The sequence below is a fragment of the Aythya ferina genome, assembly GCF_964211825.1.
Source record: "Aythya ferina genome assembly, chromosome: 2".
In the NCBI taxonomy this organism is placed as follows: Eukaryota; Metazoa; Chordata; class Aves; order Anseriformes; family Anatidae; genus Aythya; species Aythya ferina.
The window spans coordinates 2,921,829-3,066,007 of record NC_140297.1 but is presented as its reverse complement, the minus strand read 5'-3'; the positions used below and the strand labels follow the sequence as shown (position 1 = coordinate 3,066,007).

The 144,179-nt window shown below is 44.1% G+C and overlaps 1 protein-coding gene across 2 annotated transcripts; it reads right to left on the bottom strand.

The window, feature by feature from the left end:
* Nucleotides 1-42,381: 42,381 nt before the first annotated feature.
* WNT3A (Wnt family member 3A) lies at nt 42,382-136,119 on the bottom strand. Of its 2 annotated transcripts, XM_084510855.1 has the most exons (5): nt 135,811-136,119; nt 128,691-128,774; nt 86,479-86,720; nt 54,049-54,314; nt 42,382-51,032 (listed from the first exon to the last, which is right to left on the bottom strand). In XM_084510855.1, exons 1-5 carry the CDS (start codon nt 135,879-135,881, stop codon nt 50,553-50,555), a joined length of 1,143 nt encoding a protein of 380 aa, XP_084366981.1. In that variant the 5' UTR covers nt 135,882-136,119; the 3' UTR covers nt 42,382-50,552. The 2 variants fall into 2 exon arrangements, with proteins under 2 accessions (XP_084366981.1, XP_084366982.1); XM_084510856.1 differs by lacking the exon at nt 128,691-128,774.
* Between the last annotated feature and the right edge of the window lie 8,060 nt (nt 136,120-144,179).

The following is a 144,179-nucleotide window of genomic DNA, read 5'->3' as shown; positions in this document are numbered from 1 at the left end:
GATAATAGCCTGTGGATAGTCAACACGTTTGGCTACATCTGTCCAGGTAGATGGAGCCAGAGGTGCAAGATACATGAGCTCCCACATCACGATTCTCTGCTATTGGTGTCAAAGCTGGCAGGTTGGGGCTGGTGCACGCAACTGCTGTGTTTGGTTCGCTGGCTCTCCAGATTGTTCAAAGAACCAAAAAACTGTCAAAAACACTTTGCTTTGAGCTGAATGCAATGCTGCATTTGACCCTGAAACTTTTGTGCTGTTTCTAAACTCTGCTTAAATAATTTTAATTACATAATATTTATTTATTTATCAGGGGCAAGAAACGCCAAATGAAAAAGAAAAATCAAGATGTTTGACTTTTTGAGAGATTCCCCCTCCTCCCTGAAAACCTCTTGGTTAAATCAGCATAATTTCCCCCACAAAACCTTCTTGGATGAATCCAGGCAGTGTGGCCTCTCTGTGATCACTTCTCCCAGTTTGCAGACGGAGGAGTAAAGGCACCAGAAGATCAGAGGCTTGATTGCTCAACATGCTGAAACACCAGCCCACCCTTCACCAACACAGTGTCTGCATCCTCACGCCTGCCTGGTGAAGCAGGATGGATTATCTTTGCTGCTCAAAGGGAAGGATGGGTAGCACACAAGAATCATACACATCAATACTGAACTTGCAATAAATCTGATCCCCTCAAGTCTATGCCCATCAGCTGGGATTTGAGACCTCAGATGTGAGGTCCATGCTGAGCAGCAAGGCTGTTGGATCATCTTTGCTGTCTCTCCCTCACCCTGTACATCTTCAGTCATGAATTTGTTTTCCTGAAATGGACATTTCCTCCCCAGTACCCTGGATGTTATCTCTAACGCGGGGGCATTTCCTTGGGATGTGAAGCGGCTGTTGGGAATGAGGATTAACTCGGGATGAGTTCTGCGCTGCCACATCAAAAGGAAGGCTGCACTTGCAGCTGGCAGGTGGGAGTAGAGAAGGACCCTGATGAAGCTGGGATGTCTCTGAGGTTGTGTGTTGGGATGTGCCGAGCTGTGGGCACAGACCCAGAGCTCTTCCCATGGGACCTGAGCAGAGTACCCACCTCTGCAGAGCCTCCTTCCAGATGAATGGCTCTGCAGAGGTGGGTCCCTTGAGTAGAAGAAACTTATGGTGAAGAAAGTGTAAAGTAGTAATGCTTGACTTTTCTCTGGCGTGGCCCAAATGATGCCCATGGCCTGGATGCAGATAAGGGGAATTTCAGCCCCACCTGCTCTCACCCTGGAGGAGCTTGGACCAAGTGTGGATCAGCTTTTGGGTAGGTAGAAACATGGTTCATGCCTTATTAACCTGGGATTCACCTCAAACATGCAGCCCAGAGCGAAGGATCTCACCACTGGCATCTCTCCCCAGCCTGCAGCCCTTCAGCCAGAGCTCTTAGGACCATCCACACATGAGGGCAGCAAATAACCCCCCTTATACAAATGGGGAAAAGAGAGGCACAGAGCAGTGTCTTGAGCTTCCTCTTGTTTACCCAGCTGTAGAACCTACCCTGTGAACAGCCATCACAAATCCTACTTGGCTGCTCTACCTGCCAGACCGTATCATGGGATGTCCACGATGTCTGTGTGATGCTGTGCTCTGGGACACTTTTGCTGTAGGAAATGGGTAACCTTTGTATTCAAAATGCAATTAGTATAGCTGGTTGGCCAAAACACAAAGACACTCCTCAGGCAGAAATCACAGCTTTTCATCCTTTCTGACGACTGGACAATGTTAATGGCAGGTCAGATTCATGAACTACAGCTTGCTTCTCCTGGCTGGGCTAGCCCAACAGTTGCCAGCAGCACCTGAAAACACATCTTTCTTCCCCACTTTGCAGGCACAGCTCCCTATGCAATTCACAGTCCAGCCCTAATTTCAACCTCAACGTTGTTTTTTTTTTTTCTCCCTGCTGCTTCATAAGGTAAAAATGCTTGTCCAGAATTTCCATTTAAATCTAATCAGTTGCTACATGGGCCCGTCATCTTTGCTTGGAAATGCACGGGACATGTCCATACAGCTCTGCAGAAATATATACTCCCTACACCCTCTCCACCCCTGCTTCCCACCTCCTCCCCCCTCCCCAAACTATGACTCATCTTAAGGCAGAAGGTTAATTTAGGTTAATTATCTTCCTGGTTAGCAGTGCATACATGTCCTGAGCAGCAATAAAGGTTTGACACCCCTCCTGCTGCTGCAAATCAATTTTCTTCCTCATTTACTGTAAATGGAAAGAAGCCAGGTTCTCTGGCATCAAAGTAAACATTTCTCTGCATGAAACTCAACTTGTGAACCTGGTAATTTCAGATTTGCTTATAACATGCGCATTTGCCAAGAAAAAAGAAAAGCAGCTGTTTGATGTCTCCAAAAAGTAGAATTAGCCCTGCAGATCAAACATCAGTTAGCCTGCTGCTTTAATAATGGAAGGATCCAGTTGCATTTAGCACGGGGATATCATTACACTATGTACGGTGCTTACATATAAGCTAACCCCTAATTCCCCTACTTAGCAGCTAATGCATATTATTATTATTTACTCTTTAAGTTATAGTCCCAGCCATGATCTGAGTCCCGTGGCATTAGGTGCTCTGCAGACATGCACAAAAGGAGAGCCCCTGCCCCAGAGAGCTCCCAATCTAAACAGAGATGACAACAAAGGACGTGTTCTGCCCCCAGGGAAGAGGAGCGTGAAGGGACATGCAAATACCCCAAAGCGAGTTTATAGCAGAAGCAAGAACAAGACGCTTGTGGTTAGAATCCTAATCTAGTCAGCTGCCTCTCCTGGAGGTGGGTATCTTTAAAAGGTGGGAGTGAGTTCCCCTGACTTTAGCTCCCGGAAATTTAGGTTTTTCATCTGAGCCAATCATTCAGGCTGTCTCCATAGCCAATGGAGACAGGTCAGCACCTCTGGAGGCTCATTCAATGCATCCTCTGTAGGTGGGACCCTTTTTTCACTAAATGGGGGCAGATTCACTTGTCTGAGCTGGGACTTCAGAGCCCTTTGAGATGCCTTCAGGTATCTATGAAACCCAGAAGATGTTGGCAGCCATGGCACAGGACCTATCAGAGACCCCACACTGGTGGACCTGGTGGAGGCCAGGTGGGATAAAAAGAGCATCTCAAGTGACCTGACTCCTGGATGACCAGATAAGACTAAACATTTTGTATAGGAGGTGAATACCTATCCTAGTTCTGAACCCTAAGTATAGAACTGTAGGATATAGGATATTATCCCTCAAAGGTAGGTGTCCCTTTCCAGTAGGAGTAGGAAGCAGGTGATTCAAGAAGATATGAGAAGACTGGTGGTCTTGTTGATCAAGACAAGCATTGCTCACTGGAGATATATGGTCTATTCCAAGATATTTTTTGTCACCTCAGCATTGCCTTTTCTTCCATGTTTTGGGAACAATGTTCCTTGCTTTCACCCTGGAAGCTAATGAAAAGCTTTCCGGAGGGCTAACGCAGTGCTCTAAAACCTTTATAGGAAAAAACCTACAGAAATTTAAAGTCTTCCTGCACAGTACAACACCAACTAAATATTTCTGCTTTGCAATCATAGACTCAAGAGGCTGACTGCTTTCAGCCTTGGTCCAAGTGGACAACATCCTTGTCTTAATCTTGTCTCCCATCCATGCCCAACAACCGGTGCCAGGGTAAGATCTAAAATATATTTCTCATCCAAGTGAACACCTACACCTCTCAGGTTAGTAGGGAATGTCAAATGGCCAACTATGTCTCTTCCAGCCAGAATTTTTTATGATTCCATGACTGGAGGCAGGAAATTTTGGAAGATTACCTGATCAAGATGAATCCTGTCATTGTGAGACCTGTGCTTAAATTTCATAGAAAAGAGAGAGCATTATTTGTTGTGATACATGTTCATACTTTGAAAGAAAGGACTGGAACAAGGAAAAGCAAATCAGCTTGTCAAGCTTCCAAATGCTTGGATTTGTTTGTAAGTAGTGATAAAAAAGTAGCTGCTAAGTTTCACTGGGGAGGGCCACTGAAAATCTGATGGCGACAAACACTGGGCCCTCTTAGGGACAATGATGGACAACAAGGTATTAGCTCTATTTTCTCTGTTTTGATCAAGCTGTAAGTCAAAGTATTGTTATTATTATACCTTTATTTTATTTTATTTTATTTTATTTTATTTTATTTTATTTTATTTTATTTTATTTTATTTTATTTTATTTTATTTTATTTTATTTTATTTTATTTTATTTTATTTTATTTTATTTTATTTTATTTATCTCTGATTTACTAACATCCCAAACCTGGCCTTCTGAAATTTTCAGTTTCTCCAAGCAAGCTGGTCTTTGACAGTGCAAGATCAGTAGGTGTCTGCCCTTTCTATACCTGGATCTGCCATTGTGTCAGTATGGTCTGAATGGGTTTGGCAGCTTCCTGCAGGAACTGGTGATCCTTCTGTCTTGTGTCCTCATGAAGAATGGGGTGTTTCTTTCCCATATCTCAACAGAATTGTACAGGAAATGTGTTCATTTGGGCTCAGCAGTGCCCCAGGTAAGTGATGCATCCAGAGTAGGTTTCTCATGGAGTTCTGCCTAACCTATGAGCAGAGAGAAGTGACATTAAACTTAAAATTAACTTTGTCCCAAAATGTGAAAACTGAAGACAAGAATTACTAGCACATATATGAGACTTTTTCAGAGTCATGAACTGTCAGATCTTAGAACTTGAATTGCTCCAGGACAGCTGTTCACAAAGCATTCATTTCATCCCAATTGGAAAGAAAAAGCCCAAATCCTTCTAGACTTAATTTCATTCTATTTATGAATCTGGTTGATGGATCTTAGAGATTGGGACTGAAGCATTACTTACTCTAAGGAAGGATATGATTAGCAGACAAAGCAATGTCACAGAAACATAATGTTCCTGAGAAGGGCAATTTATTACAGGAATCTACAATTCATCACAATGAATCACATTTCCTCTCTGACAGTGAGAAGCAAGAAAACCCCTTTTCATGCCATAGCTCAAAGACTGTGATAAGAGCAAACCAATTAGGATCCTCCTTGAAGGGATGTTGTATTTAAGGTATAGCTGATTTTGCTTAGGGCAGAGAGATGGAGTAGATTTCTCCAAGTTCCTTCCAGCAGGACTGTCTGTGCCTCAAGAATTTTTTAGAACTCCAAGAGGAACACAAAAATACATCACAATGCTAGCTCTGGAATCTTTGATTCAGGAATTAAAATATATTTTTTGTTTTTTCTTATCTGTATATGGCTCCTTTTTCTTGCTGAGGATGGAGCTGTCAGGTCAACATCACCCATACTGCTAGCTGTTCTGTTGGTGTTGCAAATAGAAAATACAAATAGAAAATACAAAAGTATTCATTTTATTTGTCATTACTAAAACAGTGAACAGTGCAGTAAAAGCTGAAAATGTCAAAACAGTACCTGGAAAAGAGCAGCGTTTCTACCTTGTCCTGATACAGTGCTTGTATGGGGTCATATAGAGGTGTGCACACAAACTCATACACACTTGCAAACATCATCTCATTTCATTACCTTTCTGAGCTTTTCCTTGACATCCCTGTAGAACAAGAATAAATAAACACACAGGTTGGGATGAGATACATCTTTACCATGACTGGCCTTTACTAGTGAATTCTCTCTCACTCTCTTTGGCCATATTTTCTCCTTCAGGTTTTGATTCCAACCATTTATACACAGTGGAACTGAACACTTGGGCTACTTGGGCTGGTTTCTAAGATGTGAGATCACACTGGTTTCTGTGCCATCTGGGTAACTATAATAACCCTGCCTGAGAGGAACAGGAGCCACAGCAGTCTACAGTCCCAGGATCTCCATACTGCAAAGCAGACCTTTGGAGCTGAAGAATCAACTCTCTCATTGATCGTACCAGGTGTTTTTCTCATGGATGGATGAGCCACTAGAGAGGGTTGGAACATCTGTTTCCAGCTCATTAAACATGATCCCAGCTCTTAATTTGCTAGTCAATCTACGGCTGGCATTGTCGTGTCTCATTTCACCCAGGTTGCACTAAACCATCTCCCTGAAAGATCTATATGGCAGACAGAGGGGGCATTATTTTCAGCCTAGTGCTCGGATTCTGCATCTGTAAACCTTTTGAAGCCCAAGTTTGAGAAATGAGTAGTTGATGATGCAGCTCAACTATGCAAGAAGATGGGAAGGCAAAGGTCCTACCATTGGCTAAGAGGTCCATGAACCACACGTGGCTGAAGGCTGAGCTGGGACACGCTTATGTTGCCTTTTCAAATCTTTGTTTTATAGTAGCTTCTCAATTCTTCACAAAACAAAGTTCCCGCTGTGCTAGGTTTAGCTCGGGAACATAAACTTTGTATTTGTGCATGAGCCAAAGGCTGTTCTTTGGTTGCAAGGCCAGATGGCAGAACCCAGCTTGTATCAAGAATCTCTTTCCCCTGAAAACAGAGTGTTTGCATTCAACCTGCCCTCCTCTGTCTCCTGACCTGAGCCAGCCACTGTCTGGGGCAGTGAGGGCATGAACCAGGTGAATCAGTGCCAGGTGCCATGCTAAAAAAATCATCATTTCTTACGTTATCCTTAAAAACACTTCTTGTTTTGCTTACTAGTTTGCTAGCTAACGAGGGGCAGTTCCTGCCTGAAAGAACTTATGATGAAGTTGATGAAGAGTGGGAGGAAGGAAGCTGTGTTATCCCTGTGTGCAGCTGGGCTTGGGATAGGTAAATGCCACACGACTTGTCAGAGCATTGATATCAGACTTGCAAACTGCAACACTGTCAACTGTGCAGGTGAAAATCATGAAAATTAGAGAAGCTCTCCATATTCTCATCTGATTCCACTTCCCTTGGTATCTCAGAGCATCTGGGATCACATTTAAATCCATTTCTTCTCAACCACAAAAGGCAGCAACCTGCCTATTTTTAATGAAGCTGTCATAATCACAAAACTCAGGGAGCTGAGGCTTGCTCAAAGAAAACACTGAAAGAAGTTAGAGAATCTAAATTTGCCTCCTGATTGAACAACTCTGCTATGGTACAATGAATCCCAAACTTTCTCACTCTGTCCCCTCAACATTGCAATTTCTGCTTCCCCTTTTCCAGATTTCTACTATGTTTTCTACAATGCCTTGGCCAGAATTCATCCACTGAAGCCTAACCATCTAAAGTAAGTCAGATAAACTGCTCTCTAATGGTTTTTATTTCTCTCTCTTGACCTCAAGAGGATTCTTGTGTGGGTAGCTCACATCTGAAGTGAGCCGAAATGAATCCCGTCCCTGCTGCCTGCACTCATCTGGCTTGTGCGAGCTTGAATATCAGACTTGTTCAGCTCTGTAGGATTGTGCTGTTCCCAAGCAGCTGGAATCCACAGGTCGTCAGAGTCCTAGAAATTGAAAAAGTGAAATACAACCCTTAACTCAAGAAATCAAAGTTTAGGTTGTAGGAGCAGAGCATTCTCTCTTGGGTTATGGCATATGCAGATCTGGTAACACCATGGTCCCTTGTGCATGTGCAGCAAATCAGTGGATACAGCTGCTTTTTTTTTTTTTTTTTTTTTTTTTTTTTTGCTGAGAAGGCAAGTTTTGCTTCAGGATTACTTATGCAAACAGCTCACTCTCTACATGGCTATAAACACTAATTTGGAGACCCACACCAAGCCAAACAGTTGTTTATGAGATGTTTATGAGGTGGAGGCCAAGTAGGTGTTTATGAGGCAGTGGTAGTGCCGAAGCCAAATAGCACCTCTAAGCGATGACTGGCACAGTACCATCTCTTCGGGCTCAGCTGCAGAGTAGAGCTTATTGAATTCCCTGGTGCTTCTGATGAAGCACTCCTTGCAATTAGCCCAGCAGGGGGATGGATGGGGAAGAAACTGTGTTCTGGCAGTGCAGAGAAGGAGACTCTGCTAAGAAGACTGGAAAATCTGTGCTAGAAGAAAAGCTCAGGACTCAGCCCCACCAAGTCTCAGTGTCCATTGTGTCCCTTCTTCATTACTCTACAAGCCTGAAAGTACAACTTCTTGACTGTCTTTATAGTTTGGACACATAGAGGAGTTGCAGTGCTGTTTCAGACCTTTCCTCTTTGGAGACCTGAGGCCTCATCTCCTAGGAGTTTAAAGCTTTGTGTGTTTCTAACATTTAACTTTAAAATATGACATAAATTTGAACTGTTTACTTGCACAGGTATCAAATTCCTCATTGTCCTGTGGAGATTTGATGAAGTTGCTAGACACAGAAACCACATGAGTGGGGTCCATTAGAACCTTTAAGGGAGAAAGACTTTTAATCAGTAGCTGCCTTTCATCAGAAGTCTATATTCTGGATGGACTTTTGTCTAAACTTTATTCTTCAACTCTGTACTGAATGATCTTCTCTGGTTCAAGTTGTAAACCTCTTTGTTTCCAGACCAGCAGATCTGTTTCTTTTAAGCTTTCTCATAGTAATTTTTCAATCTCTTTTTTTTTTTTTTTTTTTTTTTTTTTTTTTCTGAACACTTTCCTCTCTCTAATCTGAACTTTTCCTGATTGTCTACATCTTTCTTAGCATTGTGTCTCAGGAAATAATTTTTAGACAAGAAAGTCTCCCTCCTAGTTATTCTTCTCTCCAGCCTTTGTAGCTCCCCAGTGTCTATAAGTATCTCATAGTATCTCAAAAACGGCACTAAGGGAGAATCATTTCAAGAAGAGTCTCAATGTATGGAGTCTTTTCCCCTTTCTTTACAAATCCAAACACCTCACTTGCTTGGTTTTGTGTCTGAGGTCTGCACTGTGGTCTTTCGGAGGTGAGATGCAGTCTGGAAGGTCCATGGTACAATTACTTTTTCTGGGATGCAGGTCAGGAATCTAATTGCTCAAGGGGGAACCTCATTTTACTTTTTTATTTTAAGCTTTTGTGCCAATGTTGAGGTTCCAGTCAGAGCAGATTGCTTCTGAGAAGGCTCTGACAGGGGAGTGACTCCATCCAAACTTCTCAAAATTAAGAATGGTAGATTCTGGCACAGGATTTGAAGGTGGTGGGTGGAAGGTGACTGACAGGAAGGTTGAAGAAATGTCATTTCACAGCCTGAGGTGATGTTCTGTCATCAGAAAAAGGCTGCAGGAGGCAGAAGCCTCTGTGAGTCCTGGACAGGGATACTGCCACAGACATGGGTGTTACTTGATCCAGAGACAGAGCCCACATCTTCCCTCCTCTGTCCTCACTAGTACTGGCCCTGTGTGGCACACTCACTCAAACACAGCAGGATCACATCCCTGCTGAACCAACATACCCTACCAAACACGTCTGTGGGGTGAAGCACAGACCCTAGGTGAGTCACGTCATGTAATTCTGGAAAGGGGTTTGATGTTATGGTCAGCGTATAAGAATAAGAATTTTGGTAAGAATCATCAGTTTAAAAATGGGCACAGAAAAGAAGAGATACTGGCAACTGCATTGTAATAATAGTGCAGCTCATACAATTGCAATAAGAAACTTCCTTTATATAACAGAACATGCAAACGTCAGCAACGCAGCATCACCCCTAGCTATTTAGATGCTGGATGTTTATTTACACAGCAAAAAGCCACGTGGGAAGGTGTTTAGTCTGCAGTTAGTGAAACCCCGTGGCCTTATTTAGAAGAAAGACATTACCAAGATAAACACAGCTGGTGCTGCGGCACAAGAACACGATTGGGGGAAAAAATAAAAAGGCAAAGATGACAAGCCAGCATCTTCTCAACCCTTGGTTAGAGGCCGTTGGCCTCGGAGTCATAATTCACCTCAAAGACACAAGAACAAAACCCTAATCATTCCCTCCCACCATGCTGAGATCTGAAAGCCTAGATATCGTGGTGGCCACCGCAGGAAATCCTCTGTCAGGTGGTGAGATGGAGCTTTTGTTGGGCAGCAGGTATGTGGAAGCCAGCCACGGGTGTGCGCAAGGTTAGGTGTGTGTGCACTGCCTTCCTCGCTGCCCCCCGAGCTGCAGCCCATTTGCAATTACAGCCCTGGTGTGCCCTTAATAAAGCAGGGGTTGGCTCATTATTCACATAATCACCTGGAAAATGTGTTTCTCAGGCTTGTTCTTTGCTGTATCAAAGCCCCGTTTCTGTACCTCTCCCTTTGTGCCCCCCCTCTCCCCTGTTTGCCCCTGTGAAGGGACCAGGGATAGTTCGCACTGTAGCCCTTGCCTGTGATTAACGTGCTGACCTAGCAATTATTCACATCTGGATGGGTCTTTGTTCTACTTTGAAGTCTCTCAATGACTTGTCTTTCCCCCCACGTGTCTTCATTTTCTCCTCCGCTCCCCACATCCCACCTCCTCCCTCTCCACCTTCTCTATTACTCCTCAGAAGTGTCAGTGGGCCCAAAATGAAATACAGGAGGGCCCAGGAATTCCTCCCTAATGGGCCCAGGTGAGCTTGGAGTGGGAAAGGGAAGGCCCAGACCTTGAAGATGACCTTTCCAAAGTGCTTAAGTCAATAACAGTGTGCAACCCTGCCTCTTCCCCTCCCTAGGCCCTTGTTTATAATTGACAATGTGGAGATGGACTGGGGGCTCTTTCTTCTCTCCAAGTGTGTGAGATCTTTTAATCTCAACCAAAAAAAAAAAAAAAAAAAAAAAAAAAGCAAAGGGCCAGGTGATGGAAGATGATGGAAGAGATAGGGTAATTGGTTAGCCACAGAGTGAGGCTGGGGAGCTGTGATTCCTTCTGTGGCAGGAGAAGAGCATCTTGAACAGCATCTCCTCTCACAAGTCTTCTTTTGTACAGCGGGAGAGGAGGAGGGGATGCCTCCCTCTTGCACATTCTTACATCCAGCTACGGAGGCACATTCACCAGCAACTGGTTAAGAAGAAAGATTAAGGGTTGTGGGGCTTGGGGGAGTGGGAAGTCCCTTTGCTTTGAGGAGATTAACTTTCGAGACGAAGTAAAACACAAGGCGATAGTCTTTCAAAATTGCCTTCCAGCCGTGACAGGCAATGGTTAGATTAATTAGATTACGAATGCTCTTTTATATTTGGCAGATGGGTTGGGACAAGGTGGGGCAGGGGGCTGGGAGACAAATACTTCATTATTTTTTTTCACTACTGCTATTCTCTAATGCAACACAGGTGCTTCTGGTGTACTGCAAAATTCCCGGTCAGCAAAAGTCTTTCCAAGGGTTTTAGTGGACTTGGGAAACCAAGGCTGGAGTCTCACTGCTGAGGAGCTCATGCTGAAAAACTGTTCATGTTATCAAATGAAGGGGTGGGTTTGGGGGACGGACAGTTATCAGTAGCAATGATAGATACAGAAATATGAAATGTCAGAGGTAGTGTGACTAATGTTAGATTCTTTTCCTTTATGTAGGTGTTAAGTGAAATAAGTAATTACTAAGTTATGTTACCCAAGAAATAACATTAAAAGGAACCAGCACCCATTTCTAGCATGGAGCATGAAGAATGTTTCGCTGAAACATCAGGTTTAAATTTACATATATATATATTTTTTTTTTTCCCCCAAGACTTTCTGGAAGTAAGATGGAAAATTTGCACTTTGTTCCTAAGGGCATTGGAAATAGTAGGGACAGAAAAAAGCACTGGCTGAAGAGACATCTGGAGTAGAGCAATACAAAATGTGGTGTGAAGAAACAAATTAACAAATGTCTTACAAGGTAGTCCTGTAGTTCTTGAAACTATCCTAATGAATAGTTTTAACCATCTTGAGATGTTAAAAAATTTCACGTCTAATAAGACACCTTACTCTCCTATTATATCAAATAGATAGAATCAAACGTCTCTAATGATGCTTCTTTGAACTACAGATGGGATGATATACTTAGATTTGTTCTCCTTAATTGCCCATGAAGGAAGCCAAATACAACCTTCTGTCGCTATTAAACCCTGGGCAACAGCTGAGCCATCACAGATTTTTTAAAGCGTTTACAACTTTTCACAAACTTGAAGATGTTCCCCTCCAAAACATGCTGATTGTTGGGCATGAGCTCTTAGCTACAAGGAGTTTTGCAGATATTGATTAACACTCTAAGATGTGGGATGTCCACTGATGCTGCTATGGAGCTGTAAGGTGATGAGGTCTCCCCAGTACTGTTCCATGAAGCCCAGCATTCAGGATCTGAGTTTTCCTCCAGGCTCAAGGCTATTCAAAATCATTCAGGTGGGTCCTTTTGGTAAGGGCAGTCAGGGTTAGGGGGCACAGCAAAGTGTAAGCTGCTGTGGATGGAGTTAGGTAGGCCTAAGTGTAAGCCTCGTCATATCATAAATATGCGCAAGCTGGGAAACAGACAGACTTTGCAAGGACAGTATTAGGCTGAAATGCTAAAAAACTCAGTGACTTGCAGCAATAAAAAAGCATGGTAATGAGAATAAGAAGCTGGAGATCTAAATAGTTCCAAGTAGGCCTGAAGCTTTAATCAAAAATGCTTGCACAGAGGAGCTCTTGAGTATATTGTAGTCAAGATATTTGTGGCACCGAATGCACACAATTGCTGCATGGCAAATGTACATGTAGGAAGTGTGAGAACAACTTTTGTAACCAAACTGAAGGACATCTAACACAGTGGGGAAGGGCTTATTTTGTATTTTAAGGGACCTACAGCTGGGAGAACTTGGCAGATTTGTGTTGGAGGGTCGCACTTACAGCTGTGTCTGTGAGAGGAGCAGACCTCCTACAATAAAATAGTTTTCTGTTTCAAGCCCTGTGGAGTTGTAGGCACCTTTTGAAGAAAGACACTGATGGAGCCACTTGTCACTTCAGTGGGAGCCTCTCTAGAGTGCAATATCTGCATGTGTCGATCAGCTCTAGCAATTTCAACTGCCTAGGCCTTATTGGTCTCTGGTAGGATGAAAGGATCTATTGGAAATATCACTCTGGACTGGTTGTTCTAAGAGTGTGAAACTTTCCAGAAATCCATGTGCCTATGGACCATGAGGTATTTCCCTCTGATATCAGACTCAGATGCATCCAAAGAGAACTGTGGCTCAATGGTGGGCAGGCTGTGGTGGGGAGCACCAAGGCCCCATGATGCAGCAAGCTCCATCTCCACCTGAAAAATCCTTGGGTGGAGCTGTACTTGAACTGCTCTGAGATGCTGCTTTTTGAAGACCCTGGCTTGCTTGAACCCTACAGTGAAGGAGAAGACTGAGGAGACACACTCTGGTCCCTGCTCCTGGCCAGGTTGTTGCTGTCACCTCTCTTGGGCCCTGGCCTCTCCCAGCCAGGCACACCACACTATTGAGAGGACAAACACCATGAGGGTGATGGACTGAATGACATCCTCATCTTCCAGCTCCTTTAGCTTGTCACTTTGCCTCTGCTAGGTGTGAGTATCACCAGGGTTGGGCCTAGAAAACTTTTCCTAGCAGCACAGAGAAATGTTTGTCCAGCATAATGCCCCATCTGCCTATTTACAAGTCCTGAATGCCATTCATATTCAGTCCTGTGTTTGTCTCAGGGCCATATCCTTCATATACTGATAGTTTTATTACATTCCTCTGAACTGAGTAGTACAGAGAGTGACGTAAAAATGTGAGGGAAAGGAAAACGACAGGGTAAAAATATGAACACCGAAGAACTTTGACGGGGGAACCGAACCCTATGGATGTTTGTTCCTCTTACTGTGGGCTCTGGTCAGAGCAGCTGACCGAATTGTGCACGTGGGTTTCTTTGGGACTCAGCTAGCACCTCCGCAACCCAAATCATCATTCCATGGCAGACCGGCCAAATTGCCCAAACTAACACTGAGCACGTTTGGAGGAGTGAATCAGTTGATATGACTTGATTATGACTGGGTAGATTACTCTGCCTTTTTATTATTATTAATATTTTTCTTCTTGAACTCTTTGTTTTTAATACTAAACCAGTTTGCTGGTATCCTGTGATGACACAACCCTCTCTGTTGACTTTTTCTCTTAATTATACAGGGATTACTGTAGAATTAAAGGTGCATTTATAAGGCTTTTAGAAGGAGCCTACTCCCTGTCACTGGCCCTGGAGATGAACCAATACAGTGACTTTTATCTCCTTCCCAACCAATGCAACAAGCCTCTTTTCTCTTGAGCTTCTAAACCTGCCCATAAAATAACCCCCTGACCCCCCTCCTCCCTCCCTACACTTCTTCCTCCCGTTTTTCTTCCTGTAATAGGTCTGAAAAGGTTGAAAGGTGCTGAACTCTTGTGTGGGGAATTCAACTTTAAAGCCCCTGAACTTTTGGATTCCCTGAGGGGTGCAGGAGGAAGGAGGAGGAAGGGGTGGTGTCTTGTGCTTTAGCACCATGACCTAACTGATACATCTCATGTACATGTCATGTCAAATGTCATCTCTAGGGCTGGGAGTACTCCGGATAACCTGTCTGGTCAGTAGGAGTGACTGAAAATACTTAGCTGCAAGCCATTGCTTTGAGAAAGCTTTGCCTTTTATACTTCCTTCACCATTTATTTATGGGTTGGTTTTTTTTTTTTTCTCTCCTTGCAAAAAATCCATCAACTGTCTTTTCACAGACTGCAGAATTTTGATGCAAGCAAACGGCAGCTGCAAAATAGGAGAGAAGCAGTGAACTTCATTACCAGAAGTTTTGGGGGGCAGAAATGAGAAACAGTGCCCAAGAATGACAGCTGCTGGCAGCTCGGTTACTTTTGCTTGGCTGGGGCTCATCAAGGAGGAAGACACTTGGCTGAGACCCCACACTGGAGCTTCAACCCTGCTTTGTGTGAAGCCACACAGTAGTACTAACCACATGGCCATCCATGCCTCTCACCCTCAGCCTTCCTCTTCTCCCTTCTTCCCTCTGCCGTTCAGCCTCTTACCACCTTCCCTGAAGAAACTTCTGTTGATTTTCCAAAGGAAAGTGTTTAAAGGTGCCCTTGCTGCATCTTCCCTGGGGAGTGAGTGCTACCTGCTCAAGGGCTCTCCGATCTTCTGGGGAAGCACCCAAAGAACAAGCAGCAGGCACTGAAAAACAGATTAATTCAGAGTAGAAGTAAGGCAGAGTTGCCCCAGGAGGGTGTTTCAGACCACCTGCTTCTCTCTAGCACCTCAGGAAAGCCTTGTCAGCTTGGATAAATGTCCAATTTTTAAACAGGTGAGGTTTGGGATGTCCTTAAACAGAGAGGTAAAAGATGCTGCTGTGAAGCCCAAGGGCATAGCCTGATGGAGGGGTCCTTTAGCCTGTGTTTTGTTGGAAAGCAAAATAAATGCACTTATCAGCTCTTCAGCCCCTTTCTGAACTTCATTTTCCTTTCTGTCAACCATCACTGCCTGGTGATTCCTCCTCTGCACCTATCACTGACAAAATAAATCAGTGCAAAGCAAGAATTATTTACTGAAAATCTTCCTACTGCCTTAGTTTCCTATTTACACTTTATGTGCCTCTTGCTTGTATTGTTTTTATTTATTTACTTATTTATTTATTTTTCCTACTGGTAATACCTTTAGGCCAAGTATCTTCACCTAGATCTATGTTCTGATGTATAAATCCTATTCAAGGCACCTAATTCCCATCTGCCCTTTGAGGATCTGGAAACATTTATGTGCCGGGTTGGTTTGTGCTCAGCATGGCCTGATCTTGTACAGACAGATCAGGAATACTGAAATAGAAATAAATTTGGAGATGGGTATTACAGTCTTAGCACTGACTTTGCACCTTTCCATAGGAAAATGCAGGTCTCCATCTCAGCAAAACTTTGCTGTGTCCTAACAGGCTGGTGGAATCAGGTGGGTTATTACTAGCGGTTTGGCTAATGTATATATATATATATTTATATCGGTGGTGGAACTCTAATAGACCTGGAATATATCAGGCATGTAAAATTCAGCTTGTGAGCTTAACCCTGCCAGAGCAAGGAGGTGGCCAACAGGGTTTTATCCTGCACCACTTTTCCTGAGAACAAGCAAGTTCTTACAAATCAGCCATCTGATCACTACTTCTACATGGCAGGGATTTCCAAGGCAAGACTTTCCCTTACTCAGTGCTGCCTTTTGCCCTTTTGCCAGCAGGATACGATTCATACTTGAGGTTTCAAGCAGGAACAAGAGGCTAGATTAAGCCTTCACAGCAACCCGGATTAAAAAAGTTTGTTTTGTTTTGTTTTGTTTTAAAGCGTACATCTACATTGCAAGGGAATTCCCTCGGCTTTTGATAAATGCTTTGAACTCCCAGCTGTTCTTAGGGAGAGAAGGAACATCAAAGACATGTCTGCAAAGGCTGTTTATGTACCTGAGAGGAGCAGAGCTCCATTATTCTCCCAGGGTGCATCATGCGGCTGTGAGCCAAGTGCACCCAAGCACCTTCAGCCACTACAACATGAATTTTCATATTAAGAAGGCGGTGTTGTTTCTGGGATTGCACAGAGCTACAGAGCAGGTCTTCAACCCCAGTCTCTGCTGGACATCTGAATAACAACCTCAGTAAACAGCTTTCCTGAGCATGCCCTGCTCATTGAGAGGTCTACGTGTACAAATTGGGGTGGGTTTTGGTGAGTGACCAGCATGCAGAAGTCATGGCCTTTGTTAAAGAAGACCACAAGAGAAAGACGGGAACCACCTTTCCTGTTTCCTGTGATGGACTGGCCTTTTTATCAGACTTATGGAAAATGTGAAGCATTTTTCTTAGTATAACTGAACTTGAAGGTCCCACAGCTCTGCCCCTGTTGTCTCTGAGCTGCATGCAGGACCTCTGCTAGGTCCTTCCACAGACACTTGAGTGTATAAACATTAATATTTTGAAATGCCACACAACAACCTTAAATTGCTGAGAAAGACAAGCAAAGGATGGCTCTGAGGTTGAGGCAATACCTACAGGTGAAAATAACTCTATTTTCTGCCACAGATTTCTTGGATGGCCTTGGGCAGGTCACTTAAACTCAACCATTAATTTTAAACATTGGAGCTTGTTGGTTTCCTTGTCTCAGAGAGGTTGAATGGGGATAAGCAGGTGAGGCCAGAGGGTTTAGACAGGGAGGACATGGGGTTGTGAGGGGGCTTGGGCTGGCGAGGAGACATCTCACTGCTGCATGAAGGCAGTGTTCCCCCTGCAGGGAGCTGGCTGCAGTTCTGGAGCCTTTGGTCCTGTGTTATTTTGGGGGAAGGAGAAATTATTTCGGCAGCTAGGGAAGCAGGAGTGTATGATTTATCATGGGGAAAATCCACAGCTTCTCCTGCTGTTGCTTAAATAATTGCTAAGGCTGTCGTGGCACAAGGTAGGAATGAGTTAGAAAACAGCATCTATTTCTTTTGAAATCAGAGCTTCAGCAAATGCTTCCAGCGTGTTGTGACTGGAGAAATGAGCTGCCCTTTCTCATTTTTGGTTCCTTTCATTTTCTTCTTTTTATTTTTCTTCATTTCGTGAGAAGAAAGTGTTGCTTGCAGACAATTAAGAGAAATCAAACTAGGGGATATGAAAGTTAAGGGATCTGATTTTGCACATGAATTACTTCCCAATTCCTGGGCTGAAGTGACTGGGGAAAAGTGGACAAACAAGTGGGGCTTATTGGGAAAGGAAAGGTATTCAGGGATCTGGAGCAGGTCTGTGGAGAGATGCTAATACTGGGTTGAGACCCTCTGCTCAAAGAGCTGTTGCAGAGCCACCTTGGTGTATCCTGACTCTTTCTTTTGCCCAACCTCAGGGAGGGGGGTGCTGGGTGGAGCAGGGTTAATGCACAGCATGGAAATGGGGGCTTGAGGAAGGCTTGGGGTGTGTTGAATTATTTTGCCCCTTTTCATAGGAAATGGGAGATGGAATGGTTGAAAATGAGGGGAAAGAGCAACAGCCTTTGTATAAATGCTGGAAAAGGCTCAAAGAAAGAAAGAAAGAAACAAAACAGGTTAAATATTCTGACTTGGGAAGGGGTTGAGGACAGGGAAAAAGAGGAAGGGTGTAAGAGGTAGGGGATCCAGCCACCTGGCAGGACTTCCCAAAGCCCTGGTGACCTCTGAGACGTGTATCCACACCTGTGCTGTGCTGAGGGGTGCTGATACCCCCAGACTGCAGCTCATGGCTGGGCAGCTGCACCCACCACCACTTAACAGTAAAGAAAACAATTTTTTATTCTCCCTGCCAGAATGTCTGAGTTGGGCTGTCTCCATCAGAGCAATTTTTCAGGAGCAGATGCACAAGGTGCAGTTCCTTACACCTTCCCCAATAAGGTTCAACCTAAATTTGGGGTGAAGGGGAAGGAGAAAAGGGTGGGAAAAGGGTGTCTGAGTTACTTGGGATGCCTGGGTCTTCACATAAAGCATACGAAGAGCCCATGTGGATCCAGGAGGTTGGATCCCAGATGGTGGATCTGACCTCCTGGGCTTTGTGCAAGGATACATTTGTAAATTTGGTGTCTTTAAATGATACATGGGGTATTTCCTTTGTTTAGCAAAACTCCACCCCCAAAATAAGCTAAAGAACACCAACAAGGACTGTGGCTTTGAGAAAAACAAAAGCAACGTTCATAATCAGCTAAATGAGTGGAAAAAAAAAGCCTCTGAACTGGTGGATATAAAGTCGGTTAGTTTTCCCAAATCATTTTAAACCTTTATTATTTTAAAAAATATTTGTTTAAAACACTGAAATATATATATATATTATAACCAAAATGACATTGAATCTTGTTAAAGATAATATACCTGATTAATAAATAATTAATAAATAATTAATCAGGTATACCTGATTAATATACCTGATTAATAAAGATAATATACCTGATTCTTTGGAAATGTTAGAATGAAACATTCCCATTTTCCTCTGATCAGGCACAGGTATTTTTTTTCCCTACAGAACCAAATGAAACAGAACCAAAAATCCCAGCTATACTGACCCAACACTGCGATGCATTTCAGGAGCAGGCATATGGGATCAAAAAGGATGTTGGCTGAAAAGAAATTAATTTTGCTGGGCTCTTGCTTTCACTGCAGGAATTGCTGCTTGTCTGTGGGAAAGCAAGAGGAATTTTGCTACAAAACTCTTGCGTTTGGGTTTGTTTTATTTTGGGGACAGATATTTGGGACAGCTGGCTGCTGTGCTCGGACATCCCCAGCCCCTGCCCGGCATCCAGCGATGCTGGCCAACATCAAAGGCCGAATTATTCGCCCCGGAGTGTGACATTTGGGAGGAACAGCCCCAGCTTGGGAAAACAGCTCCAATATAACCCCTGCCCCAGCGGTGGGCACGTATAGATATGCAGGAACGCGGTCCCACCGGGCTGCCCGTTATGGCCGTGGGGTTTTGTGCATGGGGTGGGATGCGGCACAGGGAGCTGATTGCCGTGAAAGCCACCCTGGCCCTTTTATATGGTCATTAGGAGACCTGAATGGGGGAGGCTGATGGGGCTTCTCACGCCTCCAGCCCAATCCAGCCAGCAGCCCCTCTCTCAAGTACCTGCTAACAGGTCGACTGCCTTTGGTCTCAGTCAGGTCCCAGCGGAGACCCAGCACCATTTCCTAGGCTAATAGGTGTGAGGGGAGCCAAGAATTTCACTCTTTTTTTTTCGGTCTTTTCAAGGAAGGCTATAAACCTCTTGTGTTCCTCCTCCTTCTCTGGGTTTGTTTCTCTGCTTCCTTTTAATTTTTTTTTTTTTTTTCTTTTCCCCCAGGTGGTGTTAAAGGCCAACAGGCTTCTTTATCTCCCTGTTCTCTGGGGATGCTGGAGCAAATCCACATTGCAGGCAGTCTGACATCCTTTGAGTCTTTCCATGTTCTCCCAGGGACTTTCCCCACCTTTTACTATGGCAGATGATGCCCAGGCTTGGGACGGGGTCCCTGTTGGGACAATTCTCATTGTCCTTAGGGTTGCAAGAGGTTGCTGTTGAACCACCAGTGGCTGGACTGGAGCCTAGTGCCTGGCTATAAACTAAAGCAGCAAAACCAGGGCAGTGGACGTCTGACAAACAGCCTGGCGCGGGGATGGTTCTGCTCTTTATATGGTTATTCCCAAAGTGGTTGTGAGCTGTTTTCCCAGTGCATTAGGAGCAATGAGGGGCCAGGCTCAGATTTGAGTCTGATTCATTGTTTGGACTTCAGATCATTGGTGTAGCACCCCCCATCCCTCACCAAACTCTCCAAGGAGTGGGAAAAAGGCTTGAATGGATGCGCCCTCTGTCAGAGACTCCAGAGAGTCCACCTGTGAGATATGAATCCATAGAAAACCAGGCTCTTCTGAGGTTTCTCCTGACAGGACAGTGTCCCTTAGTGTCCCATATGGGGTTATAGGGAAGGGATAGTTCCCTGTATTCAGCCTGTGAATATATCTCCTGCAAAACACATACGTACAGGAGCTAGGGTATTAGAAACAACTGAAAGACTTTTGATAACCCTATAACTGCTCTTGTTGATTGCATTTAAAGTGAACTTGGATGAGATTTATTTATTTATTTATTTATTTATTTATTTTCTAATTCAAATGGCCCACATCTGGAACATGCTTTTCTCTCATGTGGGACTGTTAACATTGGGGTGAACATTACTTTTTCCCTGTAGAAATTGCTGGATAGTGCTGAAACAAGTTGGTGTTCACTAAAGCAGCTTTGCAAAGACCTTCTCCATCAGAGAAGGTCACTCGGGCTCTGCTTTCTAAACTTCTGGCTTCCGGGCTGTGGCTACAGGAAAGCAATGGGGTTGCTCTACCTCTTTGCTCTTCTCCAGGTGATCTGCTGCCCCACCGAGTCCTAACCCTGGCCACAGGAGAAGATATTCTGGTCCACACATCACGTAAATGCCTTGGATTCTCCAGCCATCACAGTAGAAAAGGTATTTATAAGCAGCTCCTTGAGTCACTGGACTGAGGGTGTTTTCAGAAAGAGCTGCCTGGTCTGTGTGCTGTGCAATTCATCTCCTCTCTGCTTCTAGCAAGTCTCCCTGCCTCAGTTTCCCCACTGGCAAAATAGGGGCAGTGAAGCACAGCTCTGTGCTGAACTCTGGGAGATGTAATGAAGTTTTGTTTGACAGGGCATGATGATCTGTCCTCTCCTATGTTACCCTGCCAGAGGACCTTTTTTTGGTGCAGCAACAGGCTGGGACACTGCATCCTATTGCAGGGCTTGGCAGGGAGAAAAAAATCCCTCTGTGGCACTTAGAAAACCTCAAAATGTCCTCTTAAACAATATTTGGAGACGTTTCCTACAAAAAGGCTTAGACCTTGTAGAAAAAAGCCATTCAAAAACTGCTGAAGAACTTAAAAATATATAGTATCAGGGAACCTTAAAGGAATACCTTTCTGACCTGGATATGGCAGGTTTTGTGACAAGAAGGGACACTGGGTTTGAACAGAAATAAAAAAATAAACTCCTCCTCTAATTGCTTCTCTCCCCCAGAAGAGAAATGAGCACTTTCCATTTGCCCTTGGTTTCCCTCATCCATTTAACCTGGAAGATCCTTTAAGGGGCTTATATGCTGCTTGGTGAGGACCATGCAAGATATGTGGACATCAAGCCAGGGACACCATCCCTTAAAAAAATCAGTGGAAAAGAGGATGGATTCTTAGAGGGGCTTTTAAATACCATTTTCCAGCAGTGATTAATGTGTTTTCTTGGTTGCTGCCTGCAGAGTAGCAGATCCATGTTTTTCATCCTGGTTTTGCTCCATGGACTGGGTTTTGGTCACCTCCGTGGAGGTGGTGGGGATGGGTGGTGGCTGGGGAGCTCTTGGGGAGGCGCTGCCCTGGATGCGGTCTGCAGGGGGTTAAACGTATTAGGGCGAATACCTGAGGAATTAATAATGATTTGCTGCTCATCGGGCAGCCTTCCTTGAGAAATGTAACACAAGAAAAAACACGTTGGGAAATGCCAGAAAAATGCAGTGAAAGGAGTTGTGTGTTTGGGGGGTGTGAAGAAGCAGCCAGGGATCTCGGCTGGGCTTGGCCAAGAAATCTCAGCGCCTGCTGGATGGGGCCACCCAGCACCCCCAGGGCCTGACTCTGCCCTCTGTGCTGGGAAGGAGAGGCATGACCGTAGTATGACAAGCATTTGTGCCAAGGGTTCCCATAAGGGTGAAGGGGAAGGATGTGGGCCCAACGCAAGCTGTACATGGCTGTCATGTAACCTGCCCATTTGGGGTACTCCTCGCTGCAGGATGCTGCTGTGCTATTATGGAAAAAAAAAAAAAATAAAAAAAAAGTAGAAGAAAAAAAGAGAAGGAAAAAAAAAGGAAGAAAAAAGAGAAAAAAAAAAAAAAGGAAAAAAGGGAAAAAAGAAAAAAATGAAAAGAGAAAGAAAAAAGAAAAAAATACTTTAGACAATTGATAAAAACATCCGAAAAAGTGGTGCAGTTTGACAACCCTTTGGTTTCCACCAGTCCCACATCGTCCTCCTCAGGCCACTTGGCTCCCACTACTGCCTTTCCCTAAGGTGGGGCTCATATTAGCTTGGGACCTGCTTTTTAACATATTTTGACCCCAAAAGACAAGACACTTATCGTGCATTTCCCAACAGGTAACTTGTAATGGCAGAGGGGTCCAGAATTGCCTGATTTTTTATTTTTCCTCCCTTTCTGGATTTTTCTTTTGAGTACCTTCCCTGATAGCTAGGCAATCCAGCAACACCAACACAACCTGCTGCTTGCCTCTTGCTCTCTCTTTGCTCTTCTTCTCCCATGTGAAGTGTGAGATCTCTCTTAGACAGGTTGCACACAGCTGTCTGTCAGCGTTGAAGCATCCTCTTTGATACATGAATATCAGAATTAACTGAATTAACATCCAAGAACCTTCATTGACTTTAAAATGGAGAGATCCTAGCCCTTGGATTTGCAGAATTGATATCCTTCCTATATGACTTTTCTTTCAACCACTGGTCCTGTGAGAAAAGCAGGAAAAAAAAAAAAAAAAGCCAGGACAATTTGTGTCCATTTACAGATCTGCAGTTCAACACCCCAGCTCATTCTCTCCTTTCTAATTGCTGCTTTCTTCTCTCTGTTGTCTCCTTTGTTTCTCTCCGCAAGCAGCCACAGCTTTCCGATGTTTTAGGGCCATTCCTCCATGTGCTGCAATGCTAATTATTCCTTCTGCCCTAATTGGGTTTCACATATCACTCCTGGCCACACAGGCCACGCAGCGCACAGGCGTGCGCTCTGCATTCCCACGATAAAACCTCCCCACGGACACACACGGGATAACACAAAGCCGCAGGATCCGGGCGCCCAAGAGCAAAGCCTGGTCTCCGTCGTGCTGCTGCCGCTTCATAATCATGCCATCTTAATTAGAGGGCTTCCCAAGCTAGAAATCTGGTGCACCAAATTTGTCCCGCTCACGCTGGACCTAGCACTTTTAAATTGTGGAGATTGCAGTGGTAGCCACATCCACCACTGCCTTTCTTGATGTTTATTGTGCCCAAAATACGTTAAATGGAAAATGCTCAAAAAGACTTCCCCGTTGGTGAATGATTTGCAAAAATCTCCCTCTTCCAGAAGTGACCGATATTCGGTGCTGATGTCAAGCAACAGCTCCCATTCAGCCAAGCTATTGAAACCAGTCCAAATTCCTGTGAACTGTTAAATCTCCTTTAATTTCTCCTCTTTGTGTGTATATAAGCTGTGGGGGTTTTGTTTGTTTGTTTATTTCCCTCTTGCAGAGTGTGAGTTTTAATTTCATTTGCATGTTGGGTTGCTGCTCTTTTTGTATTGTGTTTAATATATTCAGAGTGTTTGGGGAGGTTGAGGTTTGGAGAGTGAGATTGTTTCCATTGGTGAATGTGGCTTTCAGAAGAGAAATTAAAAAGATGGAAAAAATAAATTCCACAAGTAACAGCACAGAAAGTTTTTTATTTTTTTTTTTTCTGTATTTTTACTAGACAAAATCAGTTAAAAAAAACTGTACTTCCTTCTTTTTATTTTGTTATTTTTAAAAATTTATTTGCTGAACAGCATTGGTTTTGATAAAAATAATTGTACTGATGGCAAAAAAATACAAATAAAAAAAAAATAAAAAAACAGGGACGAACGTGGACGGGTCCCAAGGAAAGATTAAGCACAAGAATGCATGAAGGCATGCAGATCCCATCCACAAATAGGCTGGAAAACATGTGCAGAGGGGCTTGTGCAAAGCTCTCCATGCAGAGCATCGAGTTTTGTGTGTCCAGATGGTTTTGCAAACCGAGGGCTGTCCATGAGGGTGAGGGTGCATGGGACTGGGAAACACCCGACTACCATGTTTTCTGATATATACAACATTTTATTTCTGATATCTCCTTCCCTTTCCCCTCCCCAGATAAAGTTTTTCACGATGTGGCAATTCTAATTTCACCTTTAGCAGCGTGAAATGAACAATATTTTAGCAGGGCTTTCCTGCAGGCTGAGGAAGGAGGTGAACATGTTGAGGATGTTCCTCTTTCCTAAAGAAGGATTTAATATTTTGTTTTTTTGAGAAAAAAAAAAAAAAAAAAAGAAAAAAAAAAGAGAGAGCAGCTATAGGAAGGCTTATTGCTGGGCAGGAAGGGGTTGTGTGATCTAACTGGATCCGGCCACCCTGAGCTAGAGTGGTTAAAAGACACATCCTGCTCCTGCGGGAGCCTCTGGAATGGCATTTGGGAACATGCAGCAAAATCCAGGCTCATGGACAGCTTCAAAACAAATGAGAAATATTCACAGAAGGAACCCTGTAGATTTTTTTTTTTTAAATGTTTCCACCCCCAAAAGAAGACCTGAGTGAAGAGCTCATCCACTGCATGGCCACGGAGGACCAGAGGATGCTTGGGGCTGCCTGGCGCCTGCATGGGATGAGGGCCAAATGCCCGCTTTCCCCACTGAGCCCCAGCCCCGCTCCGAGGTGAATTCCTGGGGACAATACGAGCCCCCCCTGGGGAGGATTGCGTCCCCTCCCCGCAACTTGTGTGTGTGGCACAATTAAGAATTGATATGCTCGATATGAATGGGGATGCTTCAAAAACGTCTGAATAGAGCCCCGAGCCCCCAAAAACATTGTTTCCAAAGTCCCCCACTCAGCCTGGGAGGGAAAGTTTGTGTATCAATCTAGTTTTATAATAGTGTAATTTAGTGTCTAGGCCCGGGCTCTGGTGGTGATATTGTGCTGGGATGAATGAGGCGAAGGGCTCCAGGCTGAGCAAGAGCTCGAGGACCCGGCTGCCTCTATTCAGGCCAAACTAATCGGCTTCAGCTCAGCTCTCCGCCAAAGCTCCCCTCTCAGTAGTGGGTTTTTCTCTGGGTTTTTGTTACTGTTTCTTAAAGAGCTCAGCTGGCTGCTGAGGCTGAAAAGAATCAAATTATTAAAGATTTTGTGGAAAATCCAGTGAGAATGGGCCCATGCAAGAATAATAGCATTGTGCCACCGTGGGCCATTCCCAGCTTCCAGTCGGGAGAAATTGTCAACTCTGTCTTTGTTTTCTTAACCCTTTCAATGGAAACAAAATAATATTTAGCTCAGCACAAAATACCTTCTTTTTCATTTCTAATCCTTTCAGGTTCTTTTTTTTTTTTTTTTTTTTTTTTAACCTCCTCCTCTTCTTCCCTTTCTCCCTCTCTGTCTTCCCCCATTCCCTCATTTTGCTGCCTTTCCTCTCAAATAGATTTATATACCCCATATATTTGCCTTTTCCTTGCCAGTTGGCCAAAGGGGCATCTGTTATGGGGAAAGCCCCTTCTCTTTTAAACAGGATGTAAAATGGGTGATTAAATCCTTCATTAACAGTCACTACAAGAAAAAGGGAAGAGGAACGGGAAATGTTTTCTTTCAAGCTTCTATCTTTAACATTTCTTAATGGTTAATAAATCACTAATATATTTTTCAGGGGGCTGGCTGTACAGCATGTCGTGTTTCTAGATGTCCATACATTTTAAATTTAGAAGAGTCTTTCATTGGGGTGTTGCAATGTGATTAAAGAACAAAAAGGAAACGTCTGTCTGTCTGTCCATCCTCCATCCATCGGGGAGGCGCAGACAAGCAATTTAATCTCTCCCCTGCTCTTTTATTTAGGGGCTAAGCAGCTTTCCATTTTTGATTTTCTTGTCTTTCTCTCTGCCGCGTGCGCCGATACTCTGCGTGTGGAGGAGCTGCATTGTGCCGGTGCCAGGAGGAGAAGCTCCACAGCCGCGGTGGGGATGTTGGACCAGGGCTGGACTTCAGGTCTCGCCAGGCACGGCAAGCTTGGCTGCACCCTGGCTCTGAAGCCCGTGGTCATACGTGCAAGGAAGGCAAAGCTGTTGCCAGCTGCTTTCTTGGTGACTGAGCCCAAGAAGGGGGAGGAGAGAGAAAAAATCATCAGAATAAACCTTCTCCATACCAGCCTGCACCAGGTGACACAAAACCCGAGGCCGGATCTGCCCCTGGTGTAAAAATTTGCTTTGAGATTCCAACAGAGTTAGGAGGAGGTGAACCGGATGAGGCTGTAACACACCCAATTATACGTTGATAGCAAGCCTGGCATTAGGGTATGGGGGGAAAATTAAGGGACAAAAGGGTACTCACTCTTCAATTGTGGGAGATCCCTCTAATCAGGATATTCTGCCTCAACTTTGCTCCGCTCTAACCTATTGACAACAGAACTAGGTCATCTTGGTGAATAGGGTAGATTTTCTGCCGCCTCAGTGTCTTTGAGGCTGGAAGGGATTGTGTGTTCAGTGTTACAAACAGACCTTCTGTCTTTATTTCCCGACCAGCAGCGCGCCTCTGAACAAGGAGAATTGGACCAGCCTTTTTCCCCCGTAACAAATGGAGGGTCCCATCCAAGCTGGCCTTGCCAGTTGGCTTTCGGACAGGGGAAGCTTATTCATGTTTTTAGCCCTCAGCCAAGTTCAGCCAGGAAGCCTGAGATGTTTTAAACTGGAGGGGGAAGGCAAGGGGATCTAGGGTTCGCTTGCCAGCTTGGAGGAGGGAGGTGTTGCATTATTTTGGTATTTTTGTAAGTTGGATCTTTTTTTTACACACTCCCAGGGATAGAGTTGTCTCTCTGTAGTGCTGGCATAAGGCTGGCTCGGGAAGGAGGTGCACAAGGTTTGTTGTTTGTTTGTTTGTTTTTTTTTTTTTTTTTTTTTTTTTTTAATTCTCAAGAAGATAAGTCCACCTCTGCTTGCTTGAATCACCCGCAATACTAGGAGAAGAATGAAGGATGTGCATTGAGGTTGCTCATGGTGATGGAACTTATAGGTGAGTCACCATCGGTGTAGGTGGATATCACACTATGGTCCAAAACACTAAAATGTCTTGTGATGAGCCAGGCACAGATAAACTGTTTACTTGCTCTCCTTTGTGGAAGATGCTTATTCCCCATCCCACCCTAGGATGTTTCTTCTCCATCTGTCTTCACTTCAGGAAAAAAAACTGAGCAAAATCATCACGCTTTCCATCTGGGTGATGATGTGTTGTCCCAGAAAAAAAAAAAAAAAACAAACACTTGCACCACCTTTGTTGCTCCTGGCTTTTTTTAAAGCATGAAAACAACCTAATATATTTCAGGGTATATAATACGAATATTCTTGTCTAAGGAATATCATTACCCCATCCTAGAGAGCCCATAGACATTGGATCATGGCCTTACACCCACTTTGCTAGTTAGCCAACGCTGATCTCCATATTATGAACGAGAGACTGGCATCCCGGATCCTTCTCTGCCCATTTTCAGTCATCATACAGAAATATCAGCTGTAACCTCCCATGCATATTCAGGAGAGCCCCTGACTGGTCCATCAGGTGCCCCATGGCTTTCTCCACTGTGACTCTCAGTGCTGACCCCACAGGCACTCCTCTGCACTTCTTCTGGGCACGTCAAAGATCAGGATGAAGGAGGAACACCTAAGCAGGGATGACTGATTCAACAGTGTTTGGTGGACCAAAACCTTCTTGAGGACAGGCCTCATCCTGATGGCACCCAACCTTCCTCTTCACCAGCCTGGGGCTCAGACAAGGAGGGTCAGCAGAAGAAGGGATCCTTCTCAGTCTATTCTGTTTCTTGTGGTCATCTCTAACCATCCTCATCTGTCTGCTGTTGGAGACTGGTTTTGGGGCTCTGCAGACTCTTGGTTTGATCCACCAGAGCTTTCCTTGAGCAGTAGGATGCTCATAGATCTGCTACAGCTGGTGCTTAGGATATTGTAAAACAGGAGACAATGTGTCCTAAACTTGGCTATATGCCTGGATTAGAAATTAAAGGCAAATAAGGCAACCTAAGCTCTGGAACTGCATCAAAGGCAAAACCAGGCTAAATGGGAAGGATCCAATTTCACAGTTAAGTTTGTTAAAAAGGTGGGTGGTTGTTGCCGGTGGTGCACACGTCCCTTTATTAACAATTTAAAAATGAAAGGTCCCTGCCTGGAGATAAGTGGAGGATCAGACCTTTCCCTGGCTACATTGCCACAAGTAATCCTCACTCGTGCTAGGTTCCTACTAAAATTGACAGATCTACTCTCATGCAGAATGACTGCCATGGATAAATAGAATATAATGGCAAAGATAATTGGAAAATTACAAGGATAGCAATTGATATTTGGTAGACTGAGCACGGAAGAAAATAACAGATAAATCTATCTCTTTCTCTTTCACTTGTGAGTAGTCTGTGAATGAATAATTCCCAACCAGAAATTATTCATCTGCTTGTTCACACAAACATTTTTCATTATGAGTAGCTTCTGAGTTTCACTGTAATAAATTATGCCTGAATATGAGCCTCTTGCACAGAGACTCTGCTCTCCCTGAAACATGCACTGGAGCTTTTGCATCCTGGTTAAGGATAGCAATTTGCAGAAGAGAACTTGATTGATTATTTTATTTTATTTTATATGGTACAAATCAAACTGTCATCATTAAGATGTAATTTGAGTTTGTAGAGCTTCCACTGTCACTGTATGATGCACACGTCACTTGCAGACTGTTCTTTGAAATGTAAAAAACCGCTCTGTATAGCCTTAGAAAAAATAATAGTTTTATTCAAAAAGACTTAAGTTTAAGATTGTTTGCAATGTTCCCTGAACATGAATTATAACAGGTTCCTCCTCTATCTACATCAGCTTCAGGATGAACAAATATGACTATGAATAAGCCCCTTGTACCACATTTCGTATATATCTTTGTGTGCAATGTAGAATTATCAATACCTTCTGGCTGATTTTTTTTCTTGCTTAGGGTAATTTGTGATTATACTGCAAACCTTTTATGTCTGGACTTTCCTGATGTTTCTATTGTCAGCCATGTGATAAATGAGCTGAAAAAAAAGAAAAAAATATTTTCCCTGGAATTTTAGTTCTCAGAACTAGGCTTGAGAACAACTCCCACAAAGACTCAGAAATCAGAAAATAAATGACATGAATCCAGCTTGAACTATTTCTAAAATCTCGTGACTTTTAAATAGATCTTATAATTTTGGTGGGGAAATGACTGTAAAGGTTGGGCTGCTTGGCAAGGGCAGTACTGCGGTATGGTACATGAAATGGTCCTGTAAACAAAAGGAGGTAATTATAATACATTTGCCAGAAAAGAGCCCAGATTTCCCATGCAATGTGCAATACTCTTTACACAGCAGAGCTTTTCCTTTCTGTGCTCCCCTCAGCTCCTTGGTTTTATCATCTCTCAGTCAGAGGCAAGCAAGACAATAGACATTCTTTGAGAAATTCACTACAGGGGATATGAAGCTAAGGTCTGTGGTGCCAGTTTTACATCTCCTTAGGACTTGTCTTCATGGCAAATGTGACCAGAATAGCTATTTTTGAATTAGCTTTCTATGGCGCCACTATTCAAGGGGAAAGAGATTTTATTCCAGATGAATTACCCTGTTTAGGAAAGCCCTTGTTATTTTGCCATTAAAATGTGTATGTGTAGAACAGCACATGATAACGTACAGAAATTCCTGATCTGATGAAGGTCAGGAGCAGTGTGGCCATATTAATGCCATATTCAGTGCCTTTCTCTGCAGCATCACGTTCACGTACACCCCAAAAATAAGGAATTCCACATTGAAATGTAGTGGTCTAAAAGTAAGTCATCCAGTGTGGGCTGGCCATCTTGCCTCTCTCTACAGCTAATGGGGTGAGAGGCTCCTCCAGACAGCTGTTAATCTCACCTGTCTTGGAGAGGCATCTTAGGGTGGGCAAACTGCTTTCTGTAGGCATTCGCTTCTCTTCTAATTAGAAAGGAAGCTAGAGCTTTATCCGAACACAGACTTGCAAGAATGGTGATGAAACAAATCCTTCTTCAGGAGACTTCTATTCTGAAACAAGTGACTCATGCCACTAATTCAGATCATAGAATCATAGAATCATAGAATATCCTGAGTTGGAAGGGACCCTTAAGGATCATCAAGTCCAACTCTTGACACCGCACAGGTCTACCCAAAAGTTCAGACCATGTGACTAAGTGCACAGTCCAATCTCTTCTTAAATTCAGACAGGCTCGGTGCAGTGACCACTTCCCTGGGGAGCCTGTTCCAGTGTGCAACCACCCTCTCTGTGAAGAACCCCCTCCTGATGTCAAGCCTAAATTTCCTCTGCCTCAGCTTAACCCCATTCCCGCGGGTCCTGTCAGGGACATATCGACTTTTCAGGGGCAAACACACGTAAGACTAAAACTGTTGCAGTATCTGTGATAAAGGCTTGAAATGCCAGCGAGCCCTCTGAATCCAAAATCTTTGCACCTTAGTTCAGTTGCATAGCTGAGCTTCTTAGAAATTGCCACCTTCTTGTATATTTCTGCACATATTTACTTCTTGGCAAGCAGTGCTTTGTGTGGCTCGGCTCCCTCCTCCTGCATACCTTGTGTTAGGTTTAACATGTGTTTCAAAGGTTCAATTGTTTTTTGGCTCCAGCTGGCAAATTTGCCTCCATTGCTTGCTAGTGACCTGCCTTCATAATCACCCATCCTAACCCTGGTGGATGTGATACTTCTGTTTCATCAATCACATGTGACCATGTGAGTGATAAAACAATACATCAGTGGAAGCATCTCTGAACCATGGGACCTCCATGTCACCCGCCCCAGAGGACAGCTGCTTACCTAGCTTCCACCACTTATGTAGAAAATGAAGAATCCTAACAGTTTGTGTTGGGGAACTGAGGGTGAGGGATACCCTCTAGTTTGGCCCTCAACTTTGTGGTGAAAGATGCTCTATAAATAAAAGGGAAAATCAACACTACAATAGTTATAGGGCACTCAGAGTTTGCCAGGAGGGGGAATATCTTACATAGGCCATCTGATACACCTGGAGCAGGGAGAAGTGCTTGTGGGTACACAAGATCTTCTCCTCATCTAGATTAGTCAAAATTAGGAGAGATCAGACAAATGAAATAGGTAGATTAGATTGTGCCCTGTGGTGGTAAATGGTTTTCAGCCTCCAAGCTGTGACGTAGACAGCGCCTTATCTCATCAAGCTATGCTCAGAATGAAGCTTGGGGCCTTTTCCAGCTACAATTATTTGTACCAGTTCACCTTATTTGAGAAAAAGTTCCTGACGACATCAATGGACATCTCCAGAGAGAAGGGTTTGCAAGGTCAGTCTGTTGCAAGACCTATTCCCTACACAACACATGGATCAAATGTTTTTTTTTTTTTTTTTTTCCTTATTGCTGAAAGGCATCTTACAAGGGCTAGGTTGAAAGACTGGCCCTTGCGATGAAGGGACTCAATCCTTGTGATGCAATTCCTTGTGTAACACTGGGGAAGTTATCTGATGTAGGTTTCATCTCAGATAACATTACCTATCAAAAATTAATGTCTTATTCAAGCTGGTCTTTCACCTTCTACAGCTAGAGATCTGGTTGTCCAGGAAGTGATTTATCCCACCCATTTTGGAGTCAGGGCAAGATTGTAAGCTCAAGGTCTAGCAAGTCAAAGTCTCATTTCAGCAGGCTTTGTAGAGTGAGGTGTGCCCATCTGTCTCTCTTGAGGACAGCAGAAAATTGATACCTAATTTGGAGAAAACTCAGGTGAAATGAGTTCTGTTGGTTTCTTTGTGCCTCTGGTCTTCATTTATAAAATAGAGAACTTCTCTGCACTGCATCATAGAGAAGATGTGGGGATGAATATGTTAAAGACAACGAGGTGCTCATATGCTGTAGCCATAAAGCTGGAATAGCAGTGTAGGTTAATTATCCCATCTTCTGGTTTGCTGAACAGTGAGTAAAGGCATGCAGTTCAGAAAATGGGTAGTATGCAACAAACCTCATCCCTATTCCTGTATGCTCAGTAGTCAAAATCAGATGTCACCACTGGGAGGCATCACTGGCAGGAGAGAGTTTCAGCCACACTCATGAGTTAGACTGGGGTTGGTGAAGAAACCAGCTTGGTCCTGGGATGAGGAGATGCTACATTTTACCTGAACCAAAACTGTCTTGGGGAATTTTTGTAGGCATTGCTTCACTATCAAGAGAAATAGCGTAGGAAATCTGTGGAGAACTTTGTGTGACCTCATGGGTAGGTTGGCCCGTCCTTGTGCTGTCACTGGGTCCTGTGCATGCTCAGCCCCTTTAGCTGAAGTGGAAGGGCTGTGCTAAACTGTTTTAAGAGAGCTAAGACAGTATGGGGTGTTGGTCTTTGCTGGGCCTGAAAAATCATATTAGAGATTAATAGAGGTGAAGAGTTGTTCTACTTTATCAACATGCATGGTGCATTGTGAAATCTATTTGTTGATGTAATATCCAGGCTCAGGTAAACAGTGGATGGACTCTCCTGTTGCCTTGTTACTTGCTATTGCCCCCTGTTAATGGTCATCTGTGATGAGGAGGACTTGCAAACGGGAAATACTTGTCTACACAAAACAACGTAATGATGACAAGACGAGACAAAAAGCCTTTTCACTGTTGGAGAGCTGGAGTTAGAGAAGGAATTTTACCTTCTTTGACTGTATCTTCCTCAGCTTGGCTTCCTGAATCAGATTGAAGAGCTCATCTAAAAGCCTTCTCTGACATGGAAGGGCGAAGAGTACATGTCACTACTGGAGCACTTTTGAGAATGGGTATTTACATCCTACAACACTTGCTACAGATCCCTGTACCTTAGTGATTCCCATAGCAAAGTGGGGATAGTGATAGTCATCCAGCTCTGTCCAATACTTCAGTTCTTGGGATACCAAGAACCATGGGAAGACCATATAATGTAGTGCTACAGAGCAAATGGAACCTCACTTTGGTCATATTTTTTCACCTTTTATTTTATCCCATGAGTAGACAATTGCAGACCAAATACCTAAGCTGGTGAATCTTCAGGCTTAGAGTCTAGGGGGGATTAACAATCAGTGAAGGTGCATCATCTCCAGCAATGCCTTGGGCCTAATACCTAAAGATCTTGAGAAGGTTTCCACATCAGTCCTGCAGTGGAGTATTAGGAGGAATTACTGACTGAGTGCCTCTTTTGGATTATTTCTGGCTGCTGCTTTAAATGCTGTAGCTCTTCTTTTAAATCAGCTTTTGCTTTGGACTGTTGCGTGCATTAACTGATCACCTGCCTTGCTTGAACCTCTGCTGTAGAGTACAGAAGAGCTTCTTATGAAGGCTGGTTGGAGAAAAAGATCTTTTTGCCAGTGTTTTGTTAAGAAAAGAAGAAATCAAGACCTCACTGATCACCATGCTTTGGATATTTTCAAGGCAAAATGAGAGAGAGCAGAGAGGGCTGGGGTGAGAGATACAGTCCTCAAGCCAGGACTGGAATTCGTAAGAATTTTATTGTATTCCCTGATTCCCTGCAACTTCATGAGATAATTTTATTCTTCTGTAAATTGTTTAACCATGATTTATCCTTCCTATTTATGTTTCACATTTTGGCGGGGCAAAATACTTATTATTAAATGTATGCCCAGTACCTAACAAGTATTTTTGACATAATAGAAGTTAATAAAAAAAAAACATTTTATTGAGACCATTCTGGAAAAAAACTCCCTAGTACCAACTACACCAAACAGCTTTGTTTGGTGTAGTTGGTACTACAACGTAGTGTAGTGTGCACTACGTAGTGTGCAACGTAGTTTTGAGATTTGAACCCTTTGTGTTTGCATAGTGCCTTCAAGATCTATTTGAAAAAAAATGTCTGAACCTTGTGACTGCCGTTGCAGTGTAGGGAACAATAGTGACCTGCTGGCCACTGTCTTCTATGAGGACAATGCTCACACAACTGCTCACAAGCAGTTCCCAGAATATTGATGGTTTTGCACAAACGGTAGGAAATAGAATCTTTAAAGCAAAAGAAATCGAATCCATTATTTAAAAAAGGTTGTTTATACAAAAAACTCAGACCTAGAATTGCCTCTGTTCAAATCTATTTTCTGCCATTGTTTCATCAGAGTTAAAGGTGAGAACTATGCTCAGTTCATTTCAGATCTGTCAGCAACTTCCAGTGAAATCCACTGTTCAAGATATCAAGAAGAGATCTGCTGTCTTGTCAGGCACATTTTTGACATGCTTTTGCCCCTCTGAACAGAAGGCAGATTTGTTATTGAGTTGGGATCTGTGATGGTGTGTGATAGTGCTGCAGGTGAACTGAGTGGCATGATGTCTGAAGATACACATTCTTTTTGGGGACACCCACCTAGCAAAGACATATCCCAAGAGGATGTGCTTACTTGCAGAAAATTATTCAGCCACCAGATGTCTCTCCATGCTCCCCTGGTGAACAAGGAAAACAATACCGGAACTCCAGTCATATAAGAAAATGTTTATTTATTGTTTGTAACTTTTCTTTATTAAACATCTTCTACCAGAAGTTGGCTTTTCACCATCTCAAGAGATACTGTGCTTCAGGGGTTGGTTTTGGTGCATTTCCCTGAGTTGTGGGGACTGGAACAAATATTCTCTGGAGCTTTGTGAATCAAAAGTTTTTTCTGCCCATGACATGACAGCAGTGTAGAAAGATTAGCAATAAGAAGGTCACTTAGGAGGTCAGAAGTAGAGGAACTTTATGTGGACTTTAATGAGAGGGTTTAAGAACAAAGACCACAAGTAATTTGGTAACCCAGAACCTGTAAATAAATATTAAAGGGGAGTTACTGTAAAAGCATTACCATTGCTCACAGTGTCTGAGATGGACTTCAGGGAAAGTATAACATTTTAGAATATTCTAAATGAAGGGGGAAATTGCACTTTTTTGACATTTAGAGGTCATAGACCAGGAATACATGTAACTACAGAGCTCCCTACATCCTCACAAGTTGTGAATGACTTTGTTCCCAAGGGGACAGGTTATTTTATCTTCCTTGGTAGTCAGCCTACAGCAGGTTAGGAATGAAATGTACCACAGTTTTTTTTCCCTTTCTTCTTGGTGTGGTCCACTCCACCTCCCCCAACATATTCCTGTTTGTCTTTAAAAACTGCAGGAGTAGAATTTATGGCAATTGCAGACTCTTAGTCATCCACGATTTGGATTTGCAACTAGCACCTGAATCTGTCGAGAAGACCTCTTGTGGAAGTGAAAAGACAACACTGCTTGTATTACTTTGGACCTGAAAGAGGAGTCCACTCACCACCTCTGGCATACTCTGAAAGACTTCTTGTGACAGGAAGGCTTAGCAAGACGAGTGCTGGGTTTGAACTACCTAGATTCCTTGCAACCACAGAGTCAAAATCTGGCTGACTCAACTCAAACTTTTTGTGCTTCTTCAGCAGCTGAGTAGAGTCTGTTCAGAGCACTCCCATTAAGGATATATTGTTTCATGGTCTGAACAGACATTAAGGCCATTTGGGGGTCAGAAATGAAATTTGCTTTGGCATCTCCAGCTACAGATTTCTCCGTAGTCAAAAGTGGACTTCACTCTGCATGTCCTGTGATTTTCAAGAGCTTTTCCTTCTTATGGGGAATATTGTAGATTTCTAAAATTCTCAAGTAAATCTATTGTTGGGCCAAGAACTGGCATGTAAACCTGAGGGTCCAAAATACATTTGGGTATCAAAATTTAGTTATACAATATAATTTGGAAAAATACATGCATTTTCTTTAGTGCTTAATATATATATAATTTTTCTATGTTCTACCTTCTCTCCACAGTTGAGATTCCTGCAAATTTGAGGTGAGGCTTACAGTTCTGGGAGGGTTTCATTTGCCCTAACTTAGGCTACTAAAAGTTAGATGCCCAGGTCCAGTTTAGTCAGCCTAGGCTTGCTTTTTAGTGAAGGGAGAAGAGAGTCACCCCTAGAGGGACATTCATCTCTTACAGCAGACTTCTAAGGTTGGTCATGCAAATCATTGGCTGGACATGTCCTGATCTCTCCCTTGGCTGTAAAGAGCAGTTAAACTTTTAAACTGTTTAAAGTTAGGTGAAATGAACCCAGTCTTTAAGTTCTTTAGCCAGACTGAAAGAAAAAATCACCTTTTTCCTGAAAGCCATTCCTCCCTGAAGTGTAGGAAGAATATTACTGTCTCCCAAGTTTGTTTCATGGACATTTACATCTCAGTGAATATACGATTAGCCACACTGGATCAGACAGCAGGTTGTATTGGCCCCATCTCCTGTCTCTGACAGAGGCCAAGGGTAGTGCCTGGGGAAGAGCAGAACAGGACAAACAGAGGGTGATACTTCCACTGGCATATACCCAACTTCCAGCAACCTCCGGCATAGAGATTTCTGATTGACGAGCTACATCTCTGAGTTTAAAAAAATCTTCATGCATTTTTCCTCAATTAATTTTGTCTAGTTGCTTTTCAAATTCAAGAAAATTTAAATATCCACAGACCCCTGCGGCAGAGTCCCACTATGTCAAGCTATGAGGCATAGCACCTGTTCTGTTTCTTTTTGACCCTTTGATTGCAGTGGATGTCTCCTAGCTTTGTGAGGTATGGTGGATAGTTGTTCTATATTCACTGCTCAGACATAATTTCTTCCCATGCCTGGCTGCTTCTAGGATTTTATTTTTTTCTTGCAGCTTGCAACCTATGGCCTCTGCTTACAGGCAGTTCCCACCTTCTTTATGCCAGCAAGTTATAACCACGTGCTTGGTGAGCTAGCAGAACTCTAGCTTTTTTTTTTTTTTTTTTTTTTTTTTTATTGACTTGCACTAATTCCAAGGCTCAAGTGAAAAATAATTTCTTTGACATCACATGTCTGATAGCTCTTGCTGAAAGGTGGATCTCATTTTTCTCTAGTTAAGCCAATGTCACTGTTACTATCTTAATGTTATTTTCACATTCAGATGGTTTAAAAGACATCTGCTTGATGGGTATGACTTTTTGGCCTCCTTGGATATAGTTGTTGTGTGAACAGGCAAACTGGCTCAGGCAACCTACAGTAATGAGAGGTATTTTTATATATCAGAATCACTGATAGATGTAAACAGGGTTAGGTAAAAACAGATAGCTTGGAATTGGAAGTCCTTTAGAGCAAGGTGCATCTCCTCGTCCTGTGTTTGTACATTACCGAGCACAAGGGATGGTCTTCAGGGGTGATGAGCACTGGGCACACTGTCACAAGACAAGGAATATGATTATGATTGAGACTATCAGAATAACAATAACGCCCAGATCTCATTGTGCCCTTCAGATATTGAACCCTCCTAATTAAAGGGGAGGGAAAAAAATAGTTTAACAAAGTTGCACAACCAGCCTTTGAGCTGCAGTTTATTCCCTATGAATTTGGAGTGTCTGCTGCCTTTTAATGTGTAACCTTCCTCTCCCCTGCAGGAACAACATCTGCTGCTGAGACGAGGTGTGTCAAGCAGTCCCTGCCAGCCTGTAACAGCAGTTGGGCAGCCAGAGAACTTATTCAGAGCTCTCGAGGGCCACTCAATTATCATTCATTAACAAGTCTAAAGGTTAGCTCCTTGCCAGCCCTCCATGTGCCAAACTCCTCCCGGGGGACACGGCCAGAAAGAAAAGCTTGGGGGATGGTGTTACCAGCCCGCATTTGAACCAGTAACAAGTGTGGTTATTGATTTAGCTGTTAGTATCTGCCAAAGTCTTTCACTTACCTACTTGAGGACTATTTACTTGTCCTGCCCACTCCACCTCGTTGAGATGCCCTACTGTCCCAACTGACAGGGCAGAAACCATGCTCCTGAGAAATCTGCAGAGTCCAGCCTGCTATTCTGGCCTGAGTTAGCAATTGTGAAAGATAAAACCATCTGCTGGGTGTTTGAAGGTGCTGTGTGTCATTTCAATCCACGTGTGAAGGTGATAAGTCTTTGTCAAAAAACCCACCCATCATCGTCATTCACACAAACTAGCCAAAGGCTACTGTGAAATCTCAGCTGTGAATTTGGGTCTAAAGAGTGTGTGGGACTTGAATTACTTCTTTATTCTTGAAAGCACTTGGAATTCAAGTGTATTGCTCACCAGCTACCAGTATGAGAAACAGAGCAACAATTTCAGAGGAAACATTTTTCTTCTGGAAAGCAGAAGTTTGTTGAAACCAGAGTTCCAGTAAGGTTTCTCAAGACAAGGCTGGAGTTATCAGTCACTCAGGAATGGCTGGTGACTCAGCTGGGGTACTGGCTCCATGTTCAAGTCTCTATTCTGTCTAATGGGGAGGGGAGGCTTGCACCTGGATTTCCATATGCTGCCTGTTGTCCTTGCTGCGCGGCTGTTCTGGGATAGTTTTCTCACTGAAGCTATCCTGTCTTGCATAAAGACCTTGATATTCCCTGGATGAAAGACAGTGCCTGCATAACCCAACAGCATTGACTAGGACAGAAAAAACAGGTTCAAGACCTCGGATGCTTGCATGAAATATATTCTCACTACAACAAGGCAGCACCACCACTGTTTCCCACCATAATCTTGCATATCCCAGGAAAAAAAAAAAATCACAGGACCAGTTCATTTCTCAGATATCAACTGCTGGGTGAGAGACACTCAACACAGCCTTGCTGTGCCTCTCCTATGACAGAGGAACATGCAGTTTAGGGTGTCAGGAGATGCGCACACCAGGAAGGATGGAACAAGGCTTCAAAGGGTCAGGCTCAGAGCACAGATCTATTTTAGATGGCTGTTAAATTCTCCCTAACCCTGCTGGCCTTGCATGAAGCCAACTTGAAGAAAAACCGAGCTGACCTCTTCTTAACACTACCACCAGGTTCATTAGTTAACACTTCACCTGTTGACACTCGCAGGCAAATCCCAGACCGGATTGTAGCCCTGTGGAATGCAAATCTGGCTATGTGCCTCCAAATGACTGTACGATGAGGAAAAAAAATCCACACCTGCAAATAAAAGAGATCAGTAAGCAAATTCCAAAGCCAGGCTGGGTAGCAATGAGATGGCAAGGCTTTAAAATTACATTGGGTCACAGCTTCTTTCTTCATGGCCTGGTTAGCTGCTGGTCAGGAATTGCTTTCTGCTGGTTTTAGCAGCTTCAAAGCATGCTGTGTTGTACAAGCAGGATTCAGCTTGCAGATTAAAACATCTAAATTTAGGCAGCAATGTGCAGGAGAGCTGTACATGTTCTCAGAGATTCTAAATTCCCTTTACAACCAGTGGAGTCTGAAGTTTCAATGTGCTTGCCTAAACACAAGTGTCCAGTACCACCTAAGGCAACTCCTGGGTCTGCACCTTTCAATCCAATGGGCAAGGGTCTCCTAAGGGTCTGTAGCACTACCTGTGCCAAGCCCAGGTGATGTTGCAGATGCCATAAGTGATGTAGGGCAGCTTTCAGACATTACAGTGAAATTAAGCTCTCTCTAGGCTTTACTGCCAAAAATAGAAACTTAAAGTTCAAACTTGGGGACATTTGGCTCGCTTCACTTGCCTGATCTTAATTGTCTGTTTCTTTTGGCATGTCTTGGGCTATCTGAGACATCTTCCTGGAGCTGCCAGACATGACACAGATCTGCAGGAGATCCATGGCAGTTCAGGGAGAGCACCTGGAGGACAGGCAGGATCCTCCAGATCGAAATGCCTACAGGGCATTGATATGCCTCTTTGTGGTTCTGTGGGCACCAACATTTTTGTGTTTGAGTCTGTGAGCTGAAACCCACTCCTTGTAATCAGTGAAGCCTGTGTGGCAAGTCTGTAGCTTTGTGGAGGCTTTGGATACCTTGGTCATATGCAGATTTGTCTGACTAGAGGTGGCTTGTTTCCACCAGACTGGTGCACAGGCACAAGGACATTGGGGGCTCTCAGAAGCCTTAGGCTCTGCAGGTAGAAGCCAATTTATACATGAGCTATGGATCTGGCACATCTCAGACTTGTTTGAGTTATGTCTGGGATGCCTGTGCATGGAGAGAAGTCAGGAGAGGTGGTGTGGTACTGCCAGAAATGAGGCATGTGAACTTGGCCATGGCTTAGGAGGTGTAGTCTCATCAGTCTAGTTCTGACTCTTTGCTGGAAGCCAAACCTTCACCCAAGTTCAGTGTGCTGTTTATCAAAGAAATGCCAATATCCCAACTCCCCTGTTTACAATGAAACCAGGTGTCTAACTCCCCCTGTGCATCAAAGCCTGTGTGTGCATCAGTCCTTAAATTATGCTTGGAGATAGGGTTAGACCCCCGATTTTGAGTATGAAAGAGCTGCCACTTGGTAGTAGAACAGTTCTAGTTGACTTCTGTGAGTTGGGTTGTCATGAGCAAAGCCCACTGGCATAGCTAAATGTGACTGTGGTTTGGATATACTGCCCACCTGTGCAGAGGAAAGGGACTGTTCTGCAAAAGAGAGGACTTCTGCATTTCACCCCGAAAGGTGAAACTTCCAAGCCATGGAGCAGCAATGGGTTATTAACACCAGACTTTCTTCTCTAGTTCATAAAAGGGCCTGTAGGGGTTAATAGCACATATGCCCCCATGGAGAAGATAAGAGTGACTAAGACGTCCACAAATTTCTTATTTTTTCCTATATAAGCCAAAAGAAAGGGCTCTTGCTTGAATGAGGAGAAACAGGCAACACAGCTTGACAAACAAACTTATCTCAAGGGCTCTTTAATAAGAATGTTTATAATTTATTTCTGGAAAATATGCTGAGTCCGGTATGCTGAGAGCCCTCTGTGGTGTTTGACCTGTGTCATTTGAAGCAAGGTGTGGGTGTATGTTTGGGGGGGATGTTATGTATGTTATGTCTGGGGTGTCACAGTATGCTACTTGTCTCCCAGAACCTTCCCATAGGAAAAGTTCTTTTGTTGTTTGTAGATGTGTTCATTTAGAACCACTATAGAAAAATAGACATCTCTGGAAGGTGATTTATATCATCTCAGCTCTATGCTTTACATAAATAGAATGAATAGATGGGCTCAACTCCCTCCATTGGGAGGGAGTTGACTGCATGAAATTAACTGCATGAAGTTCAACAAGGCCAAGTGCCGGGTCCTGCACCTGGGGCGCAATAACCCCAAGCAGAGCTACAGGCTGGGAGAGGAATGGTTGGAGAGTTGCCAGGCAGAGAAGAACCTGGGAGTGATGGTGGATAGTCGGCTGAATATGAGCCAGCAGTGTGCTCAGGTGGCCAAGAAGGCCAACGGCATCCTGGCTTGTATCAGGAACAGTGTGACCAGGAGGGCTAGGGAGGTGATCGTCCCCCTGTACTCAGCTCTGGTGAGGCTGCACCTCGAGTACTGTGTTCAGTTTTGGGCCCCTCGCTACAAGAAAGACATCGAGGTGCTTGAACGAGTCCAGAGAAGGGCAACGGAGCTGGTGAGGGGCCTGGAGAACAAGTCCTACGAGGAGCGGCTGAGGGAGCTGGGCTTGTTCAGCCTGGAGAAGAGGAGGCTCAGGGGCGACCTTATCGCTCTCTATAGGTACCTCAAGGGAGGCTGTAGCAAGGTGGGGGTTGGTCTGTTCTCCCACGTGCCTGGTGACAGGACGAGGGGGAATGGGCTTAAGTTGAGCCAGGGGAGTTTTAGGTTAGATGTTAGGAAGAACTTCTTCACTGAAAGGGTTGTGAGGCATTGGAACAGGCTGCCCAGGGAAGTGGTGGAGTCACCATCCCTGGAAGTCTTCAAAAGACGTTTAGATGTAGAGCTTAGGGATATGGTTTAGTGGGGACTGCTAGCGTTAGGTCAGAGGTTGGACTCGATGATCTTGAGGTCTCTTCCAACCTAGAAATTCTGTGATTCTGTGATTCTGTGATTGCCTATAAAGGGTCTTCAAGGGCTGGTTTGGAGAAGACTGGTCTGTGAGGGCTGAAGCTGGGTGGTTTGAATGTCTCCTAAGTAGTAGCAGTTGTTCACCATGCACCATCTCTCAGACATCAGTAACCCCATGGATGCTCTTTGTCTTCCCCATGTTTGAAGCCAGATGCTGTCTTTTGGCCACCTTTCTTCATGTTACATGTGGACTACTGGAAGGAAACTGGCTCCCTGTCCCAGTGATGCTCATCTGAGAAATGGGCTCATGGCAGTTTGAGTGTATATGATTTACTCTTAACTGAATTGACATCTACCACACAGCAGGGCATGGGTTAAATGGCACCAAATCAGATGGCATCTCTTGTTCCAAAGAACATGGCCTCTGTCCTACAAGGACAAGATGTATATATTTCTTCCCTACCTCTCCCCAGTTGCATTTCAGCCTATGGTACGGAATACCATCCCATCAGAACTGCAGAACGGTTGGAAAAACATCCAAACACAGATTAAAATTAATGCTTTTTTTTTTTTTTTTTTTTTTTTTTTTTAATTTTCATTATAAAGTTAACACATCTATCAAACTTAACTGGTAACAAAAAACAGTTACAAGACATTGCTAGTGTGCTGTCAGTAGAAAATAGGGTAAAAGCCAATGAGGTCACAAGCACAACAGCAGAGCAACAACACTGTCCCGATGAGTTATTTCCGCAAATATATTCTCTTACTAATATATACATTTATTCATAAAATAAATAATCATAAAAAAATCATCAGACTTAACAAAATACTGAGGAAAAAAAAGGTGACAATCCTACTTTGTACAATAGCTTTGGAATTTCAGGTTTTATCATACATGCATTCTGTACAAAGGGGTGCTCAGGTGGGGTAAGGGCAGGGGCAGGTTGGGGAAGGGTTACAGACAGTGATGTAGCTCTGAACAGGGAGATGTAATCAGGCAGACAGTCTGTGGGAAGGGAAAGCAACAGTGAAAAACCCACCCGCAAGAAGATACTTGTCCTTGACTTCTGGACAAGCATGTTTTGTACCACGGGGAAATCCCCTGTGCTACTACAGGGTTGTGTTTTATGCCTTCCACACTGCTAGTGGGCTTGTCAGACAGTCCAAAGCAATGAGAGGTCCTGTTTGGGCAGGTTTTGGCCTGGGAGTGACAGAAATGATGCTGTAAGAGACAGAGATAGAGTGGGTCTCCACCAAGATGAAGAGGTGTAAGGCTGAGCTGCAGTCAGTAGAGGACAGGCAGGCAGTGGGGCAACTGAGTCTGGAGGAATGCTTATCAGTGGGAATGGAGGCTTCAGTGGCGAGGATTTGATCACAAACAGGAGGATTTGGGAGGTTTTGGGAGCCTGCCTCAGGAAGGCTTGGGCCTCTTGTGCTTTGCATGTGGTAGCAGTGGGTGGCAAGTGCGTGTCAGGAAGGGTCCCTGACAAAACAGTGCCTTCCCTCAAAAACATGCGTGATACTCAGCTGCTTACTAGCCTATGTAGCAGATGTGCCTTCAGGCTTTTTGGTAGAGTGGAATGAGTAGTGAGAAATAAATAAATACTAATAAATAAGAAGAAACTTGGAAAAATAAAAGAAAATGAAAAAAGCATCTCCTCACACCTTCTCCACTCTCTACTTTCATGCAGAGCTGTCCAAGACCTCCCTTGGTCCACAGAACATGTATAAAAAGAGCAAGAGACAAAGTTAGGTGGAGAAGATGCTTGCGACTGTTGTGTCTCAGGAGCTTTCTTTATTTGGATGGTATTCACATAACAGCAAGATTTTGCCTGTAGATGACTTGGTGGGATTTGTCCATATTCATTATGTGCTCACCAAGAGGAACAGCAGAGATGCTCCCTTGGGGTCAAACCCATCACATACCAGTCAGTAAGTTGGTTTCAAATAATCATTCCTCCAGAATACATCCACCCTCCCTTTGATATGCTTGTAAGTCTGGCATTATGGAAATGATGCCTCCTGATTTATGTCAGTCTAAGGGAGAGCAGAACTGGGCCCACAGACAGATTTCCATCTTAGAGTCTCCAAAGACGCAAGAGTTAGGCACCTGGAGTGAGGTCCAGCTCAGAGATTAAGACACACAACTGTAGATGCCTGCAAGCATGTGTCTCTGTGTGAGTTAGATGTCTAAACACTGGTATTTGATGGAAATTGTCAGCACAGTCAGTGGGGCCTAAAGAATGGTTCACCTTGCTCTATAGTGGACACTTAGACTTGGCCAGATGAACTGCTTGCTAGCCTCCACTGCCAATTGACTAGGAAATCAACTGAGTTGCTCATGCACAGGCATCTAGTGCCATCTGGGATGCCCTGGGGTTTCTGAGACATCTGCATGTGGCTGGCAGATATGCCACAGGACTTAAAGGGAGGCCACGCTCTTCCAGAGCAGCTGCTAGAAGCCAGCGGGGTACCCTGGGGCATCCCAAATGACTCTAGATGCCTATCTTCAATGATTCAATTCAACCCTAGACGCTATGTTTAGGCAAATGCATCCCATCATCATTGCTTGTATGGAAGTTCAAGCACCAACCTCACTCGCAGGCGCCTACATTAAAGCATCTCCCTTTGTGTCCTGAATCCCAACCCCTGGTGCCTGGGAGTTAGATATAATGGCCTCATGTTTGTTCTTGAGAAAATCTCCCCCTCCAAGGTGGAGATGCATCAAAGACACCTCTGGAAACTGCAGGGAAGTGGGAGCAGAATGACTTGCCCAAGCCCACACAGCCACCATCAACATCAGGAATGAGGGCTAAACACCCATTTCTCACAAAGGAAGCAAAGGAGACTCTGTTTCCAAGCCAGTGGACACATCTACACCCAGCAGTGGCTAACAGAGACCTGAGGCAGCAGGGTCCTGTCTCCTGGCTGAGCAGTGATGAAGTGCAGATCAGCAGCTTTTGTTGGAGCACACAGGAGAGGGCAGGGAACGTGAGCACTGGGGGTTAAGACATGAAGAAAAACAATTGAGCAAAAAGCAAGATGGATCCCACTGCTGCTGTTCCATGAGATATGGGAAATCTAGAAGAGAGACTTTCCCATACTAAGAAGTCCCTACTACAACAGCCAAGTTTCATCTTGGAGGGAGGGTGGAGAACAGAAGAAATACAGCGATGAAGAAGAGATGGGACCTCCTCCCACCCAGCCCACTTTCTCTCCCATCCTCTAACACTCTCTCTACAGCTTTTCCCAAATATCTGCCTGGATACATGACTGACAGACCTGAGCGAACACCTCACTGTGCCACTGAGCAGAGCATTGCCTTCTCAGCAGCCTCAGCTCTCAGCAGGTCTCTGGCAGAGCCAGGAGTCATTTTCTGATGGGAAGCTGATACCGTTTGTCAGTTCTAACCAGGCACAATGGCTGGTGTCTGCAGGGAAATTTGATTTGCTGCATTTTTGTGGCCTTATATATCTTCCTGAAGCTTATCATTAAGGCATCAAGGGAAGGCTGGGGTAATTTCCATAGCACAGAACCCAGAACTAGATTCAAAACTCCCAGCTCCTACCGTGTGCTCAAGCTGTAACCCAGAATATCCCCTGGAACACCAAAACACAGATTTTCTGCACTGAAACCTCCCCTTGAAGCTAAAAAGTGACCCAGAGCTCATAGAATGAGGAAGTGTTTCTTCTGTATTTGAAATCTGGGGTGGGGAAAGTACAAGCATATGAACACACATGACAAATGCATTATAATCCATGGACATTTCTATAGCAATAGAACTGAATGCACTGAAAACACCCAAAATATTTCAGATTGAATTCCAGACAAAATTTCTTTATGAGGAATAGCTAACACAGAAATCCTGCAGTGCCCAGCTAAGATTACAGCACTTCTGTTTGTGGGGCTGATATGACTGGTGCAAACTCGGAGATTTCTGCACCAGATTGCATTTTGTGACATGGCTGTCCCTGCAGTACTCTCCCAAGATTAAATCCTGACTGCTTTGGTTGTGCAAATAAAGCCCCTTGTAAGCAGTGGAGACAATTCTGGAGACTTCAAAAATATTTTGGAGAAGACTGTCAGTGCAATACATCAGGAGTCCAGTAATAGAAAAGTCATGCATTCCCCTCCCCGCATTTTTCTTTTCTCTGAGAAAGAGAAATCCCCAAATTCTAAAACTAAACCAAGACAACAAAAAGCTCCTAAACCTTCCATTTCTTTCACAGAAAGAAAAGAGGTGAGGCCTAATTCACCCCTCGCATATAACTCTGTTGACTTCAATGAGGTTGAATGCGGAACTGATGGGCCAATCAAACCCATCTGTTCAGCTAAAGGAAAAGTTGGATAGCAGCATGTAAGATGAATTAAATTATGTTCCTTTTTATTTTCATTTTTTACATCTGTGTTACTTGGCTGGATGATACCCTTTCCCTTTTCCCTGGTACTGCCAGGCACATCCCTGATAAAAACCATTTGCTTGAGGACAAACCTCACCACATGTGAAGACTGAGGGAAAGGGTACCATGGTAAATGGAGTTTGAGCTGGAAATGAATGATCTTTTCCTTTTGTGGAAACTGTCACAAACTAATGTGGAGGGGAAATTTTTACAGAAACCCACTGCCAGGCAATTGAACAATTCAACTGTCTACAATAGGCATCTCATGTCCTTTTTGGTACCCAATGGTTTCTAACGTATCTGCCCAGATTTAGTACAAATGACACAGGACTGTGGGAGTCCTATGGCATTGAAGCAACAGCTGCATCCCAATGGGATATTTTAGGGCACCTCAAATGTCACTAGATGCTTGTATTACTGAGTGTAGCCCAAAGTCCTCTATGTGAGGAAGGCCCTACCGTTCTGAAAGACTTGGAGAATCTGAGGCAGAAGGCAGCTTTGGGTTTTATTTAGACCATTCCCTAAATGAGGCCCTTCGTAGGCGAGATGATGGACAGGGAGAGACCGCACCTCACTCCTCATTGACTTGGTCTTTGAGATCATTGCAATGGGAACCCTGACATGAGACACCAAGAGTAGACAGTGGAGTGGGATCTTAGCTTTTCAAACACATTCCCAGAATTTATGTGCATAAACTAGCAATGCCCCAAGTGAATTCTCCAAAGCCGTGGAGCCAGATGCAGGCCTAGCATGTATACTCAGCAGTCCCTTGCTCCCAGACTCCTAGAAGGCTCTCCCTTTCCCCTCCACATAGGTAGGCAGAGACAGACCCAGGACTACGACCCTCAGATGCACCTGGGGTCATTAGCTGAATTCACACAGGCATTTTTCATAGACTTCTCTAGCAGCTGCTCCATCCCTCACACTATACAACCCCTTACTACTATTAGTTGATGACTAATTACATAATAACACCTAACAAATATGCATAGGTTTTGTTAAAAATCCCTCAAATGGGCTGGAAGTCTCCGAGCACTGAGCTCCTTCAAAACCCCAGTTTTGAATGGAGTACAGTTTCCAGCCAATTTCAGCTGATAATCAGATTGTAGCTTCACCTCTTTGACTCATGGTGGACTTCACATCATCAGACTGTACCCAGTCCGAAAGTTCATCATCTAGTATGAGCTCATCAGCTAAAGCTGGAGGAAAGACAGAGGTTCATCCAGAAGGCAATTTACCAAACCTAGCTTAGATACCATCCTAGTCTATGATGAATCACCTTCTGCACTTATTTGTGTCTTGCCATTGATCCTAGTAGAAAAGTAGAGTAAAAGTAAATTCTACTGCTGCAGTCAAAATCTATTTGTTCACCTTAAGAAGCAATTGCTCAGGAGATGCCTAGCTATTGTTGTTGTTTCCATGCTTCTCAAAGAGCTTCACATGCTAGTGATATTGAGCTTGGTTCTGGTGAAAATGCAGAAATTGTGAATGTCAGCATGCTGTGGATGGGTTGGGGTTAAAATTCAACTCCCCCATGCAAAGAAGTCAAATCCTTCAACCCATTTCTTCACTGGCATGTTGTAAAACAAGGAGTTTGAAATCACTCTGTTTAAAGATATCAGGGTAAAATTAGTTGCGGGTGTGGTCCTGCTGAAGTCAATGGACCGAGACAGAACATGATCTGCAGTGATCTGCATCCTCACTCTTGGGGCAGAAATCACTGACACAAGTCCTTGGCACGACATGTCTAACATCTCTCACTGCAACTGCTATCACTACGTTATATTAAGTAAACCAGACTTAACTTCCTTTGTCTATTTTTTTTTTTCAATTAATGCCTTCCGCTTTGTATGTTTTTTCCTTTAGTGTTTTCTTTCTTGACAGCTTGTGTTTGAATATTGGTTACTGTGGCAATTTCCCCCTGCAGTGGCCTCCTTCTCTATTTGCTACAATGATCAGATTTTCCTTTTTCCCAAGACAGTATTATAAAAATCAGCCATACTTCTATTCATTGGTTCATCTTTGTCTCTATTTTTAGTGACCTATTGCTTTTCATCAGCTGATTTGTGACCATCCACTGCAAGCAATGTTTACACATACAGATCAATCGTTTTCCTCCCCATTTCTTTCTTTGTCTCTCTTGATCTTTCCTTCTCTCCTTCCCTCCCTCCCATATCTCTCCCCTCATTTCATTACAGCTTTTTTGCAGAGAGTTAACCGAAGTGTCTCCACCAATACACAAAACTTCCTCATGTCCTTGGGCACAGCCCTGAGACATAGGGTGATGCATAAACTGTACCAGCCTAGGAGTAGTCCTGGGAGACGCCATGACTCATGGAGTCAACCCTTGGAGGCATCATTTCCCCTGCTTTCTCTCTGATGGGATTAAGTTCTATTTGCTCCCTGTCTCTTCTGCATAGTCTCTCTTTCTCCTTCTGTTCCGGGAATAAGCTGACATGTTGGGAGAGAAGAGCCCTCTGATTTCACTGCACAGATATCCAGGTGTGAACTAGCTAACAACAATGATTACATTGCCTTGCTCTTCATGAAAAGACTCTTATGGGTCACTGGGAGTTAGATCACAACCCATCTCCCTCCCTGAATGAAAGGAAAGAAAAAAATGCCAATCCTTAGTCCTTTTCCCAAGATAGGAACTCAAGGGTATGAGTGAGTCAAAGAGTTCGTAGGGCAACTGCATCAGAGGCTAAATAGGCTACAATTCCATGCTCAATTCATCACTCATTTATGCTGGTATTGACCAGGAATAACTCAAGCAAAGAGCAGAATTACAGTGCTGTAAATACCAAGGAGATGGGCTGAGATTCAGGCCTGATACCCACGTGGCTGAAGGAAGCCCTGATGCCTGCAGAAGAAGTGAGAGGTGCTTCTGTAAAGTGGCAGTCCTGATCTGATACCCGAAGTAGAGCAGCGTGCAAAGAAGGGCAGTTGGAAGTGAACAGTGGAGACGGGACAGCACTGCACAGTTGGGATTTGGCTCTGTGTCCAACCTCTGGGCTCATTCAGAGTCTGGATTCCATGCATTTTAACCTGGGCCACTTTTAGATATGGGAATGGCTGTAGAAATTAGGCGAGGAACCAAATTTGTCTAGAGTCTGAAACTGCTCCAACTTACAGGGGGAGAGGGTTGGCTCACCATCACGTAAATTACTGGGTGACAAACAGTCCTTCAGAGTCATGTTCCTGACAGACTTGTGGTCTAAGGGTTTTGCTAAGTGCCCGGGGGAAGCCTGTATGGGGTGCGGAGAGTGGATGGACTAAGTGCACTTTCCACTGTTGGTGATGGTGTTCTGTAATGGTGTGGGAGAGATAAACACTTTCCCTCTCCTCCTCTACTGGAACGAGCTGGGGTGCTCAGGAGTCAGATATCCCACCCCCAGCTGCACTTCAGCCTGAGGAGAATCACCCCGCACCTCTTGTTTTTTCCGAGGAAGACTCGTTGGCTGAGCCACAGCTGGAGCATCATGTCCATCATGGGACTGTCTCCTCAATGCACAGACCGAGTCCTCTTCACTTCACTTATCAGGCACTGAAATTTTTTGTACCATGCACATCACCTGTGTGCCAATAGGGCATTTGCAGGAAACCATCGGCAGTCCTCTCTCTTTCTCTCCTTTTCCCTTCCTTTCTCCCTCCCTCCCACTCTATAGGTGTCACTGCATCCTGTGTCAAATCTGGCAGAAGCTACTATGCTAAAAAGTTCATGCGAAGAGCCTGTCCACTCTACAGCTCTATAATATATTTGTAGACTTCTCTGGTTCCAGGGCAAAAGCAAAGGAAAATGTGCATTTAAAAAAAAATCATTAACTTATCTGCTTTTATTTCTTTTGCTGCTGTTGTTGTTGCTCATATTATGCACAGAGTCTGGCCATTTGGGTATGTAGATAGATCTCAGAAAGCTTAGTGCTGCTGGCCAACACAGCCTCTCCCTGGCTGAGGGAAAAGGAGATATATAGGAAGATGCAAGTCTTTCAAAGGACACTTAATCACACAAGTCACTTCAAGTGGGCAAGAGCAGAACAAATCCATGCTTTTGCTGATGCTCTTCTTTCCAGCTCTGTGTCGTCGGCTAGTTAAAAAGCCACTGTCTCCTACAGGATGCATCATTGTGGCATAACTTGTGTGACTGCCAGATGTACCTCGGGATAGCCCAGAAGTCATTAGACCTATTCTATCCAACCAGTTTTAGCCTTTATTTTTTATTTTTTATTCTTTTAATATCAAAAAGTAGACTTCTCTCATGTCTGCAACCTCAGAGGAAGTAGGCTCAAATCTGTTTCTCCACTTGGAGCCCAGCAAAGGGTTTTGCCCACTTTATTTGCACGTGTGGACATCGTAGACTCGTATGCACTCCTGGCAGCGGACATAGCAGCACCAGTGAAAGATACAGTGGCACTTCTCTTTCCGTTTCTCAGTCCTCGTGTTGTGCCCGCGGCCGCAGCACAAAAGGTCGCAACCGTCAATCCCGTGGGAAGTGACATTACAGATCCTGTCACGGGTCCCGAAGGAACCTGTCTCAGGGTTGGGCTCACAAAAGTTTGGAGAGTTCTCGTAGTAAACCAGGTCCTTCTCAGTTGGAGCCTTGAAGAAGTTGTATTTGGGCCTGAGGGTCTCGACCCAGCCACGGGATTCCCGGTGTTTTTCCACCACCATTTCAGATGCACTATCGTACTTGTCCTTGAGGTAGTCACCGATGACCCTGAAGTCTGGCTGAGACCACCAGCAGGTCTTCACTTCACAGCTGCCTGAGAGGCCGTGACATTTGCACTTCAGATGCATGAGCTCAATGATAGACTGGAAAAGAGAAGGAGAGGAAAGGCAAAGAAGAGGGAAGACGTTAGCCTGTAATCAAAACACAAATCATTTTGCTATTTAGCCAGGATTTCCTAAAGAACTAGAGTGTTTTCATAGGTATATTTGCACACTTGTGAACAAGAACCACCTTATCCTTCAGTCAATGCACTGCACAGATACTGGGGTCTGAGGCAAATAAAAGTTTCACAACTTTATTATTTTCAGTAGCTATCTCTGATTCCCACCCCAACTTTAAGCATCTATTGAGTGCTTTCACTAAGGGCTGAAGTGATCTGTACACTCTAACTTTTATCTTATCAATGTTCATGTGTGAGTATTGCAGTATTGTCACCTAAGAATACAATTCAGATGCATCTAGGCAGAAAAGCAAAGAACACAGAAACCTACTAAAACAAATATTTTCATAAGTGGAGTATATAGCTATTCCACTGGAAATTAAATAAATGATAGATGGCCTGATCATCCAGCCCAGAGTTCCATCTTTTATGTATGTTTGCATGTTTACTTAAGCAAACAAGGTTCTAGCCTCTAGGCTATGTTCAGAAACCTGAAAAGTAATTTATTTTTTATTTTTAAGCCAAACGCACGATGTTTTTAAAAACATTTCAAAGAAAAATTAGGAGCCCGACTTTTGATTTTGAAAGGCTCAGACTTCAACATAAAGAACTGTGCTAGAGTAGATGGAAAGGTGATTGTTGAGCTTAGAGGTTTGCTGTGTGCTCTCACCACTCATGAAATTATTCTAAAGGTTTTTAGAGGTGTTGCCCTCCAGTATTCTGAGGTGGGAGACAAGCCTTATGCAACTTACTTGATAATCTGCATTTTCAGGCTGATCAGCAAATTTCTGGGTACGTGAACAGACTAGTGCCAGCCTGAGTCCAAAAGATTTGCCATGAATCAGCACCTTGATGTTCACCAGGTGCTTTCCTGTGTTATTTACGGAGTATCACACGCCGCAAAGGAGGTTGTAATTAGTGATGAGAGAGAACCACAAAATGTATGGTTCATATAATCATGCTGAACTTAATCAAAGCTTCTGGCCTGGTGGTAGGGTTTGAGTTCATAACATGAAACATTGCCTATGGCTCAGGTTTAGCTGGAAACACTTGAGCATGGAGGCCTGGAACAGCTACCCCATGAGTGCTGGCATGGTGAGAATGACAAATATTATGCTTTACAAAACAAAGGATTTCAGATGGGACATTTGCTCCCTACTTTTTGAAATTTGTAAAACATCCAAGAATAACTCAATGTCAACTCTCTCTAGGCCTGAGATCACACGGATGTTTGTTCACAGCTCTTTTTTTTTTTTCCAAGGACTCTCACTTTAAGGGAAATCCCTCCTTTCCACAGCTTCTCCACAGTCCTCTTTATCTCATTAGCTCTTCCAGTAACTACCACCAGCCATGCACCTTGAGGTACCTGGAATAATTTGGGCCAGTGCTTGAGGAAACCACATTATTTTTTATATTCTTCCTCACTGTGGACAATTTTTGTTTGTGGTGGTATCTTATTTTGAAAGATTGTACTCCCTGTTTCAGACCAGCTGTCCTGTGGTGTGAGGTGGGGTAACTCCACAGGGGTTTGGCCACCTGAGGAGCTCCCAGCAAAGTCCTAGTAAGGACAGAGGTTTCCTAGCCCTGTGCAATTGTGCTTGATTTGCTATATCTCATGGTACAGTTATGTGTTCTCCTAGGCATGTGTAAGGTCTGCTCTTGAGGGAACAAGACCACATTAACCTCTTTTGATTGCAGTGAGGTATCTTTTCTTCCACTGAAGGATGAACTAATTCAAATTTATTGCATGAGGAAAAAAAGCTGTTATCTTACAGGTGCTGTGGAATGGTCTCCATTAGCAGGAGCTTTGCGATTTAATTTCACAAATTGTTTCCCATAGATTAAGTTCTTCGGGCATTTATAGGGTATTCTTGAGATGAAAAAGAGAATGCCCTGTTATTGGGATTTTCCCACCTTACAAAGAAAATTCACTGTTTGTGAGTCAATCACTGTGAGGAGGGCAAGACTTAGTACTTTCAGTTCCCTTATATAGTTTTTCAGTGTCTGTCTGAAGTGAAAACACACTAGTTGGCTTTGTGGTATGGTCAATGTTTAATCAGGAGGCACCAGAGTCACATTCTCATTAATTTTCTTTAAATACTCTCTGGGAAAGAGTGTTGAGAAGAAGGGTGGTGGGAAATGCTTTCCTGTTCTTCCTCACTTTTATAGGTCCATAGTATAAAGCAAGGGGTCTGCAATTGTACATTTGGGTACAGAAATCTCACTTCAGGAAGCAAAGTCCTTTCACAGGTTGGCCTGGATGCACATCTCCTGCCTGACAGTTGCACTCAGACTTGGATTCATTTCCTAAACTCAAGAATCTAATGCCATTTGTGAGCTCCGTGGGTGTCCAAGGCATCAGATCAAAGGGGGCAGAAGACCTGCAGACCCACAGTCTTTCCCAGTAGCTACCCACAGACAAGCTGGATGCTTCAGAATAACTTTCTCAGGTTATACTTAAATGTCTTCACTTAAACAGCTGAATCTTTCCCATAAACTGTGGTCCATTTCTCTTAACTTCAGATGCGTACAGTACAGACATCTCAGAGCTCTCCTGCCTGAAGCCAGGGGAGGGAGACAGGCATCATTCAGCTGAGCTATTTCAAATGTCTACTTTCAACTGAGATGAAATTCCTCCCTATCACTGCCTGTTTTCATCCATTCACTACAGAGACATCCGTACAACAAACTCCAAGGCAGGTATTTACTCTGAGTGGGTGAATTTACTTTTAGCTTCCACAGACCAGGCATAGAGAACCATCGACCACCTCTCTGAAAGAACTTTTGTGGGCCTCATATCATCACTTCATAATGTAAACCAACCCAGATTTAGGTGTGATTATTGCCTCAGTTCCCTCTGGATGTTTGCTGCAGGTTTCTAATGTGGCAGGTAAGAAATCAGTAAAGGAGATCAAGAAAGTGAAAATAAATGTCCTTACGGTCCTTCCAGCTTCGTTGTTGTGCCTGTTCATGGCTGACCGAGCATCTGGTCTGTTCTCCCGGGCGTCAGCAAACTCCCGAGATACCATGCTCCCAAACTCCACGTCCTCGCTGCAGCCTCCCCATTTCCAGCCTTCCCCTGGAGAGCCTTTGTGGCGAGTGTCACAGCCGCAGATGGTGGCTGAGCCCTCGGCGCAGGATCTGGTCACTGCAAAAGCCACTCCAGCAGAGGCAATGGCATGGACAAAGGCTGATTCCCTGGTAGCTGTGAGAGACAGAAATCAAGGAATAGTGGTCAATGAAAGGGCTATGTGTGGCTGTGACCAGAGTTGTGAACACCTTCTCTCGAGGGCATAGCAGAAGACCAGGAAACTCTCCTCTGTGGTCTAAAGACATGGCTTTATGGAAATGAGCTCCTGTGCAGAGAGGACCAGGCTTGATGCAAGCTCACTGAGGTCAAACAATGCATTTTTGACTAAGATCTTAGGATGGGGCCATGGAAGACAAAAAGCAGTGCAAAAACGAGCTTCACAGGGCATACAAACTATATTATACAGCCATTATGCAGTCCTTTGCTGGCAATGCACCAAGTAGCCATACACAAAGCTGCAATGTTGGCTTTAGATGTGTAGAAGCTGGGCCATGAATGCAGATCTGTGCTTAATGCCAGCCGTCACCCTTCATGGTGGGACCAGCACCCACTGACTGGGAGAGCTGCTGATGGCTGGAAGGCGGAAAAATATCAGGGTGCTTTGATACTTCTCTATCCTGACTGTTATGTAAACTAAATACTGTCCCCACACTCCACCTTCTTTTTCCTAGCCTTGCAAGCTCACCTTGGGACAATGTTCAAAATATAGCAACTTGCATCCACCAAAAGCTTGATTCACTTGCCTAATGAAGGCTCCTGTTAAGGGGACTGAGAATGAGCTTTCCTTTTCTGCCTATTGCTGCAGATGTGGGATGGGATCAGCCAAAAGATTTCATAGTTAGGGACTGATGAGCCTTGGTCTCTGTAGATACCTTCCTTCACAGACTTTTGTCATAGCTAGAGCTGGGAGGAGGAGGGCAGCTCAGTGTTAGTATGGCTTTCCTGGTTTCCAGTGCTTTTTCCACAATGTGCTGAAATGAAAACCAATCAAAGTGCTTTGAAAAAGGGGAATATACCAAATTATCACTTTTTTTTTTTTTCCTTCCAATTTTCCTCTCATTCTTTCTCTTCACTCACTTGAAAATGACCTTGGAGTTCAACACTACACCTCAGAAAACACCACTGTGACGTTTTTTGGCTTCAGCAAAATGACATTTTTATCATGAAAATGGCTAGTCTCAAATCCTTGAGTCTGAGACAGTTCTAAAGTGGCAACTTTTCTGATAACTTGCCTCCCTTAACCTCATACGCCTTTACCCACAAGAGCTATAGGACTTGCCTATAGACCAGGTAGCCAAGAAAGAGTGCTGCCTGATGCCTTTTGAATGATTAGGATAGTACAGCAAATGGACCCAAGAAGGCAGGTTAAGTTTTCAGCTGATGCAGCTTCACCAACTTCCACTGAGCTTTGCATCATCTTACGAGGTACCTCCATAAATCCTTTAAAACCTTCATTGGACCACATTTTGCTGATCTGAGCTTTCCCTGGGCATTTTGGCTTAATATTTACCTTCTGGATGCTTCCAGGTTTTACTAACACATGGACGGACAATTTAATATGCCAAGCCCCAAATCCAACATGTTCTTGGGGGGAAATCAAAACTGCATGCTTGCAGAGAAGTCTCGGCTGGATTGAAGGCTTAAGCAAGACCTTTTGCAGTGCTTCTTTGCTTTGGGAAGACTACCAAACACAACAATATGCAAATCAAATAATGTGCATGAACTTACAAGCCGAAGGTATGAGCAATGTCCTGGAACACGATGTCAGTGCGCACCGTGAGGTTAGTAAGTCACTGAGGGCTGGAACCAAAAAAAGGAAAGCGCAGGAACCCTCAGTTCCACAGTGTGATTTTGAAAAATCCTTGTTCAGCATCTGTCCAGCCTGGAGGATCTCAGCTACCCACAGCTGTGACCGTACAGCTCCTGAGCTGTGTGAAAGCTTGGCTTTTGAGCATGAGTAGGTGAGTCCAGTTCTAACTGGACTGGGGATTTGGCTTCTTGCCCTTGCTAAAGCCCAGATGGGATCCTGAAACCAGAACCCTGGAGTGGGGCTTCGATATGGTGTCTCTGATGGCCAGTGCCTGTGCTGGCCAAAGCCAAAGGCAAAGGCTTCTCATAACATCCAGTCAAATAAGCTGGTGGGATGAATCCCATCACTGTCTGGCAGAGATGGAGGATACGGTGACCAGGGAACAGCTGAAACACCTACTTTCTCCAGCCGTGGCCTAGCTCATCTTGAAAGGTTTTGATACCAGGAGAGGAAGATGATGATTCTTCATCTTCACCCGATAGCTGTGGTGGCTAAAGCACATTGTTTGTGCAGGTTACCTCTCATGGCTCGGGAATCACCCTTTTTCCTCTGCTCTGTGGCAGAGGCCTGATCCAGGCCTTTGGCTACTTGGGAAGGAGCTCCAGGCACTGAATTGGTGTCTGTGAATGCTGTGGAGATCCCACTGGCCACATGGCCTCACCATGCTAGAACTTAAAAGAAAGCAGCTGCAGCCACAGTGTTGGTACAGAAAGCCTTGTTCTGTGTGGGTTGAGAGGGGTGGCCTTGGGTTAGGAGCCCACAAGTGCTGGATTCTACCCAGGCTTCAGCAGCAGCTATGGTCTAAGAAGGGAGCAATGCAGAGAGTCTGCAGTACTTCTGCATTTACCAGGACTTGGGCATGGCTGAACATGGGGTTACAGGAGCACAGCTTTGGTTGTAGGTACCCAGTTCTGCCCAAATCCTAGGTCTGTTACCTCAGCTCTCCAGTGGTGCTGGCCCTTTCTGAAAGCCTTCAGCTCCAGGAGGGTATTGATAGGATTTGCCTTAAGAAGCGCTGACTATACTTGTCTCTCCTCTTCCCAGAAAGAGCCCAATGCCTTTTACAGCCTGTATATGCGGTAATCACTCCCCTGCTTTTGAAATGCAGCCACCCCTGGGGTGGAGTGCAGCCACCACTTAACAGCACACAACAGGAAGCAAATAGCATTGTATCTGATCGTAACTACCTGGGGAATGTAGGCAGGCAGAGCAAAGCTGAAATCTGGCCCCGGGCACTGGGGTTAGGAGTTTGTCTCTTGAGAAAGTTGCAGCCGATCTCTTAATGACTGCATGAAATTAGGGCACTGGGTTTACTTCTCCTACCCCTAACTTAAGGGAGCGAGTTCAATATTGACGCAGATGGAGGAGCGCCATCGCGTGAATCACGTCCTGCCACCTACCAAGTTATGGGACAGTCCTTCCATTACTAAGCAGACCTGACCCTGTTGAGCTCTGGAGAGCTCCCCAGGTTGTAGCCGGAGGCGGTGTGGCTGCAGGAATGGAGAAGGAGTGTATAGAGATACAGATAAGCAGAAGGAAAGCATGCACTTGTAATGGAAATGAGGGGTTATTAAGGTGCCATATAAAAATGCAAGAGACTTAGCAAAGATAACAGGAAAGTGCAGTATATTTGTCAGGTCGCCTCATTCCTCTCTGGGTGGTTCTGGTAGCAGGAGACAAGCAGCTCGTTATGACTTGAAGAGAGCTTCTGGAAAGTCATCTGGCAAAAGAAGGTTAATAGGGACTAATACCTGATGGGGCTGTTGATTTAAGAGTATTTTAACCACTTTGTTTTCAGTGCAGCACAAGGTCACCAAAGCTCTGGCTTCAGCTTGTTTAATTCCTGCCTGCTCTCGAGTTTCCCTGGAGGGCTTACAGGCTTGGATGGTTCTAAGGTACCCTGCTTTGGACCCTTTTAGACTGGGTAGCCTATTGGGGAAAAGAGTGCTGAGGCTTACAGAGGGCTTTGTGGGATGCTTTGCATGTACCCCTACAAAGAGACCTCTCCAAATCACTGGACACTTCTGCAAATTGCTTCCTAAGAAGCCCAGTCTATGAGGCTGAGAGTGAATCATCCACGCAGAACACCTCTGACTGCCTTCTGTCAGGTTGCAGAAAGAAATGGTTGGGCAGTTTCATCATGAGAATTCAGAGGTCTGAGTATGAGGTGACCTAAGATTTGATTTCCTGCTTTCACACAACTTTCTTACATGACTTAGTCAGTCTGTGCTTCTGCTTCCTTATCCATACACCTGAGGACAATCCTGCTTATCTCCCCAGAGGCCTGCAATGCTAAATTCAGTGATGTCTTCAGAATTGTGGGCAGAAGGTGTTGGAGCCAAACAAAGGGTCATCAAGATGTGGAGTGAGGAAGGCAAATGAATAACCACATAAATATTTGGACTGTCTATTATATGAAACCCGGTCTTGTATGTTCTGCTGCCCAGACAGTGACTTATTTTTCCTGAACCTTTCTTTCAATGACTAAATGATTAACCCCAGGTCAGGCGGATATCCCAGATATAAGGCAGGAAAGACAGTGATGAAGCAGAAGGTTGAATACAATGGTTCATTTTGTCAAAGAAATCTACAGTCCATTTTTACCACCTTTGTACCATAACACAGAGCCATGTTCTCCCTACTGTTGACACCCTAAATCTTTCCTTCCTCTCTGCACTGTTGTCTGGTGGTAACAGCAAGCTCCTGGGAGAGGGCAACACAACCACTGTCAGATGTGTTAGGAGCTAAAGTTGCAAGTTCTGTGTCCTTGATCACAGCTTGAGGAGCTAGGACAGTTCTAAGACAGGGGGCACTGCTGTTTCTGTTGAGTTCTCTTTACCAGAAAGCAGTGAGATCTCTGTGATCTTAGAAAGAAAGACAATAAAGGAAGGTGTCTTGCTTGAGGTGGTTCTGGGCTGCACATCTTGCAGGGAAGGAAGCAGACCTCTGCAGCTTGGAGAACAGGTAGCCAAGCACTAGGAATGGACCCTGCTCCAAGGGATTCCCACTCAGCACCCCACTTTTCTGGATGGTCTTCCTGAAGGTGTGGAAGCTCCTTAGCACAGGGAACCTTCATGTCTCCAGAACAGCTACTCACTGTGCTCTGGGGAGCTAAACCTCCCATGCCAGCAGCCCTCTACTCCCCTCCTGGGACCTAGCCACCACCCCTTTTAAAATATAGCCCTTGGAGTGAAACACTGACCTGGTGCCTTTTTGGGCTGAATGATCTATAAACAGCATGAAAAAGAATAGAATTGTCACAGATTGCCACTGGAAATGTATGACAGTGAAGGAAAGAATCTCTAAATCTGAGACACTCCTCCCAGCAATCATCGCATCTCTGCTCTTGAACAGAGGATCCTTTCCCTAGGCCCCCACTAGAAGAGGATCTGCAGTGGTGTGGCTGCAAACCTTGAAGTTATGACACCATAGACTTAAGTGATCTTGGAAGAGTCCTTTAGTAAGCAGGGTAACATGGAGAAAATGTGTGATCTGCTCTACTGACTGCAGGGAGGAAGCATGCTGCTTTCTCTTTGCTTTGTTTTTCAAAGCTAAAAGAGAAGAGAAAGCTACATGTTGTGTCAGCTATTTTAGACATCCAGGCAACCTGTTTCAGAAACCCATCTCTGAGGGGTGGAAAGTGTAAAGTCTTTCCAACATTTGTCTGGTAGGGCATGCACCCAGGGAGTGTGAGAAAGGGTTTATATTCCCTCCTTGGCCTGAGGGGATACAAACCCACAGCTCTCATGCTAGGATTTGCACAACAGTTGACACTACATTGACTCTGGATTAAAAAATTAATCTAAATAAGAGACTAGTGCTTCTGGTGTTTGGAGTCAGCACAGCCCCACCTCTTATGCTGGGAGCCTGTGCTAATGACTCCATCTCATTACTGTGGCTGGGGGTCCTTCTTGCAGGTTAGACATCATGGGGACTACAAGGGAGGAAAGAATTGTCCAACGGAGGAAGACAGTGATGAATTTGTGAAGTGAGCTTTGAGAGATTTGAAGCCCAGTATTTGTCTCAAGCTAAGGTGGATTTTGTTTGGCTGTGGTAGCAAGAGGACTGTCCAACAGTTATCAGTACACCATGGGTTCCTTCTCAAATCCATCAAGACAGCAACCTTACCTAGAGGTGGGAGAAGAGCTGTACCATTCCCTTGTGGGGAGAGTCACCCATAAACACCTCCATGGTAAAAGCTAAACCAAAAGGGATTGAATACATGTAAATGGCCTTGTTGTATGACTTTGGATGGAGACAGAGGATGCCAGAAGAGATTAATACCAACGGATGTTTTGAATCCGGATGCAGGAGCTGAAGTACTGATGGAGTAAATGTCACTGCCTATTCCTTGTTTGCAACTACACTGAAGCCAAGGCTGGACAAGGTCTCATCTCTAAATGAGATGAGTGCTTCTCAGAGGTACTTTCAGCCAGATCCTCATCAGATATTAAGAAGAAGGTGACACTTGGGAGAGCTGGGGTTTCTTTACGTTCACATCAACAAATACAGAAATGCAGCTACCTTCTGAACAGCAGAATTGAAATCCAATAGGACTGGTGAACTCACAAGAGCTGCAAAAACAGATGATATTGGCTTATACCAACAGTAATGCCCTGCTTGCCCTGAAATCTCTGTGCAGAACAGGCAAGACCACCTGCAGCAATGCAGCCTTTCTTGCCCCATGTACCAGGAGAAAATTCTCCAGTCCTCTCAACCCAGCCAGCCTCTGTGCAAAACCTGCTAACCAGCAGGTCCCTCCAAGCCAAGAACCGAGGGTTCAGGACATGGGGATGATGTCCCCCACCTTCTGATGTTCTCTTTGCACTAGACCAATCCCTTCCTCAAAGTCTGATAAGGAGGGATGTGAAGGGTCGTATCTCAGATCATAGGACATGTTTTTCCCCAGGGAAAGGAGGAGGAAAGGTGAAAAAATGTTTGAAAGCGCTGCTTTTTTTTTTTTTTTTTTTTTGTGATGTTGACAAAGAAGCAAATGGTTTGCCAATCAGAACTATTAAATGTTGGCACTGCACCAGGTGAAAGCAGAGAACAGGGAACCCCTTGGCACATGTTGGCTGACAGATCCATCCATGCTGCCTGCTGCCCAAGTGCTGGAGGGGAACAAGCATTGTTCCCATAGTAAAGGAGGAGGAGGAGGATCACAGAGGTGTCACGGCTGCTATGAGCCTGACATTGCTTGTGGGGAAAATACTGGGAACGTTGGAAACAAAATATTGGCTCTCACAGCCTTGGAGGCAGGCGAGCTTCAGTTTCACCACATTCCTCCCGATTGTAGCAATAGAGGATCCTATCTCAGATAAACCAACTGAAAGGATTTTACATAAGTTGGCTGGCTCAGCTTCAAGCTTCCTTTTGCTTTTCTCTGGAGAGTACCCTGTTTCCAGCATTCATGTCCCCCAAACCAGTCCTGCCAACCTCAATGCATTGATGTCCTGCAACAGATTCTCCAGCCCTGCCACTGAAGTCTCCTCAATTATCCCCTTACTACAGTGAAAGGGGATGCTTTTGCCAAGCTTTCTGCTTGTTTTTCAAGATTCATCTTCCATCCCGAAAGGTGCTGAGGAGCAAGTGAAGGCCTTGGATGTTGGCCTTACCTCAACACAAAGATTAGGGGGGAGATTTAGGTTGGATACTAGCAGAAATTTCTTTACTGTAGGGGTTGTGCACCATTGGAATAGGTTGGTCAGGGAAGTGGTTGAGTCACCAGCCCTGGAGGTCTTCAAGAAATTTATAGATTTAGAACTTAGTACCCTCATTTTGTGGTGAACTTTAGTACTAGGTTGGACAAGATGTTGTTAGACTAGGTTAGACTAGATGATCTTAGAGGTCTTTTCCAACCTTAGAAGTTTTTTCCAACCTGAATGATTCTGATTCTATGATTCTATGATTGAAAAAGCAAGGGGCAAGCCAGGCTTTTTGGAGGGAGAGTGAAGTAGAGCCCATTCCCAAACTCAGCAGCATGTGCTGTATTCATACTGGCTAAACTTATACTGACTATAAAACATTTTTCAAAGTCAAAGCAGTAGGAAGAGATCCTGAGCTTGCTTAGAGCTTTAATTTCTTTACTTGGTGTCCCTCCAAATCTAAGCACCAAATATCCAAGTGTCCTGGTTCTGACTTTTCTTCACATCAGTGCCAGTCAGGAAGGAGGCTGTTTAAGTCCTTGTTGTGACTCTGAGATGGCTCTGGAGGCTTCAAGAAGACTACAGGAAGATCAGAGCCCAGTGACTGCATCACCCGGTGCTGCTACAAATGCTGAACAAAGTCCCTCTCTGGACACGAGCAACTTAGTAACATTTCCTCAGTTTCCCCATTTGCAAAAATGCACAAAATTAATATCTCATGCCACATAATGAAACGCTTAGGGATTGGCTAACTATTGGCTAACACCTCAGACCAGATCTGGAAAACTGTCCATACGAGACAGAGAGTTAAATTTATACCCTACAGCTGTATTGTTGAGTATCCTTTCAGCCTACAATATTACGGAGGAGAAGGGCAAAAGAGAAGATTTTTCTCTTCATCCTGTATGATGCCTAGTTACCCTAGGAATGATGCTCATGCTTGGATCACTCCTCTTGCATAAGGCCTTGCAGGAAAACATCAGTACCTCAACCTGCCAGTGTGCTGAGCTGTGTAGGCCTTCTTATCAGCACTTCATCTGGTCTTATAGCTGCTGCAGGTCTTGGCAGTAGCCCTATGATTTTGCAGAGCAGCCCTGTGTTGCACAGGGAAGATGCATCTAGAGCCATGCAAACCATCATCAGTCTTCTCCAGAAGAGTATGATTGCATGAGATCCCTTGGGCAAGAGCAATCTAAATGACTGCAGATCTAAAGGGATGCAGGAGGTTCACTGAGTCCATTCCCCTACCATTTCTTTGTAGGATCACAGTCTCAGCATAGATTTACAGACTGATTTGAATGGTTTGGAGCCATATGGTTGTAAAACCCAAATACCTGATGCATTTGTAAGGTTTATCTCGGGTCCCTTAGTTGTTAGCAGCATTTCCTAAGTGGGATTCTCTCTGAGTCTAGAGAAGCCTGATTTGCAAAAACCCCAGTCCTTGGGGGCTGCAGGTAATCAAGACCTTCAGGTCTAACCCCAGAATGGGGTGAAAGAAATGCAGCTCTCCCACGCCAGTCTTTGGAGCACCCAAGAGTGGAGCAGATTCCACAGCCCATGTTGGGCTGCGTGTGACACCACAGCCTCTGCCCTTCTTCCCAAAAAACCATGCCAACTCCATGCCCAGCTGATTCTGCACTGTTTCTCATCAAAATCCAGCTCCAGGGTTTGTTTGACTTTTTTATCCTTTTAAAAATCAGGCCTCAAAATGCAAAGACTTATGCAAATGCAAAGCATAATAACAAGAAGCTAACCACACTTTTGCATATCTTAAAGGAAAGGTTAGGTTTGGGTCCCATCTGTATTTTGAACGAAGTTCTGATTGAGTTCTTGTTTCCTCTGAACCAGCAAGCTAGTGTCAACACATCCCTGGGAAGATGAAAGGCCCTAAAAAGACATTTGATCAGATTAGCTGTGATTCAGATCATTGGAGGGAAATTATTAAATGGGCAATTCCTGCCAGGGAACATGAAGGCGATATAGATAAGAGGGAACGCTGGATTGAAGGAGGTCGGATTAACACAGCTTGTAAAATCCTGAAGGCCAAGTTCCCCTAAAACATGTGAACATTTTTTTTTTTCTTTTTTTTTGGCTGCTAGTTGCTTATGGCTGCCCTTGCATCCAGCACACCAGGGCTGCAACCTGCAATCCCAAACAGGTAGAGGCAGATCATGGACAGCCTGGGAGCAGGGCCGGTGCGCGCTGCCCGCCTGAGCGGGTTGGGGGCTGGAATGCTCCTGACAATTAGCCGCTGTCAAAATAACCCCAGGTGATCGCAGGTAACCAGACCCCCAAGATAGGCAAATCAGCAGGACAGCCTGATATCAGTAAGCCATGTCTGATACCTGCAAAGCAAACATCCCCTATCGCTCTCCCTATCGCCCTATCTCTCTGTTGATCTAATCGTTACCGTGTATGTCTCCCTACCTACCCTGCTCAACTCAAGCACGTTTTATCTGTCTTTCTGCTGGCTTGGTCATGTGTGAAACACCGGGTGGCTGATCCCCCCTAACCTCCTTAAATGCCTTCTTCTGAATATTTCATCTCCGTCTCGAGTCCTGAAACAGTGCGCTCCTCACAGCCCCTCGAATTACCCAGAGCCCTTGTCTCCCCAACGGCCTGATGTCCCTGGAAGGCTTTAGACAAAAGGAAGCTGTGTGCCAATTGGGGGTTATTAGCAGAGATACACCACGCTCATTGTGGCAGGACTGAGTCCTTAATGAAAGGGGAAGGCGGAAAAGGAGCGGGGAAGGACTGGGCTGAAATTCTCTGAGGCGCCTTCCAGGTTAAAGGGTTCACCGGGGTCCCTTCTGGCCTGGAAAAAAAAAAAGGCAAGAAAAAAAGGCGAGCCCCAAAGACCACTATGCAAAACAGCCCTGCTGGTCAAAAGGATATGGGGAAGAAAAAAAAAATAATTGTATTCTGTTATCAGAAGTAACATGGTCCAACAAAAGGATTGCCTTCGCCCACCTGAGAATGGAATGCGAGGCTCCATTTTGCTGCTCTGATCGTATTTGACAGCCCCCCTCGAGACTGCCTGGTTGGTATGGCAAATCGTCCTTATTACCTGCTGGGGTGAATGAATCCCCCTTTGTGCTGGCACTGTCACGCTGCATTAGGTTGACAATGGCCCCAGATATTTTATATGAAATTTGCCCTCACTTGTGATTAGCCAGCACCAACTAAGTCATAGCAACCTAGAACTATGCATTGGCCGGGCCCCGTTGTCGGCCGAAAGGGAAATCCCTATTCAAATGGTTTAATAAAACAATCTAAAGGGCGTGTGAATCGTGAAAAGCATTTTCACTTTTCTCTTTAGCTTAATCTCATGGTCGCTGGGATATTGTGCTCTGAGCAGACCCCAGCAGGGTGTGGGCTAAGGTCCCCCATCAACTTCTTTTACAGCCTCCTTTTCTGCGAGTTAATGATATACCGGTGTGATTGCCTCCCGCAGCAAGAAGAAACACGCATTTGATGAAAAGGATGGACCTCCTAACACATCCTAAATGGCAACAATTTCTCATCCAAAGGTCACAGGTCATAACCTGGATTTTGAATCACCACCCAGATCTTTTTCAAAGCCTCGCTAAAGCTGGGGGATTCTGCAAGGCTGTTTTACACACAGACACACACACACAGACACCGAGTTATCTCTGGAGCTTCCCGCTCTGCTTGAGGCTTGAGCTTAGTGTTTGGGAACAATTGGATTTTCCCATTTTTTTTGCCTACAGTTTGCTGTTTTTCAAGTCCTCTCAACCCTGGATTGCAACACAGGGAAAAGTATGGGAAAGGGATGGGCGATGCAAGGTGCTTCCGAAGCAGCGCTGAGCTGCACCCAGAGCTTGAGCAGCACCTGGGGTGCAAGCAAGAGGAGGGGAAAAGAGAAGTGTAGGGTCCCTGTTTGTGTTTCTGCTTCTCTTTCTTACCCTGGCTGGGGAGCAGATGAAGGCACGGGGTCTCTGCGAGGCTGGGTGAGAGCTGTGTGCTCCTCTTAGCATTCACCTAAACAGAGGAACGCGTTGCGTCTGTGGAATGAGGCTGGAAATCCCCAGGGAAACAAGCTCCCTCATGAACCTCCCACAGCCCAGCGTCTAAGCCTAGAGCTTAGGGATGCATGGAAACAAAAAGCAAAGGGAAAAACTGCACAGGAACTCATTTTTCCCCCCTTTTTTCTTTCCTCTATTTCCCCCCATCCCACCACGAAGCCTGGGGCTGGAGGGGGATCCTCTGTTGGGCTACATTCTCCCTTGATTTTTCCCACCAGCACTCAGCAAGAAAAGAGGGGCTGCAGGGATCATGCAAAATGAGAGCAGCCCATGCTCTCACCAGGGTCCCTTTTGGCTTTGGAAATCCACATTAGTCTCTCACAGAAGGTGTTCACACCAGCTGTGGTATGTTTCCACTGCAGCTTTCCACCTAATTGTAAGCTATCTGGGGCAAGGAGTGATTTTGTTATTATGTGCTTGTACAGTATTTAGCACAATGGGGCCCTGATCTCTGCTTGGGGCCTCAGAGTCTACTGTAATACAAATAATTAACCATAATAGAGCTGGGCAAATATCTTAATAAAACCATGGAATCAATTTGAGGCAATTAAGCAATTTTTTTGGCTTGCAGAAGTTTTTGCTTTGCAGGCTCAATTTGGAGAAGGGAGGGAGTTTGGGTGCTGGTGGAACTGCAGGGGAGCTGTTCACCCCCCAGCAGGCTTTGGCAATCTCTCTCTCTCTCTTTTTTTTTTTTTTTTTGTGGGTTTCAGTTTCACCCTGTTGGGGAGGCAGAAATGTTTTGTGCAGCTCCAAGAGCACAACAAAAGCTGCTTTATAAATAGCTCATGAGAGGAAGCATGGTTTGGAGGCTGGATCTGTGGTTCCTGAGGAATAAGGGTCTCAGTTTTAAAAAACATGATTTCAGAGCAGCTCATGTGCCCTGCCCCTGCCTCAGTTGCCCACCTGTGGAATGGAGAGCAATCATCCTCTTCCTGCTCTCTAATCCCAAGCACTCGAGGACTCAGCTAGCTGTTGAAGCAATGGGGCTGCACATCTATTTAGACAGAGAGGAATAAGAAAATTGCAAAGCCCGGGACACAGACTGGATGATTTACAAGCAATTATAAGCCAGGAGATAAGCTCTGGATGACAGATATTCTGATTATAGTTGAAACTCTTGTACAATTTGCAAGCGGAAAAGGGAGCTAAATATATTGAACACTTGTCTAAAGTAGTATTCAGTTCTGTACTTGTCCATCACAGGGGAGTGCATGTGAGGACATTACAGCATGGAGCACATCTTCTAAGGGTGTGCAAATGAACAAATCCAGCAGTTTACCCAGCCAGAGCAGTAACTTCAAGAACAGACCTACACCACCCTTTTCTGAAGGAAATAGCTGTGCTCCTCCATGAACACATCTGCTGGCCAACAGTATGCAGACCTTGAACTTTGTCCCCACAGATCTTATGGCAATACACCGCTGTGCTATGGCAGTTTGGCTAAGAAAAGTCTGTGAAATATGGTCATAGAATTCTAGAATCAGAGAAACATTTAGTTTGGAAAAGACTTCTAAGATCATCTACTCCAACCGTTAACTTAGCACTGCCAAGTCCACCATTAAACCATGTCCCTAAGTTCTACATTTATTTGTTTTATGAAGACCTCCAGGGATGGTGACTCAATCACTTTCCTGGGCAGTCTCTTCCGATAATTCACAACTTCAGTGAAGAAGATTTTTCCTTATATCCAACCTAAATCTCCTCTTGTGCAACTTATGGACATTTCTTCTCTTATCACTTGGTGCTTGGGAGAAGAGACCGATCCCAAATTACCCTGGTCTTGGGCCTGGACACTGAGAAATGGGTTCTAGTACTTAAACACTGAAGAAAAGAACCTGCACCATGGTGCTTTCAAACAGGAGCTCACTCTCTACCGCATGCATGTCCTAATAAATGTTCATTTTAGCTATTGTGAGAGTTATCCTCTTATTGCCCAGAGAAGGTGTGGATGCCCCATCCCTTGAGGTGTTCAAGACCAGGTTGGATAAGGCCCTGGCCAACCTATCTAGGGGGAGGCATCTCCGCCCATGGCAGGGGGTTGGAAATGGATGGTCTTTAAGGTCTCTTCCAACATGAGCCATTCTGTGATTCTATTCTGCTGAACTGAAAATGTGTCATTGGTTTGAATGGGGAAGCTGAGCAAGAACATGAAAAGTGGATACTTGGCAATCTCTCATATTCAACATAATGCAAAGAGCTCTTGGTGAATATAAGTGCACAGCAATGAGATAGATGAAGTTCTCCTTCAGCTTCACTGTCAAGTGATAGCTATAGGTTGGACAGTAATAATGTCAAGAATAAAAACCTCATATTTTGTATTTACTTGTGATTTAAACCGCTGAAGCTCTCACACAAAGTGTTTAGCTTGCCTCCACCAACATGAGTGGACTACTTGTCATGGGCAGCTGTCCACCCATGTGCCTGTGCCTACACCGGTGAGGTGGGTGCCATGCAGTTCTCATCCTGTGGTGTGGAAAAGAGCCACATGCTTGCTGTTTCCAGCCTGAATATCCAGCCAAAGTTGGGAGAATGGTATGGGTTTTCTGATGCCCTCCAAGAAGCTCACAGAGATGACAATTTGTGTTTCACTGTGTTACGCAGCTTTTTGAGCCGGTGACCCCAAAACAATTTCAAAATTGTGGACAGCTGTTGGTAGTGCCAAGCCTCAGTCTCTTGCTACATGATCCTTCCCAGAATCAAAACTGCAGCAGAGTTGTTGCAGCATGAGATAACTAACTGACCTAAAAAAAAAAAAAAGAATAAGAAAACAAAAAACAAAAAAACCCTGCTGTCGAAGCAAAGGATACCAAACACCTCCAGAAAACTCTTTCTCAACCATCATTTGTATTCATAAGGCAAACCAATTTCATTAATCTTGTGCTTACATTATTTTGCCCAGGTTTCTTATGCTCAAATAACACCCACCTACCTAATTAGAGAGAAGCAGTTTTCTCGCCCAGCCCCGTGTCATACGCTCGCCAGCCCTCGTGGCGAGCGGAGCTGGAAGTGTGCAGACTACAGAGATGCTCTCTCCTATGGAGATGATCCCTTAGCCTGAACTGCACATGGGTTTTACCCTCCCAGGCAAGGAAAACGATGGGCACCCAGAGTGTGCATAACCGCCAGGTGGTGATGGAGGGCTCTTTGAAAAAGGTTGTGAGTGAGTGGAAAGAAGAGGCAGGTGCTGTGGGTTTGGTTTCACAGGAGAGATATAGGGTTCCAGCTTCCACCTCTGTCTCTGGGTTTGTCTATGTTAACCCATCTTAAGCCAAATGATAATATTTGCTTTGATGAAGCATTCTCTTCCTCAGGCTATACATCACTGCTATAGTTTCTTCTTCTCTTTTGCATTACAAGTCTGGTCCAGAGCTTTGCCAAGCAAGGAAACTTGCAACTCCCAGCTTCTACTTCTTATCCTAACTGCTTTTAATTCGCTCAGTGCTAGTTTGCTCATGTGTCAACCCTGCCTTCATATCTGACAACTGGTCACGATGTTATTCCTGATTTTGCATTCTAAATGCTCCTGAAGCTCTGGTACAGGTTGTCAAAGGGCATCCACACCCCACAGCTATGGGTGTGGGCACTCCAGAGCTGGTGGGAACGACACATGACCCCTCACCCAGCACATTAACTTGGATGGGAAGGAAGGGTGATGACCTGTTCTGCATACATGGTCTTTGGTGACTTCAGCAGGAGCGGAAGGCATTTACCAAACTGCTGGAGGAACCCAGTACCTCAAGGGTTTACTGGCAGTGCACATCGCTTTCATCCCTGCCTGTCTTACAGCAGTAAATCAAAGTCACGCATCCTATGGCCTCTTGGGATAGGAGCTGCTAAAGATTCCTCTCTTGCTATTAAATGTAAGCTCCCTTGGTGGCAAGGCTGCTGCTGCCCTATGTAATGAGTGGAGGTAGATGAGATGTGAAGTGTGAAAAAAATAAAAGAACAACCAAGAACCCTTAGGAAATGTCTTTGAAAATCAGTTACTGAATAAATCTGGTAAAGTAAAAGTTTGGCCATCAGCAAAACAACACGAGGCATGATTCTCCTCTTGGCCTGGTATAAATCAGAGAAACCTTTACGTAATATCATGGAAATGGCAGAAAAGTTAAGCGAATGTTATTGGGGGTGACTCTTGTTATAGAAGCTATAACTTTTTCTACAGAAAAGCCTACTTTTCCTACTGAAACATCTCACTTCTTGTAATTTTGAATGATGCTGATGTCTAGAAGCCCTTGCTGAAGTCAGCTCTGCTCTGAAAGGCAGGCACCTTACAGTTAGGCTGGCAGGCTCAGCCTTTGCTCCAGAAAACCTCAAAATCATCAAAATCAGACCTGGACCTTGCACCCCTCTGCCCAAAGGCAGGATCCTGTCTGCCTAAACTATCCCTGACAGATGTTTGTCTAACCTGTTCTCAAAAACCTCCCAGGTCGGAGCTCCCACCCCTTCCCCAGGCAATCTGTTCTTGTGCTTCACTGCCCTCACCGTTAGACTGCTCTTCCTAAGGCTGAACCCCATTACCCAGCTGTGATTTCAGTGGACATGGAGGAGAACTCATTAAACTAACCCAGGTAAAGCAAAGGAGGTGGAAGTGGAAGAAAGAGAGGAAGAGGAGGGAATGCTGTGAAGTTGAGCTGGGAGCAGAGCTCAGGTCCCTTCACTCCGTGACTTGTGCCTGAGTCATGGTATAAGTGAGGGAGCCCTTACCTTATTAATCCCAGTGGGTTCCCCTCTTTTCTCCTGGCCTTTTCCTATGCTCCCTCTTCTTACTCGTTTCCATCTCTCCTGGATAATTTCCTTTGCCTTTCAGCATCTCACATGTGCCCTCGGAGAGAGAGGGTGTTGTAACATACGCAGTCTTCGGCTGATTCATCCCTTTGCTTACACATGACTAACACTCGTGCTATTTATCTAACTATTTCAATTGTTGCACATTTAATACGTAAAAATTTAATTAAAGTGTTATTCATAAAAAAAAATCTGGGCCAATTTAATATCTTTTTTTTTTTTTTTTTTTTTTTTTAAATACCCAAAGGGAATATTCTAATTAGAGACTAAATGCCAGAAAACAGTGTCAGATTCCACCTCCCCTCTCCCCACCTCTAATCAAAGCAGCAGGTTTTGATATTAGAAAGAAAAAGCCACTAAACCCACAACAATATTTACAGGCATTCGCTCTGCAGGTGCAGAGATCAATGCTGAGAGAAGCTGATAACTTCCAGCTCTCAGTGGAAACCCGTGGAAGTTGCTCTGTGTCTCTGAGGAGAAGCCAGCTACGTACCCAGAGCCAGCTCCTCACCTAGTGGATCTGTGCTAGTGCTCTGATTGGAGAATTTGCTGAATCTTTCTAATCAGCTTGGTCCTGCAACCTTTAATCATGCAAATGGCTCACCTCTTCAGTGCAGCTCCAGACTTGCCAGCAAAAAGGCTTGCTGCAGGACTGAGTATGGAAACGGGAATTGGGATTTGTGCTGGCACAACAAAGTTTCTGACATCTATGGGCCTGAAAATGCATCCTTCCAAATGGATGTGTTTCCAGAGTTAGCTGGGAGGTGTAAAAACTCTTGGGCTTGCATATTGCATGGCCCAACAAGTCTCTTTAGTGGACAACGTGATTCAGGAGTCTAGCAGATATATTAGTATTTCCAACTTCCAGGTAGGCAGGGACAATGCAAAAAAAAAAAAAAAAAAAAAAGAAGGCAAAAACTAGCCCAAACAGCACAGCAAAAGTCATTGGAATTTGCTTATCCTAAGAGGACCAATTCAGTCTGGGTCTTGGGAAAAGGCTGAGATCAAATCACAAAACCTATAGTTTAGCATCATCCAGGTCTGATTCACAGCCTTGGTCAGAAAATCCGGTCTCCAGGAATTTCAGGTAACTGTGTAATAGAGGTTTAGTTTGAAAGCCTGCCCAGGACAACTCCTCACAGGAAGGCTGGGTGTGCTGTGCTGTGCTCAGGGTGCGTGGTATAACAGCATGGTATAACAGGGGGGACATAAAACGCTGTGTGGCTCAGAAGGGGCTGCCACACCAGTCAGCTCTGGTGGAAGCCTGTGGCCTCTCTGTCCCTTCCCAGCCTCCACTGTCCATCAGAAACCACAAAAATACCTCCTGGAGCTCTTTAACAAACCTAAGACTTCCATCATGAAACAGCAAAGCCTCAAAAACAGCAAGAAATGTTCAGTCACTGACATCTTAAATGGTCACCTTCACACTGAGCCTTCCTCTGCTCAGTGGATGACATCTGCCCATAGGTTTTGGAGACCTTGTCAAGGCTTCTCAAGACTTGTGGAAGTCTTGAAAGGCCTTGCTGTCATTTCAGCTGCAGAAATGTCAGTTTTCCTCCAGCTGGAATACCTGTTCCTTACCCACCCCAAGGAAGTCACTGCTGCCACGCTCAAAACGAGGCCTGTGGCGATGCTGTGTGTCACCACACGTAAGAAGCAGTCCCCAAACCCTCTAGCAGCAGGCTGTGGATGAATCATGACATTCATTCCTCAGGGAGATCTCCAAGCCCATTTAACTCAATTCATTCAGGCATTTTTATGAATTTGTTGCAAAGGCTCAGCCATTTGTGTCTCCAGAGAGAGATAGCAGGGCACCTGAAGTATGTGCTGGTACGTGATTTACCTCTGTGCCTTGCAGTACACACGTAGAAGCTGTTAGAAATGCTAATACGGGAACACAGGCCTCATCTTGAAATCTGAAGGGGGGATTACAGCCGATGAGTCCTCATTTACTTTTCCAGAAGAGCAGCAGAGATAAATCTGGCTGCTCCTTTGCAGGGTGTTAAAGGGGGATTTCCTGGTGGGTGGGTCTCCTCAGTGGGGCATTATTGTATTGGCAGTGGGGCGGGAAGGAATGGATTAAGCAACTGGCGAGGGGATATGGAGCCTTTGCATGTGTTCACAAAGGATGTGAGCTGGGGAGGGTGGAAAGCTGTCAGTGGGTTAAAGGAAATCGGGTCTGGTTCCTGGCTTAGGACTCACCACACAGTTGCTCCTCAGATGAATGGTATACTTCAGAAATTCAGCTCCCATGCTGGGTCTATCACTGGCCACCGGTGTTGTGGAAGCTGCTGGATGCCCTGGTGTGGGAGGAAGTCAGCCAGCTGGAGATGCTGACGTTGGGTCATCCAGCATACTCCATCCCATACTATCTAGCAGTGGAACACTGCCACTTCTGGAAATAAATATTATCTGCTGCCCATAAATCACTCCTGTTTCTCTCCATCCGCTTGCCTTTCTTGAACATATACATTTTTTTTTTTTCTGGTGTTTTTCTAGGCTATGGTGCAGATTTTGGTGTACTTTTATTCTAGTTGCTATGTTTGGTATTCTGGATACACATAGGCACTATGGGCAGCACCATCAACTTTGGTGCTGATTTTAGGGGTTGGTGCAAGCCTGCAGAGAGCTCAGGGACTGTGAACAGAGCTGAGCAAAGCAGAGCTGAGAATAGGTTTCCTCTCCTCCCTGGAGATGGGATCTCTTCTAGAGAGCAGAGATTTTGGTGAGTTCTTGCAGGGATTCTTCACGTTTCAGAGCCTGTATTTGCCCTCGTTTTAATACTAAGTGCAACATGTCAGTCTCTGAAGCTTGAAGTCCTGTTAAGTAAATATATTTAACTTAAAAAGCAAAATGCCCACCCACCATTTGCAGATTCCCATAGTCAGAAAAGCTGCTTAGAGATCAAGCATGAAAAGGAAGAGCTCCCATCCACTAAGCTGTACACACAGGAGACACATACTTCACCCAGGCTGGCTAGCTTCAGTTAGCTAAGGTAAGTAAAAACAGTATTTAAGCCAAGGCAGTTTGGCTGAGTAACTTAAGTTCAAGGCAGTTTTGGGTACTAGTTTGGCTGAGTAGCCAAAGTTCAAGCCGGCAAGGCAGGAGTGGCTGCCCAGCAGCTCCTGAGTCACTTGTGGCTCTCCAAGATTTTGCATACTTTTTTTGCCCCAGCTATGGTGTGTGGTTAGCAGCAGGGCTATGCTGTGTAGGGGCTAGAGAGCTCAGTATTGCCGTTAGCCTGGGATGTGGCTTGCGTGTCCAGGCCAGCTCCAGAGGAGCCACCGTCATCATCTGAGGTAGCCCTGGTGCACCACTACCCTGGATTTCCTGATGCATGTCACATACGGCTCATAGAATGAAGAAGATCCGCTATCATGTGTTGGGATTCATCCCAAGCCATCTGATCCCAATCAGGACCAAGCCTAGCTCTTCTGTCATTTTAAGCTGGGTTACCTGGTTCAGTTGCCCAGTTGGAATGAAGAACATCTGCCTTACTCTGGAAGAGGTGATGGAATCAAAGGAAACTCTAAAACAGCAGTGGGCAAAATCATCTTGAGAGGATGACAAATTATCAGTCAGCCCCACAGCCTCTCAAACAGCACAGTACCCACCCCTAGCAAGAGAAGCCTGATACGCTTTTAGCTTTTGGTTAAACACAGTAGTGATCAACCTCATAAAATAGGCAAATACGTGTAGGTAATAATTCAGAGTGCTTGATGCAGTGATCTCACTGAGTTGCAACACTGATGATTACAGCTTCTCTGCCAGTGGAGCTGTAATGCTGATACATATATTTTTAAATTGCATCTTTCCTCCTCTGAGGACTGCCTAACTATTATTTTGCAGCCAACAACAGTTGTATGAGGCTCGTGCCAGAGCTGTAATGGTGAGTGTGCTGGAGCACAGTATCATCCATTTCTAAAATATCTACTGGGAAAGTCAGGTTAAACACAGAGATATGTTGGGATCTCTTTAAAGAAGCACAAAGCAAACACTTTTTTTCACTCTTGCTTCTCTTTGCTTTTTGAAAACATTGGCCTCACATTAGGTTGTTTTAATGATTTCAGAGAAGTCATAGTAGCCTTAACATGAATAATGAACAAACGTACTAATGGCTCAGGTTGGAGTGACAGGTTTTAGTGAAATTTTTTAATTCTTACGTTTGGTTATTAGCTCCTTTGTTTGGAGAAACATAAGAAACATGGTCCTGGCTGAGCAGTTCAAAAACTTCAGTGTCCTTTTGCCATTCTGAAAACCAGCACAAGAAGGCATGATGCCATTTTCTTGCTCAATGGAGCTACACAGTATTTTGTAATATGATATTTCTATTCTCTCAACTCTTTCCTAGTCCACAAGGACCAATATCATGACATGGGAATGTGTTGGACCAAAGTTATAAATAATAAAGTCACACAGAGAACTTTTCAAAACCTGTTATTTGTAGGCATCTTGCTTTCAGTGAACACAATTAACGTGTTCAGGCACAAGCGACGTGCAGTAACTTTTGAATGAGAAGACACTGGGCTCAGAGGAGCTAAATATACAAAATATTCCTCATTTCAGATGTAATTTATGCTACTGCTATTACAAATGTCATCACATGCCACTGTGTGACTGAACATCTAACAGAGACTGTCTGTGCCCCACAGAGCTCCCACCTGTCCCTCTCAGGGCTCTCAGTTCCAGCTGTGGAACAATCTATATCTGAAATGCAGCCAGGAAAGCAAACTGAAAATGCTGGATGAACACAAACATCTTCCTCCACCGAGAATCAGCAGCACTAAAATACTTTGCCACCTTTTGTTATTTCTCCAAGAAGAATCTGTGCAATTTCCTGCTGGAGCATCTTCTTGGTGGAACTCTCTGTTTTATAACAGGGGAGAATGAGCCATGGATTTGGGGCCTATCTATTACAGCCCCTGTTTTATAGAGCTGTAAGGCTGCTTTATGAATTTAGGGGGTCCTTAGGAGAGCACTGTTGTTACTTCACTCCCAGTGAATTTGGATTTAGGCAGCTTGTCAGAATGAAGGAGTTATCTGAAGAGTATGTCATGCCTCAGGCTAGCAATGAGGGCCAAAAAATCAGATTTCCATATTATGGGAAATTCTAGTGGTGGGTTTATTTATTTATTTATTTTGAGAGAGTGTTGAAAATCAGACAGAGAATATAACAGTCTGAATGTTTCCATGTGATAAAAGGCTGAAAAAAATAGGCTGTTGAAGCATTTTATCTTGTTAATGTTGGAATTTTGTTTGACAAGATGAAATCATTCAGCTTCAATGATATCAAAACACTTCAATATTCTATAAAATATTAAGTGTACAGCAATGTGCTTCTTTGATAATTTAATGACTTGCTATTTTGACATAAGATCATGTTCAAACCAAAAAGAAGTAAAATGAGTTCTGTTCAAGAACTCAGATGAAACGTACAAAACAAAACAAGAAAGTCAAAGCCGTGCATTTTTGCCTTGAAATTTTGGGGCTTTTGCAAAACACCTCCATTTTTATGTAGCTGACTTTTCTGATTGAAAACTGGCGCAGTAAATAAACAAATATGTCTGTGACAAGATATAATATCTCCTGTGCTGGATTCTGTGTGCCTAGCCTAAGGGGTCTCCAACTTTTTTATGTCTCCGGGTGAACAGAAATATCTCCTTGTGCCCTCCCCACCCATTCACACTCCCACAACATCCCTGTGGCAACAGCTTCCCTGGGAAAGTAGCATGATTAGGAAAGGATAAACCATAATTATTAGCTATCATTTAATGTGATTTAGCACCTGGAAATAATGGAAAGGAAATTGTGCCAGATGCTTAGTCAACAAACTGCAGCCTACCAGGAAACGTTCCGTGAAGCATTACTGCCCCGTTGATCAAACCTGAGAGCAACAGTTATAAGCAGCCCAATAAAACTACCCAAATTATGTTGCAAGAGCTGCAGGGCCCTGCGTATGACCTACTTTGGTATCACTCTCTTTGAAGTGTCCTGTCATTTCTGTGATGCACTCCGTGGGAAATGGAGATGATGAGGAGCAAGGACCTGCTTCACTGTCTCTATCAAAGCCAAAAGCAGAGACAGAATAAGAACTTTTCTGCCTTGTTCCCTGTCATTGGCCCAGGGAGAGTCTGGAGCAGACAGCCAAATAACACCTATGTTTTATAAACTGTTTTTTCTTTTCCAGGAAGGGTCGGGTGACCCTTTATGGGTCTCCCTAGTATGAAATAAAAGGAGAAGATGCTCTCCATTCCTACACTCATGACCTGTATTCATTGTTGAGTTCCACCTCAAGCCTTGTGGATGGCTCTGTATTGCCCAGGGTATTTTGCTGGTCTCTGGATTTCTGGCTGTGTTTTGCCTTCAGGTTCTACAGCCACCTACAGCTAAAGCTTCAGAGCCTCCCTGATGTTCACCATGCCTCCTTCTGCTTCTTAACACCCTCCGTGCCTCCAGCTTCAGTTAAAACAAGGCCACGACAGCTTCCTTCAAGCTTTTCCTGAAAGCATATCCATATTTTGTTATATTTATTGTCCTCTTTTTTTGGCCCACTTAGTGATGTGCTGTGGGCAGCACTCCCTAGAAGCATCTCAGTGAGCTGTGGGAGCATGCTGAGAGTGAGCAGGAGATGGTACACTGGAAACTTCCCTGCTTAATACCTTTGGGTCCACTTTAGGTAATCCTCAGGTACCTAAGCTTCACCCATCGCATGCTCTTTGTCCAAAAAAATGCCTCTTCTTTGTAGCACCCCTGTTATTCTCTCATTCCTGCTTTGTCCTCACTTCTCAGCCTTAAATCAACAGCCCGTGCAACATGGCCGTAATTGCTCCTACGAGCACATCATTCACAGGTACAACTAAAATACAGTCATAACAGTCCCTTTTAACAATTCCCTCCCCCTGAAGCCTGATCCCTGCCTCTTTGTTAATCCTATGCATCTTGGATGACAAGTCCTTACTTTGAAGAATGTCCTCCCTGAAAGATGAGGCTGAGGGAGCAGGGAACCATAGAAGTTAATACATCAAGGAGTATCTAGCAGGCCTTTGCAGGGACCATGCTAACTTATCTCTTGCTGAGAAGCGCCTGGGCTTTATCCTGCTCTGCAGCCCCTTGCACTGGAGGTGCCAAGGAGGTTTGTGAAGTGTGTGTGAATGAGAGACAGGCCATGGACACGACTGCAGTACTCTGAGAAAGCCCTGACATGCAGGCAGTGCATCCATTCCCCTGCCGTGCAGGAAAGAGTGTGCAGGGCAGTGTTACATGTTGTTTTTCTTCTCTTGCTGCCCATCTGTATCTGCTCATGTAGAAACAGGAGGAAATGCTCTATAGGGATCCGACCTGATGATCCTGCAGCCCCTTCTGGCCTTAAAATCCCTGCATCCATTCAGCACTGACAGCTTATAACACATCTCCCAGGGTTAAAAAAAAAAAAAAAAAAAAAGGAAAAAAAATAATCCACATTCACTGGCTTGGCTCCCTCTTTGTCACCAGACTTTGCTTGTTTTGGCTGTTAGGTACATATCAGCAGACGCATGGCTAGCTCCTCAGCCAAAGAAAGCCACCCTCGCAGACCCCAGCTCAGGACCCATCCCACAGGGGTGGGTTGGGATGTGGTGCTTGGGGTTGAAGCCCACCACGTCCCCTTCCCCCTGAGCCTGCCGTGGTGGCCTTATGGGTGGAGGCGACCGAGCCTCCGCTGCCCGCTTCTCCCTCCTGGCTCCTGTCCATGCGTGTGCGTGTCTGTGCCGCCCGTTGCGCGCAGAGGGCCCATTTGGGGTCGGGATTCTCCCAGGACAAAGGGATGCTAATCAGCTCCCTCTACTGTTGCCTTTTGTCTAGGACTAGCTCCCACGCTTGGACTTGGCACACTGGGATGCGGCAGAGGGAGCTCCTTGTTGCAACCAGCCTGAGCCCAGTTGGGGAATGCAATGTACCCAGCAGGGAAAGGGGAAGGAGGGGGGGAGGAAATAAATCTATAACTGCACAGCCCGCTCGCTGCCAGCCCATCGCATTGTGCATGCTGCCTGAGGCAGAAGTTTCCAGTGCCTCCCGCCGCCGGGAGAGACGCCACCGGTTTTGTAGCCACGGGCTGTCTTGTTCCTGCTCCCCTCCCCGATCCCCTGTCTAATGTTTTAGTCGCCAGAAAAAAATCTCCATGTCAGGGCTGACAGCTGAAGGCTGGTGGAGTGGGAGGTAGGAGGAAGCGCGGCGAGCAAACAGGATCGGCTCCTGGCATTGAGGCTGTTTCCTTTTCACCATCGGCACTCTCCTGGGTTTGCAGCCTCTGTCTGGGTGTTGGCTGCAGAAGGGAGCTGTTTATACGGGCTCAGAGGGCTCTGCAGAGGCACAAGAGCCAGGTCTTTATCCCAGGATCACTTTGCAGGTGGAGAGGTGATAAGGTCAGGACCTCTTGCTAAGAAACCCTAACTACACTTAAGCCCACCGAACACAGACCAAGGGCAGCCTCCAGCTGTCTCACCTATTCATGCTGGGATTGGAGAGGCAAATGCAGCCAGACATGATGTTAACCATGGTCTGCTGGGTGCTATCCTGTGGTACCAGAGGGCTGCTCAGTGCTTGTCCTCGTACACCACTCAAGTCACAAGTGGCTGAAGTGATCCCTTTGGATTCTGACCTGGCCCTACTGGCAGCCCCAGCAGTAAGACAAGGAGCTCCTTAGCCACGTCATGAGTATCCTGCTCCCAAAGGTTGAAAGACTAACACATTGGCAAGTTCCCTTGGCATCTATGTTTGCTTTTCTTGCAACTTTATTCTTGCCAAGGCTCTGTGGAAGCTACTAATCTCCCAGTATGGACATGGGCTACAAACCAGAGGGGTGATTACTGCCCATACAGACCTCCCCAAAACCCAATTCCTCTCCAGAGCTGCTGCTGGTATTGAGCGAGGTGAGTAAAGTCAGTTCAGAAACGCTGCAGCCATGGATATGAGCTGTTCTGTACCTGTGGGCTGGAACACAGGATCAGGCAGTGCCGTGATATACTGGCGCTTATTACTGTCTCGTCTCCTGAAGTAATCCCCAGCTCCACGCTCAATTTATACTGACACCGAGCACAACTGATGCTTCTGTCCCGAGCCAGGAGCTGCCAGTCTTTTTTCTCAGCAGCACTGGCAAATCTCTGGCCTACAGTATTTATGCATCTTGATGGCTGAGTGGAGCTTGCATAGTCACATTTTCAATCCTGATCCTTCCAGTTTCCTTCCCCATAGTTACAGGGTAGAGTTTGTAGATCTCCGTTGTTGATACCAGGGCAGCTGCCCAAATTGCCATTAGCGGAGAGGTAGACGGGGTGTGGTTGGAAATCAGATCCTCTTGGGAAGAGTTTCATGAGAGAGCAGAGAGTACCTCCTACATGTAACTAACCTCCTGGATGGATCAGTATCTTGTGGCTTTCTGCTCATGCCTTACTTTATTGCAGAAGTGGAGAAGTCTGATCTAGAGTAGGGGAAGGGGGGGGAAGCATTTGGCACAGAGACAACTGAGATGCCAGAATGCCATCAGGAAAATATGATGAGGTCTGCTAAACATCTTAATTTTAAATCATGCAAGACATTATGGGATGGGATTATGCCTGAAATAGCAAGGGATTGTCTGTAGTCAGTGGTCCAGGAGATCCTTTTTGGTGCCATGTTCTTACGTTACTAAAATGGCCTCTCCAACACAGGCTGGATGACAGGACTGCTTTCTAACAGGAGAGAAGCAGAGGTGGGTGGGAGCTACTTGCCCCCCAAAATGGGCCTCTAAGAAGTGCACATGGAAGTCTGAGCTTGTAGCCCTAGGCTCCCTCTATAGTCAATGGAGAGAAATAAACATCTTAGTATGATTCATGTTATCCTGAGATAGGTGTCTAAGATAGGTCAGATGAATTGCTCTCTGGAGATACCAACTGCTCTCCACTGACTACAAAGGGAGCCTGGGGTGACTAGCTCAGACTTCAACATCTAACTTTAGTAGATGAGATCAGCTCTATCTGAGAGCCCGTGCAGTGGTATTGTTACAACACAACGTGAAAAAAAAATATGGATACTTGTGTCTCCAAGGTATTATAACTGAATTTAGAAGTCTTTTTCTGTCCCTGATAAACCTGGGGAAAAACTCACATGGACTTTGTTAGGCACAAGTTGACAGGGACAAAAGAGTGAACACATCAACATAGCTACATCTTGGCATTCTTAAGAGAGAAGAGACATGGGGCTTATCTCCAGAAGATCAAGAATCCAAATTAAGCCTAGCTTCAAAGGTAACAGCAGCCAGCATCCCATAAAATACTAGATGTGACTTGAATCCCACATCCCTAATGAGCTAGATGAACGCCTGTTCTGCCCCTCATGTGGTCCATGGGAGCAGGAGTCTTCTCACCAGAGAGCTGGATTCCCTGGATTCCCTCCCTGGATTCACAGAATCACAGAATCACAGAATTTTCTAGGTTGGAAGAGACCTCAAGGTCATCGAGTCCAACCTCCAACCTAACGCTAACAGCCCTCCACTAAACCATATCCCTAAGCTCTACATCTAAGCGTCTTTTGAAGACTTCCAGGGATGGTGACTCCACCACTTCCCTGGGCAGCCTGTTCCAATGCCTCACAACCCTTTCTGTAAAGAAGTTCTTCCTAACATCTAACCTAAAACTCCCCTGGCTCAACTTAAACCCATTCCCCCTCGTCCTGTCACCAGGCACGTGGGAGAACAGGCTAACCCCCACCTCTCTACAGCCTCCTTTAAGGTATCTGTAAAGAGCAATAAGTAAGATTGATGGAGAGGTGTAGAAACTTCAGGGTGTGTATAATTTAACCGTAGATGTCTGCAGTGCATCGAATGAATCATGCCCAGAGGACCCCAGCATCAGATGGAACTCCCTTGACCTGTCTCACTGTCTGACATAACGCACCCAACTTTGCTGACTCATGGCTCTTCTGCGGGCCTCAGTTTCAACTTTTTAATTTCTTGTGGTGGAGAGCAACGTCAGAAGTTCTCCCAAGCAACATGTTTAGCTTAGCAGGATATTGATGACTGACCTGTTTATGAAGTGTAAATCACAAAGACAATGCCCTGCTCTATGAGAGTTATCCTGAATCTAGCAAGGAAAAATATAGTGAGTGGTTGTCAAGGCCAGAGCAGTGCTGCACATGAAATGAGGAAACTACTAAAAGGAGTGCTAGATCCTCTATCTCTTGGTGGTATGTCAAGACAAGACAACTTTTGGGAAGAGATGTCCTAGTCAAATTCAGATTTTGGTTTCGTTCCAGAAGTCTTGAGGTGAAATACTCCAGTCTGCATCTTGAAAGAAATTTGGATAGTCTGACAGTCCTGACAGGTCTTAAACATGCAATGAACATGCTACTAAGGGAAGGAGGGAAATGGGAGGAGGGTAGAGGCATTTGGGATCCAGTGATTTCATATCTGTATCAATCATACACTATTATTGCTGCCCGTTCCTTTGCAAGATGTCCTTCAAGGAAACGGTTTGCCATCATTTTCTGAAGGACACTCTGCTGTATCTACAGTCTGTGTCCTCTGCAGTGACATCAGGAGTGGACATAACAACAATTCTTTAGGATTCATGATCACCGTGGATGACATCTCATCCCACTTTGATTTGTGCTGGAAGGCAAGACATCTACCCAGCCAAAGCAATTCTGTGGTCTCAAATCCACTGTATTTCATGCCATACCCACCCTGGTAACTGCTCAGGCAGGAGATGTACCAAAAAGGCTGTCTCTGCTGGGCAGGAAGGGGGCTATGCCAGGAGGGCATGAACCTGGGCACTCCACCACTTCTGTGTCTCTGGTCTTTTCCATTCTAGCATGATCAATGGCCAACAATTATTTCCAGAATTAATTTATGTCCCTGAGCCTCTGCATCACCCATTAGACTCTCATTTGTCCAGTGGGGAATTTGATATATGTCCTCAGAGGGCACATCCGACGGGTGCAAACGCTTGACAAAGCCACCCGCCCTGGCTCGTCCAAGCCCCCTTGCATGCCGGCAAACGCCCCGACGTATGAAAAAAGGGACGGAGTGGCTTCCAAAGGTTGCACGAGTGTTAAACTCTAATAAACAAGCCCCGTCGGTGAAAGCTGAAAGAATCCGAGCCCTCCCCAACAAAGCATTTAATCCAGTTTGGCATAACCTTTGACATTATTAGGGATCGCAGTGACCCTAATCCAATCAGATTGATTAACTAAAGCGGAGACCCCATAAGCTGACCCCCCTCTGGCCTCTGCTATTTAGCCCTGACCAAACAGTGGGAGAGACGTGCCGTATTTACACCACAATGGGTCCGCGCTGAGAACCTGTTTCATTACAGAGCGACTTAAACTCCCATTACTCCATCAATGTATCATTCTTCAATAGTTCATTAAAAGCTGCTCCTCCACAACGACGATTAACCATTTCTCAGCCCAGCTGGCAGGTTTAGAGCCCCAGCCAGTCTTTAGCAGAAGGAGGTGGGAGTGAGTGAAAGAAATAGATAGACAAGGGCTCCCTTTTTAAATTTAAACGAACTGGGGGGCTTAAATAGTTTGAGGCAATTTACTTTTATTGAAAGGAGGAGGAGAGGGAGGAAACTTTTATTTTGACTTAATTATGTGCCGAGGTCCTTTAAAGAGACAGGGCCATGATAAGCTTTTATTGTGTTAGCTCTCTTGAGATTGGTTCATATTTCTGCCTAGAGGAGTTTCAAAGAGAGCTTGCACTGTGCTGAGAGGCTAGAAAATGCACCACAACTTGTCTTTAGTCCATAAATGTTAAAAATGTGGCAAATGACACAACTACTAATAGCCACTTAACTCTGAGATGGAGAACTCCTGGGTTGCGCAGTTCACTTTCTGTTGTTGGTGAAGGCACGTCCCTCTACTACATACTCCAGAATCTTATCCTGTATATTTTTAAAGACAACTTTAAAATCTTTCCTTGTTCTTTAGGCAACTGAAGGATATGGAAACTGCCTTACAAGCAGCCACACCTCTCAGGTAAGCAGCTGGGCAAGAGCTGTGGCTAACATGATCTCTTAATATCGCATGATTGTACCCACACTCTGCTCCACTGCTTCACACAATACAGGTGAAAAAAACATTATGAGCCCCAAAGAAACAAATAAGAGCATATTTTTTCCTCTATAATTCATTCTGTTAGAAAATTTCAAGTGTTTTTCTCTCCACAGTAGCTGAGATTTGAACTTCTGGGAGACCAGAAGCAACGTGAACTGTGGCCCCTTATGTATGATTGATAGATCGGCTTAGGTAGGAGGAAGGAGATCAGACTCACTTCTCTTCCTATAAGAACATCCTGGTCTTTGAATTCCCAACAACTCAGGATACCTGAGACACCTATCTCATAGCATTTTACAAGGAAAACTCATATACATGTATATACACTATATATAGTATATATAGTACATGTATATGTACTATATATACTATATATATATATACTACAAGATATATACATGTATATATACTATCTATATAATATATATATGTATACATAGTTGTAGCTGAAACAGATGGGATTTCTTCCCACAGATAGGGCCTGTGGGGAAAAGAGTTTGGTTCCAGATGAGATATCAGAATATGTCTCTTAAGGGGCCTGGTCTGGTGACAGCTTGGCACAGCTGAATCACAGCCTGAGCCTAGCCCTGAATTAGCAATGAGATGCCAAAGCAGCACGGGCAGCCCAGACAGTGAGGCAGCCTCAGAGAGATTTGGGCCTAGGAAGTATTTCCTGAAGGCATTAAAATCAATCCTTTTCAATCACAGAAGTCCAGATAGTCGTGCAAGGCAAAAGGGAATTGCTTTAGTGACTACACTGGTGTGTGCTGAGGGAAGACAGGGCCTCTATTGACAGAGATGGGAAGCTGAAGTTGGATCTTGGGTGACTTAAAATTCAGGACACAATGCAGAGTGTCTCTTTTCTCTCTCCCTTTCTCTCTTTCTCATTCTCTCTCCCTCTTTCTCTCAGTCTTGTTTTTCTCTCTTTCTCTCTCTCTCCCTTTCTCTTTCTCCCTTTCTCTCTCTCTGTCTCTTTCTCTCTTTCCTTCTGTCTTTCTCTCTGTCTCTTCCCCTCTTTCTCTTTCTCTCTCCTTCTTTCTCTCATTCTCTCTCTCTTTCTCTTTTTCTTTTTCTTTTCTCTCCTTCTTTCTTTCTGGGTAGGAGCTCAAATATGTTCCTACCCTGGGGGATCTGCCGCACAAGAATGTGACTGAGCTGTTTTTTCTCCCCCCTCCTGCTGTAGGTGAAGCAAAACTGAAGGGTGGTTTGATTCTCCCTCAAGGAACAACATTCTTCAGTTATGAAATCGTCCCAGCCTTCTCTCCCTCTTTGAGCCTGGCTACTGAAAGCCTGCAGTCTCAAGCAGGGACCGACCCTTCATGTCGACATGGTTATGAGATAATGCTTGTAGGATTGGGGCCCCTTTGGTCAGCCAGGAGGTCAAGATCTCTTTCCTCCTGCTGTCATTGCTACAGGAGACACCAAGTATCTAATCCAAGAGCTTCTGGGAGTGCAAGGAGATCCACGTGTCCTTGAGGAGATCCAGTCTTGTGACAAAGCAAAGGCATTGATTTATCTGGTTTACCTACTCCCTGTGCCCAGTGGCTGCTCTTGGGCAAGTTACCTTGGGCAAGTTGCCGATGGGAAAAATGTTTTGCTGTGCTGGCCTAATTCAAACGCTATAGTCACCCAAGAGTGATGCACCCAGAATAAGCGCTTTAATTACATGCCAAACATTGTGATATGACACCTTGATATGGCTGTAAGTGCAGCACACTGCGGTTCTTACAGGCGTAATTGTTTTGGGATGATCTCTTTCTGATAAACCTGGATGGTGACACCAGTGTAAGCGTGGAGCCTCAGCTCCTAGCAGGGTAACGGTACCCACCCAGGGCTGAAATCACCTCTGCTGGGTGCGTGTGAAACGCCTGTTCTGGCTGGTGGAGGCCATGATACAAATCAAGGCTTTGTTCTCTGCTGGCTGCCGCCATGCTCTCTGATATATTTTTAAAAATCCACAGAGGAAGAAATGCCCGAGCCTCTTCTGAGTCACACATCAGGGGAAAAACAAATGAAAACCCATAAAATCCCCTCTCTACTGACATCAAGTCCTGGAAGGATGTGCCCTGAGATGGAGAGCTACATACACTGGATCAGAAGGGTTCCCTGAAACATATCCCAGATGCTCTCTCCTCTCCTTATACAAAATCAAATAGTGCTGCCCGTTGTTCCAGAGAAAGCAATTCCAGCTGCCAGACTATCAGGAATATATAACTGTTTCCCTTTGGCTAAACCAAAAGAAGAGAGGAAAAGGGGAAAAAAAAAAAAAAGAAGAAAGAAAAAAAAAGAAGGAAGGTTTTCCATTCCTCTTCTGGTGCTCTCCTATTCCTCCGTAGCTCTGCACAGGGCAACTGGATTTACCATCTCAGCAGGACCCAAATGCAAAACAAGTCTGCCTTGTGGACAAACTCCTTTGTGCTCAAGGGAGAGGCAGAGCCTACCCAGCAATTCAGCAAGTTAGGACAAAATATTTCTAATAGTTCCCACTTACATCAGCTGGAGCTTATATCAGGGGGAGCTGGGTCAGAATTAGCTGCCTGAATGACTGCACTGTCTTAATTTGCCATGTTCAAAAACAATGAAAGCAGAACCATTAGCAATAAGATTTCTGCAGGCCTTTGAACTTCTTTGTATTCCACTACAGCACCAACACTGGTGTCTGATAAGTTCAATCCCTAGGAACCATCCCCAAAGGGACTGCGTTCAGACGCTGCCATGCAGCCCATTATTTCCCCTCTATCACTGGAAGAGATGAGAATGTGGCATGAAGTGCCATGGGGTTAGAAAAGGACAGGCATTCAGGCATGTGTTTTATGTAGAAATTGATCAGACATATACAAGTTCACATCAGGTTTCTCAAAATCTTTGCTGCTACTCCACCATGGACACTGCTGTCACCAAACCCATAGCACCAGGCTCACCTTTATCTAGCACGGGCCCGAAGATGGCTAGGCTGTCATTGACAGTTGTGCAGTTCCACCTCCTCCCTCGAAATTGGTGCTGGCACTCCTGGATCCCAATCTTCACCCCTTCTGCTACGCTGGGCATGATCTCCACATAGTTCCGACAGAAGCGTAGCTGCTTGGGGACCAATCCTGGGATGCTCCCGCAGAGGATGGGCTGAGTCCCCAGGGAGGAATACTGGTGACCAATTGCCAAGGACCTGGAAAAAACACAAGGAAAAAGAAATGCTGTCAGGCTGGCTTTCATCTTTTTACCTGAATCCAAGAATGGAAAGAGAAAACCAACATTTTCAGTTCCTCTGTGCATTCCCCTTTCCAGAAGACATCTTTCACACTGTCATCTCTCCAAAACAACATAATCTCTCTGCTGAGGTTCTCTACAGGTCCAACAGGGCAAGAAACTCTACCTTTAATATCTTCCTTCCATTTCCTTCATCCTCTCAAAGTTATCATTGAGCTTCTTCTTAAAGATTCTCATCTCATACAGTTAGTTTCCTTCGCAACCAGCAGATCAAACCATATTTCTTTCTTTGAGAACCACACATACCTGCAAAAAAGCAGGTGGGTTTTACAGGAAATTTGTCAGCTGCAGAAGCCCAGGGATTAGAGAGTCAAAAGCACTTTCAGAGTTACACAGGGTAATACTGTAGAAGACACCTTGCTCCAAGTCTTTGGAAGGGAAACATGAAAAATTGTTGATCATCACACAGTTCATCAGTGTGCCCTGTATGTTTGAACCTTATCAGGTAGCTTGTGTGCACTGAAACTCAATGTAAAAATTTGAGCAGATTGGACCATGAAAACTAAAAACCTGACTCTGAGCTAAATGCCATAGGAACGCTAAATTCACTACACCATGACACTTTCATAAGGAGCTAAATTTCCTGTGCTGTAGAGAAATGGGAATGGAAATGTAGTCCCAATGGAAAGAAGGTAAGCTGAGAAAAAACACTCCCATGGCTTAATAAATGTCCAATATCAATGCTATTCCCCTGTGTGAAAAAAGGGGCTCATGTCAGTAGAGACGTTCATGCAAGGGTGCATGCAAGTTTGGAGACATGGCTGGCATATTGGTAACCTCCCTGAAAATGTGGTCTCGGAAAGATTTTGTGCTCCTTAGTAAAGTATTTCCAGTAACACCTGTTTAATTCAGGCATGTGCTTTGCAAAGCTTTATGCTGGGGCTTTCTAATCAGTTTGTAGTGTTTAAAAAATAAATTATTAAAATGACTGCCAGTGTCCTTCTGGATATTAGTTTAGCAGGTTTTCACTTTACTCTCACACTAATTTTAATCTGGGAAACTTCAAAAGCAGGGTTATATGTTCACAAAACAATGCCAGCTTTGCTGTACTGACACAGGGATATGGAGAGCCTACTTTGACCATCAGTCTGTGAATTGCTTTGGTTAAAATGTGGAGATTAAAATGAAAATTAAAAACAACAACCACAACAACAACTTGAGTGCAACTTCTGTGCTGAGCGAAATGGAAGCCTGCTGAAAGGAGTGTCCATGAACCATTTTGTTGGTTGAAGCCTTCGAGACAAACAAGTCAGCTATGCAGAGAGATCAGCAGATATGTAGCTAATTAGATAGATTTTTAAAGTGTTTTTACTGGTGCTTCTAATAATAACCTTGATTACTAAAAGTGAAGGGATTTTTAGAATATAATTTCCTTTTCTTCTAATTAAATCTCTTGATTGACTTTTCTTCTTGGAATTAATGACAAACAGAAACCTGCCTGGGCAGTGTATATTTCTGTTTACATTCATTTTTGCTGTGTGGTTTTCATTTGGGAACTGCCTGGTGTGTTTGTATTATCAACAAGCAGTCAGAGAGTATGTCTCCACTCTCTGTTGCTCTAAATAAAATAAATAAAATAAAATAAAATAATATATTACAAAAAAATATTTCATTCAGGGGGTTGGGTTCACAAGAAAACTAGCTTGACATTATCACTTTTCCAGACTAGGATAAAAATTGTTTGACATTGTCTGTCATTTTTATGGGAGAAGAGTATTTGCAGTCAGTAATATGCCTTCCTGGTGGGTACCCAGTGAAGAGAGGACAGAGATGAAAAGGAGGTGGACATTCAGATCATCAGGTAGCAAGGTATTTTAGGCTCAACTCAGCAGCTTTACTAAGAGCGAATAGGCTATGCTTTAGAAATTTGTCCTTTCCAGGCAGGTGAGACATCCCTATGTCATGACATTCATTTCTCAAACCCAGATTTCCCTAGGTAGAACGCTGGCACTAAGATAATCAGCTCAGCCAAGATGGTGGCCTCCAAGATGTTGCCCAGTAAATTAAATTTAGATGGACAAGGTAAAAGGTGCCTGAGAAAGTAAAGGGTTTTCAAATGATTTCCTAAACTTAGGTGTCTCTTTCCACCTCAGCTGCATTACTAGGAGAGGATTAATTTCAACTAACATTAAAAGACAGTTCTTCCTAACCCAAGAAAGGAGTGTGAGACAAGTATGAACTGCCCTCCAGAAGTCCCTGTCTCTTTCCAGCAAATTAAGAGTAAGGCAAGCAGCTTACGTGGACTAGGAATAGTGTTCATCTCACCTACCTTCTTATGTCTCAACATGGACATCTCCATCTATCTACACACCCCAGGCTGCTTTAGTAATCAGTTAGTGGAAGGAAACCGGCACTTCTAGGGTACGATTCATCTGCCCCATTTTAGATGTCTGCTTAGGTGAATCATGACTTTGCCTCCATTGAATGTGTTGACTAGGCTATCAAGATACCCGGGTGACTGGCTGAGTGGGATATGTCTGCACTGTAAGAGTCTCCAGATGAATCATGATAGCTAACATATGGGATGGCTAAGTTCCTTGAAAAAGCCCAGCTCAGGAAAGCTAAGAGCTGTGTTGAAGTCTACGCAAAGAGCTAAGCTGTAGGACAGAGACAAGTTGCAGGAGTGCTCAAGAGCAGTCAAGGAAAGGACCCAGCTAACTTGTTTTTCACATCTTTGTGGCTTGATGGGGATTTCTTGAGCTTTTGATTAATTCAGGGAACAACTAGTGGCCAAAAAACGCCAGTGAAATGGAGCCCGTGTCAGGTGTTTTCACTTTGACTTTGCTGTGTACATTTTCATTTAATTGTTAAACTATATATGAAACACTGGATCACAGTTCCTGGACTAAAGACACCTTCTAAAACATTGTTTCAGGCTTTAGAGTATTTTCTTGGTGTGATCCCTCTGTAACCTTGTTGAACCTATGGAGTCTTAGGGTGCTACATCTCCAACTCAAAGCCCATTCAGTCCCCAAACACCTGGGAGATAAGAAGTATTTCCAGAAGCTAAATTTAGACACTGTAGACTCAAAAGCTACATGTTCCTTATCTCTATAAACATTGGAGAGAAAAGGATGTTTACAGTGAAGCTTCCAGTCTCCAGAGAAGAGCACAAACTTAGTTGCTCTGATTCATCCTTCAGAGAGTAGTTCCTCCACTGACTGTGGAGAGAGTCTAGGATGGCTGCTTCCAGTGCCTAAGGTTAATTTTGGTTAAAATATCTACAGAGCTTGTTCCCACATCAACCAAAGTCACCAATACCCTTCCCAAAGCTTTCATAAGTGCCTCATTCAGTTCCTAACAAAGACAAAATATCCACTGAGATAGAATCAACCTGTTGTTGGCTCCATACATCATGTTGTGAAGCCAGGAGAACATTCTTTAGCTATTTTGACAGGACCTGAATGAAACTTTAGGTTTACAATTAAACTTAAATTATGTGAACATCCAAACTCATGACTCTCTCTACGTTTTTGGAAGTTACTGCAGTGGTACAGTGAAAATATTAGACATAGGAAGAGGAGTTTATAGGTTGGTGTCCTTAACTATTCGTTTCCGTTGCTGGGAAGATCATCTAAGATAAAAAAAAATAAAAACATGTAGAAATACTTTTAATTGCTTTTCACACTGCTCCCTTCTCAATACAGTAGGGAAACAGTCACACCTTGCTTTGATCTGTGTTACAGTCTGGAAAGTTTAATCTGCAAAAGACAATCTCCAGCAAGAGTCTTGTTCTCAAGGCGTCATCAGGCACTGAGACAGTGAAATGTAAATTTGGCATTTTATGGAGGAGTGTATAGTCACTTCATTTCCAGCTGAAGATACAGGGTAGAATCTCAACATCCCTCCATGTATAATGTCTCTGCTATTAAACACGGCTAAGCACAGTCCTTGTCCTAGCTCACTTGCAGACTCTGGAGTATGATAACATCAGTCGGAGCACCTTCTTTTGGTCTCTGCTTTGCTACCAATGTAAACACTTTCTCCCTTTCTATGGTCAATTCACTGTTAGGAGAACCACATTCTTTCAGCTTCCTGTCATTTTTATTGATTATGAGATATGAACCTTATGAACTTTCCACTCCACCCACACCAAACAAAAAAAACAAACAAAAATCCACCACCACCACTGAAAAAAAAACAAACCCACCAAAACCTTTAGAAAAGACTGGGAAAGCCTATGAAGATCAGAATCTCATTTCAGTGTTACTCAACATTCTGGTAGCTCTCTTTGTTGATTCTCCTCATTGTTTCCAATGATCAAATCTGTCTTTTGTATTTTCCACTCTCCTGCAGTTTGTTTCTGAAGTGTTTTCCACGTGGTGGTGATTTTGAAAATGTTGTGTCAAGAAATGGGCCAAGTGGTGAATATTGTAGTCTAACCAGTCATCATCTTCAAATTTCTTAAACACCAACATTTTCTAGATGCATTGACACTGACCTGTTTTTTTTTTTTTTTTTTTTTTTTATCACTGAAGAATTCATGAAGCACCCACATTTACAAAAAAACTCATCCCCAGAACAGGAGCTGATTAAGCTTGACCCAAGGGAAAGGGTCAAAGATACTTTTTTTTTTTTCAAACCAATTTGCTTTCTCTTGCCATTAGCACAGGAGGAGCCATGAAAACACTATTCTATATGTCCACAGCCAAAGTTCTTCGCTTATCTTTAAGCCTTGCATGCCCTGAAGTGTTTAATTCAACCTTCAATGAGCATTTTTTTTTGCCAACACACCTAGAGAGCTCTTCATTTCCCTTATCTCAATCTATCTGCTCCTTCAGCAGAGCGGTTGTAGATAAGTACCCAGGCACCTTCCTAATAAATTACATGTACCCTCCCTCTTGGAATGGACACCCCAGCCAGTTTATGAGGAAGAAATATGCAGGAAATATATTCTCATAGGTTCTTCAGGAAAAAGGAGAAGGCTTCAGTTCTGGATGACCTTGCTGTACAGCACCACTTTACCGAGTTTTCAAGGTCACTACCTTCTCAATATTGGCTGTCAAAAGTCCTTGAAACATCAGTTGCAGCATGTAGAGGCGCGTACGTCTACTTGCCTCTTCCTGAATTCTGTTATTCTTGAATTCTATAGGAGCTCTGTTTTGCTATTCACCTTGGAGAGGCCTTTTGCTGGCTCTAAGTGCTGCTGAGAGCTTCCTTAGTGGAGGTCCTTCTGGGGTTCCCGTCACATGTAAAATAACTCTGCTTATTAATTCTGTACAGCAAGAGTATGCTGTGCAGTGACCCAGCATAAGATCCAGAGAGTACTTAACTCCCCCTGCATACGGAGAACTGAGCACCAGCAATGACACTGCTCCTTTTGTCTTCAACAGATCCCAGGTGGCAGCCAGTTCTGGTGCAGAAATTATGTTAAAAGATGGTCATCTCCTTATACTAGCAGGGATTTATGTTCACTTGCAGATGCCCTAGGTTTTCTTCCACCCTGCTCCCTTTGCATGGACTCTCCAAACAGGAGGACATCACACCTCCTCCAAATCCTTTCTCATAATCCATTCAGATTTCCAGAGATTCACCTCAGTCTCTTTTCCTTTCTCCCTCATTTTTGCTAACATCCCATGGCACTGCATCTAATGATTTGGAGGTGAATCTCAGCTACACTGGGAAGAAGGGGACAGGTTGTACAAAGCTTTCTATTCAAAATGATGAACATTTGCTGTGATGTGAGTGAACACTCAGCATCATGAGGCTAAAAGATTGGAGTGAAGAAGGTGGTGGGAGAGGTATTCATAGGTCCTGTTAAGCTGTAAAGAAAACCCAGCACGTTTTCTCACATCTGGTACTAAGCAAGAAGGGCTCACAGAAAATCCGTTTGCAGGTGATGAGTGGGCACAGCCCTTATTCCATCCTACAGCATCAGAACTAGGCCCACAGTGGTGCCCTAACCATAATCCCCCACATGCTGCTAAGGCTGAGAAACATAAACTTCAGGCACCTGAAGATGATTTCAAGCATTTTTGAGGAGGACTGACATACTAGGAGGCTATGAAGTTTCAAAAAAAAATGCTGCCAATGAAAGGCCAATGGCACCCAAATGTTCAAGAGACTCGTGGGGTTAAAACCTGTAAGTCAGCCTTGATTCAGATCCCACACACCCAGGATGCCACACAGGGCTGGCATGCATGACAGAAGAGTTTTAGTGTCTAACACAAACAGCTGGAAACTGGGTAGGATACTCCAGAGCATCTCAATCAGAGACAGGGACCATTGTGTAGGAGGTGTAGCTGAGTCTATGTCTTCCACTCTTAAAGCACACACCAATTCCCAGAAAACACTTCTGGAGGCTTGAGTCACGAGCTCAAAGTTCAGGTGGGTGTACAAACAGAAAAACGAAGAGATCTACATTTATTTACACAGTAAACCACCAATATTCTAATTTTCTAAGAAAATGAAATTTTATAGGAAAACAATGAAGGGGGGATTTCAAACCTCATCATTTTGAATGGAAAAAGAAATAATTCTGTTAACTAATTTCCATTCTGGATGGATTTCCCTCCTGGATGAACTTTCTTCTAGGCATGAAAACAGTTCTGGACCCAAGCAGTTAAAAATGTCAATTATAATGAAAAATTCAATTTTCTTTTAAAATGTTTGGTTAAAATTCTCAAATTTGAAAACCACCTTAACATAGATGAATAAAGAAATTTATGAATGTCTGTAACATTGATTTCAGTGGTGTCTTCACCTTCTGGTCTCTGAGCACCTTTATATTGACAGAGTATTCCTAAGAGGTCCACAGAAAGAGCTAAGAAATCTAAGCCAGTTGTCAGACAGCTAAAATTCACTGTACAGGTGTCTATCCTGTCTATCCTTCCAGATTTTTTTTTCCAAGTCTGGAAAGAAAAAGACTGAAAACTACAGGATTAACTGTTCTTTTCACTTCTGTTGTTACTATATCTCTTCTTTCATCCTAAAGTAGAGCACAAGACCTGTATTTAATTATTTTTACTTTTTTTCCAGTTCTAGCCCTGAAAGTATGTACATAATTGTGCAGCTGGGTCTGATCCTGCAAACACGCAGGCATGGAGGTAACTTTTCTCCCATGAATAATTCCCTCACCCTTACCCTGCATTAATAATAATGATGGTGATGATGATGCAGCATTGTATTTCTCTAGCACTTTTCATCAGAGGATCTCGAAGCGTGGGACTCATCTCACCCGACTTTGACCATTTAAAAGTTAGGCATCTCGGCCAAGTTAGCTGTCTACTAGAGTCCGTAGAGCGAGATCAGCACCTCCAGAGGGCAATTCAGCCCATCCTAAGATAGGTGCCTCAGATAGGTGGGCTGAATCATTGGAGATGCCTAGGAGGCAGGACTGACTGTGGAAAAGCTTGGGTGTTGAGCATAAACTAGACACCTTGTTTTTAGCAAGCTAAAGTTAGAGAACAGGAATCTCACCCATTTTTGCTGAACCTCAGAAATGCCTGGAGGGCTGTTAAGAGGACACCAAGTATTTGCTGAGTGATAGATGGCAGCTATCTCTAATGTGGAGCACAGCGACTTATTTATAATGTGCAGCAACAGTTTGGGTCTGGAATTGGAAAATAGCAGACTCAATGGCAACTTCAAGTGGATACTAAGAAAGCTGTGTATAATTATCTGAGTTGAGGTTTGGCCAGGACAGTAAATTCCCACAGGAACTAAGGCACACCACAACACTCAGCACCTTCCACTCTGAGTGCAAGAGATGTTTCTTTGACTTTGTCTTCCCTTAGGATCTAGAGAATAGAAGAGAACAGGAGAGAATACGAGTATTAACAACCCAGTTCCTTACAAAAAGTCTCAGGAACTCTTTAATTACCCTAGGCAATTAACTCCTCTGTTGTACATGTCATCTGAAAAACAACCCATCCAGAAGAATAATGGCCCCTCAAACCATGTTTTCAAGCCTGGCTCCAGGACACAGGGACCCTGATATTGATCCCACAACACAGCCCACATTTGGGACTCCTCCCCGGAGGTCTCCCTATTGAGATCTACCTCCATCCAGCTCCATTTATCTCAAAAGATTTGCCAGGATTGCAGTGCAGGGTATTAGAGATGTATAAGCCTTAACATTTTAATCTGCCACCTACACTGCAGTTTATGAGAGCTGTAAATCTCGTGGTTACAATGAACTCATCTAATGATATTGCTGATGGATAAATTTACCTGGGATGAGGAACAACAGTTACTTGCAAATGAAAGAAGAGTAATTTAAAGTTTCATGTAAACACCTTTGCTGCCTTACTTCTAGACTTCTCCCAGCCTAACCCCTATCAGGGTTTCATGACAAATGGAAAGTATGTATGCATGTGTGTGTTTACGATGCAATGACTGGCTGGCCTGAGAGAGAACCTGCCTCTTTCTACCCAGTGTAACACTGATATATCCTGGGCACTGGGATAAAGTTTTTCATGAAAAAAAAAAGACCAGATTTTCTGGGTCAGGTGTGCTAAATTAGAGTAATGGAGGGAAGAGAGAAGGCAACACATTAGGCAAATACTTGAAAAATGCCTACAGTGTTTAAGGATATTTAGACTCCTACTATGAATTTCAATAGTAATTAGGAGTGTGGCTAGTCTTATCCCTCCGAGTTCCCCCCCACCCCCAAAGCATCCCAACTTGAACCTTTTTTAAATGATCAGCAATATAAATTATATGTTGTGGTTTCAAACCTCTCATTAACGCTCATCCCCCTGAATTGAGGTCTGTTCTGGGCTATGTCAGTGCTAAATACCTTGGAGGACTGGGCTCAAAGACCTCAGATGCTTGCGAAGATTGGATTTGGACTTCTAAATTGCTTAAGTGCTTAAGTGCTTGGGGGAATTTTATCCTGAAACTTCTTAGTGATGAAGCCAATTTTGAAATGAGAACCGTGGACGGAAAGCTCTGTCATTTGGTGTTTAGGTAACCCTATATGAACAACATGATTTTTGCTGTCCTATCCACTTTTCTAATACACCGAGTTACTTTTATTTCTCACCCTTTCCTCCAAGGATGCCTTTTGAATATGCATTTGGCCACGCTGAACACACACGCACATACCCTCGCCCAGTTGTGCGCGCGCACACACGCACACGTCTGTGAGTTCCTTCTTTGGGTTTAACTGAGTCATCAGGCTCACCAAATGTGTGAACTCACGCTATAATGTTCTCCCAGAAAAATAACAAATTGATTTCATTTTTACAGGCTACAGCATGCTATATAATTGGAGACACTGCCTTGTCAACTCAGACCGGTCTGACCCGACCAGAGACATTGCTTACAGCTGTTTACGGAGCCATAAAGTTTCCTCCTCTTTGTTTTTCCTTCCTTTTGCACTCTCTCTCTCTCTCCTTTTTCTTTTTTTCTTCTTTTTTTTTTTCTTTCTTTTTTTCTTTTTTTTCTTTTTTTCTTTTCCCTTCTCAATCTGGTGAATCCTACAGCTACTTTTTGTTCTGGTCATAAACTACTGCTAAGGAAAATGCAGGAAGCCTTGATTTAGAAAAGCGCTTTAGTCTATGCTTCAAGTTAATGCTGTAATCAACAGGACTTAAGCATATATTTAAAACTAAGCATATGTTTAAGGACTTTTACTGCACCAAGGCAGGCAGTAAGGGACTTTCTGATACACCTGAGTGTTTTTTTTTTTTTTTTTAATTATCGATACTAAATTAGAGCTTTTGATTGAGCAATTTCAGGGACTGCTTCCTTTTTAGACCCGCAGAACAGCTCCAGTTGCATCAGGAATTTCGACAGTTCTTGTAGTCACTTCTAGTCACTATGTCCAAGTTCTAAGGAAAAACAGAAGACTGTCTCTCCTGGACAAGTTTACCTACTCTGCTGAAACTGCCAGTTAGAGCTGGGTACTTTTTGTTTGTTTGTTTGTTTTTCTTTTAATGCATCCATTTACCTATAAAAACATATGTACTTAAAATACAACCCTGAAATATTCTGAGCATTTTGCACATTTATGTAGTTTGCCACATTTGCTAAGTGCTCAGGAAGTTACATTTTCCCGATCTTCTCTAAAAACATTTCTATAGGGTTTTGTTTGCATACAATTGTAATTCATGTGAAAAGCTCTTATGTTTCTTTAAAAATACTCAGAAATTTAACACTTAATGAAATATTTTGATTTCAGTTGGAAAAGATCTAGATGCTAGTATCATTGTACTAACCATCAAAATTCCGTACAAGTACTTCACAATGAATTTTGATTGTGCTTCCTTTCTTATAATCTGTTCATGATAGACTCATCACAGAATCTGTTTCTCCTTTGGTCTAAATTGTCACAAGACACATTTCATTCAATCCCTCTAATAATGACTAGCTCAACTACTGATCAATACTGAAATCAGAAGTTCCAAGGTCACAACGTACATGTGAGCACACCCTATACCCTCTTTGAGGGCCATTTCTGTACACAGGATAGAATTAGGACTAAGGAGAATACTGATCTGGATCTTGGTCCAAATATACATGGGAAAGGGTCATGAGAGCTGGACACTTTTTTCCTCGAAAAATACATTGCAGCTTTCCAGGTCTGTATTTGTCTCTTTAGGACAAAATGAAAAGCACCAGAAAGCAGAGACCTGAACTTTTCCTTAGCTCTGTATTTGAAAGGCTGCAGTAAAAGACAATCCATTGTTAGATAACAGAGAATCTACACCATGAAGGCCACGACAAGCACCCCAACCAAAGGAAACGTCAACTCTGATTTAGAGCTCAACTCAACTCTTGCAAGACTCCAGAATTTCTAGCCATGAGACATAGCCTCTGATTATTTATTTATTTTTTTTAATTTTTTTTTGCAAAGAAACTATTTTGCATTGGAAAAAATCCTCATGGCTCTTTGACATGTTTCAGCTAGATCTCAGTAAAATTAAGGAGGCACAGACTGATGAGTCGCTCAAAGGTACAGGAAAAATGCCAGTGTATGTCCTGGCATTTGTATATACTTTGAGAGAGAAAATTTCTCTCTCAAAGATCTTCTCTGACAACAGACAGAATAGCAAGAGTAATAAAACCTGATGCAGAGAAAGAAGAGAAGGATTTTGTACACTTTGCAGAACTGACTTCTACCACTGCTTGTGGATAAAACTTGTCTGCTGAAATGAGTGTACTGGATCACCTTCATTTCCCCAAATTTATTCAGATGTGAATGGAACAGGCAAGAACATTTCAGTCATAAGGCATCTTAATTTTCTGTCTGCTAAACAAAGCACCCAAACTTTCTATGTTGATGCCAACAGCCCAACATTAAATCAAAGTTTTATAATCTTTTCTGAGATTGAAAGCCCTGTGTATATGCAATGTGAATCTAGTCAAAAATAGCTTGCTTTTCTTGGCCATCTTCCTTGGACTCTTAAGAAGGAGGCCTCTCCCTCCAAGGACTTCCAAATCTATTGGTCAAAAAAGGGTGATTTGAGTGAAAAGCTCTTCCAATCTGTTGAATGACTAAACAACCGAGCTGGCCTGGTTCTCTGTAATGCATCTGGGCACAGAGGGCTGAGCTTTCTTCCCAAACTTGCTGGTGTTTGGTGTTCACAAACCAGGAGCCACAGTTCAAAGAGCTTCTCCAAGTGACTGGGCAGACATGGTGCCATGATATTACTCAGAAAAACATAACTGTTCTCCATCCTAGTCAATTCCCAGCAGGACTCGTGACTCAGTGCCCGGCTGAAAGAAGGCTGACGGCGGTCAGGCTGATGAATGAATGGGGAAGAAACTCAGGTGAGAGAGGAAGTGTGTAGGATGGGTAGGATTTAGAGGCAAGAAAGTGGGTAGGGGAGAAACTAACCCAAAATCTCTGACTGGGAGGGTGAAATCAAATATTGGGTGACAAGCAATGACCATAGCAGTGGGCTCGTTTTCCCTGTCTGGTAAAGGGAAAATTCCCCTTCAGTGCTTGGGGTCAGGAGCCTCCTGCAGAAGGACTCTCACAGGGAGGCAGCAGCCAGGAGCACACCTGCAGACCTCTGCACAGCTCCGCTGCCATAATGATTTCTTTCGGAAAGTGGCTGGGGCAATGCAGACAGGCTGCCAGATAGTGATCAGCTCGTGGAGGGGCGATCACTATTAGGCAAAGATACCAGCTTTGACATGCAGTGAGGGAAGCAGCCAAGAATTTGGGAAAGCAATCCCAGCTCTCTGCTGCACGTTCTCCTGCCAAGATACCTCCTATGTTTACTTTAGAAACTAGAGACGAGCCCTCCTCTTCATAATAATAATAATAAAGCTGCAGGGTCACTCAGCCTAGCAGATGGATTCCTTCCAGCTTGGATTTCTTCTTGTTACCTGCAGAACTGAAGCAGTGATGTTGCTGGGGGATTATGCAATGCTATTAATTAGGTTTCACAGGAGATCTGAACAGTGACAATGGGAGGCTGTGGGAAGGAAGCTGCACTGGGGAAAATCAAATCGACCTACGGATCTTGTGTTCAACCTGTGGACATTGACCAGGTCTGAGGAGCCTCAGGGACCATAAAGCAGGAGCTCGTTGCTCTCCTCCATGCAGCAGAATGAGTTCTGTCTTGCCAAAGAGCTGCAGGAGCAACGAACAAGACTGCTCATTTCTCCAGGTTCTGGTGGTGCTTTTTGTAGAAGGGACAGAGACAGAAAGTGTGCACACATTTTTCCTTCCATTTCCTTTCCGTTAGCACTGAATTGAAAGTTGAAGCTCTGGATGAGATTGTGCCCAAATCCTCAAAAGTCTAAATCCCTCAAAGTGTGCATTTGCAATTTTCTTCTGTGATGCACAGAACACTAAACCTGCACCATGGCTGTTTTTTTCCTTCCTGTTGGAACAACCTTATACTTGATATTTTTTTTTCCCTAGGAGAGGTTAAGTTAAAATATCTACTTTTCTAAAGTTTTATGCTTTACTCTATAAAAATTAAATGTTTTGTTGCAGTACAAACTGGGGACTGTTAGTGTTAGGTCAGAGGTTGGACTCGATGATCTTGAGGTCTCTTCCAACCTAGAAAATTCTGTGATTCTGTGATACAAGTAGCTTATTCTTTGCATTTTCTACAGTGAATCAACTTCTAGCATTATAATCATTTACTATCATCCTGCCTGCATTAGAACACTGAAAAATAGAAATCTAAAGGAGGTGTTTTGACTGGCCTGAAATATTTAGTTGAACAAACCACTCAGAATTGTAGTAACTCATTTTGGTTAAGAAATAAAGAAATCTCCAGCTGTCCATGTTGCTTGGAAAATAAAAAGTTCTGCTTTCAAATATTTTTACATGAGCAACATATTAAGTGACACACAGATGTTACAACTATTAACTTAAAAGGCCCTGCACAACTGAGGGTTTTACTATTTGCAATGATGTATTGTGTTCAATGCTCAATTAATTAATGGAACTCATTATCACTGAGGGCCAGAGATTAGCAGGAATAAGAAGAGAGCAGCTATACTACATTATACAGGAACGCCTGGAGATTTGACAGCACAAAGATGCCTGGGTTTTAAGGGTTTCTAAGCACTTCAGCTACAGGACATTAGCCCATTTGTAACTAATTCGGAGGGCAAAGAGAAAGATTTTTTTTATTTGGAAGGAACAGCCTCTTCCTTTACTGTTGGACTGCAGGATGAACACAGCAATGGAAGCAAAATCATGAACATAAGCACACAAACATCCTTGATGCCACCATCAGATGTTTCTGCCTTCTGTTCTCTTCCCTTTCTGTACCCACGCAGAGACACACCTATTGACACATCCCTGTCCATGAAGGCATGATTTAAAAATCTCTCTTCTAGTGCACCCAAGCATTGCCAGAAACATTGACAGTCCCCAAGGAGATCCTTCTTACATATACATATATATATATATACATACACACACACATGCATATATTTTCCTTCTAATATTAATGAAGTTTGGAAATCAGAAGCTCAGAACAAGGTGGATCAAATGTCTGAAACCAAGGGAGACACTTCAAGATGTGGGAGGGTCAGTTTGGATGACTGCACATGGACATCTCCTGCCTTTCCAGCTACCCATGGGGATCCTACCTGCCTCCCAGGTGCCATAGCTTGGTGCCACCAAAGGGCAGGGGTATTCTTCTGTAGGACATGGATGGTAGTTACCTTGGGCACTGCCAGGAGCCTATGGCAAACCTGAGTGCCTTGATGTGGATCACTGAGCTGCGTGGGGTTCACCTCAGTGCCATGGAGAAGTCTACAGCAGAGGCCTGAACTACCAACCTATGCTTCCCACACATAGAGAAAAGGGCATAATTAGGACACGAGTCATCTGGCCTACTTTGGATGTTTGTTTCAAGCTGAAGTCATGTGCTGGACTCCGCTGGCTGTAAGAGTTGGAGCTTAGAAGTGAATTACTGACACTGTGGGTATTTAATGAGGTGAATCCCATCTCAAATTCAGGGTAACGTGGTCAAGTCATAAACAGGGGGTTTGTATTCACCCCCACCAGACCCTTGGGCTGAGCAAAGACCTGGTTCTGGATGTGCTCCAGAGACTTGCTGAGAAAGAATGGGGGTTTCCAGGGGGGTAGGAGGCCTCTCTGTGAGAAGTGCAATAAATCCAGGAACAGACACCCAAAGACATCAATTCTCACTGCAGCCCAAGACAGGACCCCCACTGAGACATGGAATTCTGAAGATTCAGGACCATTCCCTTCACTGGTCACCGTGCAAGACAGTCTTCCTGAACCCGTGCAGAAAAACTGGGGAGAGACAATCCCAAAGGTCTAGGAACCTTTCAGAAATTCTTAGAGAAAAAAATAACAAAGCAAACAATCAAAAAACAACCCCCCCCAAACAGGCTCTTTCTCACAAGTTTCTCTTCAACAGACCAGTCATCTTAGTGACTCACCAATTTATCTACTTTCCTGGCTAGACCACACATTTGCTCTTCTCTTCTATACCACTGGCCATTGCATTTCAGGCACCAGATTTACCCCCAGCAAACCCAGGACCTTTTGTTTGGCTGAGTCACCTCCTCCAGAAGGGTATCCGACCCAAAGATATCCAGAGATGGGGAATCTACCATCTCCCCTGGGGATGTGCTGCAGTGGCTAACCACCTGCCCTGGTAAGAGCTACTAGTGCTGCTGAAGCCAGTCGCTTGTGGCAGGGGTGGCAATTATGGACTGTGGTGTAGATGCTTGTGGAAGAGGAATATGTCCATCTATACATGGGTTCTGCAGGTGCTAATGTGACTCTGAAATGGGTCAGACCTGTAGTTTGCCTAGAATAGGAGGCAAGAAAGGGAAAGCACTCTGTCTCCCCAACTCCTGTAATTTTTAATATGGGTTTGGTCTGCTTCCTTAAAAATAGTAATTAAAGGCTTCACCCACTCTACTTATTCCTTCTGCTGAAAATGAGTTTGCAAGCAAGCACGTTGGATCTCTCTTGATGTGCTTCTGCTGGGTGGTGAGGGTGATCTCACCAACTGAAGCTGGATTTGGTGGCGGGGAGGGAGGGGAAGGTTGAAGGGCTTAAGGTGGCTGACAGGGCAGGACCTACCTCCCCCTACCCTGATGCTGCTTTCCCCTCAGCTCCCCGCAACGCCAACCTCCTTTTGCTCTCTGAGCAGCAAGCTGCTGCTGCTGCTGGTGTTATTGACACATATTTCAAACAAGCCCGTGCAAGGGACTCGAGACACATTACATTGCACATGGTGCCCCGGGCCACAGATTCGCCTCCTTACACCGACAGCACGTTTTGCTTCATAAAGAATGTGCAGGCCTTCACCTCGAGCTATTTATCTGGTGTGCTCAGAAGAAACAAGGGAGAGGGAGAAAGCCTTACATGCCCACGTTGGCTGTTAACCCCGTGCTACGTACCCTGCAAGTGGCCAAACGCTGACCTCTCTCTGCATGAGGTCTAGGCCACCCTCTGCTGATGAACCTGGATGGATGCCTGCAGTCTGTTCCCCTGCTTTAATGCACCTGCATTTACGTAAAGTGTCTTCTTGCACCTCTTTGTAACTGCACCTAATTGTTCGTACAACCCCTAGCACGTGCTCCATCACAGAGCCATGGAGCAGGACTGGAGCTCCCAGCCTGCAGTGACATCCCACATGGGAGGAGGAAGACTATCTGGTGAATAAAGTTGCTGATGCACACCTCTTTCCAGGATCAGGCTAATCTCTCCTTGCTGTTAGCAACAGATTTTTTTTTTTTCTTTCTGCTTTCTCTCAATCTTTCCATCATTGTTATTATAATGATAATTATGACTATTATGCCTTGAACTTGAGTCTAAGATTAGGGCTCCCATTGTGCTAAGAGCTTTATGGAGAAATGTCAAGGAGCTGATTTCAGCCATAGAAAGCTTATTGTCTGCATTCAGGCAGGACATGAAGGGGTGAACGAAACAGAGAAAAGAGGCCAGGAATGAGGTAGGATGAGAGGCAGCAGTAAGTAGAAAATGAAGTTAGCAGCTAGCAGAATAGCAGTAGTCAGCACTGGTGCCTTGCCTAAGCAAACCCTGCTCTTTGTCTGTGTCCACACATGTCAAATCTCGGCAGGGAGAAGGCGAAAGCTCCCTTGAATTTCCCAGCTGCAGAAATGTGGATATTTTGAGGTGCCAGTGGGATAACCTTCAGCAGCTGCAGGCAGATCTGATGCTGCCATCGCTGCATGGAGCTGCCTGTTCCCTGCACCGACAGAGTTCTGCTCCAAGTATGTCAAATTCCCCCCCTCCAAAAAAAATCCCTCCTTGGTGGCAAAATCAGGGTGGAGAGCATTCCACCACAAAGCCCACATTGCTCTTGCCTCGTTGGTGACCTTGGGAAGAGATACCTGCAGTCATGTCCCTTTTGGGGGCTGGAAGGCTGCCAGGGATCTGGGGTAAGGAGTTGCTAACATCGTGGCATACTAATAATTCTTCGCTTCACCCACCTTTTTTCCTGTCTCTTTAGATTAGATTTGAAGTGCTGCAGGGCAGGGACTGTCTCTCACTGTATGCGCATAAGGTGCTTAGGACAACGAGCCTTTCGACTTCCTTGGAACTGGCAACTGCTAATGTATTGCAATTAATAAAAAATTGCAAAGATCTTGAAAGGTGAGATGTGAAATGACAAAGATGGGCTGAGAGGGGCTGGGAGGGGGTCTGAAATTGTTTTTGAAGCATTTTGGAGGGGAAAATTGTAAAAAGTGCACAAATATCCCGACTGCATACAGGAAAAGGGAATTAATCCATCTACCTTGCTTGTGAGACAGGAGCACTGAACTATGGCTTAGGAGAGGAAAGGTAAAAGAAAAGTCTGTCCAGGTGGAATGGCATGAAAAGTTTAGGTAAAGCGAAGGTAATTCCCCAAAAGTAAATACCTCTGCTCTTACCAAAATATGACAGTAGAAGTGAAGTCTCATGGGAAGTTTTAAAAATTGTCCATCAGCTCATAGCTTAGGGCCCGTGAATCTCAGACTGGCTTCATTTTTACATGCACTTAGGAACAATGTGAAAAGAGTGGGAAACTGGGACTATGGCAAATATAAATGAGGACTAAGTAAGGCAGATAAGTGATAAGGAAAGCTCAAGTCATCAGTGAATAATTCACAACTAGTAGTGTTAAGAACATGAGAAAGACCAGTAAGTAATTGTTTGATGTGTTATTAGGGAATATACAAAGATATTCACACGCACACTCATACATAAACATACATTTATAGTCCCTAATAATGTATTAACCATATACAGATAAACAAAGAGATAAAGAATGGATATTTCTGGACAACTACTGCTAACATTTGTAATAAATTTCAAAGTGATGATGGAATACAAGAGAATGCCAAACAAGTTAAGAATCTACAGTATTGTTAAACAGAAAATGGTAACTGTAAATCTGTTATCTGGCCCCAAAAGGAATGGATGATAAAAGATTGAATCCACGGGGAATGAAAGAATTGTAATAAAAAATAATGGCAGCAACCACAGTTATATGGAAAATTAATTTCATGGAATTTTGAGATGTGATTGTTAAACATAAGTGATAAATGTAACTCTGTTGATGTAACACTTTTGTCAGAATATAAAGGATATGAGTGAATAAAGAACTCAAAATGTTAATATGTAGGTTGAATATAGTACATAATAAATACATGCACAGCTGACAGCTTTCTAGTATCATTCTGGTAGGCAATTATCATCATGTGGGGCTGTCTCTAACAGTAACTCTCCAAGATCATCTCAGTGCTATTTAAAACTCTCTTACCAATGGTCCAAAAAAACCTTCATAATACCATCACTGAAAAAATCTGTAGGATGCTAAAAGCCCTGGGGGAGTAAGAGTCAGATTATTTATATGGAGAGGGCAGCAGTACAAAATGAGGGATTAGGATGTGCCCACACGAATCCACTGTTGTGCCCCAAATGCCAAATCAGGCTTGCAGGAGTGCTATAAACCGTGCTGAGGCCCCAAGAGGATGTAGGGATTTGGGTGACTGTTCCCCCAGTATGAATGCTGAGTACAACAGGCTGGTTAAGAGAGTGGGGACAGAGGAGGAGAGTACAACCTCTGCACACAGCTCTGGTGAGGACATTACCAAAATCACAGAATCACAGAATTGTAAGGGTTGGAAGGGACCTCAAGAGATCATAGGGTCTAACACCCCTGCCAAAGCAGGTTCCCTAGAGCAGGTTGCCCAGGTAGGCGTCCAGACAGGCCTTGAATATCTTCAGAGAAGGAGATATACCATACCCACAGGTACTGAAAAGCTGGAGAAATCCCAGGGGCCACCTCATTTTGTTTTATGAGGGAGCAAGAACTTATTGATCTGATTAAAAAGTCTTTCTTGCATTACAAAAACACTGAAAAGGAGAATTTCTGATGCCAGAGGTCTCTTTAGTGCATCAGACAAAGCAGTAATGAGTTTCATCTACCAGGAGTAAGAATTTGGCAACCCATACTGGAGATACTCGAGCAAGTTTGTGCCAGCAAGATTTGTTCATTATGAAGGCTGATGGTTAATGGGTGTAGTGGATTCTTCATGGCTTTATCCTCTTTCTCAAGGAAGAAAACCAAAACCCCTAAACAAACATACAAGCAGGACTGAAATGTGGGATATGTATGCCTAAGTCACATAGGTTGTACTTAGATAATTTACTGCAGTGCCCTGTGTGGACCAAATTTCAGTACTATGGGATCTAAGTTTGAGAGAGCAATGATGAAGCTTGAGAGAGCAGTGGTGGACTCATACCGTCTCCAGTCCAAAGCTGCTACATCGTTCTTCCCTTTACAAACAACGAAGAAAGCGGACATAAGATTGAAGCTAGTCACATACAGGAGATGCTTTGAATATTACCTGAGTTTCTTTCTGGAAACTTAGAGGTAACTAGTATTTTGACTTGAGTTGTTCATTACTTTCTTGTTCTTAATTGCTACAGTATGCACCTATAAGTTCTTCTGAGGTCTAAGAATAGTGGTCTGAATGCAGACTACAGACATTTCAGAAAATGCCACCCAGAACATCTTTCTAAATGCTGTAGCTCAAACACAAGTTACTAGACCTGATGAAGGAGTGACCAGGTGTAACTCAGACATCATGGTCATAATGGTCCTGAAGAGACAGCATCATACTTAGTTTCCTTGAAGGCCTCCCACCCAAGTAGTGACTCAACCTCCTTATTGTTTTAGGTAAAGAAGTTGACGCGATCAGACCCAAGATGGTCCATGGCTTCAGGCCATAAAGTCTCCTATCACCAGGTGCTATAAAATTCTCTGATCAGAGGAACATTCACTACAAGCCCTCAAAGGGCTGAGCACCAAGATGTGCCTTAGACAATGGGATACAATATATCTGCAACCATATAAATAGTTGAGAGGTGGATAAGATCATAAGATCATTTACAATGATGCTCCTCCTGCTTTCAACCCATCCCAGCATTGGTTGAAACCAGGATGTGGCAAGCCTTAAAAGGATTTTTATGCCTTGGAATTACTAGCCTTCTTCAGCCTTACAGGAATAAGGATGTTGATTCTCACCAGCAAATTGCTTCCACTCAACACTGACTTTCCTTGCTGATCCTTTTAGCACCACCTTTCTGTTTAGAGCACCTAATCACTTATCAGCCAAGGCCCTAAACTAAAAGTGCTATTTGGAAACATCTCAGTTGTGGCCCCTTCTTTCCATTGTCCTGTGACATCCTGCCTTTTGCACCCCAGACTCTCCCTGCAGGTGATACTCTACTCAGTTTGGGTCACCGTTGTGAAAGACACCCAGTGCTAGCAGCAGCAGAAGAATCACCCTACTGCAATTTATGTGTTGCTTGCTGTGACAGGACAGAATTGTCTCTTCGGTACCCAGAATTTGGTTGGCGCCAGAGCTCTGGGAACAGACTAAAAGGCGTGGGTTGTTTTTGAATGAATCATGTTTTTAATCATCAAATACTGCCAATCAGAACTGCAGCAGATTTTCCCCAGTTTTTTGTTTTACCTTAAGAGTGATAATTTCAGGCTCCCACCTCTGGATTAAGCACAGATAGGAACTTCACAAGCACCGCCTAATGAAGCCTTGCAACCCTCTTGTGTTAGATGGAGAACCTTCAACACCAAAAGATTAAGCGATTTATGAACCTGTCCATAATGCAGCTAACATTAGATTTGAAGATAGTAATCTTTCCAGAGAGAACATGGATCAATTATATCAGTAACTAACTTTAATTAGGAGGGAAGATGGCATGGGTTGATGGCATGGATTGAGGACACAAGTACTGTGGGTTCAATACCTCAGTGCACAAAAGACTCTTTGTGGGACTTGAGGTAAATCAGGCATTTTGGCTTCCCTCAATTTCCCATCTGTAAAGTGGGAATAATATTACCATACCCATTCATGAAAATAGCCAGGCATTAAAGGAATTAAAGACAAAGGTCATTAACACTTAGATGATGGGTTATTAATGAATGAAGCATATTGCAGTGGTAAACTGAGGCTCACAAAGGCTCTTGTCAACCACAGGAACATAGCAACATCACTGAATTTATTATCTTCTGGAAGGGCTGGGAAGAGGCCTTTTGCATCTCTACCTATAACCAGCTGTTTGGCAGTATGGATGACACAGTATGCAAACCTGACTTCTCACTCAGATGAACTCACTGTAATATCTATGAATATGGTGTTGGGTGTGGGAGGCTTCATTTCTGTTTCTGCATAGGAATCCCCCTACCTTCTCCAAAAAGTTTTCTCCTTGAAGTCTTCAGAGCAACACCAAATAGTTTTCTGCTACTCCACTAAAGCCTTCTCTGACTCCTGGTGTATTTTTTACTTTCAAGCTATCAACCCTCTTAACTAGAGAGGCCAAATCTTGGGAAACTGGAAATTTCCTTCTTTGACTCCTGGGTAAATTAAATTTATTCCTAATTTACCTGACAACCCAGCCAGGCTATGGATCAATGAAACATAGGCAAGTACGTAAAGACAGGATGTCTTAGGTGCTTAAACATGTGGTGAAGTGTTTGGCTGAACAAAAGTTTTCATGGGGATTAGACTTAGTGAAATAAAAGTGAGTAACCAATCCCATGTATGATCCAGGGTTTCCTGTTAGGTGCTGTAACATTGGACACTACCCAGAAGAAATTGCTATTGTTTGAAACCAAGACTTTCACAATTTAAAAACATGAGAAATCTCCCCTTTTTTTTTTTTTTTTTTTTTTTTTTAATAATGAAAAAAATGGCAAATGGCTCAAGTGAAATTTTCAGTAAACCTATCTTCAGCTCTGCTTTACTAACAGTAATTATTCACTTCACAGATTTAATTCAGAATTTCTGTACTGAGGGTATTGTTTCTTCCTATCAGTTACTAAACTGACAAATATATTTGAGGTTGTTTTAGCAGTCCTAGACTAAAGCAGGCACATCATGTACTTCTATTAGATTTAACAGAAGGTTTAATCCATAGCCTGATCCATGTAGTCCAAAGACAAGTGATGAGTGGTGTCTAAACTGTAACGTGATTTATTAAGTCAAGCAACTTAATTCTGGGGAATGCCAATCTTGAGGTTGTCTTTTCTGCTGTTTCTTCTCTATTTTTTTTTTTTTTTTTTCTCACAAAAAGAAACAGCTGAGGAATCATGCGGTCACATTATCCCTTGGGAGAAAGGCCGGATTCTGGTGGCCCCAACTATCACATGCACTGCCCCGGGAGAAACAAGTCCAGAACAGGCTGTGCTCATCTCACCCAAGGGAGCCAGGAGCTCAGCTCCCAAAGAATTTAAATTCAAAGTTATTTTGCATGTTCCCTTCATTTTATGAGCATCACTTCAATCTGCTTTTAGTGAAAGCACTATTTCATGTCTAGATTTGGCTTCAGAGCTTTGCCAGGGTTTTGGACAAAATAAAGCAGGATCTGGTTATTTTTTTACACACTGAGTCTCATTGCATGGTTTCTGCCTGCTAACTGCTCTTGGGTACCTACACAGTGCAGACAAGATCAACCTAGTGCTCTATCAAGATTTAGGGATTTGATCAAAGTGAGGAGATAAGAATCACAAAGACACACTTAATGGCTCTGTTACTGATAAGGTGACAGAGCAGGGACTAATCGAGATGCTAGAATAATTGATAATAACCTTGGAGCTTCTCAGAGATGTTTAATGGCCCAAGAATCTGGGGAATGTGGGTGCATGGCAGAATTCCTTCCGTACGCCTAACACAATCTCCACCTTGGGCTGTGAGAGGAGGCATTAAGTCAGTTAGATTGGATTGATAGGTCAGTACTGAGCAAAAGGATTACTTCAGACCCAAATGATGGGTGTCTGAGGTCTTGTCTCTTGGTGCATCCCAGATCCTGGAACACAACATTGCAAAGGTGTGGAAGATATGTATATGTGTTGGATAATTCAGCATCTGGGAGGCAATCCAAATTCACTAGGCAAATCTGCTTACATGAGCTAGGAAGCTGCATGTCACGCCTCAGCCTGGAATCAATCATATTTCAGTAGCTCTGGTAAAATATGCAGTCCCTTCCAGCTGAGACAAGTTCAGCACAGCTCGGCCAAAGGGGTGGAGGCTCAATTTTTGACTCACCTAATAGAGTTACTGCCTAAGGACCACGAGGGTCTCCATGCAATGTGCACATGAGCCATGAAGTCCAGCCAATGCTGGGAGAAGGGGTGGGGAGGATCTGTTCTTGTACTTGGCTGCCAGCGGGATGGGAAGTGCGAAATTCTGCTCCTGAGCTTGTCTCAGCTGGAAGGAACTCACTGCAGACATAATTCATCCAGACTCTGTCCTCTGCAGCTTTCTGTATAAATCTCATCCCAAGGCATTTTGGAACAGTGCATAATGTAACATGACAACACTACTGAAATCCAGTGATCTCTATCAGCTCTGAAGGAAGACAAATCCTCAGGTGGTGTCAAACAGGAGCAGCACTCCGGGACTCTCAGAAAACGGGGACTCAGGTCCTTAAAGACATTTAGCACCCAGTCTGTCTCTTAAGATACTTACTGCACTGCAACTATGCTGAGAAAACCCTTTCTCCTTCTACCAGCTGCATACTTGTGTATTTACACAATGGTCTAAGCACTGATGGCAACGCCACAGCATCCAGGATATTGGAACTTCAGCACAGCCTTGGGAAACCTAAAGATGAGTTTGCAAGTTACATATTCTCTTTATCTACCTCATTGTCAGTATTTGAATTGTGCCTCTTTGCCCATATATATGCATTCCTTTGGCCATTTAAAGCCTCTTCTTTAGAGCCAACTCTCTGATTGCATGAGTAGGTTGGTTGCCCAACTTTTCATCAGGGTGCTAAAGAAAGAAGCAACACAGTGGTTAAATGGTGTTGAGCCTGAGGGTCTTTTTACATCTGCTGTAGATGCAGCCCTTGTACACACCATAAGATGGGGAAGTTGAGAAAATGACCATCTCATACTGAGGGTGAAACCCAAAAGAGAAGAGTATCTAGGTCCTACTTTAGCAAGGAGCAGGAGATCTCTCCTTCACCTCATCTTCACTTACAAAAATATAAAGTAAAACACTGACCTCAGTATCTCTGACAAATTAAAGTATATTCTTGTGTACTCTGTAACTTCCCAAATGTCCATCTGCTGTTCAGGTTCATTCTGCCTAACATAATGTTAACCACCTAAAGTGTTGATGTCTAGTCTCAACTAATCAGTCAGTTCTTGCTAGATTTGATGGAAGGAAAGGAACTTCCAGGAGGTAATTCAACCTACCATATCTGAGTTATTATAATATAAATCAGAAAAATCCTATTTGTGAAATACTGTTACATATCAGGTGCATGGTTAACACTGCAAAGGCATACTAATCTGCTCACAGCACGTTACTGGAATCAGAGGGAAACTATGAGTTTACATAGCTTGTTGGTATTTGGTTGGATTGGCGATTATATCATTTTATATCTAAATAAGTGAATGCTCAAGTCCTCAGGTTGAGTACACAGATTAATGTGTAGGGAGTCCACACAGTCATATCCTGAATTCTAGTTCCTTATCAGCCTCTTCTATGTCTTAGGATATGTGGAAAAGCACCACTAGTTAGTGGAGATATGTTGATTTACACCAACTGAAGATAAGCCCTCACTAAATTGCACAAAAAATTGCTTATTTACCCTGAAACCACCAGGCCTCTTCATAAAATGGAGATCTCCCATACAACTTCTCCATGGTCTTGCCGTGGTTGATGCTGGCTAAATCATATTTTGATGCTTCCACCATTTAAAAAACCTTTATACTCTGACATTCTAGGAAATCATATGAGTTGCTTTCCCTGATATTAAATTGATATTCCTTTCTTTCCTATACCCAATTATGTCCACTGGTACCCTGTGGAATGATTCCTCCTCACTTTCCTTTACTATATACACCTGACAAATGTTTGAGAGCTATTATCATATCATTATTTGGCCTGGAGTAGTGCTTGCTAATCTTTGCTCATCAGCATCAGTCCTTCCAGCCCTCTGGCTCTTTGAACACCCTCCAGTCTGTCAAGATCTTCCTGGCATGAGCAGGGGATGAAATACAGCAGTCCAGGTGCACGCACTCTGGAGCCATATCATCATATCAACTCAATTCAAGGGCTCAGTGCACTGGATCATGCAGGTTCTTCTTTCCCGTCACCTTGCATTTCACATTTAGGATGAAGGATGCATGTCTGTACATAGCTGATCTATTCACTCGTGTCTGTGTGAAGTTGTGCATGTTGACATGGCAACACTTTTCATAAATGTAGAGGTAGGGGCTCTGCCTCCCTCTGTTTACTCACCAAGGTGACGAGAAGCAAGGTATTGGCACACAGTGAATGAGATCAAGTAATTGACAAGTTCCTGCCTGCCAGCAGAGCTGCTGCAACTGTCCATGCAAGTGCTCTTAGCCTACACCAACCGGGAGGGGAGACTTAAAAGCTTAAGTCTCTTCCTTTCACCTTGAAATTAGAATGTTGACCTCATGTGTACCAGGAGGTGCTGCAGTGCTACTGATGGCTGGTAACTTGAACCACAGCAACTGTACTGCATTGTCACCTGAAGATAATGATTTATTATTTTTTTTAATACTAAATGATATTAAATGCTCTGATAACCCACCTATCTTCAATTTTAGTGCAGCTGTTGTGGCAGTAAATTTAAGATTATCCTATGCAACACCACAACTTATCCTTCTTGATAAGACTAACAGATCTTAATTTTCTTTTTCAACAGTAATCAGACACAGGTCTACACTGGTAATACTGGGTGACTCTTCAAAGTTAAAAGAACTTAGAGTGAATTTAAAATAGGTGACTAGTGCTAGATTACTAGTTTCTGGTAACTGCAGTCTTCTTTCGTCACCACACATCTGCACACACTGGCAGTATGAACTTCCACTTGCCTGAACCTGATCCAAAGGAACTGAACCAAAACACCAGAAGATGGTTAATTCTTCCCTCCTGTATTTCTTCCCACTGATTCCATGATCAGCAAATTCCCAGAATGTCCTGCTATAGCCAAAGGCTCCATGTCCAGGCAAGCAGACTACTCGACTATCACTACCATTACCAGGATAAATGTTCATTGCTGTACATAACTTAGATAACATTGTTTTACATAATATAGCCTTCAGTTGGGAAACAGACATTCTGTTTTTTTGGGGGGGAGAAATTGTATGTGCTTGCTTGAATTCTCAGGGAGGAATTCTATTGCTTAAGCATAGGTGTGTTGAGTACCTTTTGAGGTACTTTACATATCCACCTGGCTCCAGCCTGCCTTTCTGAAGCATGTGGATACCTCAGATGACACAGAGCATACCAAATGGCACTACAGACTTCTGTGTACATAGTTATATTGAACATTCAATCTCCACTGACTGTAGTGGGAGGCAGATAATGAGATTAGGCACTAATGCCTATATTGTAGAAAACCAAGTTAAAGTACCTGGATCTGAAGCTCAGGAATGAATTCAATTGCCTAAATAATTCCACAGTATAGACTCTATGTGAGAAACCTACACAAGGCTTGCAGATATGACATGGGATCTATTGGAGGCCTGCACCTTTCTAGAGCAGCATGTGGACCCCAGAGAAAGCTCAAATGGCTTTAGATACCTGTGTTCAGACAGATAGCAAACTCTTGGTGAAGATTATTACAGTTCAATTTGAAAATTCACTACATGCAACATAGGACTAAATTATTGTTGTTGTTGTTGTTGTTGTTATTATTATTATTATATTTTATTTTTTCTGTGCTGAGGATTGTGACAGAAATAAGGACTCATGCAACTGAGATTACAAAAAGGGCTATCTGTGTTAGGAAAAGGAAACCTGCAGTGTTAAGCAAGCTATTGAAAGATACTGATTTAAAAATATGTTTGGTTGGTTCATTATGTCTACGACATTCAACCTCTCCGTTCATATCTTGAGGGCTCAGCTACCCAGCTACCTTGGAATTTGACCAACTCTCCTATTATTTTGGCTCAAGTGAAGACAGGAATTGCATTCTGCAGGAAATCTCCTGTTCTCTGAGTCATCATCTACGTCTATAGAACAGGTATTGAAATCACTAATGATTTACCTACATGAGAAGTCATTGCATAGCAACCTGGATTTTAAGTATGTTAAGTACTACCCATTTCTCACTAAACCTGAAATATAGATGGTCAACAGGACATGCATTTGAATAACCTATGTTAAATTGTTTCAAAAGTAACATTCTCCTTTGAAAAGGGGCAAGTCACATTTAGGGTTCAATTCATCTGAGACAGCACAGTTTCTGTAACATGCTTGTGGGACTGGCAGTTATGAGGCAGGACCTTTGGGAGACCTGAGCCCTTTTGGAGGGGCAGGTGAAGGCCCTTTGGATGGCACTGGACCCTTAAATGCCTGCAACAGAATTACACTGGGAGGTGAGGTTCACTTCTCAGCAATGTGGAGGTCTACCTCAAGTTATCCAGATTTCCTTTTCAGCAATGAAGAGAAATACACCCTTTTAGAGAACAGCTCAATAGGCTTTTTTTTTTTCCCGTTTTTTTTTTTTTTTTTTTTTTTTAATATATTTAGGATGAGAAAAATCCTAGGTACCATCCATTTCTCCTCTCTATTGACAGTGAAGGAGTCAGAAGATGTCTGTTGCAGATGTCTTAACAAGGATGTCCTAGAGTGCCTCCTGAAGGAGTCAGTGCGCAGACATTGCTGCATGATAAATCCAGATCTCTGCTTAGGGCTCAATCTCATGGTCAAGCTAGTCAAGCTCAAATTACAACATGCTAGTTGACCCACAGCAATCCTACATATGTGGATTCCTAGCCTACAGCAAATGCTAGTGAATGTGATTTAAATTAACCCTTTTTTATTGTGGGTAAGCAAAGTCTAATTACCTCACTTGCTGCAGGCTAGCAGTGAGCACACAGACAGTTACCAAGGGTCAGCTGATGTGTGGTAACTTGTTACACCGCAGAAACTTGATCATGAGTTTAATTTGCTATAACTTCCACACACAGGCAAACCTTTAGACCTGGATTCTAATTTCTGCTAGAGCCTCGGGCAGTACAAAATTGACTAAAAGTTGTATTAAGGAGAGGGAGCAGTCACACCAATACCCCTCTCCGCTGGGAAGTACTGCAATACAGTGGGCATGAGAAAATATTCCTCCAAAATCTTCCTTTTTGCTCAAATTGAAATATCTAACAATGACAAAAGTTGAAAAAACTAAACTCCTGAATACTTGTCCAGATTAAAACATCAAGGGATACTTGTGTCACATAGCTAGAAATCTCATTCACTAGAGGCAGCTAGCACCTACTGTAAAACATCTATCTGTAACTAATAGAAAACAATAAAATACATAAATTTATTACAGATAAATTAAGTTATAAAGAATTTGATAGAACACTTGCTTCTGAGACAGGAGAATAGGAAGTAAAGGTCACCAATGTCCTTAGTCAGAAATGCAGTGACAGTCCTGCTAGCTCCAGGTGAGAAATGCCACTTCTTTACTGTTTGTTGTTAGAAACAACATATTTCAGGAGAGACACTGACCATTTTAACCCATCTCATCTATGTTGTCTGCTTTCCAGACGGAAGATAGACATATTCAATGGCAATCTCAACATAAGGAGAGACCTGCTCAGCTCACCAAGCCCAGGACAGATTATGGGGCCTGGAACAAATTCCAGCAATTGTTTGTTTCCCAGACCTCTGGAGGTCCATTGGGGAACTTAGCAGGGGACAAACTCCAGACCAGCAGACACTTAGATTATATAAAGTGGTTTGTTTTTATTTATTTATTTTTTGTTTGTTTCTAAATCTAGCAGTGAAATTAGTAGTAGTAGTGGTTCACTGAAACCAGCCAAATTCATCTCAGAAGTAGACCTGAAGCATGGTGATGGTGACTAATTCCCTACTGACAACGTCCATCAAGGGAAAGAATGGATTCTCCCTCCTTCAGATCACAACTGAAAGCTCTTCCTATAAATGCTTTTCCATCCAATACAACTTGTTTAGATGAGTAGGGAAAAATATGAAGTCCTCCTCATCATCTTGATAAGAGCCCACAGAGTCTTGCATTTTCAAATGGGTTGAAAACTCAGTCACCTAATGTTGAAGTTTCTCAGGATGGGACCCAGTTCACAGACTGAAACACACACTTAGATGTCTGCATACAAAAATGGTATGTCCTTTAGGCCTAATTCTGGCTTTGATGAATGTACTGCACAGAGTTTTTTTGCAATTGTACCTTATTTATCCAGGACTGCAGGGGTCCCCAGTCACCTCTGGGACCAAGCTCTCAGTATTTGCAAGAAAACTCTGGAAATGCTGGACCTGTGTTATGCTAAAGAGCTGAGCTAGCTGCTCCCACCTTTCCCTCTGACTTCCTAAGCAACGCATATGTGTGGACTGCACTATACAAACAACTGAAAGTTTCTTAAAAGGTAGGTGAAATACAGTGCAAAGAGCAGGAAATAAGTAAAGGAAAAGTGTTCAGACATCACGGGGTTACAGGAAAGTAGATGAATGTTTCCAGGTGAGAAAAATGAGGTCGATTTTGTTTAAATTTTTCAAAGCTGAGGCTTTGCATTTACTTACAAATTAAATCTTAACTCTTTTGCCATAACATTATGAATGGGAGTATCATAAAAAACATTTGCCATAGGACTGTGCAGGTCAGTGTAGATCAAACCCATACTCTGCAAAGTCATGTAAGTTGCAATGACACCTCTCATTTGCTCAGGATGTTCTGAGGAAACCTCACAGTTTCCATGTGGCCTCAACCAAATGCACATCCACAAAAAAACTAATGAAAAGCCAAGGTTTATGCTTATGAAATCAGTTGAGAGACAGAGACTTCCTCACTGTAGAAGTCTGAAGCAAAGCAAGAAGGAAGCTTCCAGAGATTCATAGCTTGGTTTAAAACTTCCCTGGAGTCAGGGTTGCTGTAGTGCTGGCACAATTAGATTTTGAAAAGACGTGTATGTACTAGTAGACTTCTCAAGCCATAACACTGTGCAAGCAGCTTCCGTAGCTTCCTTAGCCACAATGACCTCATATTTCGTCTCTGCACTGTAATTCCTTTTGTGTGATATTTATTTGTCAGCTGTGGTCCTCATCCTGTAGGCTATTCAGCTGTGCCAGGTCACACCATTTCAGCTTTAAACAGGTTCTCAAGGCTGCAGGACTTCAACAGATCTGCCAAAACCTCTCCATTTGCTAGGACTGAATTCTCACACATTCTCATGGCAGAAACCAATGTTCCAACCAAAGCTGGTTGCCTCGAACAGATTTCATCTCACCTCATTAGCCACCTCAAAATTAGGAATCGAGTTGATGATATCATCCAAGACCCCTCTATCATCATTACAGAGAGATCAGTGCCTCAGAAGTATCAGTTGCTCTGTCCTAAGATAGGTGTCTCAGATAATCAGGCTGAATTACCTTTTGGAGGACTTAGTCCCTACAAAGTAAACTTACATAAAAGCTACAAACTAGTTGTTTAATTTTGAAATGGCAGAAGTTTGTTGAAATTAATTCCACACCTTTGTGCTCTACGTGTTTATATTTTCACTACAAATATAATACCATCCCCACTACAGCCCTAAATGAATTAGCACTTTGCACACCAGGCTGGTAACAATGCTACAGGTCTACAGAAATATGGTAATTACCATTCTTGAGGCCAGTAACCTTTCTGAGAGTGGCCAGATCCAGCTGCCCCAGAAGAAAATGTAAGTACTCTGAACAGGACATGGGTGGAATATTATTTCCTTGCATGAATCTCATTCTGATCTTCCATAGCCAGAAGTCACCTTAAGCCCAGAAATAAAAGATTTTATTTCTCTCTCACAAAAAAATAAAAAAAATTATCAGTCCTGAATATTAGCAAAATCTCTGTAAATATTCTCTCAGAAAAATCTCTTGAAAAGTCCTCTTGAATCTTGTTAAGTTTTTGGACTGATTAACATCCTCTTGTTTACCACAAAGCTAAAATCTATCAGATTCTGCTTCTACCTCAGACAGATTATAAAACTCACTTTCCCTGGGAAGGGAGGTCATTTTCAATTCTTTCCAAGAATAGACCTGCCTTCCCATTCGGTTTTCATTTTTTAATGTCAGGCTTTCTCTTTCCTGAGAGTAACTTTGCAAAGCAGTACCTAGTTAAGTTTCTGCATACACCTAATTGGAAGAATTCTGCTCTTTGCACCAGAGAGGATTTGGGTCTTTTACCTCTTATATGGGTCAATATCACCAAGGATGTTCAAGGACCTCACAAGCACTTAAGACTTCTCATCAGCATAAAAAGGCATAAAAACCTTCCGGACACCAACTGGCATCACATCAATGACATCTGTTGGGTGTTCAGGAACTCAGTCTTACCTCCCAACTTTAGCTGTCTAAAATCTGGGTGTTTAGGCTGTTTCTAGAGTGGATGGAGAAAGATAGGCAACTCCAGACAGTGATTCATCATATCCACCAAAGATACCTATCTCAGGAAGGATGAATCGCCCTCAGAAGATGCCCATCTTTCTAGAGGGAGGTAAGATGATTTGCTCAGATATTTAAGCATTACATAGCTAAAGTTAAGTAAGAGAATTCCATCCACAGAGGTCTGTTAGGGGAGTGTGCTGTTCACCCAATGGAGAGTACGGATACAACTCCTCATGTGCTTGGAAGCAGAAGATGTCCTCATGCTTTCTCAGCAAGCCCTATTTTCAAACAAAGTTGTCCCATGCTGATGGAATGCTACCTCAAAGATTAATTGAATCTTCCTAATTTACCTTGAAAGGAGATGCCTCAAGACAGCTCGAGTCAGCCTGCCTTTGGGGTCATCATGAGACAAGATCCCACTCTATAAGCAAGTGTTTTTTGACTGGAATGTTGGGGCCAGTTCCTGGAACATTTTAAGGGCATTTTCTCCTATTCCTTCAGTTGGACCCATGCACAGTTATACTCAGCCTGCTCCCAGGCACTGCTGTCTAATTCTGTAGCCTTGTAAGGCTCCCAGACCAGTATGCCAGCAACTGAAATCAAGGTCTTCTCTTTGGAGCTGCTGCTATCCTTTGTGGCCATTTCCCAGACCTATGGGAAGTGCATGAAAAAGTGCTGAGCACCCACTGACCTCAAGGCAACCTGCAAGCTCTGCTCATCTCCCAACCACACCACCATTTCTTCACAAGGCTAAATAGTGTTTTATAAGCCTAGCTTCGTATCTCCACATGTTTAAACCTCTTCAGCGCTCAGGGGCTGGCTGTGAGAAACGGGGATATTAACATTATGTCAGTGCCCAGAAGGTCTCTGACTACAAGGCAGGCAGAGCTTGTGAGGCGTCAGTAGACTATCTGCCCGTGTTGGTTAAAGCTGGCTGCAGGGCTCTCAGGTGGAGCTGCTCTTTGCCAAAAGAGTGCAACGGAGTCAAACTCGGCAAATCATTTCTGGCAAACCAAAAATGCATTAAAATAATTACAATTGGAAATGTCGAAATGTCAGATTTGGGGATTTGGTAAAACAGTAGAATTTGATTTTTATTTTTTTTTCCCGGAATGAATTCTCAAGGGTACTGAGACTGGAGGCACAGAACCAAGTTACTGGGAATCAAAGCAGGGTGTGAGCCATGTGAACATCTATGCGAATGTTCTTAGCCCCTGGTATATATGAACCATCTTGCACTTATTGCAGGGTAAGAGCATTCACACGGGCAGTTACCACAGAAAAACTGGCATCTCATTAGATCACACCCTAATTTACCTCGTGGTAATTTGTTCATGTGCCCATCCCCTAAGGTGCCATTCCCAAAGTGAAGTTAGAGGACGCAATGTCCCCTTTATACTCATAGTCAGCAGGTTAGTGGTTAGGGCACTCATCCATAGTATGGGAAAATGAGCTTCATAAGTTTCCTCTGCTTGATTTGAAGCAGGATTTTGAACCCAAGTTTCTTAAATCTCAGTAGCACGCTTTAGCCAACAGATTATTCTGTTCCACAGAGCTCCCAAATCAATTATTCACACTGATTGAGTCTTGGCCAACAATGGAGACTCAGCCAGAAACCTGTGGATCTCAGAGAAGGAGCTCTCAGCTTAACACCCATAGTATCTGAGACCTGGGTGTAGACTGGGATAGGTGCTGTATAGAAGGATTCTGCAAATGCTGAAGCCCATTGGGATACACAAAAAAGTTCTTGCAATGCTGCCTTTGCATGCCCCAAAACCCCATCCAGCTCCTAGCCAAGTTTTGCTACGTGTTGTCAGATATATACAAGCCTTAACTGGGATCCTTCTCTCTCCTGCAATGGGATAGGAGATGGGACTGAGAGATACGCCTATAATTTACATACATTATTAATGTATGTCCCTGATAGCATGTATAATAATGTGCTAAGCATTAGCCCAACACAGGAAAGACTCTCCCTGCTCTCGGGCTTGATCTCAACCTGTGTGACCCAGCTTGGTGCCTGTGCATGGAAAACGAACAGAAATGCTCAGATATTTAGGATAAATACAAGGCTAAGCAGCACCTCCCTGGCCCAGAATCAAAGTATGAAGCAATTTGAAGGATTAAGACTTAAATGAGTTAAGAGTCTAAGACACAAGACAAAAAGATTGCTCCAAAGTCTGTTAAAGAGAAGACGCGATTTCTCTTGAGTTCAACATGTCTTTGGATTGGAAGCTAAGACTGGGGAGAGGGATATATATTTATGTAAGCATATATGTAATATGTATTATATCTGTGTATAATCATCTTCCATCATTTTTGATTCTGTCCAAAAAATCCTCCAAGTAGTTGTTAACTGGACTTTTCTGGGAGATGTCACTGCTAATACCTTCCACCAGAGAAGTAGGTTCACATGATCTGGCTGTTCATACAAACTCTTTCAGAATCTCACTACTCTGTCCTGTGACCCTCTGTCAAAATACTTGTAACACACAGCTGTATGTTCAGGTTCCTTTCTGGAGAAATACAAATGGTATGGACAGTCTTGGTGCAGTGGACGAGCAGTGGCTGGAAAGCATAGGAATTCAAAAAGTAGAACCCTCCACTCTCCTTGAACCTTATGAGAAAGTTCATTCATTTTGTCTCTTCATCAGTCATATGGTGTAATACATCTATCAAGAGATTGATGGTATAGCCCACTCCATTTTCTCCTTCCTCCTCAAAATCACACGGTCAAAATGAGAAGGAAAGAAGATGAATGGATGAAAATAATTACAGAGCCAAGCATTATTCTTTGGGCAGTAAAACATGAAAGCATTGACTTCTCTGTCTGCCTGCCTGGATGTCCAGGGAAAATTGCATGCACATGTGTATGCACACATACTCACAGACACGAGCATGCACACACACTGCAGCCTCTCCCTCTGCAAGTCACATCTCTCCTCCTGTTAGCTGCTCATTTCTCCACGACTCATGCTTATCCAATATCTCCTAGAACCTCTGCTAAGCAAAGCTCACTTGGCTGATGGGTTCAAATGACATTAGGGGGACCAGGAGACAGGCAACAGGACTGCTTAACCCTTGGCTCCTGTAGAAGCCAGCTGTAAGAGATGGAGCAGAGGAACAAGGGGGCTGAGAGCCCTTCCATAAGTCCCTCCCTGCTCCCAGCCTGCCAGCCCTTCCAGCACCATGAAGCACATACCCTGAAGGAAGTTAATCCCCTTGCACAAGCTCTCCCTGTACAATTACACTTCTGCATTTTAAACAAACTTTGGAAGGGCCTAAATTTCACAGAGAAAGGGGCCAACATTAGCTGGAAAGCACACAAATTACACCTGAGGTGTCTATATCTATTTTCTACTAATATTAATAATAGAGTCTAACTTAGCATAGTAGTGCCTGAGGCTAAAATCATGCCTAACTTAAAAAACAGACAGTTTTAACAGCAAAACCTATACACAGACCTGAAATGTAGGTAGTTTAAAGAGATGTTCACAACACTTCTATCATTATTCCATTATATCGATGCCACCATATCCTTTTGGGATCAAAGAAAATCCCAGGTATCTTTTCTGACATCTTTAAGATAAAGGAAATTTAAGATAAGCCAAACTCTTCCTCATTCACAGTAACAGAAACAGTCTGGGAATTTGAGGTCTAGACCGCACAAGTGTGTGAAGAAATTTGTGCAGATCTCCTTAGCAAGGTCAGCAGAACCATAGAAATCTCAAGCTCACTTAAAAAGTTCATATAATCTCTCTCTCTCTCTCTCTCTTTTTTTTTTTTTTTCTCCTAATAAAACTTTAGTCATTTTCCATGTTCTCAAAATGGAGGGTTCATGTGTTTAAGCTCTTACAAACAGGACACTCTCTAATGCATTTAAAAGGAAAATATGTTAAAAAAATCAAAGCAAGTTCCTAATCACCAGGTATCAACAGGCTTGAGAGAAGGCAACATTAGTTGATGACTTGTAGTGATTTCAGAATTGGGATTGGCCTTGAGGTATCTGTCACAGTACCTTCATGTGGCAATTCATTACCAGTTCCAAATGTCAGTCCAAATGAGCTATGTCTTTGACATATGTCTTTGACTGATGATACTTCTGCAAGAGTGCCTTTTTTGAATCAGTTTTGCCTCATAGGCTAACACCACAGAAACCCAGAAAGGAGAGAATTTAACAGAAACACAAACTCCTTGTCCATGGGGACTCACAGCAATGGTCCATATCACAGAATCACAGAATCACAGAATTTTCTAGGTTGGAAGAGACCTCAAGGTCATCGAGTCCAACCTCCAACCTAACGCTAACAGCCCTCCACTAAACCATATCCCTAAGCTCTACATCTAAGCGTCTTTTGACTCTAAGAAACTGAGAATGATGGATCTTGGGCATTTGACCTAACCATATTTATTTAAAGTCAGGCACTCGGACATTCATCTTGGTTCTCTTGATCACCAACATAGACACTGGCTGCTCCAGAGAGTCATTGCATCCTAAGATTGACATCACAGATAGGTCTGATGAGTCATGGTGAGGAAGTGTCAGTTTTCATTCATTGACTGGAGAGGGAACCTAGATGACTACTTCAGATGAGATGTCCAGCTCTGAGATGGAGTATGACGAATCCTGCTCGGCATGGCTGCAGTGTGTAAGCGTTGTGTACATCTCTACAGTACTGTGAACAAACCTAAGCTCTTCGCTCATGGTCTCTATTGTACTGACTCACGAGTGTTCAGCTGCCCTGGCTGTTATCCTCACGCCAATGTTTTTGGAAACAGTGAGTCAAAGGCAAGTCCAGCACAGCTCTTCTTCCCATACCTCAGGCTTTTCTCAATGACCCCATGCTGTATGAATAGCCATGTGCAGCCTGCCTCTGCTAGAGAATATAGGAAATATTTTTTCCTTTTTTTTTTTTTTTTCTTTTTTCTTTTTTCTTTTTCTTTTTCCCCAGCTGATTCTCATCCATCCAGGTCACCAACCTATTTGTTTAAGCTTGTGTAGTGCAGAAAAGGAATATGACCAAAGATCTCATATCCTAAGGACATGCTTTATCACCAGGATCAAATTTTTCCTCTGTTTTATCACAGCCTACAACTCATTAGATATTCAAGGTTTTCCATGTTGTCCAAACCTTCTTGTACTAAAGATGGCAAAACTGGACTCTTCTATGCAAGAATTGAAAGAGGAGCCTGTGCTAGCTTGCACTCAGTCTGTTTCTGGAAGTTGAGTGCAGGCCAGAATTTCTCAATTTATTTCGGATGAGTACCAATGTCAGAGGCAATAGGAACTACCACTAGCAGCACTATTGGTGGCAGACACAACAGCTAGGTTAGCTGAGATGTGTTTGTGGCTGTAAATATATGCCAGACTATATAACCCTTGAATTAGTTTCCATACCACAATTTGGAGAGTCTTCTGGTAGACATTGCAGTTTACTTGTAATTTTAGTGGACTTGTTAGAAAACTGTGCTGACAAAACACTGCCTTATATTATGACCGAGCTTGAACATTTCCTTCACCAGGAGACTGAGACTACACATTGCATCAGCAGGACAGATGGACTCACTGCTTGTTTCTATCACAGACTTCCCATATGCCTGTGGGCAAGTTGCACCAAGGGTTTCAGTGACCACTGAATTAGCATTTCCCTGTCTGATTCCCAATCTTCTGCTAATGTGTCTTATCTATTCTCTTTCAAGTCAGTTGTTTGCCCCATCTGTCTGGACCATATTACTCTTTCAGGCAAAAACTCATTCCCACTGTGCCCTTGGTCTCCTGTTGTTAGTGACTTCTAAGTTTTGCAATCAAACCACTAATATCCATGACCTGTCTTGTTAGAAAAACACTATGATCCAGCAAGCTCCTTCCTCATCCAGTTGATATTATTGTTAGTAATGACTCAGTGCTAACTACCTCTTATATCCACTGCTTCTTTACAACTGTGATTTAGGTACATTTAATCCAGCCTGTGGCACGTGAGGATGGATGATTCCTTGTTTGAATGAGTTAATGATGGTACAAGTTGTGTCTATTATTGCAAACCCATGGTAGGATACATCTTAACTAACCTAAGGGGCCTAATAATAATTAGTTAAATCTCTGTTGCTCACCCTCTGTTCTCTCTATGGCATGTGATGCTCATGTTGCAGCAAAACAGATTTAGATCTTGGCAATCAGGCAGCTACCCTCTCTCTCTAGAGATTTACACTGTTTGTAAAGGAGAGTGTATCAAGGCCTTGAAAAATATCAATACACTTTGTTCTAGCCATATGGTAAATGGGCTAGGCTGGACTGGCCTTCCTTGTCCCTCAGAAGGCAGGATCCCTTACTACTAGAGAAGAAAAAAAAAAAAAAAAAAGAGAAAAAAAAGAGAGAAAAAAAAGACTATATCAACACACAGCACACACATCAAAACACCTTTAGACCATATTCCTAGTATCTGCACGTCAGAAAGCAGTATTTCCAGAGCCTCCAGAATGGCTCTCACCACTGCAAAGTCAACCTATAAGGACAGGCAGCATCCCTATGGTATGCAGGGTCAAGTGAAGCTCTCCTGGTCTGGATTGGTAAGGCAAAGTCATTCACAACAAAATGCATCAGGTCTGCTTTTCCTACTGAAGAACATGATGGAAAAATAAGAAATTATTTCATTTCTTCATAAGAAATTATTTCAAATGCCCTTCTGACATATGGGACTTTTTCTCAGCTCTTTTGTACATATGTGGAATGCAACAGCAGGACTTCAGGTGACAGATTTTTAAAGATATTTCAGTCTCTAAAGATGTAAAGAAATGCCTACTGGGATTTTCAAAAGGCTCTTCTAATGGAAGCATCCTCTTAATAATCTGCAGGGCAAGGTAGATCATTAATTGCCTAGATGCTCCTATCTTTTAGGAGTGTATTGAAAGAAAAAAAAAAAAAAAAAAAAAAAAAAGGATCTGAATTCATCTCTGAATTCATTTATCCAAAATGAGATATGTTTGTCTGACCTTGTTATCCAGGATCCTATTGCAGGCAATGGTGAGAAAACTGGCACAGCTGGGGAGTGATTCATCCCATCTAAAAGAAAATGTCTAACATACCTCAGATGAGTTACATCCTATTTCTATCCAATAACTCTAAAGAAAACTTGGCTAGAGACTGCTGATGTAGAAAGATGGTTCTCCCTCCAGAAGGGAGAGGAATCACATCTGGATCCCCCAGAAACCAGCATTAACCAGATTTTATGCCTCTAAAGAAACCATGGGTCTCCCAATAAATTCTCCAAACCTCATCTGACACCCAGTGTTATTTCCCCACCCTTCGCTAGGCTTCGGAGAAGACCTTGCTTATCCAGCAAGAGCTTAAACTGTCCTGCTTCTTCCCAGTTACTATAGTCTTGTAAAAAAATGGAAATGCTCCCTTAAGCCTGTGAGGATTTCGAGTTGCTTTCTGTCAAGCCACACAACACCATCTAGCAACAGGCTCTATTGTTGTTCTTCTGGGGGCAGAGGGACAAATTGAATAGTGGGCTTGGCAACTGTTCAAGGAGTTTCATTCCTGCCTTCCCACCCCTTAGCAGATATCTCTATTAGACAAGGTGCACTCTTCTGGTAGTAGAAGAAACCCCTGCTCTGCTCAGTGCTGCTTGGCCTCGTCTCACAGGCTTGGCTGCAGCAGAGTTCGTTTCTGCCTTTTCTCACTGCTCTGTCCCACAGTGGGAGTTCTGCCGAATAACAGCAAATTCCTTGGAAGCCTGAGTGTGCCCAACCTCTGCCATAAAAAACCTGCATTTTCCAAAAGGGATGTAAAGGGAATATGAAACTGGAAAAGCGGAATTTTGAGACATATACTGGGAAAAGAGAAAGGATTTTATTTCAGGGAAGTGAAAGTAAAACAAAGTCAGAGAAACTCTTTGAAATGCAGATATAATTCTTGAATATTCAGGAGTGATGGTGTCCTCTGCTGAGACACTCATCATGATGGGGAAGCAAGAAAGCTATTTTAAGTATTATTTTGTAAGTTTTGAGATGGCTTTCTATTATAAGCTTGTATCAACGACTTGCGGATGTGGTTGGAGGACTGTGGGAGTCTGGATGTGTTTGGCAGCTGAGGATAAGGAGGATGAGGAAAATATATTTGTGCTCTGGAGTTTGCTGGATTAGAGGAAGGGTTAAATGTCTTACAGAGACAGCTGCAAAACTCTCAGGCTGCTTAGGCTTTCAGCAATGATGTTGAGACATGAAATAATATAAGACTGTGAATTTGCTGAGGAGAGGGGTGGTCTAGAGGATTTTAGCACCAGCCTGGATGGCATGTTGTGACAGCTAGGAAATAGACAAATGAGCAAACTCTCAAAATGCAATCCCTGTCTTGGGAATAATCTGACAAAACCTGGATGCCAGTGGTGGGGATATCTCTGAGCTGACTGCCTCAGCTCCTCCGTAGTCACAGAGGGTTTAACCATCAGAAAGTGCCCTTTTCTCCCCATCAACAAATGAAGCCAAGAGCACCTGTCTTGGATGGAGACATCTAAACTACAGAACTATAATGGGTAAAATGAATTCCACCCTGAGGCGTCACATTTTTTTGCAGACGGGCATCAAAAGACACTGAGATTTTCTAGGGGTTTCTTGACCAGTTTTGATCTGAAGCTCGAAAAGAAGCACGTCATCAGTGGACCTTATATGATCCCCACCAGGCCAATGAGGACAACCAGGATGCCATTAGGCATCTTAACCGGCAGTAGATGTCTACCTACGCATGCTCACCTGATGGAAATCCAGGTATCTTCATTTTGAAATTAGTTGCCTTTCCTGCAAGATGTGCTTGAACTGAACACCAGGATTGATGCACGAGGACAAAGTGAGCTTCCATAACTTGTGGTAGACTCGAGGTCAGGCCAGAAATGTGGAGGTCTCCCATGATGCAAGCTCAAGTTGCCCCCGAGGCACTCTATGAGCCATCCAGGAAAACCTGACTTACCCCATGAAGAGGAGAAATGGCAACCTCCAATAGCTGTGCCTGTGATGTGAGGCCTGTGAGGTGAGAGGGGACCCAGCCCCACATTGTGACATGATCTTGCTGGTGATGCTATAATTCTGTGATTCTATGATGCTATGCCCCAGGGTGTGGAAAGATGCAGTGAGAGAAAAGCATTTCACATCAGTATGGTGTAGGAAGAGGAAAAAGCATGTTAGAAAAGTAACAGCACCCCTGCTAAGAATTATCACTATACCATAAAAAGCATAATTGACTCATATTGATACCAGAACAGAAACCGATGGGGAGACCAAAGGCACCTTGAACTCCTTTGATGGCCCAGGCTCTACAAATGCAAAGTGCTCTCTGGGTATCAGCAGCACCCAAGTGGGAAGGGGACTGCGAATATGCAGGTGACAAGCAAGGAAGAGACAAACAACATCTTTGTGATGCGTAACGCTCTTCCCTGGTTTAAAGGCTGTTTTTAAAAGCAGTGCCCTATGTTAAGAGTTCAGAACAAGGGAGTTAATGTATTGGTTCTCTTTCCCCTCCCCTTGCTCTTTGCAAGCACTGGTAGAATTTGGAGAGAGCTGGTGATCTGCTGAAGTTTTACACGTTGTGCTAAGATTATAATAGGATTCAGAGCAAACCTTGCCACTTTTAAAGGGACAGAAGGGAAGAAAATCATTATAAGTGACCCGGGCTAAACAGAAACATTTAGCACAGACAGCAACAGGAGTATTTTTTTTCTGCAAGACTCACCCTGGGCCTAACCCAGCAAAGCCCTGGTATGTCATGGGGGGCTCCCTAGAGACTTCCCTGAGTGCTGACCTCCCTTCAGGATGAAGCCTCATTGAATCTGATGGACCCTGGGCCTTCATTTGGCAGTGTCAGCAGAGCTGGGCTCAGTGAGATGGGATGGGAACAGCTCTTGCTGAGGCCTTGGGGCTGTGCCCCATTGGGCCTTACCTGAGCACGTGAATGAGACATGCGTGCTCAGGACCATACTCCTCCCTCTCTTATTTCTCCTTCCTATCCACAATATATATATACATATATATATATATATATATATATATATATTTTTTTTTTTTTTCCCCTGGCACTTATACCTTGGCAGCAACCCCACCTGACTGGGCAGAAAGCACCAAGCTCCACATCACTCAGAGACATCGGGTGCCTATTCTGAGCCTAGAAACCTCTTCTCTGACTTTGGAGTGAAGGTTTCCAGACCTCCTGCGTGCCTCTCCTCTCCTCCTCCAGGCCCTGTAATGTTTCTTTTGGGAACCAGAGCAAACATGTGAGCCCAGTTCTGCTCCAGCAAGGAAATTTTGACATGGATTTTGGTGAAAGCAAGACTGGTCCACCCCTGCTCACAGAAGGCCCTGGGGATGGGACTGTGTGCTTAGCACAGACACTGCAAAAAACCCAGCTGTCCAAACGGAGCGCTTGTGACTCAGAGCCCGGAGGATTCCCCCTGTGACACACTTGTGTAATGCTTGTTAAGTGCTGTCATTATGCCCAATAAAGCCCTTTGAAACGTGGCTGGGTTATTTGAATCATGCTCTCGAGGAACGCAAGCATGGGTACCTTTCCCCAAGGAAGGCCGGTGCTGAGCGAGGGGGAAGCCTGTGCCTCGACACGTGGTTGTCTTGTTGGGCTTTTCTCACCCTCCTGCAAATGCAAAGCAAGAACATCTGTTCCTGGAGAGATCTAGCACAGAACAGCATCTTTCCTTGGCTGCTTTGAGAAGCAGCAAAACACCGGTGGTGCAGTAAGAGGTGCACAGCCCGACAGCCCCTGGCTCATCCCAGCTGTAGGAAGAGGGTTGTGAGCAGGAAGGGCATCCCATGGGTTTGGGATGGAGACACCAGCCCTGTTTCCTCTGGTACTGGTACCTCCAGGGTAAGAACAACAATCTATAGTATTTCTTTCCTAAGTGACATCACAAATTCAAAGCAAAGGCCAAGGTTCCTCCAGCGTGACCCTTTAGAGAGATCAGTTAAAATGACTTTTTTTTTTTTTTTTTTTTTTTTATTTTTGGCAAATAAAGCAGGGGCAATGGCCATTTCCCAGGCTTAGCTTTACAACTGAGTATGGAAAAAAAAATGCCATGTGCACAAGGGAAAAGTTCCATCAAAGCAGTACAGGAGCTCAGAGAGGAGAATAAGACCCACCTATTTCATTAATGTCTGTCTCCCTGAAGCAATCACCTCTTTATTCTGCCTAATATTGTACACTGCAATAGCACCCATGGACATGGAACCTGTGTAGAAAGGTCTTTAGAAAGAAGGAGAAAAGACCTGCCTTCCCTTGGTGAACCAGAAAACCAAGTGTCTTGGTGCTACAGCCAGCCCTGCCACAGGGCTCAGCGTATGGCCCAGGACAGGACCTTTAAAGTCTTCTGCCTCTGCTTATCCATCTGTAAAACGGGAATAAAAATCACAGTTCTCCTTCCTGGGTACTTAACAGTGCTTAAACCATGTTAGTAAGTGCTCCATGGTTTTCAGGTGATATGTCTTAGAGGTGTTCAAAGTATGCAAAGGTATGATTTGCCTCTGTAGCTATCTGAAAAGAGCTGGGTAGCAGAATAAGTCACTTTTCTTTATTCTTTGTTAGAAAAGGCTTGTTTATTTGAGCCGATGCTTTGGTTCAATGCTTTGAATATCAACTTGATGAGTTTTAGGTTGCCACCTAATAAAATCCTCTTAAAATGAAAATAATTAATGAAATAATTAAATAAAAATCAATGAGTGTATCAGAACAATGCTGTTTACTAAAATTAGACTAAAATTTGAGTAGATGAGGGCTCTCATTTAGCACACTCTGTGCTCCCTGGGAGTATCCCAACCATCCCCGTATTTGAAACAGGGGTAACACTCTTGTTAGGACCTTGCAAAATTTACTGTTCTTGTCATGACAGAGGCTTGTATGACCTTGGTCCAGTCACTCAGTCTCATGGCACAACTCCTCCATCCCTGGACTATGCTAGAGACAGCATTAGAGTCTGCTTCTACAGTACCACCATGAAAAAATGGAGATGGTAAGATATGTGCTTTATCCTTTGCACACTACATGCCAAATATAGACCTCACAAGAGGTTCTACTGCTTATGCTGATGCAACATGGTCTCCTCACCCAGCTGCCCTCTGCACCCAATGCTGTTTGGGTGCAATCATCCATACTGTGCTGAGGAAAATCCAAGCTGGTGGGAGAGTTGATATTTGAGAATAGGCTAAAGCATCCTTCTGTGATTACACACTGGCTGGCAAAACAGAGCCATGTAAGATAGTGTTGTAACATAGATATTATATATATAAAGGTAATTCCCAAGCCTTGGGGCAAGGGTGGGAGAGGGCTGCATGTACAGAGATTGCACAGCACACAGCTGAAGTGCAGCCACCTCTGCAGAGGAGCGTGACAGCTACTTAACATCATACTGCAAACAGTAGCAGAGGAAATTAAGATGAATGCTATTGCCTCAGAAATGTCAAAATCCCTAGCTTAGGTTAATCAAGCAGGGGAGGAACAGGTACATGTAATTCATGTTTTTGAGCTCTAGAGATTGCTTTAGGAGCTCTGATTTCAACGTGCATGGCTCATGCTGCCCCTTGGGTGACGTTCCATGGCTCTGCCTCCCTCCTGGCTAAAGAGGAAAGATCACCTCTCACTTAACCTATACACTCTCTGCCAAACCTAAGCTTCGGTTTCTCAAGTGCAGAGCCTGCCAAGACTCAGCTTGGTTCTCTAGGATTTGCAACGAGAGGAGAATTGTGTTTCTCATGGGATCCAGAACACTGCTTGGCTTTCATCTACCCCAGTGCAAATCAGGGACTGTTCCCCTCAACCCAAGGTGGACAGATGCCAGGAGACACCTGAAACGTGGCACAAGCCAAAACTTCATCTGCACATGGCTTTTATTGCAGTGATGCCATCAAACTCCGACTAGGACACATTGAGCTCTTGAACCTGCATATAGCTGGAGTAATGCCTCCAGGTCACTTGTCTTTCTATTGGCAAGGCTGCCATCCCACCCTGCTCCCATGCACTTACATTTCCTGAATCACAAAAAATGGGGATGGATAGATCCATTAGATCATTTTTCCAGCCTTTGTGGGCTGTAAAGTGGCTACTGCAGAACATCACCAACTTTGGCCAACCTCATCCCGCATGGATGATTCAACCAATAGTGCTTCTGTTACTGGTCTTGGAGAACAAGCAACAAGAACCTAAAATCAGTGCAAAACGAGGTCATAGACAGGAAAATATTTCTAACACTCACTCTTCACAGCCACTTCTTGATGTTGGCCTGGCATCTTCAGTGACACTGCTTTTACTCTGCTGCCAGCAGTTATTACTCATCTCCTTACCCAGCTCGTAATGGGGCCAATCTCATCCCTCCCCACTTAGGATGTGACACAGGTCTTACAGAGAGCAATGGATTGGACAGGAGGTCCACCAGCTCTCACCCATCAAACCCTCATCATTTTTCCTTTTTTTTTGTGTCACTTCTGACATAGGGCACCTCCAGTGCACCCTGGCCAGACCACACTGCATCATCTGTGTCCTACCAAACCTTCAGGTTTGGGTGCAAGAGCAGCATAAACCACAGCGACTACTTTTACATCACATCACACAGGAGCAGCTGTGTCTTCTCCCTGTTTCCACCACATCCTGTCCTTCTTCACATTGCACAACCCATTGGGGTGAAGCAGACAAGCCAGGAGGAGTGAGGGTGGCCCCTCATGCCCAGCTGGGTCCCTTAGGGGCAAGGCAAGGGATTTCACCCACTTCTGTGCAGCCCTGCTCCAGTGCAGAGTAGCCAGGTGTTGGCCCAAGATCAAGACCTTGCAGCTGGCTCTCAGGACTGGATCTTATGTGCTGCTGCACTTTCCTTGGCTACCCCCATCTGGGGAACATCACACGAGGCCCCTTGGGGATCAGTGGGACAGAGGAAGGGACACACATCGCTAACCAAAAAGGTGCTGCCACACAAAGCCCTGTACCGGGACCATCTCCTCCACTGAGGCATCCCCCTCCAGCCCTTCCCCAGGCACGCGCTGTTACCACTCAGCATGCACCAAGCTGCCTCACACCCCAGGAAGAACAAGATCTGAGATGCCAGCTGGCAGGTTCCAGCCATGGTGAGGAGGTCTGCCCATACTTCTGATTCCGCTCAGCCATCTCCTCCCGCAGGCACCACCTCCCGGGATGTGAGGAGACCAATCCCCAGCACTGCAGCTCATCTTTTAGTGCTGTTTTTTCTTCCTAAATCAAACCCTTCTCCCTCCTGAACCACTTCTGCACTCTCTGACTGTCCTCAGACCAAGTCCAGCATCATGCCACTGATAAAAATATAAAATAAAATGTTTTTCCACTGCATGTGCAACCAGCCAGCCAGCCAAGGCAGTGAAAGTTAGCCGGGAAAAGTTGTAATTCTGTTCATGTTGCCAGCATGGCACTGCTTTTGCCCCATACTCCAACAGGACAGGAGACATCTAATCCCCTCCGCTCATGAATTTTGCTTCTGATTTTCCTAATTTTCTTTCCTTCACCCAGTCTGATCTCTTTTTTATTTAAAAAACAAACAAACAAGCAAACAACAACAACAACAAAAGAACAGCACTAATATTTGGAAAAACAAACAAACAAAAAACCCCCCACATATATATATTATATTATGTATTATATATATACATATATATATATATTGCTATTAATCTGGCCCACTAGATGCAAAAGAGCTTGCTGCTGCTACCAGTGCCTGCTTTAGGTTGCAGGGTGCAATGCTGTGCTGTGCTGGGGAAGGTCCCATGGGGTTACTGTGCCACAATAAATCACACCACAATGTCCCTGCAGACTTGCCACATTGGTCCCAATAGGAACCAGCACCCTCTTATTTTATTACTTTAAATAATTGTTTTCAAAGCCAATCTCATCCCCTTCTGTAAATTCGTTATTTGGAGATTTTTGTCTCTAAGACCCTCCCGTAACTTTTCCCCCCATTGCTGCTGAAAGGATGCGGACAGAGCACAAGAGCTCTGGGGGATCTTTCCCTTTTTTCTCCATGTTTTCTTTACCCTTATTCTATATATATATATATTTTTAACATACCACGCATCTGGGGCTGTGCAGAGCCCACCCAGCACTGCACAGCTCGATTTTAAACAGGTGCCCCTGTGCCATGGTGGGAACTGCAATTTAAAGAGCACAGCCAAGCCAGGCACTCTGTGTGGAGGCAATTACAATAACAGATACATGCCCACTTGCTCTCCCTGACAAATACACACTTGGTGTTTCCCCTAATTTTTTTCCTTTGGGAGAATAATTAACCAAGCCCTACAGGAAAGTATCGTTTCTTAGTCCCTGCTTTTGCTCAAATTGTCTCGAAGCTGAAAGCAGAGTAGGTATCTGTAGCTCTGTGTGCATTAAGGGGAGTTTACGTTTTAATTAGAAACTATTATTCACGGGGGGGGCACAATTTGGGAATGGTAAATTACAGATTTGCTGTTCCAAGCAGTCAAGCAGCTAGGAGCAAACATTCAGGAGGCTTTAAACAGAGAGGTTTGGGATGAGATGTTTGTTGCTTGCACTATCCGACTAAAAAAATTCTGGCCCTGTCTCCCTCCCTGCAGTCAAAAAAAAAAAAAAAAAAAAAAAAAAAGCAAGGACAAAAAAAAATCAAAATAAAATAAAGAAGTGTGATCGATTTGCTAAATGGTCTAGTTTGAAAGCAGGCTGTCCTTGCAGGGAGCGATCTGGCCAGGAGAAAAGAAGCTGCACTGTAATTGTGGTCTCCGAGGGACCCCCGTGCTGCACCTCCGGCCTCCGGGTGTCCGGGGCTCCGGTCAGGGTGTGCCTCTGGGTTTATATCTTGCTTGGGGATAAATAAAGAGGGAAAGGGATGTGTACGGGGGGGAATTTAGACAGCACACGTAACAGCACCCGGCCTCTCCTCCGACTCCCCCACCCCAATCAAAACCTCCTTTGCATTTCCATGGCCTAAGGGAGCTCGCTCTCTTTGCAAAATAAACGTCTAAAACCGCTGGTTGGCACCAAGGGAAAGGAGGAGAGGGGGGAAAGAAGAAAATAAAATACTAAAAATCATTTCCCTCCCTATCCCCGTCACACCTGCAGCCCCGGCTGGAAGCAGAGCTGCCCTCACCAGCGCCGGGCACCTCTGCGGGTCGGGGGCTCGGAGCCGCCCTGCCCTCCTCTCCCCTCGGTAGGTGACAAGGGAATATTTATGTTGGTATTGGAGGAATGCGCTTCCTTCTCCAATCAGGAATGCAAGCGGAGTTTCTAATTATAAGTTAGATCGTGGCTGGGAATAAAAGATTGCTTTTTAATGACTCCCGTCCAGGTGCTCTTGCTGCCTGTCTTCCCAAGCGCGCATTTGCATTTTATTGCCTTTCTCCCATCCCAACGAATTCCCTGCTTTCAGACATACCTGACATAGTTGGAGAGGCTGCCTTCAACACCCTCACCTCTGCACCGCCGGGCAGCGCGGAGCCGGCCCCCAGCTCCTCAGCCACCCTGCTGCTGCCACCTGCACCCTGCTCCCCCTTCCCGGCCGGGGGCCGTGCATTTTTCCAACGATAATATATATTTTTAGCATTGTTTTTTTTTTTTTCTTTTTTTTTTCCCTTTTCTTTTTTTTTTTTTTTTTTAGGGGGGTGGTTGGGGTGATTATTTACAGCACCGCCCCGGCACCCCCGCAGCAAGCGGCTCCGTCTCCGAGATTTGGGGAGCCTCCGCTCCGAAGCCTTGGGGTGTCCCAGCACCCTTGGGGTATCCTGGAGCCTTGGGGTGTCCCCGCGGTCCTGGGGTATCCCCGCAGCTCTCGGGTGTCCCCGCAGCCCTGGGGTGCCCCCGTTCCTCCTGCACCGCTCCGCAGCAGCCGGAGAAGCGCGGAGCTGTAGCCTTCCTAGGGCTTCCCTCAGCCCAATTACCTCCGCGGGGTAATTAGAGCAGATCGTGCAGTTACATGCCTTTGCCCAGCACCATTTGCTTGTTGTGGGGGAGAGAGAAAAGCCTCTTAAAGGCGTAGGGGGAGAGCGCGGAAAAGCAGCGGCGGCCCGGCCCCAAATGCGCGGAGCTTGGGGGCGCGCAGGGCTCCGCGCATCCCCGGGCGCATCTCCCCCGACCCCTGCTCTGCCCCTGCACAGCCAGCCCAGGTTGCTCTGCCTCGCCTCACCTCCCTGCTCTTTCTTCCCTCGCACTCCCTCCTTCCCTAAATATTCCTTAAAGCGAAGGGGAAAAAAAAAAATTAAAAAAAAAAATGTTTTCATCCTTTTCCCCCCTCCTTCCTTCCACCTGACTAGCTCGAAATCACCTTGAAATGCTCATGTCAACTTGTATCATTATCTCTTTAATTCAGGCAGTGCCTTTTGTTCTTCACAGGAGAGGATCAAAGCACTGAAAAAAAAAAATAACTTTCCGATCGCTCTCGCTCGCTCTCTCTCTTTTACAGTAGGAGAAGGAGAGATCAGGTATAACCCAGTCAAAATAAACAAAGTGAATGCATAAATAAAAGAGGTGAAATGCAGGTTCTAAGAACTTGCTGGCGCTGGAACAATCCCACCTCTTTAGCTGAGTGGCAACGAAAGGAGAATTTCAAGTCATCTTAAGCGCAGGGGTTGCAGAGAAAACAGAGGAGGGGAAAAATAAATGAAAATGAGAGGAAAAAAAAAAGAAGAATAAAACTTACCACCAGATTGGGTAACTTGACAGAGCCTGACTCAACCCACAAAGAAACAGGAAATATCCAAAAGAGGCCATTGATGAAAAGTTGTCTTTCTTTTTTTTTTTTTTTTAACCAGAGTTGCCAAAACCTTCCTTTCTTCTGAGGCAGGATGATTATTTTAATAATAATAATAACAATAATTTAAAAAAAAAAAGTCAAATGAAGTGAACTCAGCCCGACCAGGTAAATCCTCTCTTGCTTCCTCTACTACTCTCAAGGAAAAAAAAAAATCTCAGAGAGGTAAAAAACTCTTCTCTCAGCCAAGACACTGAAGGCAAATATTAAAAAAAAAAAAAAAAAAAAAAAAAAAAGTTTGAAGTAGCTCTCTTAAAAAGGACCCAATCAGCACTTATTGCCAAAGGGAGAATTCTGATGCTTTGGCTTGTTCTGTCAATCAGGAGCGCGAAGTCAGGAATGAGCTAATTGCAAGGAGATAGTGTTTTAATACTCATTAGGGGGCACGTTGGCCCACAAGCCAAGGGATAAAATGTAGTTTTAAAAAGGGGAAGGAAGATTTAGGGGGTTTAAATAGACAGGGGGGACCCCTGTGGATTTGGGTAGCTATAACAACCTGCCCGGATTTCACTCCCTGGGTCGAAGCTACTAAAATGCAAAAAAAAAAAAAAAAAAAAAAAAAAGTGTAAAGTTTTTTTTTTTTCTTTAAATTATTATTTTCTCAATCTGCTCCTTCTTGCCATTCTGCTGTCTTCTCAAATCCCCTTTTCCTCACGGTGATGGTCGGGATGCATTTGAAGTAACTTTCTAGAAACTTTTGGTTGGTTCCTTTTTTTCTTTTTTTTTTTTTGTTTTCCTTCTTTTTTCCTTAAAAAGAGGGCTTACACCCAGACACGCATGCACGCACACCGCCACGCACCCCCTGCAGCCATGCAGCCCCCATCCCCACCAGTCCAACCAGCCGGAGATCCAAGGGCTCCAGTGAAGACATCTGCTAAGAAATCAACTTCTTCCATGCAAATCTCACCAAGGCTCATCCAGATCATCCCCATTTGCGGGAGTCCCAGCCCGGACCTTGCAAACGCGCTGCTGCAAACGACTTCATCCACCAGATCCACCCCACGGGGCACTAGTAATTGATCTCTTTTTTTAATTTCTCTCTCTACATATTGCAACAATTTCTCTCCTTTCAGTGGTGGTGGTGGGGGGCGAGTCGGGGTGGATTGCGTGGTTCCAAAATCGGCAGGTTTTCAGCGGGGTGGAAATAAGAAAAGCGATCATAATTAGTATTATTATAAAGATGTAGCTCCTCGAGCCTGGGTGCACGGGTAGATTTGCTGCTCCTCTGGAACATATTGTTTGAAGCTTGCCGTGTCCGTGAGCAAGTGTCACCCAGCTGACAGGCTTTCCCCTTACCCTGGGTCGTTTGAAAGGGGGCTGGAGAGGAGAAACCGAGGGGATGGAGGCACTGGACGAGCATGGAGATATTTTCTCCCCAGAATAACAACAACAATTCTCTTTCACGTGATTTTTTTTTTTTTTTTGGTTGTTGTGGCTGCTGCCTGTTGGGTGTTCGCTTTTTTTTTTTTTTTTTTTTTTTAATTATTATTATGAAGCAGAGAGAACTGGGTGCAATTTTATTTATTTATTTGACTTTATTTCATTTTATCTGTGAATCAGAAAATTTCTGTGGCTCACACGGAACAAAGAGAGGTACGGTTTTTAATGACTTTGTTGGAGGAAGGCTTGCAACCCTGCATTTGCTCAAATCAAAATGCGCTTTCTTTCTCATTAAGAACTGCATATATATTTTCCCTTAGTAGGGAATATTCCTATTTACACACACAGAGCTTTATATGCATATATATAAAGATATGTTTGTGTTTAGCTAGATGGAGAGATATATTCATTCTAGTGAAATTATACTGGAAATGCAGTTCATTCGGGGATATTTAAATCATTGGGAATTTGGCAGGGGTCGGGCCCTGATTATTTTCTTTAGGGTTGGATGACAAGTGATTGCAAATGTGAGCGCTGGCAAGTGCTCCGAGATCTAATCGCCCCGTGTAGCCGAGCTTGAGTCGACCTGAGCGGCTGCTCGCTGCTTCCAGAGGAGGAACTGATGCTCTCCCTGCCTCTCCCAGCAGATCCCCATGGTGTCGATGCCGCAGTTGTACTGAGGGCATGAAATCGCCCCCCACCATCAGGAGCTCCCCTCCCCAGAGCAGCCACAGAGGCTGGAGAGGGTGAAGGGAGTTTCATTGCATAAGGTAGGATGAGGAAGAAAGGAGGAGGGTGGTGGTGGTGGTGTGTGAAAAATCATCTTAAGGACTTTCCCTCTGTATTAGAGAAAATCCCATCCAATTATAGCATTACTGGAAAGAACCAAACGCTGAGACTTTCAAAGGAGGGGATTTCTCTGTCTTTTCAAGTGAAATTGCTCACACTGCAGACAGGAACACACACACACACACACACACAAACGCAGACCCCCGAGACACCAGCCTGAGTGCTAGGGTCCTGGCGAGCCGCAAACCGGGGAGGGGGTGGGAGGCAGGGGCAGGATACCCGGCCCTCCTGGGGGGGTCCAGTTAATCTCCCCTCCTTTTGTTCCTGGGGAGAGTTTTAAACATCCCCCAGAGCCTCTGCCCCTCCCACCAGGAAGCACCAGGCAACTTCACCTGGAGGTACAAATTCAGCCACTCTCCCTTTTCCTCTTAGGCAGCAGCTGCTGACTGGGGAGGATGGAGATAATCCACTTTGTCGTAGGAGCACACTCAGGCAGGCAGGAGCATATCGATTCCTTCGGCCGGCAGCACTGCTACTTGCTCATACGCCAACGGCTTTCAATTAACTGATAAAAAGGCAGTCGGGTGTATGCTAGCTGTTCCCAGGGCTCGGGATGCTACTGTAAATTGGTTATCTATTATCAACGCTACCTTTGAACCAGTACCCTTCAAGGAGAAGATTTTTCAGGCCATTAGGGCCAGGAAGAAGGCTGCCATGGGCTGTAAGGATATGAGACTGCTCACATTTGGTTGCTCAAATCAGCAGCATTTTCTCCCAGCAGTTGGTTTTAGGGCCTGGTGTCAGACCCTGGCTAAGCTCACCCATGTTGGTCCGCTGAGCTCCAGCCCTTTCACACCTCTTCCAAACATTTGGACCTGACTTCAGATGTGTCACAATGGGCAGGATCTGGCCCTCATTTGGGTGACTGCAGCATCGCCTTGGCTTCTTTACTCTTGGTATTGCTCATCAGTGCCCGTGGAGAAGTTTTGAGTGCAGGGTTGTAGATCCTCAGTGGTAGACACCAAGTTGTACTCCTGGTGGAGCTGGGACCTGCCTTGCACAGACCTTCCACTGTGCCCAGCTTTACACCAGCAAAATGATTGCCTGTTTTGCTTCTTGACTTCTTGGGGAAGTGAAGGTCCATCACCATCAAATGGGAGGATAAAACCTTGACCATGCTTACAGTTGTGGGGCTTATTCCTCCAGCCCATAAGCCTACTGCAAAAGGGGATGGGTAGCTTCATTAGAAGAACTGGCTTGGGAAAAGGGGATGGGAGGACATGAAGCTGGCCCCAAAGTCAGGGGTTGGAGTGCCTTATGAAGCCATGGCAAGCTGTTCTGGTCTTGCTTACTCATGGGGATGGCCCAGCTGGCATCTTCAGGGCCCACTTGAGTGTGCAAATAGAGCTGCATTTAGAAACATGACTGCTTCGCTCTGCAGTTAGTCACAAGAGGGAACAGCTGTGCTCTTCTGTGTTCAAAAAAAGGCGTGTCCAGGGTGCTTCCACCCCAAAGACATCTATGTAAAGAAATCAGGGGTAAGGAGAGGAGGTTTGGAGGGATCCAGGCAGACGGGAAGGCGGGCAGAATGCTGCAGCACAATCCTCAAATGTCTCAAATGCCCTGTGTGTTACTTGTCTTGTTATTCATCTCCTTCTCCCCTCTTCCCTACATGGAGAAGATTTGTTAGGGCTGCAAGATGGGAGAGGTTATCTTCAGTGGGAGCAAGCACAGAGCCAAGGAAGGCTTCTCTTAAGGAGGGAGGTTTTGCTTATTTTTGGTGGAGGACAGAAGTGCGTTCTTGCCCTTCTCACTTTAATATTTGAATTTCCATTAGTAAAATCTGATTCATAAACTGTTGTTTGCAAAGTGCCTCTGTGGACAGTTCTTGCTGGGAGATAGCAGGTTGTCCCATTTACAGTTTATTCACTGGCTGCCCCAAACAACCCTCTCTGGACAAAGTGGTCCCCATGGCTGGCTATAACCACTGGAGCAGCATGAGAAAGCTGTGGCCTAATTTTTCTTCCACAACAAGAGGCCCTTGCTGTAATGGAAGGACCAGTAAATAACAACCAGGCAGCTTTGTCTCCCAGCCTAAAACCAGCCCTGGTGAGGATCCTTAGTAGGAGTTGCTTTCTTTCAAATTCATGCTGCCCTCTGTGATAGAGATTGGGAACCCACCCATAGGACTGCTTCCTTCCCTTTCTCTTCCCAGACACAGCTATCAAAACATGCTGTAAGGACTAAACCTTCTCCCTCCACTGATGACCAGGAAGTATCATGTAAGTGTTGGGATCCTGGAAGTCTGGATGCTGTGTTTCTGGAGGTCCAGCTTTTTCACAGGCCTGCTGACTTGTGATAAATCATTTGCTTCCCTCTGTCACTTTTCCTCTATGTCTTTAAGGTTCTTAAATGCTGAGTTCTTCCATCACCCGTGTCTCATCTGTACATTGTGACCAGCAGTCACAGCAATGCAAATAGGGACAAGGTGGGTTAGTTAATATTGATTTCATCAGATTTGAAGGAGGCAGAAGATGGATAAGAGCCGGCTTACAGTGTGATTCAGTGGCAGAACTAGTGAAAGAATGCATTTTGCTGCTGGATTCATGACCCCTTTTCAAGACAGATCTCTCTATGACCAGCTAGTTTTACTGGAGAAACTTCAAGGTGGCTGCTGCCCAGAACTGGAGGTTGGTCTGATGCTGGAGATGGAGAGGATTTCTAGAAATGTGCCAAATTTACTAACAATATACTAACAGCATGGGTTCCACCTCACCTGATTGTAGCTGTCTTAATCCTACTTAGATAACCTCAGGTGCTCCATGGTCAATGGAGCAACAGAGATCACAGCCCATGGAAAATGGTAGTCAATGGTAGGTGGGGTGAATTACTTCTGGAAACACATTGCTCTCTGTTTGATATCTAGTTTCTACTTGGTGCCTAATCTTCAGATGGTTGAAGTTAAGTGAGATGCCTACAGGCTATTGCCTCTTCTCTGGGCTCTGAAGAGGCACTGATAGCAGTGAACAGACCAGGAGCACATTCAGGGTGGGATTCTCAGCTGTGAGGGCTGTAAGTTGTCCCCATCTACAAGTGGAGAACAATTGGCAATTTTAGGCATTTGGCAATGCCTAAAACATCTTTGGCTATGGCTGCCATCTGGACAGGTTATTCTGTGCCAGTGGCAGACTGGGATTTTGGTAGTTCCTGGTTTTCCATCAAAGCATTTCTATACAAAAGGCATTGGTGATGCTGTCCTCTAATCACAGTGCTCAGAAGAGACATTCAGGATGGCTGAAAACATAAGGTGCAGAACTGGTATGTCCCTGAGAGGATGGGAAGGGTTAGGTATAGGGCATGATTTTCTGCTTAATGGAAGCAGAGCACCCAAATAGCTGCAATGCACCAGTAGCCAGACCTTCTGCAGAGTACAGCAGATCCGTCATGGGTGATGCCCCTTCCCTTTGGACTTTTATATACAGGAGCTTCTGTCACCTTACCTTGGGTGAAGAAAAATGTTATTTGGAGGAGGTTTCCTCTCTTATGTCCTGTGTACCTGCTGGCACTTGTGCTGACTCTGTTTCTTCTGTGCCAGGCGCTGAAGAGCATCAAGGAGCTCCTTCAGAAAGGCAGTAGTTGGCAAGGCCAGGCCTTGGGTTGATGATGGGGGCTCTGATCTTTCCTTTGCCACCAGTCTGTGAGGTCATTTTGTTCAAACAATTCCACTGGCACATGTCACCTCCCAAGGGGGTTTGTGTCCCTGAGGTGGTCACTTTAGGTCAGGAGAGCTCTCCTGCTAGGGCTGAGTGACAGGGAGGCTCAGGGTGGAACTAGAAGCTCCCTGCCACCTTTCCCTGCTCCCTTCCTGCATCTCCTGTCCCTCAGATGGCTGTCCCCTGGCTGGCTGGGATCAGGCAGCCACCTGCAGTGCCTCCCTACAGGAGAGGTAGGCCTCTCACCAGCGTGGCTTTGGCCCACCTAGTGGTGCAGCAGGAGAACAAACCTGCTGAGAAAACAACAGGGCCCAAGGATGTCGCTGGTGCACGAGGTTCTGTGGGTCTCCTTTCCCACCTCAGAAGTGCCTGAGGAGCCTAAGATGGAGAGGGACCTGTCCCCATGCCCTTGGTGGGCTGTCTTTGTGATAGGTCTGGTGGGCAGCAGGCAGGAAGGTCTTGCCTTGAAAGGCAGGAGGATGAGCTGTGGGGGCCTTTTCTTCTCCAGCCTCTTCCCTTCAGTTCTCAGGAGGGATTGGGGCTCTAGGACAGTGCCACCAAGCTGCTACTTCTTGTCACCTCCAACTCAGTAGCATCAGCTGGGTGGGGATGCCAGCACCCCTGGCCCTGGCCTTCTTCCCTGCTGAAAAGTAGGTACAGCAGCAGGGAAAATGTCTTGTGAGAGTGATGGTAGCTGTTAGTAATAGCAAGGGCTGTGCCCAGATCTCCCCTGATAGATGGCAACGGAAGGGAACAAACCGTGTATTCAGGTCTCTGTTGATATTTTATTTATCGGACAGCAGTAACAGCCAAGAAATCAGTGCCTTGTCTCATTTCAGATAACCATTTTATTTTGTCGGCACTTCCTCCTAAACCTGCTGAGTTTGTCACCTCTAACTGTTTCCTCCAGAGCCTCTCACAGCCCCTCTGGATAGTGCAAGAGCAGTTGGAGCTCTGCTCAGCAGGTCCATCCATGACAAAGAGGAAGACTACTGCAGACGGCCTCCACCAGCAAAAGCTCTTGATGGAGGTTGTCCTCTGAGAAATCAGTGCTGTGAAGGACAAGTTGGGCTCTTCCTCACGGGATGTGGTTTGGGGAAATCCAATTTGTTTTGAACGCAAGCTGCCCACTTGAAGGCAACCTTAACTCCCTGAGTCCCTAAGGGGTAGTCCTGCTTTTCTGTCACATTGCAAACTTCAGATTCATAGTGGAAAGATCCCAAACAGGGACTGAAGGATCTGGTCAGGGAAAATTTGCCCTTAAGGAATTGAATTCAATAAATGTATACATAACCCGAGCCCTGAGCGTGTAACATGTGTTTACTTATGTGGAATTTCTCTAGGCTAGATTCAGATAAAAGACTAATAATCAGCAATGGAAGCTGATAATCTCTGAGGGCCGGAACCTGCTATTATGTGTACGAATAACCGCTCATAGGGCGATGCAGGCTTAGATGCTAATAACTGAACACAATGAAATTGTTCCAAGAGAGTAATAGTAATTAACCAAATTAAGTGACAGAACATTTTAGGGTCTTTGGGTGGGGTGGGGTGGGTGGGGTGGGGAGGCCCTGCATCCCTTTCTGGAGGTATCCATCTCCTGAAATCTCAGCATCTAAAAGGGGGACCACTACTTGTTAATAGAACTTACCCAAAGGGAGCTCATGCCTGTGGAAGTGAAATGTCTTTCAAAGATACAATCAAATGTCCTTTGGGGGACCTTGTTTCCTGCAGCCACCATTTGTTAACTACAGAGACAGCCTAGACAACTACCTTCAGATATGTGCCCAAACTTAGAAAGTTAAAATCAAGCAAAGTGGTTCTCACAGTTAACAATCAGTACTGCAATAAGCGTTACTACAAATGCAGTAATACATCTCTCAGAGGAAAGGCATAGGAGCAGAGCGGGGCTTTGGGGGAAGTTTCCCTCCAAAACCAAGGAAAACTAAGTGTTTGTGAAACAGGAAGATCAATAAAAGAAACAGTTAGCTATGAAAGCATCAAGGCATTGAAGTTGTAATTTCCTAATAGCACTCCTACAAACCATTCAAACAACCTCTTTTCACAGGACTAAGACACACTCCTCACACCTGCCACAGGTGAAAATAAGAGAAAAAATAAAATTGAAAACAGAGTTTCATCCCTTTGCGAATGCACTCCTAACACCACTCTTTGAAACCTAATGATGCCATCCATACAAATTAAGTCTTTTGCTTCCAAATCAATATACATTGTAAGCAGGCATTACTCTATGCTGCTGACAAGCACTGGACTGAAAAACTACCCAAACTGGAGTGTCTCCTCTTCAGGCACAGAGCAAGGCTAATTAAGATACATTAAAAGCAGTAACTGGGAACCTAGAACACAATGTGAAAT

What these genes read in the sequence shown, in the direction of transcription:
- WNT3A (XM_084510855.1), bottom strand. Translation starts at nt 135,881, where the DNA reads ATGGCCTCTTTTGGATATTTCCTGTTTCTTTGTGGGTTGAGTCAGGCT. An exon ending in TCAAGTTACCCAATCTGGTG is followed by an intron (nt 128,775 to 135,810) that starts GTAAGTTTTATT and finishes TTGCATTTGCAG; the next exon opens with GAGGGTGAGAAAAGCCCAAC. An exon ending in CGGGCCCGTGCTAGATAAAG is followed by an intron (nt 54,315 to 86,478) that starts GTGAGCCTGGTG and finishes TGTCTCTCACAG; the next exon opens with CTACCAGGGAATCAGCCTTT.